Here is a 144,179-nt window from a genome sequence, read left to right on the forward strand (position 1 = left end):
CTGACTTTGAATTGTGATCCTTCTGCAGTGATTCTCTCGAGTAGCTAGGATTACTGGCATGAGCCAACAGCAACTGGCTGAGAGGCTGCTTTTCTTATGTGATGAGCCTCTGACATCTATGAGATGAAGTAGATCATTCCAGAAAATATTCAGTCTCTGTTGAGCGATGGTCTAGCTGTTAATGCAGGCCAAGTTCCGCTTTAGTGAATTATCTTATAAATAATTTCTGTATTATCAAAAATGATTTATAATCCTCAGAATAGAACACACTAATCCAACAATCAACACCATAAAATTCTAGGAAATCATCCAAATAATATGTGAGCAGCACAGAAATTGCTGCTTCCGGGGCCAAGATTTCCTAAGATAAGAAGACAGACTTAGAGCGGGAAGGGTTGGGATTCCTCGTCTCTCTGCCTCATGAGCAGCAGGGTACGTTAGCTCTTTTCCAAGCTTGGACTTACGTGGTTCTCGGAGCACCTACTCCTGTTGGTTTGAGATTTCCTCCCAAGTGGCCTGTGGGGGACCTCAGATGCATATGGGCACGGCGTCCATCCTCACTGTGCTGCCTCTTGATGACGTACTCAGGTCTCTCAGAGGCAACAGCAGCCCCACCGCTGGGCTGAGCACCATCACTGGGGTACAAAAGGGTTTGGCCTCCTCGTAGAGCTCGCAGCTCCGCGGTGGTGTCCAGTGGCCTTGGCAGCACCACGGTTATTATACGAGCACCAGCTTACCACACTCTGAGGTCCTGGCGGAGACCCTGGCGGAGAGGGGTTGATTCTCCAGGAGGCTCCTGAGGAGCTGACAGCTCCTTCATGGTACCAGTTCTCCCCAGCCCATACCCAGTGTTGTGAAGACTGTGTGGATGGGGCCGCCATCAGAGAACAGCACTGGAGGTGTCCAGAGAGGCTGGGAAATGCCCCTGTGTCCGTCAGAGCACTCAGTATCCCTGCTGCATGCCAGTGGTACTGTTCCCTGAATTGCTGTGTTGGGTGCCGAGATGCTGAGGCTTCCATGTGTGGTATCACGGATACCACAAGGGAGGCTGGGGGCGGCCTGTGGAGGCTGTGCTGTCCTTTCTGATGCACTTGCTTTTGGGATATGACTGAGAATCCCTCCGCAGTCATGACTGACTTCAACACTCTCTGGGGCCCAGCAGTTTGGCACAACTCTAGCATCCCTGTTACTATTCTAGAGATGGGTCTTTTCTTTTTGATGTGGGTCATGGAGCCTGTACTCGGCCTGGGCGCTGTCCCTGAGCTCTTCAGCTCAAGGCTAGCACCCTGCCCCTGGCCCTACGTGGTGTCCCCAAGGTCTCCAACTCAAGGCTACCCTTGAGCGAAGCCCCACTTCCCATTTTCTAGAGCTTAACTGGAGATAAGTCTCAGGTCCTTTTTGGCCTGGGCTGGTTTTGACCCTTGGTCCTCAGATCTCAGCTTCCTGAGTAGCTTGGATTCGGCATGAGCCACCATGCCAGCTACATGGATCTTTTTCTATTTAAATTTTTTAATTGCAATGTATAGAGAGCTCACAGTTACATTCACCAGACTGAGGGTACATCAGTTCTCACACATTGACACCCCCTCTCATGTTTTTGTCCCCATGGGTCATTTCAATAGGCAATTTGTCACCCAGTTTTATCTGTCTTTACTTAATAAAGAAGTGCAATGTTTTCCTTATCCCTTTTGCCTTTTCTTTTTTTTTTTTTTGCCAGTCCTGGGCTTGAGCTCAGCACCTGAGCACTGTCCTTGGACTTTCTCAAGGCTAGAGCTCTAACACCTGAGCCTCAGCACCACTTCTGGCTTTTTTTCTATGTATGTGGTACCGAAGAATCGAATCCGGGTCTTCATGCATGCTAGGCAAGCACTCTACCACTGGGCCAAACTCCCGGCTCCTTGCCATTTTTTTTTAAAGGTTTTGCTGCAGTGGGTATCAACTGCTCCATTCCAGGTTACAGAGTAGCCCTGGGTGTTGCACAAGGCCCTCAAGGTGCCTGTCCCCAGGACACGTTCATGAGCAGCCTGATTCTTGGACAGCACTTGTCCCCATGTCTGGGAGGCCTGACAGGGATGTTGCGGGGCCCTGCTCCCCCTCCCTCAACCCCCCTCCCCAGGATCCGTGGAGCAGATTCTGTGGCCATCTACAACCACCTGCATCAGCTCAAGAAACTCAGCCTGTCTAGGACAGCAGCAGTGCCTTGCAATAGCTCAGGAAAATCCTAGATCTTGGATTTTGGACTGCTCCTCACCCACACGTACTGGCTCTACCCAGAGGAATTGTAAGCCACAGAGATCTCACGTGCTGAGCCTGGATGGGACCAGGCGCCAGGCAGCCATGACTAAGCAAATAGAGCTGGCTTGGGGACTCCCGAGGAGACACACTGTGTTCCAGTGCTGCCCTATGGAGATCCATTCAGACCGACTCTGCTGTCTGGGACTGTGATTGCCCCACCCTGCTCTTGCTTTCCTTTTCTGGGCTTGTATTTCTACTGAAGGTCTCTGTCCTGGACTCGGCTGTGAAGAGTTTTCTGAAGATGTCACATCAGTGTTGAAGACCCTGTGGACTGAATTACTAGAATTTTGTGATTATGGAAGATTTAATGGAGCTGATGGAGAGTCAAAATTATCTTGGAGCAAGGCACTAGTGGTTCATGCCTATAATCCTTGGAACTGAGGAGGCTGAGATCTGAGGATTGCAGTTTGAAGCCAGCTAGGCAGGAAGTCTGTAAGACTCCTGTCTCCAATTAGCCACCCATGAAGTAGAGCTGTGGCTGAAGCAGTAGAGTACTAGTCTTGAGCTGCAGCACCCAGGCTATACGTTCAAGCCCCAGAGTCAGAAAAAAAAATATCTTGAGCTATTTTTTGTTTCCTCAGTGGTGATTTACTACTAATCTCCATATCTGAATTGACATCTTTGGTAGGTAATGTCTGTCTGGGATGTGCTGTTCAACTTCTACCAACTCTAAATATAACATCTAAATATAACCCACAGAAGGATTTTTCTCTCTCTGTTGGAACTCTTCAACACCAGTGTAATTAGTGAATGCATTGATTCTTTATTCTGTCACTATAAAAGTCGATGCAGCCTTTTCCATCATGGAGCCCATGTTCCTGGTCTCATATTTCCCTCAGAATAAACTGTCTTATTCTCCTTAAAGCAAGGCATTCCTTTGCTATTCCTGACTCTGGCCTGAAAATGGAAATGACTCTGACCCTTTACAGTCACTCTCACCCGCCCCCCTTAGGGTTCTCACAGCCCCATCTGGCCCTTTTTTTGGCATTTTCTACACAGCATGGAAGCAGTTCAAAGGATCTTGAGACTGACTTTGTCCCCTGCTCTCTGCATGCTTGCTACTCTGTGCGACCTGGCCTGTTGCCAGAGAAAGTCCCCTCCAGCCCTGCCCCTGCTCCTGCCTTCCCTCCCTCAGCTCACTCAGGTTCTCTTTGGCAGCAGAGGGAATGGAAATGGAGGGACGAGGTGATGAAAACCTGGAGTCTCCCAGAGAGCAGTCTCCTCCAAGGTTTATTATCTCTGTGAGTCAGATACCTAACACTGGACCTAGGCTCAGTGCATGAACAGGGACCCTAGACCTATCTTTAGCCCTACAGATCCAAGAATAAACACCCAGGCTTTCCCCACACAAGGATGGGGTTGGAAGAAGACCTGCTACTCATTTGAAGTCTGACATCAGGAATGATGGTGGGAGGCTTCGTTGTCTCAAGTATGTGAAGCCCAAAGGGCTGTTAGAACTGACTTCACAACTTCCACACAATTACATTACATTAATCATAACAGCTTGTGCTTTGAAGGGACCGAGTTTCTGTGATGTTTTCTTAGCTGTTAGAATCCAGTGCCTGTGTAGCAGCGTGTCTTAGTGGTTGAATGGAAGCAGCGTGTCTTAGCGTGTTGAATGGAAGCAGCTTTAGAAAAGGACTCAGGGTTGGCCCCGGGGGCCAGTGTCCTTCCTGACAACATGACCCAGGGGTCCCTGTGGGGCCCTAGAGAGCAGAGGAGGGACAGTTTCTATCAGCCTGGAGACCCCTGCTGACACAGCTGTGCTCTACTTTCCTTGTTGATCATGTAAGAATATAAAGGAAGCAAGAGTCTATTCTTCCTCTCGCCAGTGAACACTTTTCTGTATAAAAGATGCCCTAAATCCTTTGTGAGGTCCATGTCCCCATGCAGCATGCTCTGTGGAGCCCATGGGTCGATGATGATGACAGCAGTGCCAAGAACGAGGCCTCTGCTGAGCCACAGTCAGTCTCCAGGGTGAAAATCTGTACAGGGCGAGCAGGGTGTGCAGCAGGAGCTGCGGGAAGCCACTCGTCGCGTTCGTTAGTGGGTCAGGCTGAGGCTTAGCATGAGACCAGAACTGAAGGAAAACTCTGTAAAGACAAGAGTCATCACTTCTTGCCATTAGAAACCTGTACGTACGAGTGAGAGATGCCCTGTCTTGCAGAGAGAGAAAAAACACAGGTAGTACTGTGCAAGCTGGTGTGACACCTCTTAGAGGCTTCTGAGGCCTCAGGCCTGACACCCACCCAGAGCTGACCACCGTGCGACCCCCGATCTCACTGGTGGGAGCTTATCCAATGCAAAAATATATGCGAAAGTGAACTTCGGCGAGGAATGAAGCAAGCAAGCGAAGCCTACGACAGCAAGTATTAAGCAACTGTTGAAAGTGAAGTAGATCCCAGCCAGGGGTGGTGGTACACAGCTACAAGGGAGGCTGAGGCAGAAGGACCTGAAGTTTGAGGCCAGCCTGGGCTTCACAGTGAGACCTTGTCTCAAAAAATAATAGCAGTTCTGTATATTCAACTGGGCAAGTTCTCCACTGTGACTTTAATAGAAAGAAGCAGACTACAAACTTGCATACAATATGACCTAATTTCCATGAGAATGTGGAGGAAGGAAGAGAGACAGGACTGATCTGTGTGATGAAGAAAATCCTGCGACCAGCATCTGTCCCTTCATAAGAGCTAAATCCAGGGAGAGGAAGGATGGAGAGGACTCCATTTCCTACGTAGTATCTGCCCATAGATCTGAAGTTTTAAGCTCTCCTGAATAATTTCCATAATCTGAAAACAGGAAAAAGGCGGCTGGTTTTGATGAGAAAGGAACACACACTGCTAGTCCCAGTGGAGAGGAGGTTCCTGCACGTGGCTCCAGGCAGACCGGTCTCTGTCCCAGCAAATCCAGCCGTGCGCAGCCCCTCCTCTCTTCAGGCTTTCTTAGCAATGAGGAAATCTCAAGACCAGTCTGTCCAGCTCATTTCCAAGGCCTACCTCTCGAGAATTTGATTTTTAGCAGGGTGCTTCCTCTACTACGAAGCAGCTTGGAGAATAAAAGGTTTTATAACATAAATGTAGTTAAGAGTCACAGCACATCGGCATGCACGAATCCATACTCAAGCACACCCAGTTGTGTACACATGGACACACACATACACACTCCAGCAGGTATAGTGTTGAGGGGAGCAGGGACTGGTGCCATCCAGAATGCCTAAGAGTTCCCCCACCCCATTGTGGAAGGTCAACAGTGGTACAGCCCAGCCACCTTGACCTCCCCAACCCCCCCCCCCAATGAGGAGGGATATGTGGTACAGCCCAGTCACCTTTGCCTTTCTAGGGAGGGGCAACCTTGACCTTCTTCCCACCCCCATGAGGAGGGATATCCGCTTGGGTGGGGAGGGGCCCGGCTTTGTGTGGAGACCTTCCCAATTTGGGCGCCAATTCCAACTAAGGTGATACATAAATTCAAACAGTGGACTGTGACCCTATTGGCTACCTGCGTGTGACCGGAGCTGGCAATGGTCCCTCTAGTATGTGACTATCCCATTGGCCACCTGTGTGACCAGGTTCAACCGCATGGGTTTTGCCCTTAAAAACCCTGCGTGAGAGCCGCTCAGGGTCACAGTATCAGCTCCCGAGTCTGCACTGTGTCCCTGGCCGGTCAGTTCACCACCTACTTCCCCAATAAATTCACTTTTTTTTTTTTTTGCCGGTCCTGGGCTTGAGCTCAGGGCCTGAGCACTGTCCTTGGACTTTTTCAAGGCTAGAGCTCTACCACTTGAGCCTCAGCACCACTTCCAGCTTTTTTTTGGTATGTATGTGGTACCAAGGAATCGAACCTGGGTCTTCACGCATGCTAGGCAAGCACTTTAACCACTAGGCCAAACTCCTGTCTCTGTGTGGTGGACTCTGATGGGACGTGGAATCCTCACCTGGAAGGGTGTGGAATCCCCTCCTCTTGACCCCATAACAATAGCCATAGGCACACACACATGCAGATATACCAATCCACTAGACACACACACACTCAATGCACACACCCATACTGAAGTACAACTTCCACACCGGCACACTCAAATGCACACCTGCACACACACATGTACTCAGGCCCAGCCTACTCACAGGGGCTGGGAGACGGGGGGCTGAGGGTGTTGGTCTTTACCTTGGGCTGTACCAACAATTCTTGGCCACCTCAGACCCCCTTTCTCCCATAAGCATCTGTAGGCAGAGTCTGATTATTTCGGGAGGTGTGTGTGACCACAGAACCCTGCTGTGTCTGTGGCCTCGCCCCTGGCTGGCCAGCCTGAGTACCAGTGTGCAGTGGGCTGCAGACTGCTCACAGGGAGCTCATGCAGATATGAACCAAGCTTTATTGAAGGACACACATAGCTTACTCCTACCATGGGTGGAGTGGACAGCCCAGACGCACGACACTTAGAATACACATGGATCCTCTGGCCACGATGTCTGCTCCGGGTCAGTCCAGTTCTGTCAACATTCAGCTTCTACCCTTCACTAGAAGGCCCAGTGGCTCTCCGTGTAGTCTAGCACTTGCAGGCTGGAGTGACCATTTCCCATCCTCAAGTGGTCAGCACATGGCTCTGGGGATGGCCACACGTCTGCATTCACAGCTGTTTCGTGGCCACTCTGGGTCATGGCACTCAGGGTCTTCACTTCTGGACACTTTCAGATATAGCAAAGCCTCATTTCCTCAACGCTGCTAGAGTGGGTGGGGACAGGGCTGGAGGTGGGTGAGGGGCGGGGCTGGAGGTAGGTGAGGGGCGGGGCTGGAGGTGGGTGAGGGGCGGGGCTGGCCCCAGTGTCTCTGGTGCCCTCTTGCTTTCCCCTGATGCTCCAGGTCCCCCCAGCCTTGTGGTCTCAGGGTGGGGAAATAGGCATTCTCAGGGTCCACTGGCCATCCACTCATCATCAGAGTTGATTTAGCAAAAGTCCAGCAGTGATGCTGTTGGACAAGGCAGTTTGGAATGAAGATGGATGATCAGCTGCATCTCCTGTGCTACTCCTGGCCGCTGACTTCTGTTCTGCCCATCTCTACCACGGGCACTGCCTCCTGTCCTGCCCATCTCTACCACTGGCACGGCCATTGAGGCTGTTAGTATCCATGCTGGCTAGAGTCTATACGACCATCAAAAACGGTAAAAATCAATGCTCTATGGCCTCACTCTGTGGGGAAAGTAGTGTGAAATGTGCTCAGAATCCCGGGTCCAGAGGCTATGGTCCTTGCCTTGGGCTGGGGTGCAGTGTGAGGGTCTCAGTGCTGTGGGGGCTGCCCTCCCCACCCCAGTGGCAGCTACAGTTACATTAGCTATGTCCCCCACATCTGTCTCTCCACATCTACACATAGCCAAAGTTCAAAACACGCCTTCGGCTATTTGCTCTTAGAAGCAAAAGTGCTTCATGTCACTCCATATTGTGATAAAATAATTCTTCATTTAAACAGCCCACATGGCTGGTTCCAGAGTCCTGCAGCCTGACCAGACAACCTGGGCCTGAGGTCCTCTTGGGGCCTCCTGAGAGCTGCTCCGTGTTGCTGCTGTCTCCAGCCACCCACAGATAGGGGCAGGCAGGGAGTTTCTCCAGGAAGGAGGAGGCTGATTCTTGGCAGCGGGGGTGGGCACTGAACCACACAGTTCAGTGACAAGAACATCTTCTCATGGCCGAGAGATCAGGGAATGACTAACAGGGTTATGCTGGTGCAGAGGCCTGAGGGGATGGCTGCTCAAGGCTGTGGGACCAGGAGAATATGAAGGGAGCAGGCTGCTCTCAAGCTTTCCCTCATCTATCCTGGCTTCAGAATAATTTCATTAAAGTTCTAACATGGCCTCTGTGTTTGTGTCCTGTGGTGCCTGCAAAGGTAGAATGTTGGCATGGGTAGGGTCGTGTTAGGTGGTCCTGGCCCATCCAGCTCTGGGCCTGGCTCACAGGGCCAGGAGGTAGCAGGGAAGTCAGAAGCATCTGGTCCATAGTTCCAGGCCATAGTGATTGTTTTTTTTCTATTCTCTTCTGTTATCTTTTGTAGATCTGTCTACACAGTTGGGCCATGTCATGAGCAAGATGATCTAAAGCTTGGAGCTTGAAAATAACTAGCAATTAGATCAAGGGAATTACAACCTGGCCTGTTCACTGGGGATCAGGGTGCCAGTCAGGGATTAGGCAAAGGGTCTGGCAGGTCAAGGCTCTTACTGACCCAACAGGGCCACATCTTTGGAATGGGAGAAGGCCTGCACATGTGTGCATCACGCACTGTGGTCTGCTCCAAGCCAAGGGAGGAGGTTAGATAACTGAGGTCTCTGTCTGCAGGAAGGACTGGGCACGGGAGCCCCGGTGTATCTGCAAGGCGCTTTCTGAGCCGTTCCGGGACATGGACCAGCTGTGCAGACGGTAATCTCGGCTCCCCGGCTGGGTGGGACACAGACCTCGCCACCTTCTTTTCAGCTCGCACTGAACCTGGGGGCGAGTGTGTCAGTGAGCTGGAGGCCTTACTTCCCAGGCCTTCTGCAGAGGTTGGCCAGGGACCCCCAGAACACACTCTTCCTGTTCCTGGTATGGAGGGTGAGTGGCCATGCTCCATGTCTAGATGGGTCTGGGGAGAGAGTGCAAGGGCCAGCCAAAAGTGGAGAGGAGCATGTTCTGCCCAGCCCCCTAAGATGCCTGGCATGGGTTTGGAGTAGTGGCCAATGCCATCAGTCAGGGACTGTGTCCCCTTGTGGGGGCAACCATGCTCTGAGCTCTTGGCTAGGATATTTGCCCTCAGGTGAGTGTCAAGACAGGTAGAGGAAAAAGATGGCATGAGGTGATAGGGCCTTGATTTCATGGCAGGTGAATGGCAGGTCCCAGCAAGCCTCAGCGAGGGGGACCTTGGAAGACCTGAGACTTGCTGGGGGCAGGGGCAGTGCAGTGCAGTTGTATCCCACCTCAGCACAGCTCCAGACCCTGTAGGGTCTTCACTAGGTCCTTCTCCCTCTGAGGACTTTATGAGGGTGGGTAGCAGGTGTGGGGGGATTGGGGAGTTTGGCCTTACGGGGGCAGTCGTGAAAAGGCCTTCTTACAGGCTCCAGTTACCTGATGGAAAGGGCCATGCAAGGAGCCATGAGGAACATGCACGCGCGTGCGCGTGCATGCGTGCGTGTATAAGTGTGTGTGTGTGTGAGTGCATGCATGTGTATATGTGTGTGTGAGTGTGTGCATGCGTGCGTGTGTGTGTGCATGTGTGCGTGCATGCGTGTGTGTGTATGTGTGAGTGTGTGTATGTGTGTGCGTGTGTGTGTCTGTGTGTGAGTGTGTGTGTGCATGTGTATGTGTGTGTATGTGTGTGCAGGCCCTGGGTTCAAAGCACTGCAGAGGAAGTGAGTTTGTGGAAGAGCAGAAGGTCCTGCTCCTTATGACCAAAGCCCAACTTCCTGGGTTCAGAGAAATAGATCAAGGAACAAGGTGTTGACATGCCAGGTCGGTGGGCTAGACTTCCCACAGGGAGGGAGGAGGCTGCCTGCTGGAGGCTGTACCAGGGTATACTGGGGAGGGGAGACAGACTGGGTGTGTGCGGTTAACCCAGAGGCCATGGTGCTTTTGCAGATGTTTTGGGAGCTGCCTCCCTGATCCAGGGTTCTGGGTTCAAAGGTACTTACTTCACTGTTGAGGAAGCAGTAGAGCACCGCCACGACCAGGCCCTGTAAAAGGAGAAGGGGCATCAGGGCTGACCATGGCCCACCACAGACGCCGAGCCTCCCACACCTACCTGGAATGAGCCAACGCACAGCTCAAATAGAATCTGGTATATGGAGGAGATGCCGATGGGAAAAGCAGCAAACACCATGTAGTGGACACCAAACAGCGGGATTAACAGCAGCGTGGACTTGGCGAGCCTCCTGGTAGAAGGAAAATGATGTAGTAGGAATAGGCTCCCACACCTGTGATTGAGCCAGGCTGAAGAAGGAGTGGGCATAATACAGGACAACCAGATGCCAGCGGAAGACACAGCACTCCCAAGTCCTCCTCACTCTGCTTGTGGGTGCAATGTGCGAACATGACACGGTCTTCACATAAAGATCACAGTCTCACTGACATCTGTGGAGCTTACTGGTCACAGCTGACTCTCTAAGGATGCACAGTCCTTTGTTACAAGTGTCATCTGTAGGGGACATTAGCCCACCAGCCTCGAAAAGGCAAATTTTTGTTTCAGAACAAAAGGCAGGGCTGGGATCTAGCTCAGGGGCAAGGCACTTGCCTAGCAGGTACAGGACCCTGGATTTCATCCCAGGACTGAAAATAAACAAGGGCTGGCAGAACAGAGAGATCCACAGCACACACCAAAGGGCCTAAAAGCCCCAGACAGGTTCCAGCAGGAGAACTGGACAGCCCTTAGAGGATCCAGGCCCCAGGAGTCCAGTGGCATCAGCTACTGGACAGCTCCGTTTGGTGCTAGTCCTTTCACCTGCCAACACTGAGGAGAAGCACTGAGTTTTCCATCTTGTCTTGAGGTGTATGGTTCAAATAGTCACTTGGGAGTGCAAGTTTTAGGATTGTGTACATTTCCCCCACACTCTTGTCACGTGGTGTGCTGTGTCCTGCAGGGCTTGCTAAAGGCAAGGCCCCTCTGTGATGGATGATGAAGTCTGCTCTTGTGTGTTGTGTTCCTGGGCAGAGCATGGCTTTTCCCAGGGCAGGCTAGTCTCAACAAGTAGTTAGTTCCTTACTAAACAGAAAGCAGAATGGGCACCTGTATGACAGACTGGGGATATTGGGGTCCATGTAGGTGTGAACATGAACAGAGGGCCCAAGTCATCACTGTCCTGTCGTCTAAGAATGTCCATCTTTCACCCTCTGAGCCCGGGGGCAGCTGGGCCTAAGGCTGGGCTCTGTGGGCCCTGGGCCTCCAGCCTTGGAGAGAGGCTTCCATTTCCAGCTTGGCCTGGTCTAGGGAGGAGCTGTGGATGTAGCCCTCTAGTCCCCTCTTTGCAACAATCTGTGGGCAAGCATGGTGGTGCCCTGATGCCCTGAAGAAGCATATTGCATGACCCCATGCAATTTTGTTTCAAAAATGAAAGCATCTCAAGGCCCACTTGACTAAAACTAATCCCAGAGAAAATGTCAGCACAGCTGTGCAGAAAACCCAAATTCAATCTAAAGACAACCAAGCATAATTCATCTGGCCTGTTTCTGGTGCCTGCAGGTGGGGCCCACTTCTGAACAGCAGACACTGGATGGGCAGAACCCCAGATTTGTCACTCAGCCTCACAGAGCATCTCCAGATTTCATGCATTTCATGACATATTAGACTTCACTGTCCACCAAACGCTGTCAAGAGCTTGCACTTTGGGCCAGGGCGCTGTCCCTGAGTTCTTCAGCTCAAGGCTACCCCTTGAGCCACAGCATGTCACTTCCGGTTTTCTGGTGATTAGTTGGAGATAGTCTCATGGGCTGGGTAGTGCCCAGGCTGGCTTTGAACCTTGGTCCTCAGATCTCAGCCTCCTGAGTAGCTAAGATTACAGGTGTGAGCCCCTGTGCCCAGCTCTTGTTGGGAGCTTTCTGTGTCAAGTACTTAATGATTTTCAATACTAATAAACTGGCAAATATTAGTTCCACACTATAGGTAAGGTGACAGGAATGTGTGGGTTGACATCTTTCAGTCCCCCAGTGGGATGAGACTGGCTCTGTGTGTCCCTGATCTGGTCCTGCCAGCTCACTGCCAACGTCCATCTTGCTTATGTGAAGGGCAGGAATGGGTGGTTAGGACAGCAGCTCGCTGGACAGCTGGAAATGCACAGCTGACAGATCTTAGCTAGCACAGCCTCATGGGACCCTAAGTCTCCTGAACTGGATCAAAGATGTAGGCACCAGCGTTATGGATTTTCTATTTTCTTCGTGAATTCTGGGTAGATGTTAATAGAATCCTCAGATTTTAGCTGTCTGCTGCTTTCTTCATTGGGAGCAGGGGGGTTCTGGCACATGACCCAGTAGACAGTCTGTTACCAAGACAGGCCTGGCACCAGGTACTGGCAGCAGGACATATGAACTGGCCCACAGTTAAGTCATAATGACTTGTGGCCAACGGGAAATGGCAGGACTTGACCCAGGGGCATGGTCACACACCTATGTAGTGTATATACTTCAAAATCCTCCACAGGCAGACAAGAGTGAGTGCCAGGATTCAGTAATGCCTCTTGGCCAGCTGACCTGGAATTGGTGGCCACTGCGGTACCCTGAGGACCTGTGACTCAGAGCCATCCTTAGTCTCTATGTACCTTGCTGCCTGCCCTGTCCGTGTTGGTCAAGCAGACACTCACTTGTACTGGGACTGGTCACTGCCGCCCACGTCGGGGGACGTTAGCTTCTGCAGTAAAATCCGTATAATGCTGATGAAGAGGAAGAAGTTGACCTGCACAGAGGGAGACGAGGGGCCTGTGAGTGTCCAGACCCCAGCAACGGGAGGGGGGGGGGCGCCTGTGAGTGTCCAGACCCCAGCAACAGGGGGGAGGGGCCTGTGAGTGTCCAGACCCCAGCAACAGAGGGGAGGGGCCTGTGAGTGTCCAGATCCCAGCAGCAGGGGGGGAGGGGCCTGTGAGTGTCCAGACCCCAGCAACAGGGGGGAGGGGCCTGTGAGTGTCCAGATCCCAGCAGCAGGGGGGGAGGGGCCTGTGAGTGTCCAGACCCCAGCAACAGGGGGGAGGGACCTGTGAGTGTCCAGATCCCAGCAGCAGAGGGGAGGGGCCTGTGAGTGTCCAGGCCCCAGCAGCAGAGGGGAGGGGCCTGTGAGTGTCCAGGCCCCAGCAGCAGGGGGGGAGGGGCCTGTGAGTGTCCAGGCCCCAGCAGCAGAGGGGAGGGGCCTGTGAGTGTCCAGGCCCCAGCAGCAGGGGGGAGGGGCCTGAGGACATCCTCTGGGCTTGTCTACGCTGGTGGAGTTATGGCACCACCTGTTACAAGGCTGGCACCAACATTCAATCTGCTTGCCACATCACAGTGAACTGAACCTGCTACTGAAACCACCACTGAATGAGTCTGTAGCAGCCTGAACAGCTGAGTGTGAAAGGAAAATACAAATGCGCTCTGGCCCCGGAATCCCTTTGATCTCACTTCCAACCCCTCTTTCCCTGAGGCTATAGTAGAGGTGTCTCAATCCTTATGTTAGGAAGCCTGAGTTGAACCGGCAGTTGTGCCCCTGTGCTCTGCCCTGGTGTGCAACAGCAGAGCCTGTCTCAACAAGCGGCTACTTACTATAATAGAAATCAGGATGGGCATCCGGATGACCCACCAGGGTATGCTGTGGTCATTTGTGTCCCAGCAACTGTTGGAGACATGGAAACAGGTCACAATAGCTCCATCTGCAGAACACCTGGCTGAGGTGGGCAGCTAGGCACAGCAAGCCTCCTGCCGGGGTCTCATACTGCCTGTCCATCTGTCCGTCTATCTGTCCATCCATCTCACTCTGCCCCGGGCACCATGGCTTTGCATGCGGAGACTTGAAGCCTCAGTCTTCAGACTTATCCACCTGACACTGTGAAGGAACTTTTCTCCTCAAATCAATTCCTCAGTGGTTTCTATACATATCGTAAATGAAGGCATGAAAAGTGTCTGCGAAACAGGTAAGTGCAGCTGGACCTTTCCACCTAGCAATAATTTCTTCTCCTCCTCTCTCCTCTCTCTCCTTCCTTCCTGCCTTCTTTCCTTCTTTTTTCTTTTTACTTTTTCTCCTTCCTTCCTTTCTTTTCTTTTTACTCCCTCCCTCCCTCCCTCCTTCCCTCCTTCCTTCCTTCCTTCCTTCCTCTCTTTCTTAGTGGGACTGAAGTTTGAACTTAGGACCTTATGCTTGTTTGGCTTGGGCTCTACCACTTGAGCCATGCCCTCTAGCTCTGCTTTTTGCTGTCACTTTGGCAGTGGACCCTCACATACTTCTCTCTTTGGGCTGGCTCTGAATTGAAGCTCTTGCCTTTTGAGTTAGGCATAGAGGTTTGAGCTACTGTCCCAGATAATAATTCTACTTTTGTTAAGTGAAGTAAGCCAGACCCAAAGGAACATAGACTCAATGGTTTCCCTCATCTGTAATAATTAGTACCTAGGACTCTCCTAGCAAGAGGACTACAATAGCTCTAAGCCTAGATGCACAAGGCCATATAGGAAGAGGCTAAATGAAAGGATTTCAGGACATGGAAACAAGAGCTTTGTATTATGTGATTGTTGTTCTTAATGTACTATGTTACTTCTCTTCTTCTTTGTTGCCCTTTGGTTAATCTCATATTGTTACAGTATCTGACTTTGTTACCTGGTATATTGTATATACATTTATGTGTTTATTTGAAATAGTAAAGGGAAGGCGAAAACAAGAAGATTGGGGGGGGAGGGAAATGGGGACAAAAACATGAGAGGGGGTGTCAATGTGTGAGAAGTGATATACCCCCTGTCTGGTGAATATAACTATGAACCCTCTATATATTACGATAAAAAAAGAAAAAGAATTCCACTTTTGATTTTTATGAGCGTTGTCTCCAATAAGAAGTTTGATTGCTTTCTTGTAAGTGGCCTCCATGGCTCACTCTCTGTCTTCCTGCCCACAGCCCTGTAGTGGACACTGGCTGTCTGCTGAAGGCAGGCACTGTGCCCTCATCCTGGACTTCAGCTGGTTTGGCCTCATCATGTAGGGCGTTGTCTGGAGACTGAACTTACAATCAGTCACTCAGGAACCTGAGTCTTCCAACTGACACCACCAGCAGACAGCCCCATGACCTGATGGTGGCCTGGGTGAGGGGAGGGTGGCACACAGCAGGCAAGGCCCCGTACTAAATAAGTTGATGGCTTTATATCTATCCAAAGATGGGCCGGTTTGGGCAGGGATACCACAGAATATGTGTTTGGGGTCCAGGCCACATCCTGCATGGTTAGAGCTAGATCTCCAGGTCCACGACTCTGGCCTCTGAGCACCAGATATTGCTGAACGAGCCAGCCACTCCGCCTCGTCTCAAGACTTGAAGTGGGCACACTTGCTAGCCCCCTGGCTCTTCTGTGGACACTGCTGGTCCCGTCTCAAGCTGGCTTATCCCAGTGTTAGCTATGCTGTAGGCCTGGCATAACTTCCATCTCTTGCACACACTCCTCTCCAAGCACTCCAGCTGCAAAGGAGTCCTCCCCATGATGTCTATGTCCTCCTTCTACGGGATGCTGAGTTCTGCCCATGTCTTGACTGGCTGTGGAGGATTCACACTTTCTGTCCTCACCCTAGGGAGCGACTCTAGCTTACTTCAGCCAGCCTGGTAGGCCTTGTGCCAGGGACGGGGGTGTGGGATGGCACTCACCCTGTGTCCTCCAGAGTGAGCCTGGCGGCTGTCCACGCAACTATGCAGACAGTGGGGATGCCTGTGGAGAGACATCCAGTGAGACCAGCCTGACCTTGTCGACAGGCAGCAGCACACAAATCTAGGCTTGGAACCACAACTATCAAGGACCGTATGAAAGCCTTGTTCAGAGGTTAATACTCATTATGTCAGTGAAGGTAATCGGGAGAATCTGTCCAGGGCTAAGACTAATCTACACAGACAATGTGATGGAAGACAGGAAGGAGAAATAGTGCACTGCTCCAGTGACCCCTTCTTGTTCTGGGCAGACTGCTCCTGTCATCCTTCTCTGATTTGCCACTACTGGTGTTTCTGGGAAGAAGAAGAGGACTAAACCATCTTGCTACTTGTTAGCTGCTCAGTTTGCGGTTAGGTAAGCAGCACCAAGAATGAGGATCTACAGAATTTAAAACAAGGCCCTGCTTTCCAGAAACATTCAGGTGTCACAGGTAGAAACATCCAGCCCAGCCACCACCACCCTTCCAGGGTCCATGGGGATCGTTGGGCGCTGAGCTGAAGTCTGAGAGCACTGGTTACATGAGAAGGGGACTGGACTGGCTGCCTGGGGAAGCCCTTACCCCATCCAATGAGGAGGTAGGCCAGGAAGCATCTGCCTGGGGGGAAGATGGCCACCAGGAGGGTATGCAGGTAAAGCCCCTCCACCAGGAGCCAGTAGAAGTTTGCCATGGTGCAGTACTGGAAGAACACCAGGCTGAGCTTGCAGCCGACCTGGAACCAGAGACAGCAAGAGAATGCTCCCTTGGGTAAAAGTGGTTGTGGCACAGAGCTGCTGTGCTGGATGTGGAGGCAAGGACATCCAGGGTGCTGTCTCAGGATGGCTATGATTAACACCATGATTCTGGCCTCAGCTAAGAATGCACCATATTGCAGTGAGGCCCTCTGTATACATAGCAGTACCTGGTCCATCTGCATGGTCTGATCTCCCCAAAGAGACAGATGCAGGCAGAGATGGAGATGAAAACACGCTGTGGCTAGCAGGCCTCTGAGACTGGGGAGCAAGTTGCCAGAGCTCCTCCTCCTCCCCATCCATTCCACCTTCCCACTTCATCATCTTCTGTCTTTCCTCCACAGCTCACTTAGGGCTTTCCTGCCTTAGGACATGTTGGGGAGAAGAGGCGGGCTCTGGCTGGCTGAGGGCTGAGTGGACGTCAAGTGTGGCAGGTAGTGCATGGATGCCTGACAAGCTACTTTGTGCTAAGAAGGGGTGGTTTGGCTTCCCCCCTTCTCCCTAGGCACCTGAAGCTCCCCAGCCACTGTCCCTGCATCAGAATGAGGGGTTATTATAGGGAAAGGCTGAGGCGCAGCCACCTCTGCCCTTAACAGTAGCTCTGTTGGTAAAAGGTTAAGGAAAATAAAACAACAGCTAAAACTAGGACCTTAAACTGTAAGAATTCTTTAAAAAACAGAGTAAAAGAGTGCTTTTTGGAGAAATTAACTAGAGATGGAAAAACAAGAGAAAAATGCATCAAATGAACTATTTTCACCAGGAGTTTTGAAGGGGTTTTCACTGGGAACAAATGACAGACTATCCACACTCAATCAATTTCAATCTCTCAAACTTCCTTTCACGCAGCTAAACACACCTTAGGCAGAAATGCAAGCACTGCTTCCATCCCTCCAGGTGTGGACAGCTCGCTATGGAGGGTTAGCACCTTACACTCCATCATTTTACTTTCTGTGTCCATGCAGATCCAAACCCACAGCTAGAGGAATGTAGGCAGATCTACATCCATGTGGAAATGCCTGTATTTGGGCAGACGTGCTGTGTAAGTGTAACAGATGTGTTTGTGCGTCCAGTGAAGGCATATTCCCTTACATATGTCGTATGCCTACATCCACAGGGTATGAGGATCACGGGACTTTTGAGCTGGCCTCCTGGGGCTGAAAGGATCTTTACCCCACCAGTCCACATCTACCCAAACCCTCCAGACTCCCACCGGCTTCACATTTATGACTTTACTTCTCTCTTCTCCAAAATGTAGAATGTAGAGATGTAGGAAAGGAATCCCTGCTGTAGGAATGGTGTGATGTTGGTCACCACGTACAAGAAATAAATGAAAGGGGTGACTGAAGGACAGGACTCTCCCCTCTAGGCCCACTTTTCCTATGTATCCAAAGATGGAATGTGAAGGATTGGCTCCCACCCTGATTTCCCAGGCAGGCTAAGTACAGAGATAAGTACAGCCAAAGGTAAGCACACACTGCCCGACTGCAGCAGGGTAATCTGCCTAAGCCTGGCTGCAAACATCCCATCGTGGGCCCAGCTGGAAAGCCCCTACCTCCCTTGACCAATGGCTTTTGCATCAACTTCTGCCCCTTTGCTTATACCTCATAAAACACAGCTTCTGTGCCAGCTCAGACACACAACTTCCAATCCCATGGGAAGGTCTGTGTCCCTCGCTGTTCCTCAATAAACAGTCTTTGGCTATTGATGATCTAATCTGGCCTATTCCTCTTCCATTCTCCTCCATTTTCCTAACAGTGCCATTGCTCGAGATGCACTATATTCATAAACAGATGCATTGAATTGAAGCCCCTCTGTACAACTACTTAAAGATATTTTTTTTTAAAAGAAAAGGGGCCAGGAGTTTGGCCTAATGATAGAGTGCTTGCCTAGCATTCAGAAAGATCCAGGTTTGATTCCTCAGTACCACATACATAGAAAAAGCTAGAAGTCATGCTGTGGGTTAAGTGGTAGAGCTCTAGCCTTGAGAAAGCCCAAGACCAGTGCCCATGCCCTGAGTTTAAACCCCAGGACTGGCAAAAAAAGAAAAAAGAAAAAATGAAGAAATTTTAAAATAAACCAATCCTAATCAAGACAGGAAACCTGAAACCAAAACACAGCTATAATACAAGGTAGAAGGCTGTTTCTACATACAAATAGTAAACAATGCTAGCTTAGTTGTACATCAGTGGGTCACCCCCTTAATCCTAGCATTTTTAAGGGTCTGATATCTTGAGAAACATGGCTCTAGGCCAGCCTGGAAAAAGAATTTTCAAGACTCATTTCATTGGAAAAAGTTGGATGTGGTGGTGCATACTTGTCATCTCAGCTCCTGGGAAGTGTAAATAAAAGGACTGTGGGTGCAGGCTAGCCTGGGGAAAAAGCATGACCTTATCTCAAAAAATAACCAGAGCCACAGGGACGAGAGACTGGTTGAAGCAGAAGCGTGCCAGTCTAGTGAACATGAGGTCCTGAGTGTAGAGGCCAGGGTCACAAACCACACAACTTATAAAATGGTCAAGTGATGAATCTGGAAATGTATTGACGATAGAAATGTGAGTGGCTAATTTCTTTCCACCCAGGCAAAGGATGAGGGCTAGGACAGTGAGCATCATTTTCAGGCAGCTGAGAGGACTCTGGAAGGCGCTACCCTCAGGGCACCTTAGAAGGGTCTGCTGGGTGCTGAGGAAAGAGTGCCTCACCCCCACCATGGCCTTCAGAACATCAGGGCTCTGTTGGAACTGGTGCTGGCATTGTCAGGTACCACTGCCTGTTGTTCTGGACTTTCAGAAGGCAATTGGGTGAGATACTTTGCAATTTAGAAGTGCGTTTCCCCTTGCAATGGACTGAAGACTATGGTCCTCCAATTCATGTGTTGACCCCAAAGCTGCAGGTGACAGTGACAGTGTTAGGAGGGGCTTTTCATGAGGGCAGAGCCTGGTGACAGGATTTGATCCCTGAGAAAGGTGCCACCATGGTTTCACCATCTGAGGGTGGAGAAAAGGGGCCCTCCTATGACTCAGGGAATCTTTACCAGAGTCACACAGTCATCTCAGACTATCGCCTCCAGAATGATGAGAGACAAGTGCCTGATATGTGAGCCATTCTCCAAAGTGTCTGTCATGTAGGTGACTGAGACCTTTTGAGTCAGCAGCTCCACCCACGAGTTCCATCTCCCAGAAACACGGGTGCACGAAGAAGCTTGTCCAGGGAGTCTGGAGAGGTGGAGCAGGTTGAGCCAAGAGCATGTCAACAGGAAGGACTGGCTAAATGAGTCAAACTGGAGCCTTGAACAGCCAGTGGACATGTGCGTGGCAAGGACAGTGATACAGGTGATGGGAGAGCTTTGACATCTTGTAGGATGAGAGACAGACAGTGCAGAGTGTTTCAGACAACTCTACATCTACACTAAATGGAAACAAAAATATATTGTACATTTTGGTCCATTTGCTCATTGTCCACAGCTTGGGATGGAGTTCTGAGAACACTGGACTCTCTCCTGACCTCACTGTCCACAGCATGGGATGGAGTTCGGAGAACACTGGAATCTCTCCTGACCTCACAGTCCACAGCTTGAGGATGGAGTTCTGAGAACACTGGAATCTCTCCTGACTCACAGTCCACAGCATGAGATGGAATTCTGAGAACAATGGACTCTCTCCTGACCTCACTGTCCACAGCATGAGGATGGATTTCTGAGAACACTGGACTCTCTCCTGACTCACAGTCCACAGCATGAGATGGAATTCTGAGAACAATGGACTCTCTCCTGACTTCACTGTCCACAGCATGGGATGGAGTTCTGAGAACACTGGACTCTCTCCTGACCTCACTGTCCACAGCATGGGATGGAGTTCTGAGAACACTGGAATCTCTCCTGACCTCACTGTCCACAGCTTGAGGATGGAGTTCTGAGAACACTGGACTCTCTCCTGACTTCACTGTCCACAGCATGGGATGGAGTTCTGAGAACACTGGACTCTCCTGACTTCACTGTCCACAGCATGGGATGGAGTTCTGAGAACACTGGACTCTCTCCTGACTTCACTGTCCACAGCATGGGATGGAGTTCTGAGAACACTGGACTCTCTCCTGACATCACTGTCCACAGCGTGGGATGGAGTTCTGAGAACACTGGACTCTCTCCTGACTTCACTGTCCACAGCGTGGGATGGAGTTCTGAGAACACTGGACTCTCTCCTGACTTCACTGTCCACAGCGTGAGGATGGAGTTCTGAGAACACTGGACTCTCTCGTGACTTCACTGTCCACAGCGTGGGATGGAGTTCTGAGAACACTGGACTCTCTCCTGACCTCACTGTCCACAGCATGGGATGGAGTTCTGAGAACACTGGACTCTCTCCTGACTTCACTGTCCACAGCGTGAGGATGGAGTTCTGAGAACACTGGACTCTCTCCTGACCTCACTGTCCACAGCTTGGGATGGAGTTCTGAGAACACTGGACTCTCTCCTGACTTCACTGTCCCCAGCATGGGATGGAGTTCTGAGAACACTGGACTCTCTCCTGACTTCACTGTCCACAGCATGGGATGGAGTTCTGAGAACACTGGACTCTCTCCTGACCTCAATGTCCACAGCGTGGGGTGGAGTTCTGAGAACACTGGACTCTCTCCTGACCTCATTGTCCACAGCGTGAGGATGGAGTTCTGAGAACACTGGACTCTCTCCTGACTTCACTGTCCCCAGCATGGGATGGAGTTCTGAGAACACTGGACTCTCTCCTGACTTCACTGTCCACAGCATGGGATGGAGTTCTAAGAACACTGGACTCTCTCCTGACCTCACTGTCCACAGCATGGGATGGAGTTCGGAGAACACTGGAATCTCTCCTGACCTCACAGTCCACAGCTTGAGGATGGAGTTCTGAGAACACTGGAATCTCTCCTGACTCACAGTCCACAGCATGAGATGGAATTCTGAGAACAATGGACTCTCTCCTGACCTCACTGTCCACAGCATGAGGATGGAGTTCTGAGAACACTGGACTCTCTCCTTACTCACAGTCCACAGCATGAGATGGAATTCTGAGAACAATGGACTCTCTCCTGACTTCACCGTCCACAGCATGGGATGGAGTTCTGAGAACAATGGACTCTCTCCTGACCTCACTGTCCACAGCATGGGATGGAGTTCTGAGAACACTGGAATCTCTCCTGACCTCACTGTCCACAGCTTGAGGATGGAGTTCTGAGAACACTGGACTCTCTCCTGACTTCACTGTCCACAGCATGGGATGGAGTTCTGAGAACACTGGACTCTCCTGACTTCACTGTCCACAGCATGGGATGGAGTTCTGAGAACACTGGACTCTCTCCTGACTTCACTGTCCACAGCATGGGATGGAGTTCTGAGAACACTGGACTCTCTCCTGACATCACTGTCCACAGCGTGGGATGGAGTTCTGAGAACACTGGACTCTCTCCTGACTTCACTGTCCACAGCGTGGGATGGAGTTCTGAGAACACTGGACTCTCTCCTGACTTCACTGTCCACAGCGTGAGGATGGAGTTCTGAGAACACTGGACTCTCTCGTGACCTCACTGTCCACAGCATGGGATGGAGTTCTGAGAACACTGGACTCTCTCCTGACTTCACTGTCCACAGCGTGGGATGGAGTTCTGAGAACACTGGACTCTCTCCTGACCTCACTGTCCACAGCATGGGATGGAGTTCTGAGAACACTGGACTCTCTCCTGACTTCACTGTCCACAGCGTGAGGATGAGTTCTGAGAACACTGGACTCTCTCCTGACCTCACTGTCCACAGCTTGGGATGGAGTTCTGAGAACACTGGACTCTCTCCTGACTTCACTGTCCCCAGCATGGGATGGAGTTCTGAGAACACTGGACTCTCTCCTGACTTCACTGTCCACAGCATGGGATGGAGTTCTGAGAACACTGGACTCTCTCCTGACCTCAATGTCCACAGCGGGGGGTGGAGTTCTGAGAACACTGGACTCTCTCCTGACCTCATTGTCCACAGCGTGAGGATGGAGTTCTGAGAACACTGGACTCTCTCCTGACTTCACTGTCCCCAGCATGGGATGGAGTTCGGAGAACACTGGACTCTCTCCTGACTTCACTGTCCCCAGCATGGGATGGAGTTCTGAGAACACTGGACTCTCTCCTGACTTCACTGTCCACAGCATGGGATGGAGTTCTGAGAACACTGGACTCTCTCCTGACTTCACTGTCCACAGCGTGGAATGGAGTTCTAAGAACACTGGACTCTCTCCTGACTTCACTGTCCCCAGCATGGGATGGAGTTCTGAGAACACTGGACTCTCTCCTGACTTCACTGTCCACAGCATGGGATGGAGTTCTGAGAACACTGGACTCTCTCCTGACCTCACTGTTCACAGCGTGAGGATGGAGTTCTGAGAACACTGGACTCTCTCCTGACTTCACTGTCCACAGCATGGGATGGAGTTCTGAGAACACTGGACCCTCTCCTGACTTCACTGTCCAGAGCATGGGATGGAGTTCTGAGAAGAATGGACTCTCTCCTGACTTCACTGTCCCCAGCATGGGATGGAGTTCTGAGAACACTGGACCCTCTCCTGACTTCACTGTCCACAGCATGGGATGGAGTTTGAGAACACTGGACTCTCTCCTGACCTCACTGTTCACAGCGTGAGGATGGAGTTCTGAGAACACTGGACTCTCTCCTGACTTCACTGTCCCCAGCATGGGATGGAGTTCTGAGAACACTGGACTCTCTCCTGACTTCACTGTCCACAGCGTGGGATGGAGTTCTGAGAACACTGGACTCTCCCCTGACTTCACTGTCCACAGCGTGAGGATGGAGTTCTGAGAACACTGGACTCTCTCCTGACTTCACTGTCCACAGCGTGAGGATGGATTTCTGAGAACAATGGACTCTCTCCTGACCTCACTGTCCACAGCATGGGATGGAGTTCTGAGAACACTGGACTCTCTCCTGACTTCACTGTCCACAGCATGGGATGGAGTTCTGAGAACACTGGACTCTCTCCTGACCTCACTGTCCACAGCGTGGGATGGAGTTCTGAGAACACTGGACTCTCTCCTGACTTCACTGTCAACAGCGTGAGGATGGAGTTCTGAGAACACTGGACTCTCTCCTACTTCACTGTCCACAGCGTGAGGATGGAGTTCGGAGAACACTGGACTCTCTCCTGACCTCACTGTCCACAGCATGGGATGCAGTTCTGAGAACACTGGACTCTCTCCTGACTTCACTGTCCACAGCAGGGGATGGAGTTCTGAGAACTCTGAACTCTCTCCTGACCTCACTGTCCACAGCGTGGGATGGAGTTCTGAGAACACTGGACTCTCTCCTGACTTCACTGTCCACAGCATGGGATGGAGTTCTGAGAACACTGGACTCTCCTGACCTCATTGTCCACAGCATGGGATGGAGTTCTGAGAACACTGGACTCTCTCCTGACCTCACTGTCCACAGCGTGAGGATGGAGTTCTGAGAACACTGGACTCTCCTGACCTCACTGTCCACAGCATGGGATGGAGTTCTGAGAACACTGGACTCTCTCCTGACTTCACTGTCCACAGCATGGGATGGAGTTCTGAGAACACTGGACTCTCTCCTGACTTCACTGTCCACAGCGTGAGGATGGAGTTCTGCGAACACTGGACTCTCTCCTGACCTCACTGTCCACAGCATGGGATGGAGTTCTGAGAACACTGGACTCTCTCCTGACCTCACTGTCCACAGTGTGAGGATGGACTTCTGAGAACACTGGAATCTCTCCTGACCTCACTGTCCACAGCATGGAATGGAGTTCTGAGAACACTGGAATCTCTCCTGACTCACAGTCCACAGCATGAGATGGAGTTCTGAGAAGAATGGACTCTCTCCTGACTTCACTGTACACAGCATGAGGATGGAGTTCTGAGAACACTGGACTCTCTCCTGACTTCACTGTCCCCAGCATGGAATGGAGTTCTGAGAACACTGGACTCTCTCCTGACTTCACCGTCCAGAGCGTGAGGATGGAGTTCTGAGAACACTGGACTCTCTCCTGACTTCACTGTCCCCAGCATGGGATGGAGTTCTGAGAAAACTAGACTCTCTCCTGACTTCACTGTCCACAGCATGGGATGGAGTTTTGAGAACACTGGACTCTCGTGACCTCACTGTCCACAGCGTGGGGTGGAGTTCTGAGAACACTGGACTCTCTCCTGACCTCATTGTCCACAGCGTGAGGATGGAGTTCTGAGAACACTGGACTCTCTCCTGACTTCACTGTCCCCAGCATGGGATGGAGTTCGGAGAACACTGGACTCTCTCCTGACTTCACTGTCCCCAGCATGGGATGGAGTTCTGAGAACACTGGACTCTCTCCTGACTTCACTGTCCACAGCATGGGATGGAGTTCTGAGAACACTGGACTCTCTCCTGACTTCACTGTCCACAGCGTGGAATGGAGTTCTAAGAACACTGGACTCTCTCCTGACTTCACTGTCCCCAGCATGGGATGGAGTTCTGAGAACACTGGACCCTCTCCTGACTTCACTGTCCACAGCATGGGATGGAGTTCTGAGAACACTGGACTCTCTCCTGACCTCACTGTTCACAGCGTGAGGATGGAGTTCTGAGAACACTGGACTCTCTCCTGACTTCACTGTCCACAGCATGGGATGGAGTTCTGAGAACACTGGACCCTCTCCTGACTTCACTGTCCAGAGCATGGGATGGAGTTCTGAGAAGAATGGACTCTCTCCTGACTTCACTGTCCCCAGCATGGGATGGAGTTCTGAGAACACTGGACCCTCTCCTGACTTCACTGTCCACAGCATGGGATGGAGTTTGAGAACACTGGACTCTCTCCTGACCTCACTGTTCACAGCGTGAGGATGGAGTTCTGAGAACACTGGACTCTCCTGACCTCACTGTCCACAGCATGGGATGGAGTTCTGAGAACACTGGACTCTCTCCTGACTTCACTGTCCACAGCATGGGATGGAGTTCTGAGAACACTGGACTCTCTCCTGACTTCACTGTCCACAGCGTGAGGATGGAGTTCTGCGAACACTGGACTCTCTCCTGACCTCACTGTCCACAGCATGGGATGGAGTTCTGAGAACACTGGACTCTCTCCTGACCTCACTGTCCACAGTGTGAGGATGGACTTCTGAGAACACTGGAATCTCTCCTGACCTCACTGTCCACAGCATGGAATGGAGTTCTGAGAACACTGGAATCTCTCCTGACTCACAGTCCACAGCATGAGATGGAGTTCTGAGAAGAATGGACTCTCTCCTGACTTCACTGTACACAGCATGAGGATGGAGTTCTGAGAACACTGGACTCTCTCCTGACTTCACTGTCCCCAGCATGGATGGAGTTCTGAGAACACTGGACTCTCCTGACTTCACTGTCCACAGCATGGGATGGAGTTCTGAGAACACTGGACTCTCTCCTGACCTCACTGTTCACAGCGTGAGGATGGAGTTCTGAGAACACTGGACTCTCTCCTGACTTCACTGTCCACAGCATGGGATGGAGTTCTGAGAACACTGGACCCTCTCCTGACTTCACTGTCCAGAGCATGGGATAGAGTTCTGAGAAGAATGGACTCTCTCCTGACTTCACTGTCCCCAGCATGGGATGGAGTTCTGAGAACACTGGACCCTCTCCTGACTTCACTGTCCACAGCATGGGATGGAGTTTGAGAACACTGGACTCTCTCCTGACCTCACTGTTCACAGCGTGAGGATGGAGTTCTGAGAACACTGGACTCTCTCCTGACTTCACTGTCCCCAGCATGGGATGGAGTTCTGAGAACACTGGACTCTCTCCTGACTTCACTGTCCACAGCGTGGGATGGAGTTCTGAGAACACTGGACTCTCTCCTGACTTCACTGTCCACAGCGTGAGGATGGAGTTCTGAGAACACTGGACTCTCTCCTGACTTCACTGTCCACAGCGTGAGGATGGATTTCTGAGAACAATGGACTCTCTCCTGACCTCACTGTCCACAGCATGGGATGGATTTCTGAGAACACTGGACTCTCTCCTGACTTCACTGTCCACAGCATGGGATGGAGTTCTGAGAACACTGGACTCTCTCCTGACCTCACTGTCCACAGCGTGGGATGGAGTTCTGAGAACTCTGGACTCTCTCCTGACTTCACTGTCCACAGCATGGGATGGAGTTCTGAGAACACTGGACTCTCCTGACCTCACTGTCCACAGCATGGGATGGAGGTCTGACAACACTGGACTCTCTCCTGACCTCACTGTCCACAGCGTGAGGATGGAGTTCTGAGAACACTGGACTCTCCTGACCTCACTGTCCACAGTATGGGATGGAGTTCTGAGAACACTGGACTCTCTCCTGACTTCACTGTCAACAGCGTGAGGATGGAGTTCTGAGAACACTGGACTCTCTCCTACTTCACTGTCCACAGCGTGAGGATGGAGTTCGGAGAACACTGGACTCTCTCCTGACCTCACTGTCCACAGCCTGGGATGCAGTTCTGAGAACACTGGACTCTCTCCTGACTTCACTGTCCACAGCAGGGGATGGAGTTCTGAGAACTCTGAACTCTCTCCTGACCTCACTGTCCACAGCGTGGGATGGAGTTCTGAGAACACTGGACTCTCTCCTGACTTCACTGTCCACAGCATGGGATGGAGTTCTGAGAACACTGGACTCTCCTGACCTCATTGTCCACAGCATGGGATGGAGTTCTGAGAACACTGGACTCTCTCCTGACCTCACTGTCCACAGCGTGAGGATGGAGTTCTGAGAACACTGGACTCTCCTGACCTCACTGTCCACAGCATGGGATGGAGTTCTGAGAACACTGGACTCTCTCCTGACTTCACTGTCCACAGCATGGGATGGAGTTCTGAGAACACTGGACTCTCTCCTGACTTCACTGTCCACAGCGTGAGGATGGAGTTCTGCGAACACTGGACTCTCTCCTGACCTCACTGTCCACAGCATGGGATGGAGTTCTGAGAACACTGGACTCTCTCCTGACCTCACTGTCCACAGTGTGAGGATGGACTTCTGAGAACACTGGAATCTCTCCTGACCTCACTGTCCACAGCATGGAATGGAGTTCTGAGAACACTGGAATCTCTCCTGACTCACAGTCCACAGCATGAGATGGAGTTCTGAGAAGAATGGACTCTCTCCTGACTTCACTGTACATAGCATGAGGATGGAGTTCTGAGAACACTGGACTCTCTCCTGACTTCACTGTCCCCAGCATGGATGGAGTTCTGAGAACACTGGACTCTCCTGACTTCACTGTCCACAGCATGGGATGGAGTTCTGAGAACACTGGACTCTCTCCTGACTTCACTGTCCCCAGCATGGAATGGAGTTCTGAGAACACTGGACTCTCTCCTGACTTCACCGTCCAGAGCGTGAGGATGGAGTTCTGAGAACACTGGACTCTCTCCTGACTTCACTGTCCACAGCATGGGATGGAGTTCTGAGAAAACTAGACTCTCTCCTGACTTCACTGTCCACAGCATGGGATGGAGTTTTGAGAACACTGGACTCTCGTGACCTCACTGTCCACAGCATGGGATGGAGTTCTAAGAACACTGGACTCTCTCCTGACTTCACTGTCCACAGCATGGGATGGAGTTCTGAGAACACTGGACTCTCTCCTGACCTCTTGTCCACAGCATGGGATGGAGTTCTGAGAACACTGGAATCTCTCCTGACCTCACTGTCCACAGTTTGAGGATGGAGTTCTGAGAACACTGGACTCTCTCCTGACTTCACTGTCCACAGCATGGGATGGAGTTCTGAGAATACTGGACTCTCTCCTGACTTCACTCTCCCCAGCATGGGATGGAGTTCTGAGAACACTGGACTCTCTCCTGACTTCACTGTCCACAGCGTGGAATGGAGTTCTGAGAACACTGGACTCTCTCCTGACATCACTGTCCACAGCATGGAATGGAGTTGTGAGAACACTGGACTCTCTCCTGACTTCACTGTCCACAGCGTGAGGATGGAGTTCTGAGAACACTGGACTCTCTCCTGACTTCACTGTCCACAGCATGGGATGGAGTTCTGAGAACACTGGACTATCTCCTGACTTCACTGTCCCCAGGATGGGATGGAGTTCTGAGAACACTGGACTCTCCTGACCTCACTGTCCACAGCATGGGTTGGAGTTCTAAGAACACTGGACTCTCTCCTGACTTCACTGTCCACAGCATGGGATGGAGTTCTGAGAACACTGGACTCTCTCCTGACTTCACTGTCCCCAGCATGGGATGGAGTTCTGAGAACACTGGACTCTCTCCTGACCTCACTGTCCACAGCATGGGATGGAGTTCTGAGAAAACTGGACTCTCTCCTGACTTCACTGTCCACAGCACGGGATGGAGTTCTGAGAACGCTGGACTCTCTCCTGACCTCACTCTCCACAGCACGGGATGGAGTTCTGAGAATACTGGACTCTCTCCTGACCTCACTGTCCACAGCATGGGATGGAGTTCTGAGAACACTGGACTCTCTCCTGACTTCACTGTCCCCAGAATGGGATGGAGTTCTGAGAACACTGGACTCTCTCCTGACTTCACTGTCCACAGCATGGGATGGAGTTCTAAGAACACTGGAGTCTCTCCTGACCTCACTGTCTACAGCATGGGATGGAGTTCGGAGAACACTGGAATCTCTCCTGACCTCACAGTCCACAGCTTGAGGATGGAGTTCTGAGAACACTGGAGTCTCTCCTGACTCACAGTCCACAGCATGAGATGGAATTCTGAGAACAATGGACTCTCTCCTGACCTCACTGTCCACAGCATGAGGATGGATTTCTGAGAACACTGGACTCTCTCCTGACTCACAGTCCACAGCATGAGATGGAATTCTGAGAACAAAGGACTCTCTCCTGACCTCACTGTCCACAGCATGAGGATGGAGTTCTGAGAACACTGGACTCTCTCCTGACCTCACTGTCCACAGCATGGGATGGAGTTCTGAGAACACTGGAATCTCTCCTGACCTCACTGTCCACAGCTTGAGGATGGAGTTCTGAGAACACTGGACTCTCCTGACTTCACTGTCCACAGCATGGGATGGAGTTCTGAGAACACTGGACTCTCTCCTGCCTTCACTGTCCACAGCATGGGATGGAGTTCTGAGAACACTGGACTCTCTCCTGACATCACTGTCCACAGCATGGGATGGAGTTCTGAGAACACTGGACTCTCCTGACTTCACTGTCCACAGCATGGGATGGAGTTCTGAGAACACTGGACTCTCTCCTGCCTTCACTGTCCACAGCATGGGATGGAGTTCTGAGAACACTGGACTCTCTCCTGACATCACTGTCCACAGCATGGGATGGAGTTATGAGAACACTGGACTCTCTCCTGACTTCACTGTCCACAGCGTGGGATGGAGTTCTGAGAACACTGGACTCTCTCCTGACTTCACTGTCCACAGCGTGAGGATGGAGTTCTGAGAACACTGGACTCTCTCGTGACCTCACTGTCCACAGCATGGGATGGAGTTCTGAGAACACTGGACTCTCTCCTGACTTCACTGTCCACAGCGTGGGATGGAGTTCTGAGAACACTGGACTCTCTCCTAACCTCACTGTCCACAGCATGGGATGGAGTTCTGAGAACACTGGACTCTCTCCTGACTTCACTGTCCACAGCGTGAGGATGGAGGTCTGAGAACACTGGACTCTCTCCTGACCTCACTGTCCACAGCTTGGGATGGAGTTCTGAGAACACTGGACTCTCTCCTGACTTCACTGTCCCCAGCATGGGATGGAGTTCTGAGAACACTGGACTCTCTCCTGACTTCACTGTCCACAGCATGGGATGGAGTTCTGAGAACACTGGACTCTCTCCTGACCTCAATGTCCACAGCGTGGGGTGGAGTTCTGAGAACACTGGACTCTCTCCTGACCTCATTGTCCACAGCGTGAGGATGGAGTTCTGAGAACACTGGACCCTCTCCTGACTTCACTGTCCACAGCATGGGATGGAGTTCTGAGAACACTGGACTCTCTCCTGACCTCACTGTTCACAGCGTGAGGATGGAGTTCTGAGAACACTGGACTCTCTCCTGACTTCACTCTCCCCAGCATGGGATGGAGTTCTGAGAACACTGGACCCTCTCCTGACTTCTCTGTCCAGAGCATGGGATGGAGTTCTAAGAACACTGGACTCTCTCCTGACTTCACTGTCCCCAGCATGGGATGGAGTTTGAGAACACTGGACTCTCTCCTGACCTCACTGTTCACAGCGTGAGGATGGAGTTCTGAGAACACTGGACTCTCTCCTGACTTCACTGTCCCCAGCGTGGGATGGAGTTCTGAGAACACTGGACTCTCTCCTGACTTCACTGTCCCCAGCATGGGATGGAGTTTGAGAACACTGGACTCTCTCCTGACCTCACTGTTCACAGCGTGAGGATGGAGTTCTGAGAACACTGGACTCTCTCCTGACTTCACTGTCCCCAGCGTGGGATGGAGTTCTGAGAACACTGGACTCTCTCCTGACTTCACTGTCCACAGCGTGGGATGGAGTTCTGAGAACACTGGACTCTCTCCTGACTTCACTGTCCACAGCGTGAGGATGGAGTTCTGAGAACACTGGACTCTCTCCTGACTTCACTGTCCACAGCGTGAGGATGGATTTCTGAGAACAATGGACTCTCTCCTGACCTCACTGTCCACAGCATGGGATGGAGTTCTGAGAACACTGGACTCTCTCCTGACTTCACTGTCCACAGCATGGGATGGAGTTCTGAGAACACTGGACTCTCTCCTGACCTCACTGTCCACAGCGTGGGATGGAGTTCTGAGAACACTGGACTCTCTCCTGACTTCACTGTCCACAGCATGGGATGGAGTTCTGAGAACACTGGACTCTCCTGACCTCACTGTCCACAGCATGGGATGGAGGTCTGACAACACTGGACTCTCTCCTGACCTCACTGTCCACAGCGTGAGGATGGAGTTCTGAGAACACTGGACTCTCCTGACCTCACTGTCCACAGTATGGGATGGAGTTCTGAGAACACTGGACTCTCTCCTGACTTCACTGTCCACAGCGTGAGGATGGAGTTCTGAGAACACTGGACTCTCTCCTACTTCACTGTCCACAGCGTGAGGATGGAGTTCGGAGAACACTGGACTCTCTCCTGACCTCACTGTCCACAGCATGGGATGCAGTTCTGAGAACACTGGACTCTCTCCTGACTTCACTGTCCACAGCGTGAGGATGGAGTTCTGCGAACACTGGACTCTCTCCTGACTTCACTGTCCACAGCGTGGGATGGAGTTCTGAGAACATTGGAGTCTCTCCTGACTTCACTGTCCACAGCATGGGATGGAGTTCTGAGAACACTGGACTCTCCTGACCTCACTGTCCACAGCATGGGATGGAGGTCTGACAACACTGGACTCTCTCCTGACCTCACTGTCCACAGCGTGAGGATGGAGTTCTGAGAACACTGGACTCTCCTGACCTCACTGTCCACAGTATGGGATGGAGTTCTGAGAACACTGGACTCTCTCCTGACTTCACTGTCCACAGCGTGAGGATGGAGTTCTGAGAACACTGGACTCTCTCCTACTTCACTGTCCACAGCGTGAGGATGGAGTTCGGAGAACACTGGACTCTCTCCTGACCTCACTGTCCACAGCATGGGATGCAGTTCTGAGAACACTGGACTCTCTCCTAACTTCACTGTCCACAGCGTGAGGATGGAGTTCTGCGAACACTGGACTCTCTCTGACTTCACTGTCCACAGCGTGGGATGGAGTTCTGAGAACATTGGACTCTCTCCTGACTTCACTGTCCACAGCATGGGATGGAGTTCTGAGAACACTGGACTCTCCTGACCTCACTGTCCCCAGCGTGGGATGGAGGTCTGACAACACTGGACTCTCTCCTGACCTCACTGTCCACAGCATGAGGATGGAGTTCTGAGAACACTGGATTCTCCTGACCTCACTGTCCACAGTATGGGATGGAGTTCTGAGAACACTGGACTCTCTCCTGACTTCACTGTCCACAGCGTGGGGATGGAGTTCTGAGAACACTGGACTCTCTCCTACTTCACTGTCCACAGCGTGAGGATGGAGTTTGGAGAACACTGGACTCTCTCCTGACCTCACTGTCCACAGCATGGGATGCAGTTCTGAGAACACTGGACTCTCTCCTGACTTCACTGTCCACAGCATGGGATGGAGTTCTGAGAACACTGCACTCTCTCCTGACCTCATTGTCCACAGCGTGGGATGGAGTTCTGAGAACACTGGACTCTCTCCTGACTTCATTGTCCACAGCATGGGATGGAGTTCTGAGAACACTGGACTCTCCTGACCTCACTGTCCACAGCATGGGATGGAGTTCTGAGAACACTGGACTCTCTCCTGACTTCACTGTCCACAGCGTGAGGATGGAGTTCTGAGAACACTGGACTCTCCTGACCTCACTGTCCACAGCATGGGATGGAGTTCTGAGAACACTGGACTCTCTCCTGACTTCACTGTCCACAGCGTGAGGATGGAGTTCTGAGAACACTGGACTCTCTCCTGACTTCACTGTCCACAGCGTGAGGATGGAGTTCTGCGAACACTGGACTCTCTCCTGACCTCACTGTCCACAGCATGGGATGGAGTTCTGAGAACACTGGACTCTCTCCTGACCTCACTGTCCACAGTGTGAGGATGGACTTCTGAGAACACTGGAATCTCTCCTGAACTCACTGTCCACAGCATGGAATGGAGTTCTGAGAACACTGGAATCTCTCCTGACTCACAGTCCACAGCATGAGATGGAGTTCTGAGAAGAATGGACTCTCTCCTGACTTCACTGTACACAGCATGAGGATGGAGTTCTGAGAACACTGGACTCTCTCCTGACTTCACTGTCCCCAGCATGGATGGAGTTCTGAGAACACTGGACTCTCCTGACTTCACTGTCCACAGCATGTGATGGAGTTCTGAGAACACTGGACTCTCTCCTGACTTCACTGTCCTCAGCATGGAATGGAGTTGTGAGAACACTGGACTCTCTCCTGACTTCACCGTCCACAGCGTGAGGATGGAGTTCTGAGAACACTGGACTCTCTCCTGACTTCACTGTCCACAGCATGGGATGGAGTTCTGAGAAAACTAGACTCTCTCCTGACTTCACTGTCCACAGCATGGGATGGAGTTCTGAGAACACTGGACTCTCCTGACTTCACTGTCCACAGCATGGGATGGAGTTCTAAGAACACTGGACTCTCTCCTGACTTCACTGTCCACAGCATGGGATGGAGTTCTGAGAACACTGGACTCTCTCCTGACCTCACTGTCCACAGCTTGAGGATGGAGTTCTGAGAACACTGGACTCTCTCCTGACTTCAATGTCCACAGCATGGGATGGAGTTCTGAGAATACTGGACTCTCTCCTGACTTCACTCTCCCCAGCATGGGATGGAGTTCTGAGAACACTGGACTCTCTCCTGACTTCACTGTCCCCAGAATGGGATGGAGTTCTGAGAACACTGGACTCTCTCCTGACATCACTGTCCACAGCATGGAATGGAGTTGTGAGAACACTGGACTCTCTCCTGACTTCACTGTCCACAGCGTGAGGATGGAGTTCTGAGAATACTGGACTCTCTCCTGACTTCACTGTCCACAGCATGGGATGGAGTTCTGAGAACACTGGACTATCTCCTGACTTCACTGTCCCCAGGATGGGATGGAGTTCTGAGAACACTGGACTCTCCTGACCTCACTGTCCACAGCATGGGTTGGAGTTCTAAGAACACTGGACTCTCTCCTGACTTCACTGTCCACAGCATGGGATGGAGTTCTGAGAAGAATGGACTCTCTCCTGACTTCACTGTCCCCAGCATGGGATGGAGTTCTGAGAACACTGGACTCTCTCCTGACCTCACTGTCCACAGCATGGGATGGAGTTCTGAGAAAACTGGACTCTCTCCTGACTTCACTGTCCACAGCACGGGATGGAGTTCTGAGAACGCTGGACTCTCTCCTGACCTCACTGTCCACAGCACGGGATGGAGTTCTGAGAACACTGGACTCTCTCCTGACCTCACTGTCCACAGCATGGAATGGAGTTGTGAGAACACTGGACTCTCTCCTGACTTCACTGTCCACAGCGTGAGGATGGAGTTCTGAGAACACTGGACCCTCTCCTGACTTCACTGTCCACAGCATGGGATGGAGTTCTCAGAACACTGGAATCTCTCCTGACTTCACTGTCCACAGCGTGGGATGGAGTTCTGAGAACACTGGACTCTCTCCTGACTTCACTGTCCACAGCATGGGATGGAGTTCTGAGAACACTGGACTCTCTCCTGGCCTCACTGTCCACAGCATATGGATGGAGTTCTGAGAACACTGGACTCTCTCCTGACATCACTGTCCACAGCATATGGATGGAGTTCTGAGAACACTGGACTTTCTCCTGACTTCACTGTCCACAGCGTGAGGATGGAGTTCTGAGAACACTGGACTCTCTCCTGACTTCACTGTCCACAGCGTGAGGATGGAGTTCTGAGAACACTGGACTCTCCTGACCTCACTGTCCACAGCATGGGATGGAGTTCTGAGAACACTGGACTCTCTCCTGACCTCACTGTCCACAGCGTGAGGATGGAGTTCTGAGAACACTGGACTCTCCTGACCTCACTGTCCACAGCATGGGATGGAGTTCTTAGAACAATGGACTCTCTCCTGACTTCACTGTCCACAGCGTGAGGATGGAGTTCTGAGAACACTGGACTCTCTCCTGACTTCACTGTCCACAGCGTGAGGATGGAGTTCTGAGAACACTGGACTCTCTCCTGACCTCACTGTCCACGGCATGGGATGGAGTTCTGAGAACACTGGACTCTCTCCTGACCTCACTGTCCACAGTGTGAGGATGGACTTCTGAGAACACTGGAATCTCTCCTGACCTCACTGTCCACAGCATGGAATGGAGTTCTGAGAACACTGGAATCTCTCCTGACTCACAGTCCACAGCATGAGATGGAGTTCTGAGAAGAATGGACTCTCTCCTGACTTCACTGTACACAGCATGAGGATGGAGTTCTGAGAACACTGGACTCTCTCCTGACTTCACTGTCCACAGCATGGGATGGAGTTCTGAGAATACTGGACTCTCTCCTGACTTCACTGTCCTCAGCATGGATGGAGTTCTGAGAACACTGGACTCTCCTGACTTCACTGTCCACAGCATGGGATGGAGTTCTGAGAACACTGGACTCTCTCCTGACTTCACTGTCCACAGCATGGAATGGAGTTGTGAGAACACTGGACTCTCTCCTGACTTCACCGTCCACAGCGTGAGGATGGAGTTCTGAGAACACTGGACTCTCTCCTGACTTCACTGTCCCCAGCATGGGATGGAGTTCTGAGAACACTGGACTCTCTCCTGACTTCACTGTCCACAGCGTGGAATGGAGTTCTGAGAACACTGGACTCTCTCCTGACTTCACTGTCCACAGCGTGGAATGGAGTTCTGAGAACACTGGACTCTCTCCTGACTTCACTGTCCACAGCATGGGATGGAGTTCTGAGAACACTGGACTCTCTCCTGACTTCACTGTCCACAGCATATGGATGGAGTTCTGAGAACACTGGACTCTCTCCTGACTTCACTGTCCACAGCATGGGATGGAGTTCTGACAACACTGGACTCTCTCCTGACTTCACTGTCCACAGCATGGCATGGAGTTCTGAGAACACTGGACTCTCTCCTGACTTCACTGTCCACAGCATATGGATGGAGTTCTGAGAACACTGGACTCTCTCCTGACTTCACTGTCCACAGCATGGGATGGAGTTCTGACAACACTGGACTCTCTCCTGACTTCACTGTCCACAGCATGGGATGGACTTCTGAGAACACTGGACTCTCTCCTGACTTCACTGTCCACAGTGTGAGGATGGAGTTCTGAGAACACTGGACTCTCTCCTGACTTCACTGTCCACAGCATATGGATGGAGTTGAGAACACTGGACTCTCTCCTGACTTCACTGTCTACAGCATGGGATGGAGTTCTGAGAACACTGGACTCTCCCCTGACTTCACTGTCCACAGCATGGGATGGAGTTCTGAGAACACTGGACTCTCCTGACCTCACTGTCCACAGCATTGGATGGAGTTCTGAGAAGACTGGACTCTCCTGACCTCACTGTCCACAGCATGGGGTGGAGTTCTGAGAACACTGGACTCTCCTGACCTCACTGTCCACAGCATGGGATGGAGTTCTGAGAACACTGGACTCTCTCCTGACTTCACTGTGCACAGCATATGGATGGAGTTCTGAGAACACTGGACTCTCCTGACCTCACTGTCCACAGCATGGAATGGAGTTCTGAGAACAATGGACTCTCCTGACCTCACTGTCCACAGCATGGGATGGAGTTCTGAGAACACTGGACTCTCTCCTGACTTCACTGTCCACAGCGTGAGGATGGAGTTCTGAGAACACTGGACTCTCTCCTGACTTCACTGTCCACAGGATATGGATGGAGTTCTGAGAACACTGGACTCTCTCCTGACCTCACTGTACACAGCATGGGATGGAGTTCTGAGAACACTGGACTCTCCTGACTTCACTGTCCACAGCGTGAGGATGGAGTTCTGAGAACACTGGACTCCCCTGACTTCACTGTCCACAGCGTGAGGATGGAGTTCTGAGAACACTGGACTCCCCTGACTTCACTGTCCACAGCGTGAGGATGGAGTTCTGAGAACACTGGACTCCCCTGACTTCACTGTCCACAGCGTGAGGATGGAGTTCTGAGAACACTGGACTCTCCTGACCTCACTGTTCACAGCATGGGATGGAATTCTGAGAACACTGGAATCTCTCCTGACCTAACTGTCTGTAGCGTCAGTCGACACTCATAGAGTCAAGAGAAGGTAGGGCCCATCAGATTCTCACTTCCCTTCCTCTGACTCCTTTGCTCTTCTGACCCCTGCTGTAGTGAAGGACCCTCTGCAATGTGACTATTATGATGCCCTCTGTGAACTTGCAGCCCAGTCACCCTCTCAGCTGCTGGGTGGGCAGTGTCTAGACATGCTTCCCAAGCCTGAGGGCAAGGCTTCTGAGCAAAGAATGTATTGGCATGGAGTGGGGGAAGTGCAGGCAGAGTGCTGGACTCGGGAGACTTTCACCAGCTGGGATCAAGAGAGCTACACCAGAGTCCTGAATGTGGAATACTGTGTACTGTCAAACCCTGGCAACAATTACATATACGGGGTGCTCAATAACTATTTGTTGAGTAGTCTGACTTGACTGGGTATGAAGCAACCACTGACAACCACTGTATATCAAGCCATGTGAGAAGAGCGGGCATGCGAGGCTTCCCTCCACTGCCTTGCGTCAAGCACTTGGACTGGGTAGTCATTCACCTGTGTCCAGGGCCCATTGCATGGGACTTAGTCATCAGACAGTTTTCCTCCCATAGCATTTATTGTTTAGAATCCAGATGATTTAGACCAAATGTGCACTCATCTATGCCAGGATTTCCCTACCAAACTGCTGCTGCTGCTGTCCGCCCAGGTCTGCTGGGGTCAGGGTTCAGGGCCCTTTGATGACCCAGCTCCAGACAGTGTCTCTGGACCTCTGTGTGCCCCACCTGGTCTCAGTGGCCAGCTTGGACCTGCTCTGACCCAGCTCCTTCTCAGGCCTGGTCAGCGCTGTGTGCCATGCTACTGTCATCCTTCACCAGGGGAAGGACATGGGTGGGTTTTGCTCCCCTTCCCAGCCCCGCCCCAAAGGACCCAGCTTTCAAAGACAGAGGTACCCAGGAGGATGGCTGATCAGGACAGTGGAGTGTGCCAGAGCTGGAGTAGAGGATGCTGTCCTTCAGCAGCACTGAGACGGCTCTCAGGATGAAGGAGAGGAACAAGTTCAGGTGGATGTAGTTTCGGGTACAGTGCAGCTTCCTAGAAGAGGGAGGAGGAGCAGGACGGAAGTTGGAGGGGGAAACCAGTAGAGCTGATTTTGTGAACACTTTAATGCTCATGTGGAAGTAATCTTACATTTTCCTTTTTAATTTAACAGGCCTCCCCATTTATGGAGTCATTCCATTACCAGTGTATATTTAGGTTATTTCAAGTTTTTCATTACGTAATATTTTTGCACACAAGCGTTCCCTCATTTCAGACGATTTCCTTAGGTTAAGTATCAGGATATAAGTGCAGGGCAGAGCCACCTGTGAGTGTGTCTCACGGATAGGAGGCCTGGCAGGCTCCAGACCTGCACTGGGGCTGCGGCTTTGTCCCTGGATTAGTCCCGTGGCTCCAGGTCTCAGATGGCATGCCTCAATGGGGACTGTGTCATCTTCTCTCTTCTCCTATCTTATTTCAGAGAATCTGCTCCTTGGGCTTGAACTCAATGTAAGGGTTTTGCTCAAGGTTATCTACCACTTTTTTTTTTGCCAGTCATGGGGCTTGAGCTCAGGGCCTGAGTACTGTCCTTGAACTTTTTTTCTCAAGGTAGATGCTCTACCACTTGAGCCACAGCCCCACTTCCAGCTTTTTTCTATGTATGTGGTACCGAGGAATTGAACCTGGGTCTTCGTGCATGCTAGGCAAGCACTCTACCACTAGGCCAAATTCCTGGCCCTACTACCACTTTTTTTTCTCTCTATGTGGTGTGTGTGTGTGTGTGTGTGTGTGTGTGGTTAGTTGGAGACAAGAGTATCACAGATTTCCTGCCAGAGCTGGCTTTGAACTGCACCCCCTAGATCTCAGATCTCAGCTGAGTAGTTAGGATTATAGGTGTAAACCACCAGAGCTTGGCAATATGATATTTTTGTTTCACTCATGGGAATGCCTTATGCTAATGGAATTTTTTCTGTTTAGCACTACTTGTTGAGTGGACACAGGATGATATATGAATTGGTGTGTTTGCACGTGTGTGTGTGTGTGTGTGTGTGTGTGTGTAACTAGGCAAGTGCTCTGCCACTTATGCCATACCTCTAGCCTCCTTCACACTTATTCTTTTCTTTTTGAGACAGGGCAGCAGCAGACTTGTCCTATCCTAAGATACTTAATTAATAATCAGCTTGGAGGGGTTTGGGTGTGGTTCCATTAGTATTTATACTTTACTGCTGCACAGAGCTATGAAGAGATCTCTTGTTCAAGATCACAGGATTTGAACCCAGGCACGATGACACCTGACTTAGGGCTCTTAGATACATTGCAGTATCTCTCCACTGAGCATGCAGGAACATCAAGGAAGCAAGAGCAAGATCACCTTGCCTCTATTTCCACATCTATGTATGCATAATGTCTATGTATTTAATAAATGATAGCTGAACTGAATTCTTATCGAAGGCCTACATTACCTGCTCATACAGAAATATGCAATATTTAGATACAAATATCAGTGTCAGCATCACATTGCATGCTAGTATTCTCCAAGGGCACTTTGTTACTTGGCACAGTGTGAGCCTCAGGCTGGGGCCTCAGGTCTTTTGACCAATGGAAGTGCTAAAAAAAAAAAAAAACTTCATGGAAATTCTGCTCCTCTTGTAGTTGTTGTAGAATCTCTTGTTTCTGTTACTTACCTGAAGAGGCAGAGAATCACACTTCCGGTTGCAAGGGACATCAGAGAAACACTGTAGCCCAGGGTATAAATGGCCTTCACCAAAATATAGAAGGCGATCTACAAAGAAAGAAAATGTCTGTGAGCTGCTGATGGCATCCACGATATAACAGGTGTTTCAAGGGCCTAGTGTGCTTGCCCTTCGCAGAGAACTCTTTCCTGCTGACTGCCTGGAAAATCGGAGCCAGGAGGGATTCTGATTCGTTCACCTCAAATCGGGAGAGATCATCTTTCGAACACCGTCTTCTCACAACTCACTACGAATGACTCTGGATGGTTTTTGTGAACAAATTAGTCTGGGACAGCCAAGATCCCTGTGCGTTTCCTGACCAGTACAGGTGGAAAAGAGCATCCAGACACATAGAAACCACGTGATAGCATAAGGCACAGGCCTGGAACTGAGAGGAGCCTATTTTTCAGAGGCAGGAGTAAAGCTGCAACATCGCAGGATGGGTATTTCTTAGAGCTTTCTGGTATAGCAGGCATCATGGCTCGATGCTTCTCACCCCCACAGAATCATTAGGCACAGGAAGGAATGTTGACAGCCACTGCTGAAGGGATGCCCAGGGCGCTCTGACGGCTGCTACCCTCTGAGGGATGAGTCTCCTCTGATAGGAGCAGACCATGCCCCACAATTGGGCTCCCCTCCCCTCCTCCATTCCTGCTTTCTTGAGGTGCCTGCCGGGGGGGCAGAGTACAGGACGTGGGTGAGCCTGGCTGCACCTCCCATGTACCAGATGGCTCTCACACATCAGAAGATGTGTGTGTTCAAGCTTCAGCACTGACAAGTGACCTTCTATAATTAATGTACACCATAGAAGATGGTTGGCCTCAGCATGGAGGGATGGCAACCCAACTAAGGAATGTCCAGCACACATACCCTCTGGCAGAGAGGTGGGAAGAAGGGATCACATCACATGGGTGCACACACACATGCCAGCTGTGAGAACAGGAGGCTGTGGAAATAATGAGATCTGATGGTATTGGTGTGGGGCATATGTTTGAGGAGAGCAGAGTGCAAGACTATTATGTGAAGGGATCATTTCAGGCCCTTATGGGGAGGGCAGAAATGTGAAGTCCTAGTGTGGAGGGCAGAGGGCGAGGTCTTTTCTGTGGGGATACATGCTTCTGTGGGACAGCATGACCAGCTGGGAGCAAGGTGATGAGAATTGGTCAGATACTAACAGATGAAGACTAAAGGCAGGGACAAAAGGACTTACCAGCAGATTAGATATGGGATGAGGAGGGACAAACAGAGTCATAGTAGACTCCAGAGGTATTGGCAGAGAACTGAACAGCAAGTGGCCTATGGTGGGGAAGAGGTAGGGCCTTTGAGTTTCTGGGAGGCATTAGGGAAGACTGAATGTTTGCTGAGGTGGAGACCTGGTATGGCAGAGAGCAATGCTCCTGGCGTGACTTGGAATGGAGAAGCAGCAAGCCCACAGTATCATGATGGATCTGAACAGGAGGAGCTGCAGGAGAGGTCCAGGCTCTCGGTGTAATGGGAATATGCTTTGTTCTCAGAACTCAGTTTTGCTCCGTGGCCCATGGGCCGCCCTCCCCCGTGGATCCCTCCTGTGTCTCAGGAAAACTTCATCCTGCCCTTATCTGAAAGTGCAGGACCGTTGGCATCAGAAGTATATGCTACCATAAATCCCAAACAGGACGTTTCACACACCAAAAAAAATCCCAAACAGGACATTTTAAAGACACTCTCACAACGCACTGTATCAAACCCTAAAACCCCACGCTCTTCACTCCTTGTTTCTCTGACCCTGATCAGTGCCACATGGAGACTCTCTGCAGCCATGATTCGGGCCCGTGCTGATCTGATCTCGAGGTCTCCGCCTTCTTTCTCTCCTTTTGTTCACTTGATTTTTTCTACCACAGCGTACCTGCTGTGGGTCTCTGGACCCACTCCTCTCTCTGCGCACACTCGCAGCACACAGGACCTTCATCACGGTCAGGCCAAGACGAGCTGACCCTCCCCGCCCCCCACCCCCAGGCCTCAGTCAAGAGTCCACCGAGCATGTTAGAGGACAGGGCCAGGTTGACGAGTGGTCAACTCCTGATCTGCTCCTGACCTATCAGGATTCATTTCCAGTGGATTTTGGCCTATGAAAATGAATGCCACCAGGGTTATGTGCCTTGTGAAGGAGATTGGTGGTAAGTCCTTTGTGCTTGGAGCTGGCCCATGGTGGACTCACAGCAGGAAAGGAATGGGGCCATTGTGAAGATGTGGCCAGCACAGAGCCCGGTTGGATGAGGTGTCCAGCTCCCCTGGCTAGCTGCACTAGGGATGCCACTGGCCTCCTGTCCCTCTCCACAGTAGCAGCACTTGTTTCTGGGTTAGAATCCATGAGAGTGGCCTTCCCTCAGGAAGGCAGGAGAGCTTTCCCTGTGTTCTTAGGAGAGCAACCCTCCTGGACCCCTACAGATCTGATCTTTAACCAATGGAGAAAATTACCATCCACCCCCAAGGCAGCAGTGGTAGACAAACCTGTGTGTCCCCAGCCACCACACTGGCCCTGACTGGTTAGAAGCAGGGGATATGTAACAGGATGGGAATGCCAGACTGCAGGACTTGCTTGTGACTAGAGACACCCTCCTTTTCTTCATGACTGACTTCTGTACAGGGGGAGAGTGGGGAGCAGGAAAAGCCACTCTTTCATTCTCCACTTTCCCATTGTTCCAGAGCTACAGTTCTAAAGTTCAAAGCCTGGGCAAATATTCTTTCTGGAGTTCTTGATCTCTCCCCCTCCCACCTCTCAGGCTGCTCCAGGTCCTGGCCAGCTTGGCTTTGCAGGAGACTGGGCAGACAGGCTACAGGGTCCACAGAGCTTCCTTTCCTGTCCACAGGCAGCCACAGACATAAGAAGTGAAGCTGCCCTGTTCTCTGGGCCTCCTGGGTGTTCCCATACTCTTCAGGGCCTCCTTATCACCCTTATCACACTTTGTCCTTGTTCCTATCACTATTTCTAATCTGTGCATGAACTGACGGCCTTCCTTACACACACAGTAAAGCTTCTGGTGAACTGTGGTCCACACAGACACAATTACCCGGGAAAAACTTCAACAAAAAACCCAAGGATGCAGCTCAGTGGTGGAGCAATTGTCTAGTACGTCCAAGACCCTGTTCAGTCCTTAACATTGCAACCAAAACAAAGAACTCAATGCTAGTCAGTAGGTAGAGGCAGCAGAAAGATGATATTTGACCAGCTGTGCTCTGGGTGTCTCAGAAACAACTGCTTCTGCCTGCAGTCCCAGACAGCCTTTCTCCACAGCCCACTCTGCCTGCAGCCCCTGAAGCCCTTCTCCACAGCCCACTCTGCCTGTAGCCCCTGACATCCCTTCTCCACAGCCCACTCTGCCTGCAGCCCCTGACATCCCTTCTCCACGGCCCACTCTGCAGCCCCTGAAACCCTTCTCCACGGCCCACTCTGCCTGCAGCCCTTGAAACCCTTCTCCACAGCCCACTCTGCCTGCAGCCCTTGACATCCCTTCTCCACAGCCCACTCTGCCTGCAGCCCCTGACATCCCTTCTCCACGGCCCACTCTGCCTGCAGCCCCTGAAACCCTTCTCCACGGCCCACTCTGCCTGCAGTCCCTGAAACCCTTCTCCACGGCCCACTCTGCCTGCAGCCCTTGAAACCCTTCTCCACAGCCCACTCTGCCTGCAGCCCTTGACATCCCTTCTCCACGGCCCACTCTGCCTGCAGCCCCTGACATCCCTTCTCCACGGCCCACTCTGCCTGCAGCCCCTGAAGCCCTTCTCCACGGCCCACTCTGCCTGCAGCCCCTGACATCCCTTCTCCACAGCCCACTCTGCCTGCAGCCCCTGACATCCCTTCTCCACGGCCCACTCTGCCTGCGGCCCCTGACATCCCTTCTCCACGGCCCACTCTGCCTGCGGCCCCTGACATCCCTTCTCCACGGCCCACTCTGCCTGCAGCCCCTGAAACCCTTCTCCACGGCCCACTCTGCCTGCAGCCCTTGAAACCCTTCTCCACGGCCCACTCTGCCTGCGGCCCCTGACAGCCCTTCTCCACGGCCCACTCTGCCTGCGGCCCCTGACATCCCTTCTCCACGGCCCACTCTGCCTGCGGCCCCTGACATCCCTTCTCCACGGCCCACTCTGCCTGCGGCCCCTGACAACCCTTCTCCACGGCCCACTCTGCCTGCGGCCCCTGAAACGCTTCTCCACGGCCCACTCTGCCTGCGGCCCCTGAAACCCTTCTCCACAGCCCACTCTGCCTGCGGCCCCTGAAACCCTTCTCCACGGCCCACTCTGCCTGCGGCCCCTGAAACCCTTCTCCACGGCCCACTCTGCCTGCAGCCCCTGACATCCCTTCTCCACGGCCCACTCTGCCTGCAGCCCTTGACATCCCTTCTCCACGGCCCACTCTGCCTGCAGCCCCTGACATCCCTTCTCCACGGCCCACTCTGCCTGCAGCCCTTGAAACCCTTCTCCACGGCCCACTCTGCCTGCGGCCCCTGACAGCCCTTCTCCACGGCCCACTCTGCCTGCGGCCCCTGACATCCCTTCTCCACGGCCCACTCTGCCTGCGGCCCCTGACATCCCTTCTCCACGGCCCACTCTGCCTGCGGCCCCTGACATCCCTTCTCCACGGCCCACTCTGCCTGCGGCCCCTGACAACCCTTCTCCACGGCCCACTCTGCCTGCGGCCCCTGAAACCCTTCACCACGGCCCACTCTGCCTGCGGCCCCTGAAACCCTTCTCCACGACCCACTCTGCCTGCGGCCCCTGAAACCCTTCTCCACGGCCCACTCTGCCTGCGGCCCCTGAAACCCTTCTCCACGAACCACTCTGCCTGCGGCCCCTGAAACCCTTCTCCACGGCCCACTCTGCCTGCGGCCCCTGAAACCCTTCTCCACGGCCCACTCTGCCTGCAGCCCCTGACATCCCTTCTCCACGGCCCACTCTGCCTGCAGCCCTTGACATCCCTTCTCCACGGCCCACTCTGCCTGCAGCCCCTGACATCCCTTCTCCACGGCCCACTCTGCCTGCAGCCCTTGAAACCCTTCTCCACGGCCCACTCTGCCTGCGGCCCCTGACAGCCCTTCTCCACGGCCCACTCTGCCTGCGGCCCCTGACATCCCTTCTCCACGGCCCACTCTGCCTGCGGCCCCTGACATCCCTTCTCCACGGCCCACTCTGCCTGCGGCCCCTGACATCCCTTCTCCACGGCCCACTCTGCCTGCGGCCCCTGACAACCCTTCTCCACGGCCCACTCTGCCTGCGGCCCCTGAAACCCTTCACCACGGCCCACTCTGCCTGCGGCCCCTGAAACCCTTCTCCACGACCCACTCTGCCTGCGGCCCCTGAAACCCTTCTCCACGGCCCACTCTGCCTGCGGCCCCTGAAACCCTTCTCCACGGCCCACTCTGCCTGCGGCCCCTGACAGCCCTTCTCCACGGCCCACTCTGCCTGCGGCCCCTGACATCCCTTCTCCACGGCCCACTCTGCCTGCAGCCCTTGAAACCCTTCTCCACGGCCCACTCTGCCTGCGGCCCCTGACAGCCCTTCTCCACGGCCCACTCTGCCTGCGGCCCCTGACATCCCTTCTCCACGACCCACTCTGCCTGCGGCCCCTGAAACCCTTCTCCACGGCCCACTCTGCCTGCGGCCCCTGACAGCCCTTCTCCACGGCCCACTCTGCCTGCGGCCCCTGACATCCCTTCTCCACGGCCCACTCTGCCTGCAGCCCTTGAAACCCTTCTCCACGGCCCACTCTGCCTGCGGCCCCTGACAGCCCTTCTCCACGGCCCACTCTGCCTGCGGCCCCTGACATCCCTTCTCCACGGCCCACTCTGCCTGCGGCCCCTGACATCCCTTCTCCACGGCCCACTCTGCCTGCGGCCCCTGAAACCCTTCTCCACGGCCCACTCTGCCTGCGGCCCCTGAAACCCTTCTCCACGGCCCACTCTGCCTGCGGCCCCTGAAACCCTTCTCCACGGCCCACTCTGCCTGCGGCCCCTGAAACCCTTCTCCACGGCCCACTCTGCCTGCGGCCCCTGAAACCCTTCTCCACGGCCCACTCTGCCTGCGGCCCCTGAAACCCTTCTCCACGGCCCACTCTGCCTGTAGCCCCTGACATCCCTTCTCCACGGCCCACTCTGCCTGCAGCCCCTGACATCCCTTCTCCACGGCCCACTCTGCCTGCGGCCCCTGAAACCCTTCTCCACGGCCCACTCTGCCTGCAGCCCTTGAAACCCTTCTCCACGGCCCACGCTGCCTGCAGCCCTTGAAACCCTTCTCCACGGCCCACTCTGCCTGTAGCCCCTGACATCCCTTCTCCACGGCCCACTCTGCCTGCAGCCCCTGACATCCCTTCTCCACAGCCCACTCTACCTGCAGCCCTTGAAACCCTTCTCCACAGCCCACTCTACCTGCAGCCCTTGAAACCCTTCTCCACAGCCCACTCTGCCTGCAGCCCTTGAAACCCTTCTCCACAGCCCACTCTGCCTGCAGCCCTTGACAGCCCTTCTCCATCTCCCATTCTTCCCACTGGCCGTTTGGCATTCCTGGCCCAGGAATATTGGGTTTCCCTGGTTGTCATCAGCCCATCTGCAGCTCTTGTTTCAGCATAGCCCCCATAAATTCTCCCTGGCAGGTGATGTTTAGGCAGTAAAGGGCAAAGACACATGTATGTGGCACTCTGAGGTTCAAACTACTCTTGAAGAACAAAAATGAATCAGTGTAACAAACCCTCAGCCCAGTATGTTGAAATGAGCCACCACCAGGAGTGGCTTGTCCTTCAGGGTTTCTGTTTTCCTTACTCTGGGTACCATGGAGTATTGCTAGGCAACATAGCACTCAGCAGATGTTCATGAGGTGAGGAAACCAGAAAGTGTACCAAGAGTCTGCAAGGTGGTGTTCAGTATAGGTTAATATATTATACATGTTTGTGAAATACCAAGATAAAAATAGAAATTAATACCTAAAGTAATTGAACATATTCACACATTTTAATTAAAGTGAGCCTGGGTAACTGTGTTTCAAAGAATCAGGTAATAAGCTAGTTGAGAAGATCACCAAGATTGTTTTAGAGAAAGTCCTCCAATGCTAATATGACTCTTTTTAAAAGTTGGTGAAAGATTCTGCAAAACTGTTGCTGAGGCTAGCCATTTTCACAGGGGGATATTTAACTCATGGAGAAACAAGTAACTTCTGGAATACAGAAGCTGTTCCAGGACACAAGAACAGGAAAGGAAAATAATCTGATGTCAAGAACACAGAGAATTCACTGAAGCAAACACAACAGACACAAAAACAAATTAAAAACCTGGGCTAATTTCACCTACCAGCACAGAAGAAAATCTTAAAATATCTAGGATGTTTAGAAAACTGAAACAACACACATACACACATACACATACACACTGAGTAGCTTTTCTCAGTATGCAAAGATGGCAGATGATTACGGTCAACACAATGTACACAGCACGGCAGGGAAGATGTGTTGTCTCAGAAGACGCTTTAGCTGGACAGAGTTCTACTTTCCTGGAACTCGGTGATGAGGACACGAGTACAGCCACTACCACTGCCTGGGTGTGGAGCCTCCTGGGTTGTAGGGCTGTTTGATCATGTAAGGAGTGGATTATTTTTAGAAGAAAGGGTGCGCAGGCCCATGTACTCAGACCAGCATCCCTGGGCATTCCCACACCAGTGCTAGGATTGTGTGAAGCTGCTTCTACAGAAAATGCTTTCCAAATTTTAGTGGTATAAGATAAAGATATGAAAAAAAAAACAAGCACTCTTTACACATGGGGGAAAAGAAACTGATAATTGCAGACAGGCAAGTGCACCGCCAAGAAACCAAGAAACAAAAACAAAAGTGATAAAACCACAAACTAGTTTTAACCAGGTCATGTTTGGTATACTGCACAAATGTCAAAATATCCAGGAATAAACTTTCAACGCTCTGGTCCTAAAGTTCGGAAGGATGTTAAGGCAGGACCTCAAGGCAGACCCAGTTTCTCTGTGAAGAGACTCGGCTATTAGGACGGGGAGGCTGCTCTATCTATATCCAGATTCACGCCAGTAAGTCTCAGAGCTCAGGAGGGGGGCTGGCTTGGTGGTAAATGCTGAGGCATCCCGAGACCCAGGAAGAGCAGAGCTGGGCTGTACGAAGTCAGAGACAGGCAAGATAGGTTCCATGGGCTGGGGAGGGCAGCGAGCCGAGGTGGCTCTGGGAGAATGGATTAATTTCTTGGCGAATGTCATTCTGGCCAGTTATTGCAACGACATTCCAAGTGTATTAGAGTTAAGAGGAAAAACACAGGTGGTGGCTAGGTATCTGCTTTTCAAGTGCAGAAGGCCAAAGTGAAGAAGGGAAGAAGCCATTAACTAAAAGGCAAACAGAGTTTTATTTGCACCACAAAATGTGTCTTAAACAAACTTTGAAGATCATAGGAAAAAACACACGTGCATCAGAAAGAGGCAGTGTTCTTAGTGAAGGAAAGGCTGTGGGCACACAAAAAAGGAAAATCTTTCTATTGAGAAACTGACAAAGGAGAGAGGCTAAAATTAACATTAAACAAAAATTAATTATAAACATGGGACACCTTTTAGCACCATAAATCAGCAAAAGGCAAAAACTAAGATAACTGTTCTTGTTTACAAGTTGATGATAACTGAAAATACATGAAATTTTATGGTGTTGGGTGTGAGTCTTAGTCTCTATGTCCCTTTACCCCCAACTACATGTTGTATCCCTAACTGTTAGGCACCAGTGTTAAGTGGTAGATCTTAGTGAGCAGGCCAAGTAAAGAGCTGCTACATGAGGACCAGTGCTTTATAAAAGAGGTACCCACCCTGGCAGGCACGGTGGGCAGGGAGGCAGTAGCTGTCTACATGGAGGAGCCCCAGAAGCAGAGTCTGCCAGTGCCAGAGAATGTGGGGAACCAACTTTGTAGTCACAAGACACACAGGCTGCTGTGTTTGTTATAGTCTTCTGGACAAGGGTAATATTCTCCTAAGTCATTCTGTTTTATTTTGCTTGGTTTTGCGTGTTTGGATTTTTTTAACTGTGTTTTTGTCTTCTTTTTTGGCACTGGGGATTGAACCCAGGATGTTGCACTTGATAGCAAATGTTTCACCACTGAGCTATATACCAGACCCTAAGTCATTTTTTTTTTATCAGTGTGGGTCTTGAACTGTGGGCCTGGGTGCTGTTCCTGAGCTCTTCAGCTCAAGGCTAGTGCTCTACCACCTGAGCCATAGAGCCACTTCCCCTAAGTCATTCTTATGAGAATTCCATTTTTTTCCTTAAGCAAACAAAAAAAGATGAAAAGATATGTAGGAAAGCTTGCAGGTTGTTACTTTTCCATATTGGGTAGACTTTTGTGACACCCCTGTGGTAACTGGAAAGAGAGGTAATGGGGTAAGTAGGGGCTTCTGTATGGCTATAAAAAATCATTCAGAGAGCACATCCAGCTTATTTCCAGTAGCTGAGCTTTAGGAGTAGGAGAGGCTTTAGTTTAATTCAGGCCTTACTCCACGATAACTGGAATTCTACATGTGGCCTTTGCAGATTCTGTGGAAAGTTTAGGACCCTTTCTTATCCCTGTCAGCTAACAGTGCAACCTGAACTGGTGCTCCCTTTGCTTTTGATCCAATGCCCAACCAGCTCTGTCAGCCCTGCAAAGCCCTGCAGCTGTGAGCAGAGCAGTGCATTTCACTTCTTCTGACACCTCTGTGTGGGCTGCCAGGTTCTGTCCAGACGTAGGAAGTTATCTGGTGTCTTGTGCCTCGGATGGTATGGTCAAAATTAATATATAAAGCTCTATTTAATTAACTTAGTAAAAAAAAGAAGTAGACACATAAGTTAAGAGTTCCTCAGAAAAACAAAAACTAACCCAGATGTTTTTCAAATTCTTTTAATAATCTTTTCTTAAATGGGAATAGTGTATGCAAGAATAAAAAGACAGTGTCAGAGTCATCTGCCTCATATACTGCAGAAATATAACTGTTATTACTAAACAAGTTTCAAAATTTCTTAACAAGAAAATGAAAAACAAGTGGATTAAGCTGATGTAAATCCAAAGATAAAATATGGATGTACAAATTGCTGAACATAAGTGTATCTCCTTCTGGGTAGAGGACTGAAGAGTTCTCAGAGGATGTATTATCCACATCTGGCTCTACACTTCAACAAAGCCATATCCATAGATTTGACCATCTACAGAGTGCTGGTATAAAAACAAATTCATACACTGGAAAGATAGGATGTGGGAGGAGAGTCTAGTGGCAAAGAGATCATCTCATGTGGTCAAGCTGGCTAAGGCTGAAGTACCAGGGTTTAAAAAATGAGCATTAATATAAAAACACACTAAATCAAAACCAGAACTTGTTTTCTATTAAAAGGACTGAGTTCTGATGGGCTCTTTCCTTCTCCCTCCCTCCCTACCTCCCTCCCCTCTTCTGGTGTGGTGTTGGGACTGAAACTCAGGCCTTCAAGCATGCTAGCCAAGCACATCTGCACTTGATCTGCTCTTGACTGGCAATTCTAGAACTAGACCTGACGGTTCCTGCCTGCAATCCCAGAACTGGGGAAGTTCCAGGTCAGCCTGGGCTATATTGCAAGGTCCTATCTCAGCAGAACAAAACAGCAAAGAAAAGAACAAGATTTTGAAAAGCGTTTTATCATTTGAGTAATCTGTCTAGAAAGTAAAGAGTCTATGTTTTATCAAAATAACTTTCTACGTTCATCGGACCTTCAGTTACTTGTGTTCTATTATAGAACTAACATAACCTTTTGGATCAGCCTTTAAAAAATTTCTTACTTCTTTATATGGACACTTCCCTTTGATTCGATTAAATCAAGTGTTTTAAACTTTTTGATAAATGTCTCCAAATCTAGTTCTAAATAAAGTCTTTGATTTCAGAAGAGCTTAGGAATTCTAGAGGTGTCCTAGCACGTGCAAAAGGTTTTGCGTCCTGTCCTTATCAAAACAGATGCTAAACTATCAGACAGGTGGTTTGGGAACCCGTGGGCTAGCCTGTGTGTCATGTTTGTGATACAGGTGGTTTGGGAACCCGTGGGCTAGCCTGTGTGTCATGTTTGTGACACAGGTGGTTTGGGAACCCGTGGGCTAGCCTGTGTGTCATGTTTGTGACACAGGTGGTTTGGGAACCCGTGGGCTAGCCTGTGTGTCATGTTTGTGACACAGGTGGTTTGGGAACCCGTGGGCTAGCCTGTGTGTCATGTTTGTGACACAGGTGGTTTGGGAACCCGTGGGCTAGACTGTGTGTCAAGTTTGTGACACAGGTGGTTTGGGAACCCGTGGGCTAACCTGTGTGTCATGTTTGTGACACAGGTGGTTTGGGAACCCGTGGGCTAATCTGTGTGTCATGTTTGTGATACAGGTGGTTTGGGAACCCGTGGGCTAGCCTGTGTGTCATGTTTGTGATACAGGTGGTTTGGGAACCCGTGGGCTAGCCTGTGTGTCATGTTTGTGATACAGGTGGTTGTGGATCAGAGGCAAATCCCGGAACCCTGGTGGTCCCTGGGACTGCTGTTGGTCACAGTTATATTAAATGAACATTCTTAACAACTCATCAGAACCTCAGCATTGCTCCTTAAGTTCTTGGTGCTTTACAGTTATCATCTTGGATGGCTTTCTGAGAGATTTTTAGCAAGTGGCTATGATATGAATCTGCAAGACAATTCCTGGAAGATCCCGACATGGGCAGCTTTCTGAAAGGTCATGACCTTGGCTGGGAGAAAATTCCAGACGTTAATCAAACTGAATCATTCATGAAACTACCAACTCGAGGTGCAGCATAGACAGAACTGATTCCAGGGGACTGACTGAGCTCTGGAGGGTGGCCGTAATCTTTATGACTTTTTGTTTGGAACTTTGTTGGCTCTTTGATGTTTTGGTTTACAGATTTGAAGTACTCATGTTTACTTTTCAAGTGAGGTTTCTGTAACTCATAGCAATTTGGTAAAATATGCGTTGGGAAACAAAAGCCCTGCAGAATTCAGAAGCTCTTATTGAGTGTTTTAAATTTTAAGGAATGTGGAACTTTCTATAAGTGGCCAAAAGGTCTGTTCTCCTGAAAGAGGACACAGCTATAGGTCCTTTTGAGTTCACTGCCACCAGAGCATTTTAAAGAGCCACGATTGACTTCATGGAGCCAAGACGTCCCCCAGACGTGATGGAAATGGGGGTGGGTGAATCACTGCTCTCATTCCAGCTCTGTGAAGGAGCATGTATGTTTAGGGAGGACAACCTTCCTTCTGCAAACACATTGCTTGTACGGTGGTTGGCGGTAATGAGTACAGAGAGCAAAGTTGTGTTTCAGGAGAAAACTGCCGTGTGCCTGTCAGGATTTAGTCTTGCCCAGTGTCTTTGAGTCTTACTGTACTTCAAAACTGTTTTCTCCTATGTCTCACCATGAGTTTTCAAAATAAGATTTGCAGTTTTGTTCCACTATCTGCCCTGTCCTCCAGCCCTGTGAGTTAAAGCTGGAAGAGTTGACATAAATGTCAGAGGAACCATCACCTCCACTTATGTGTGGATGTTGTCATACCTGTGCTGTGTGGCCATGAAAGAGCTTCCAGGAGCACCAGGAGACCTTCAAGAAATATTCCTAGTGCAACCAGGAAGCTTTCCCACCCCCACCATCAAAAGATGTCCAAAGCTCAAAGCCAGAAATCCCAGCTGGATCTCTCTGGAGTCAGAACTTCAGTTTGTAATTTGTTCTGTGTATCTTTGCTTTTAGTTTTGTTACCAGAGAAACACTTTTATTAAGTCCATCTACTTGCACCATACTGAGGTCAGACTTGGGTGGGAGCTCCCAGGACACAGACACCTAAACGGTCACCTCAAGTTTATGCATCTTAACAGACCATGGCGTGTTTTACACCACCAGGCACTAATGCAATGTCTGCAGCTACTTCCATTAGGTTGAAGGTTTCTAAAGGAAAGCAAGAACCCAACACATTAGAATTAGTCTTTGTGGGGGAGAAGGGCCAACCAGAGGCAGAAAAGATTATACCTGAACCTTGTGGGATCTAATCTACTGCAGAGACTTTACAATTACAGCAAAAAATCTGTAAACTCCTTAGCCAAATTTACATGAGGCAATCAAATAGGCACATGACCTTTCCTAAACAAGAAAGAGCATGTTGTTAGATTTTATGTGCTCTTACAATCTCAAGAAAATTAAGACTCAGGCATATCTTTTCCAGGGAAATGCACACTGGATTAGAAAATTAAAATAGGAGTCTATAACCTATGTGGTCTCTCTAGACCACAGCAGTGGGCACCATCCATCTAGACCTGGCCTGTTCCTCCTGAAGTCAGTCCTGACCCCTCTGTGTTCTGGATCCATCCACCTAGACCTGGCCTGTTCCTTCTGAGGTCAGTCCTGACCCCTCTGTGTTCTGGATCCATCCACCTAGACCTGGCCTGTTCCTCCTGAGGTCAGTCCTGACCCCTCTGTGTTCTGGATCCATTCACCTAGACCTGGCCAGTTGCTCCTGCGGTCAGTCCTGACTCCTCTGTGTTCTGGATCCACCCATCTAGACCTGGCCTGTTCCTCCTGAGGTGAGTCCTGACCCTTCTGTGTTCTGGATCCATCCATCTAGACCTGGCCTGTTCCTCCTGAGGTCTGTCCTGACCCCTCTGTGTTCTGGATCCATTCATCTAGACCTGGCCTGTTCCTCCTGAAGTCAGTCCTGACCCCTCTGTGTTCTGGATCCATCCATCTAGACCTGGCCTGTTCCTCTTGAGGTGAGTCCTGACCCCTCTGTGTTCTGGATCCACCCATCTAGACCTGGCCTGTTCCTCCTGAAGTCAGTCCTGACCCCTCTGTGTTCTAGATCCTCCATCCAGACCTGGCCTATTCCTCCTGAGGTCAGTCCTGACCCCTCTGTGTTCTGGATCCACCCATCTAGACCTGGCCTGTTCCTCCTGAGGTCAGTCCTGACCCCTCTGTGTTCTAGATCCTCCATCTAGACCTGGCCTGTTCCTCCTGAGGTCAGTCCTGACCCCTCTGTATTCTAGATCCTCCATCTAGACCTGGCCTGTTCCTCCTGAGGTCAGTCCTGACCCCTCTGTGTTCTGGATCCATCCACCTAGACCTGGCCTGTTCCTCCTGAGGTGAGTCCTGACCCCTCTGTGTTCTGGATCCATCCACCTAGACCTGCCCTGTTCCTAAGGTCAGTCCTGACCCCTCTGTGTTCTGGATCCATCCATCCAGACCTGGCCTGTTCCTCCTGAGGTGAACCTGACCCCTCTGTGTTCTAGATCCTCCATCTAGACCTGGCCTGTTCCTCCTGAAGTCAGTCCTGACCCCTCTGTGTTCTGGATCCATCCATCTAGACCTAGCCTATTCCTCCTGAGGTCAGTCCTGACCCCTCTGTGTTCTAGATCCTCCATCGAGACCTGGCCTGTTCCTCCTGAAGTCAGTCCTGACCCCTCTGTGTTCTGGATCCATCCATCTAGACCTAGCCTATTCCTCCTGAGGTCAGTCCTGACCCCTCTGTGTTCTAGATCCTCCATCTAGACCTGGCCTGTTCCTCCTGAAGTCAGTCCTGACCCCTCTGTGTTCTGGATCCATCCATCTAGACCTAGCCTATTCCTCCTGAGGTCAGTCCTGACCCCTCTGTGTTCTAGATCCATCCATCTAGACCTGGCCTGTTCCTCCTGAGGTCAGTCCTGACCACTCTGTGTTCTGGATCCATCTACCTAGACCTGGCCTGTTCCTCCTGAGGTCAGTCCTGACCCCTCTGTGTTCTGGATCCATCCACCTAGACCTGGCCTGTTCCTCCTGAGGTCAGTCCTGACCCCTCTGTGTTCTGGATCCATCCATCCATCTAGACCTGGCCTGTTCCTCTGAGGTGAGTCCTGACCCCTCTGTGTTCTAGATCCTCCATCTAGACCTGGCCTGTTCCTCCTGAGGTCAGTCCTGTCCCCTCTGTGTTCTGGATCCATCCATCTAGACCTGGCCTGTTCCTCCTGAGGTGAGTCCTGACCCTTCTGTGTTCTGGATCCATCCATCTAGACCTGGCCTGTTCCTCCTGAGGTCTGTCCTGACCCCTCTGTGTTCTGGATCCATTCATCTAGACCTGGCCTGTTCCTCCTGAAGTCAGTCCTGACCCCTCTGTGTTCTGGATCCATCCATCTAGACCTAGCCTATTCCTCCTGAGGTCAGTCCTGACCCCTCTGTGTTCTAGATCCTCCATCTAGACCTGGCCTGTTCCTCCTGAAGTCAATCCTGACCCCTCTGTGTTCTGGATCCATCCATCTAGACCTAGCCTATTCCTCCTGAGGTCAGTCCTGACCCCTCTGTATTCTGGATCCACACATCTAGACCTGGCCTGTTCCTCCTGAGGTCAGTCCTGACCCCTCTGTGTTCTGGATCCATCCATCTAGACCTGGCCTGTTCCGCTGAGGTCTGTCCTGACCCCTCTGTATTCTGGATCCATCCACCTAGACCTGGCCTGTTCCTCCTGAGGTCAGTCCTGACCCCTCTGTATTCTGGATCCATCCATCTAGACCTAGCCTATTCCTCCTGAGGTCAGTCCTGACCCCTCTGTATTCTGGATCCACACATCTAGACCTGGCCTGTTCCTCCTGAGGTCAGTCCTGACCCCTCTGTGTTCTGGATCCATCCATCTAGACCTGGCCTGTTCCGCTGAGGTCTGTCCTGACCCCTCTGTATTCTGGATCCATCCACCTAGACCTGGCCTCTTCCTCCTGAGGTTAGTCCTGACCCCTCTGTGTTCTAGATCCTCCATCTAGACTTGCTGATCTCTGTGAGTGTCAGACAACCCAACTCACATGGAAAAAGTCACCTAGGACCTGTTAGGATTCTGATTCTGATCTTCGATATCCACAGAGGAAGGATCCTGTGGTAACCAAATAGCTGGAGACATTCTCCAATAGCAGGGAAAGCTGCCAGAAGGAGGGGATGTTATTGTTAAACAGAGGTGAACACTGACTTCTGTGTCTCACCTGTTGGGCCACATAGCACATGACCTTCACCCAGGTTATGTGGCAGTGGGAGTTTAGTGTCTGATTATCATGTCATATCTGGTCCATGATGGCTGTGCTGTCATCTCCTCTGCTAGAGGAGCTCAGTGGGAACAGTGCATGTGTCTGTTCCATAGTTGTGAGCAGTGTATGTGTGTGTGTGTGTGTCTGATATATATGTAATATCTATCTATCTATCTATCTATCTATCTATCTATCTATCTATCTATCATCTATCTATCTTATTTCAGCAGACCTAGCACTAGAAGCTGTTGCTGTGTCCCAAATTCTCTTCCTTTTAACAAACATGCCTGGTGGACCAGCTGGATCTAACAGAAGGGTCCAGACAAATCTAACAGAACTTCTGCAATTACTGGCTAATATCTCTCAAGCATTAATATCAGTGTCAGAAAGATGGAAAAGGATGCAGGAGAGAAAGCCTAAAGAGCCCTATGCCCAACAAGATAATGGAGGATGCCTTCAGAACAATCTAGAAGGATGAAGCCTGATGGAGGCAGGGGTGAGAATACAGCATGGCATATGTGCTGGATGACAGTTCGGTGGCCATGTCTGATAGGGTGAGAGCAGCAGCTTTGCTGTGAGGCCCAGTTTCTGTGGGGACTGTGGAACACACAGAGAGAGGCAGGAGATGCAGGAGGAACTGAGGACCAAGTAGCCCAGCACACAGTCGGGATGGGGCAGGCCTGCCCTCACACTGATCTGGCAAGAAACTTACTCATGTCAAGGCTTTAAAAAAAGGTATGATGGAGCACCCCACCGTCACTTGAAAGTCTGGAGTCAAACTTGGTCTATGAATGTCTTTTTTTTTTTTTTTACCAATCTTGGGGCTTGGTCTCGGGGTCTGAGTACTGTCCTTGGGTTTCCCTCAAGGATACTGTTCTACCACTTGAGCCCCAGAACACTTCTGGCTTTTTTTGTGTATGAGGAATTGAATCTAGGGCTTCCTGCATGCTAGGCAAGCACTCCATTGCTAGACCATGCTCCCAGCCCTGTAAATGTCATTTTTAATGATCTAAAGTTTGATTTCACTTAAACACAAAAGTGATATAAACTTATTCTTATTTTTGAGTAGATAGAAAATGTAACATGATGTGTGTGTGTGTGTGTGTGTGTGTGTGTGTGTGTGTGTGTGTGTGTGTGTTTTAAAGGAAGAAAACTAGAATTGAAAGGCTGCAGGGAGCATACCGAAATAAACAAAATCACAGACGAAAATGGTAATATCACGACAGAAATTACCAAGATCCAGAAGGAATACTTCTCAAACCTTTACGCCAACAAATTTGAGAATCTAGAAGAAATGGACAAATTCCTAGCCAATATTAACATAGCCACAGTGAACCAAGAAGAACTAACCCAACAGGCCTTTTTCAAGCACTGAAATAGAAATGGCAATAAGAGACCTTCCACCTAAGAAAAGCCCAGGGCCAGATGGATTCACAGCTGAATTCTATAAGGTCTTCAAATCAGAGCTCACACCAATACTCCTCAAGCTCTTCAATGAAATTGAAAATGAAGGTTCTTTACCAAACTCATTCTATGAAGCCAGTATAACCCTCATCCCCAAACCAGACAGAGATTCATCAAAGAAAGAGAACTATAGATCTATTTCTTTGATGAACATCGATGCAAAACTTCTCAACAAAATACTGGCCAACTGTCTACAACAACTTATCAAAAAAATTATACACTATGATCAAACAGGATTCATCACAGGGAGGCAAAGCTGGTTCAACATACACAAATCAATTAATATAATTCAATACACAACAGGAGCAAGGACAAAAATCATATGATTGTCTCAATAGATGCAGAAAAGGCATTTGACAAGGTCCAACACCCCTTTATGTTAAAAGCTCTGGAGAAACTAGGAATCCATGGAACATTCCTCAATATAATAAAGGCTGTGTATGACAAACCCACAGCTAGTATTATACTTAACGGTGAAAAGCTAAAGCCATTCCCTCTAAAATCAGGAATGAGACAAGGATGCCCACTCTCTCCACTCCTCTTTAACATAGTATTAGAATTCCTAGCCAGTGCAATAACGCAAGAAGCAAGCATAAAGGGATCCAAATAGGGAAAGAGGAAGTAAAACTTTCCCTCTTTGCAGATGACATGATCCTGTATTTAAAGAATCCTATAGACTCTACTCCCAAGCTCCTTGAGCTGATTCAAAACTTTGGAAGCGTAGCAGGGTATAAAATTAACCCTCAAAAATCAACTGCCTTCCTCTATGCCAATAGTGAGAGGAATGAGGCAACAATCAGGAAAGCAACTCCTTTCGCAATAGCCCCAAAGAAAATAAAGTACTAGGAATTATCTTAACTAAGAATGTACAGGACCTTTTTGATGAAAACGTTAAAACCCAAAAAAGGAAATTAAAGCAGAACTGAGGAAATGGAAAAACCTCCCATGCTCCTGGATTGGAAGAATCAATATCGTGAAAATGACAATCTTGCCAAGGGCTATCTACAAATTCAATGCAATACCCATCGATATCCCAATGTCATTCTTTAAAGAAATAGAAGAGGCAATCCAAAATTTCATATGGAATAATAAAAGACCCCCGTATAGCAAAAACACTTCTTAGCAGAAAGAACAACGCAGGAGGAATTTCAATACCAAACTTTAGACTCTATTACAGAGCTATAATTATCAAAACAGCTTGGTACTGGCACAAGAACAGGCCTGAAGACCAATGGAACAGAACTGCAGACCCAGATATTAAACCACAGACCTATGGCCACCTAATCTTTGACAAGGGAGCCAAAAAAATAGAATGGAAGAAAGACAGCCTCTTCAACAAGTGGTGCTGGCAGAACTGGTTAAGCACATGCAGAAAACTAAAGTTGGATCCTTTTTTGTCACCCTGTACTAGAATTAACTCCAAATGGATCAAAGACCTGGAGGTAAAAACTGACACACTGAAAACTTTACAGGAAGGAATGGGAGATACACTAGGTCTCCTTGGCACAGGTCGAAACTTTCTTAATAAGGACCAAGAATCACAACAAATCAGAGAAAGGCTGGATAAGTGGGACTGCATTAAACTGCAGAGCTTTTGTATGGCAAAGGACATAGCTAGCAAATTAACTAGAAAGCCTACAGAGTGGGAGATCTTCACCAACCATACAACAGACAAAGGCCTCATATCTAAAATATATCAACAGCTCAAAAAATTGAATCACTCCAAAACTAATCTCCAAAGTAACAACCATCCCATTAAAAGATGGGCCAAACAGGAGGGATCACTACTACACTGTTGGTGGGAGTGCAAACTCATTCAACCACTATGGAAAGCAGTGTGGCAGTGCCTCAAAAGGCTAAACATAGAATTCCCCTATGACCCAGCAATTCCACTACTCGGCATTTACCCAACCACCCAGAAACAAGGACATACTAAACCCACTAGCATAACAATGTTCATTGCAGCACTATTCACCATAGCAAAGATATGGAACCAACCTAGATGTCCCTCAGTGGATGAGTGGATCAACAAGTTGTGGTATTTGTACACAATGGAATTCTATGCTGCTGTCAGAAAGAATGGAAAGACTTAGAAAAAATCATATGAAGTGAAGTAAGCCAGACTCAAAGGAACTTAGGCTCAATGGTTTCCCTCATTCGTCATAATCAGTAGAAACCTTGGGCTCTACTAGCAGAGATTTGCAATAGAGCAAAATTTTGATACATAAGGACATATAATGTGAAGCTAATTGAAAGGACCTCCAGGATAGTGAAACAAAAGCCATATAATGAATGATTGTTGTCCTTAATGTAGTATGTTGTCTCTCATCTTCTTTGCTGTCCCTTGGTTATCTCATATTGGTATAGTATCTCACTTTGTTATCTGATATATTGAATTTATCTGTATTTGGATATTTGAAATTTGATAGGGAAGGGGGGAAAACCAAGACGGGTGGGGGGTGTGTGGGGGGGAGGGAAACAGGTACCAAGACATGTGAAAGGGTATCAATGTATGTGAATTAATGCACCTTCTATCTGGCAAATATCATGTAACCCTTTTACTAATTACAATAAAAAAAAAAGATGGGCCAAAGACTTAAAGAGAGTCTTCTCTGAAGAAAAAACAAAAATGGCCTATAGACACATGAAGAAATGCTCAACATCTCTGGTCATAAAAGAAATGCAAATCAAAACAACTCTAAGATTCCACCTCACTCCAGTTAGAATGGCCAGGATCAGGAAAACGAATAACAACAGATGCTGGAGGGGATGTGGCCAGGAGGGATCACTACTACACTGTTGGTGGGAATTCAGTCGTTCAACCACTGTGGAAAGCAGTATGGCAGTTCCTCAAAAGACTAAACATAGAATTCCCCTATGACCCAGCAATTCCACTACTTGACATTTACCCAATCACCCAGAAACAAAGACATACTAAATCCACTAGCACAATGATGTTCACTGCAGCACTATTTACCATAGCAAAGATATGGAACCAACCTAGATGTCCCTCAGTTGATGAGTGGATCAACAAGATGTGGTATTTGTACACAATGGAATTCTATGCTGCTGTCAGAAAGAATGACATCTCCCCATTTGTTAGGAAATGGAAAGACTTAGAAAAAATCATATTAAGTGAAGTAAGCCAGACTCAAAGGAACTTAGGCTCAATGGTTTCCCTCATTTGTCATAATCAGTAGAAACCTTGGGCTGTCCTAGCAGAGATTTGCAATAGAGCAAAACCTTGATACAAAAGGCCATATAGTAGGATGCTAAATGAAAGGATCTCTAGGATATAGAAACATAAGCCATATAATGAATGATTGTTGTCCTTAAGGTACTATGTTATCTCTCATCTCTTTTGCTGTCCCTTGGTTATCTCATTTTGTTACAGTATCTCACTTTGTTACCTGATATATCGGATATATTTGTATTTGGTTATTTGAAATTGGATGTGGAACGGGGGAAAACAAGATGAGGGGTGGGGGTGGGGGGGAGGGAAATGGGGACCAAGACATGAGAAAGGGTATCAATGTATGTGAATTAATGCACCATCTATCTGACAAATATCATGTAACCCTTCTATTAATTACAATAAAAATATATGAAAAAAAGAAAGGCTGCTAGTATTGGGTTTGCCAGCAGTTGTCTCTGCCATGTCCTCCTACTTTCATTGTCTGGGGCCCAAATCATATGACATGGATGGCTTTTTCTGACAGCCAGCAGGTCAACATCCTCAAAATTCTCTCATCTCTTGTTTCCTAGGCCTTCCTAGGCCTTCACCTGTGGCCTATGAGACCAACACTGCTCTCCACACTTGTTTTACTCTGTTGGTTTCTAGTCCTGAAATCTGTGCTGTGAGTCCCATGAGAGGTGAGTGTGAAGATCCAGTGGATGGACTGACGGTTCCTGGAGTGTCCTCCCAATGACAGCCAGCACAACTTTCTCTAGGACTCCTGTCTCCTAGCATTCATAGTCCTGACCCCAGACCATCCTTATCTGCTGTCTCCTGAGCCATGGTCACTGACTTCAGAGCCCCACATAAGCATCCAGAGAGGAGAAGCTGGGAAGAGGAGCTGACGCATAGCTCTGCCCAGTGTAACAGCCTGGAGTCTCAGTCCTCTGGCCCCACTCACCCGTTCTGAGCCTAGAGATCCCTATTAACCTCCACCTCTGGCGGTATCTGGGCCATGGCTTCTGAGCTACGTCCTCCCTGCTGGGTATCATCCAGACACATCTTTTTCTAGATGGCACCGATTCCAGCTTCAGTGCCTCTATTCCCCTTTTAGGATAATTTTCCCTACATTCTCTTAGGACTTATGTGAGGCGCATGCAGGGTTCCCTTCAGCTTCGGTTCCTGCTCTGATTCTCATTTTGCTCTATGGCAAAGCATAAGGTACCGAAGCAGGTTAAGTTAAAGTGAGCTTTAGTAGGGTTAATAATTGTGTCTGGTCTCTTGAACCAACTTGTGGATCACAGTTCGGTTTGTGAACTTGAGTTCAACTCAGGGCTTTGGAGGGCAGCCCTGCATCCAGCTCTCTGTCCTACCATCTTTAGGGCAGCTCCTGCCCTTCTTCACCTCGACAAGATTTCCTTTCCATGTTGACCTTGTTCTTCTTGACTCATGTATTCCTTTTCTCACCACCAAAGGCAGGCATCAAGATCAGCACACTGTGCCCTGAATCCATGCGCTAAAGGTCCCTGCAGCCTTCCCATGAGATACAAAGACACTGCTGGAATTCTGTGCAGCACAAAACACACAGGCGGACAGGCCTGAGTCCCCGCCCGCCAAAGTCTGACTTACTTGGTGGGTAACTTGTCCTGCTGGGGCTCCTGCCACAGCGGTCCCTGCAGGCGGTGGTCCTGGGCAGGGGGTGACCAGTGAGTCTGCTCCCACTGCTCACAACAGGGGACAGGCACGAGCACTGCTCACACTGCTCACACCCGGGTCACACACACACACACACACACACACTGCTCACACCGGGGTCACACACACACTGCTCACGCTGTTCACACCCGGGTCACACACACACACACACACACTGCTCACACTGCTCACACCCAGGTCACACACACACACACTGCTCACACTGCTCACACCCGGGGTCACACACACACACACACACAACTCATGCTGGTCACACCCGGGGTCACACACACACACACACACTGCTCACACTGCTTACACCGGGGTCACACACATACACACACACACACACACACACACACACACACACACACACACTGCTCATGACCGTGGACCAGGCACGCACACTGCTCACAGTTCTGGCTCGGGTTGGTGCCTTGGGGTCTAGGAACCATAGGGAAGCAAAGCTATAGGGAAAGAGTGGCTGCAGTGGAGAGATGCTGAAAGACAGAGTCTAAATAGTTTAGGAATATGGCATAATATGGAAGAAATGTTTCTGCTTGACACATGGAGGTCTGAAATGCCAAACCTCCCTTAGCTAAATTTAGCAGAGTGCTCTTTATTTAAGAACGAGGTAGGCAAAGTTTTAACAATGTGCCAGAGCCATCCTCTGGTGCTGGTCCCTATGTGTGGTGTGCCAGCAGGGATGGATTCATGCACATCAGTAAAAGGAGCAGAAGCAGGGCTAAGTTCTGAGTGCTTTTGTGGGCCCAAGGCAAGTCTTCCAGTCACTGAGCTGGACTGTGGACTGGAGGTGGACTGGAGATAGTTTCCTCAGTGCCCTCAGTTAGGGTGTCTGGGCTTGAGAGAGCTGTACAGAGCCAGGCAGTAGACTGAAAGCAAGAACCTGTGCTCACAGGCACTACATTTTGTCGTTTGATGCCTCCATTTGCAGCCAGGCCTAGGGGTTTTGTAGAGGCTATTTTTACTTGAATTTAATTTTAAGCCAATAATGGTTGCATGTACACACACACACACACACACACACACACACACACACACACACACACACACATATGTACATCACCCATGGCAGAGTTTGATCTGTGGGAGTGGGAAGTCAATAGCTGAAGTTGGGGAGAGTGAGTTGATCATGAACTGCTAGGGGCTGGCAAAGCCAGGGCACCTCCTGGCTACTTCCCTGTGCTCACCCACGGGGCCTAGCTTGAACAGCACATATCCATGTCGTGCCTGTTCTGAGCCCCAATCTGCTCAGCGCCTCCAGGACCACACCTCAGATGCTGCCTTTTCCTCTTGGAATGAGTCCTTAAAATAACCCAGGGTCACAATATTCAAAAAGTAGAAACTACAGTTAGGAAGAAAAATCTTTTTGGGTTTGGGCCATCATTCCCACTGCTTTCCACATTAAAGTGTTTTGGCTTTCTAATCTGGAATGTGCATGATATATTCAGGACCTCTGAAATGTTTAAGAAAAAAACTAGTTTTCCAAGTTAGAAAAGCAAGACAGAAATCATGCAGACAGGATGTCATTTGAAAGCCTTTGGAACACTGGAATGTGCCTGAAACACCTAAGGGAAAGGGTCAATGGGCAGTGATCCGATAGAGTTCTTATGGGAACACTCCTGCATCCCTATATCCCTATCCTTTTTTTTTTTCCTGGTTGGTCATGGGGCTTGAACTCTCGGCCTGGGTGTTGTCCCTGAGCTCTTCAGCTCAACGCAACCACTCTACCACTTGAGCCACAGCGCCACTTCTGGCTTTCTGGTGGTTAATTGAAGACAAGAGTCTCATGGACTTCTTGTGCCAAGGCTGGCTTTGAACCGTGATCCTCAGATCTCAGCCTCCTAAGTGGCTAGGATTACAGGTGTGAGCCGCTGCGCCCGGTTCCATCATTCTTTATAACTGGGAATGAACCCAGAGTCTCCATGCCTTCAGGAGAAGACACAAGAGGGAACAAACGCACCCGTGAGCATCACACTTGGGCTTCCCGAGAGCTACACACGTTTCCAATGCACATATTGACCTGGGTCACAGCTTAGCACCAAATGTCACCCTGGTGTCAAATGAAATGAAGCCCAGATGTTAGGTGCCCCCCAGCTGCTTCCAAAACCCTGAATGACTGGTCTGACTCCAGCCCTTGTCTCAGAGAGCAAGCTCCAGATGGTTGCCATTGAAACCACTTTACTTCCTGTCCATCATCCAGCTGTGTTTCAGAACTCAGGGTCCTTGGAACAGAGCCCAGGAACCCCTCTTTCTGCAGAAACAACCCTTCAGCTGGATGGAAGCTTCACCCCCAGACAGCCCACAGGTGACCTCCCTGGAGATGCGCTGAACCCCATGGGACTTAGGGACCACCCTGGGTACCTAGAGTCTGCTCACACCTCCTGTGGAAATGTGTGTGGAGTTCAGAGTTGGCAAGAACAGGGCTGAACTAAGTTCTGAACTGGATTTTCCTCTTCCTCACCACTAGGTGGGAAAACTGAGGCAGAAAGTCCAACAGTTGCCAAGGCCACAGCCCCAAGCAATTCAGGCCAGGCCCAGGGTTCTGCACTTGAACTTAACCAACAGGTCAAGAAAACATAGGCCTATGTTCTGGCAGCCTGGTACCCCTGCTAAAGAGCATAGGCCTTTGGGCCTGATGTCATTTGGCTCCTGCTTATGAGACCCTAGTAAGCATAAATGAAGCAAACACTAGGCATACAAGGGCAGCATCCTGGTATCAGATGATCTTGGAAGGAGTACAAAACAGGATGCCATTAACTCTTGAACTGAGTTGGGTTCAGCCAGTACGTGGGTTTAGTGTCGAAGTAAGGGACAGGAAAGTCTTATGGAGAGCCTTGGCCTGCACTCAGAATTTGCAGCCCACAGACAATCCAACATCTCTGCTGCATTGAGTTTCAGTACTCTGAAATTTGTTGCAGTCATGGTTGGCCATCACCTATGTTGCTCTGGCTCATGAGCCTGACAATGTTGGTGGATCCCTCCTAAGGACATCTGGGGGGGTGGAGTTGGGTCATGTTGGGTGGGTGGGTGGGGCTTTGGTCAAGTGGGGTGAGGGGGTGGGGCTTTGATCTTGTGGGGTGTGTGGGTGGAGTTTGGCAATGGTTAGTTGAGAGTTCAGTAATCACCAAGCCCAGAACACACAATGGTCCTGTGTCCTCAAGCAGCTCTTCCCAGCTCCAAGGACACGGGTGCTGCTCTTGGCTCCAGGAACAACCTAAGGGCAGAGGCCCATGAGAACACTGAACATGCCTGACTAGAGGGTTTCATTCCATGATTATGCATGGGAACCAGGCAAGTTACCCCTCCATGCTTATCAGGACCCTTTCCTCACATCACCAGGGCAGCAGAGCACTCGACCGTCAGGGAGGGGACCCCAAGCAGTTGCTCACCACCGAACCAAGTCACTATCTGGGCCCAGTATGGAGGCCAGGAAGTCTCATGGAGTCCCTCTCCCCATAGCTGGAAGTGGCCAGGGGCTGGAAGTGGACTCTAGAGACAGTGGGCCCCTGGGGGAAGGCCAGCAGTGAGCTGGTAAGCCTTTGAGTGCCAGAATCTGGGTTCAATGGGATGAACTAGGTTCAGGCAAGTGGGTCTTCTCTCAGCATGATGGAATGCATGCAGGTTGCCCATGGACGGCCTGTGGTAAAGGCAGGGGTTAGCCCTCCTGTACAGTGCCCCAGCCCACTGTGTTTACATGCAGGAGGCCCACACAGCTTTTAGGAGTTGGGGTCTGGGGACTGCCCTGTCCCAGAGAAAAGTCAAAGTAAGTGTAGGCAATCACAGGGCGGGGTGGGGGGGGGAGCAAGACAGAGTTTCTCTAACCTCAGTCTCTACCCATGAGGTGAGTGTTAACAAAACCACAAGAGGTCCCAGTTCTGTCCAGTCTGGCTCTCAGTTCACATCTGACCCAGCCACCTTGGCCTGTCTCAGTTGTCATCTTCTAGCTACTGGGACACTGGTTAAAACAGGCATTTCCTATCCTAGGGTTCTGCAATCTGGTGGGAAAGGAATTAGGGTTTGAACTATAAATCTTGGTGAAAGGAGAAAAGCCAGCCATCTGCAAGGGCAGAGAGAGGTAAGCTAACTGCCAGAGTAGCACTGCCACCATGAAAAGTAGGAGACAGCTGTGTCAGGGAGGTGAGGAGTCACTGAGTGACAAGAACAAATAGTTCCCATGTTTCAAGGGCTCATGGAAGAATCAATGCATATGCCACCACGTCCTGAGGCTGGCTGGGACCCACTCAGATCTCTCCCAGATGAGGGTCCTCACCTGAGCAGGCTGTGTACCACTCACCTGAGTGTAGACTGAAAATGTATTTGAACTCACTCAGCACAGTAACGCGCTGACTGAGGTAGAGATGGTGGTCCATCTGGTGATACCATGGTAAAACATGCTGATACAGCAGTACCACATATGTGCTGGGCTGGGAGAATTGGCACAGAGTGGCAAGATACAGAGCTGGAACAGATGTTCTCCAAACTGGGAATGCCCTGGTTACCAACAACTATGCCCCCACAGGGAGAACTGCCACCACATGACCCTCCCGGCCTCCTAGGAAATGGTGCTTCAGCTTGACGGAGACCTGGGTTGTGCCACCGGGCCCACACAGCATGAGATGAGCCACCAACAGCCAAGTAAGTGCTCCCAGAAAACAAACGCAGCTGCTGAGCTTGCAAAGCAGCCCTGGGTTTCGTCGTATCTATCACCCTCTCAGGGTGAAGAAACAACTGCACTGATTCCCTGGAGTCCAGACTGCAGCAAAGTTATATATACACAGGACAAGGAGGCCAAATGGCAAGAAGGCATCAAAAGAACTGCCCAGAAGAAGTGCAGTGCCCACCCTCCAGACTCACTACCGCAGGCACAGACCACTTGCTTCTCAGTGAATTCCCCAAATTACTGAACACTTGTAGCAGAGCTAAAGCAGAGGCATGGACCAAGCAGAGACACTGCTGCGAGCTGGGGTCTGGATCTTTGCATGGGAACCTACCTTATTTTCATCCTCTGGGTCATTGTAGCCGCATGCATCTATGAAATCTGGAAAAGTCTCTGACCACCCGTCACTTGTACAGTTTTTGCTTATGTTTCCTGGAAAGTAAAACTCAGATGTTGTATCTGCAGGGCCTCAGTAGAGACAATGCTATGGCTATCTGAAGACTTTGTCATCTAAGAAGCTACTGGTCAGTGGGAGATGGCTGCCTCTCAGAAGCCCTCCGTCAGCAGCCCCTCATTCCTGCCACCTTCATTCAACCCGCTTCACAGGCTTGCAGGGACCAGATGACCACATCATAAAGCAATAAAGACAGAAATTTTATTTGTAGTTGCTCCAACTTTACCTGCTATTATTTCAGAGTAGAATGAAAATTGCTAATAGTTTCTGATGTTCTATCACCACCAGAGTGGCTAAGTCCCTGCCTGCCCATCCCTGGCTTGCTCACTCCCCTTTCAGCCTGCCCCTCTCCTCTCCTCACCTCTCAGCCTGCCCTTCTCCTCTACTCACCTCTCACCCTGCCCCTCTCCTCTACTCACCTCTCACCCTGCCCCTCTCCTCTACTCACCTCTCACCCTGCCCCTCTCCTCTACTCACCTCTCAGCCTGCCCTTCTCCTTTACTGACAAAGGGGCAGCACACAGCAGGATCTACTTAGCTAATAGTCAGAAGAAAGTCACTGTGGGATTAATGTTTAAGTTGCAAGACAGAAACGCAGTTATGAACTTTTTCTTTTTCTTTTGAATTGTATTATTTGCGCTTCAATAAGCTAAAATTTGTATAGTCAGTTTAGAAATGCAGTATTCCCTTGATTTACAATGAATGTTTCCTAGCAGATGCCCACCCCAGTGGGGCAGTGTGGAAAGTACAGAATAAAATAAAGGCCACAGTTACCTGAGCCCTTCAGGCCTAAGCTCTGCTCCGAAGCTGCCTTCCATGGCAGCACAGAAGGCTGAGGTCCAATGTGCATTTCCTGTAGCTGCAGAGTCCAGGCCCCAGAAGGTCCAAGGCCTTTGAGTTTCAGCCCACTGTGATATAGATGTGGTGGACATTGTGGTCCCCACACTGAAAATGGGAGCATAACTCACCCGGGACTGGAAAACTACGGAGAAGACAGGTTTTCTGACTGAGAAGCTGTGTGTGTCTGTGGTGCACACCTGCTCACTGGCACTGAAAAATCATCCCACACAGAGAACAAGCTCATCCCTGACTGGGAAGTGTGCCGTATGCCTTCCCAGGAGGCTGGAGGACACAGTGCACGAAGCCTAGGCCTAGACCCAAGGACATTCGGGGGCTCAGCTCTGCATTGCCTCCCTGGGGATCTCACAGTGTTCCCCAGGAGGTCATTCACCCAAGACCACACCTGTGTGGCTGTGTGCAGGCATCTGCTTCCTTGCCCTATACCAGTGTATTTGGAATTTCCAGAGAAAAGTTATGGCTTCAGCTACTTGTCAGAGTGTCAGTGACTGGGTGGTCATTTTTGAAGCTCAGAGTCCCTGAATTGAGATGATCAGTGCTTAAGAGGTTTCAGCTAGATGAGGAGGAAAATAGGCTCCTGAGAAGAAACCAAATCTTTCTTGGGTCTCTTTTTCTTCCACGGTTTTCTGTGCTGAATACTTTCTTTTAAAGTGCAATGTTATTAGTTCTCAAGGATTTTTTCCATCACCACTTATCCTAATAAAATGATTTCTACACATTTCTGCCAAGCATTATTCTTTCCTGTTTCTAGATGTCTTCTACCCTCTGCTTTTCCCAGAAAGCTTTCTCCCTATGATGAAATTGTAAACTGTGATCCAGGCCTGCAGAACTGTGCAGAGCAAGAGGGAAGAGGCCTGGACTCAAGGAACTGCAAACCCCAGGCCAGTAGGGAGCTTGGGTCTGGGACCCATATTCTCTACCTTCTCCCAGAACCTTGGGGATCAATAGGCCTTCTTTATCTTCTCCTTGTCTCTGTCACCCAGATGACATTGCTGGTGTTCTGGCTCCTGTTTATCTGCATCTCTGGTTCATAAGTGATCCTTACCTAGTCTTTACTGTCATACCTGCCCTGCTCATGAGGGGACAATATTCTTTTGTACCCTAAAACAAGCTCCTATCCCAGTATGGTCCAGCTATTTCATGGCTCCACTTGAAGCAGGAAGTGGCTAGAAGTTACCAAAAGAGGCAAGACCTAGGGTCTCATTGCCAGACAGAAAAATATACTCTCAGACACGACCACGGGGAGAACCCATAATACCTGGCTTACTGTAGAAGTTGCTGAACACTTTGGGGCAGGGCACAGTGACGGTCTCCCCCACATCTGCAGGGTGCCAGCATGTGATGTTGTCCCAGATGCCTCTGCAGGCTGGAAGGAAAGGCAGAGGGTGAGGAGCAAACCATGGGCCAGGGGCACAGCCTTCCAGGAGGCTGCATAGATTTGTCCAGAAGCTTCACAAGAGGAAATACACCGGTTAGATAAGTACACCAGAGAGCATTTTTCTAGGAAGCGCTTGCATAATATTATTGAGAATGTGGGTAGTTTGTGGAATCATTTTAACCATTTTTTGGGGAAATAAGGTCTGTGAACAATTCAGTGTATACTGCGTACATTTGCAAGTCTTATTTCAAATTGACAAATATATTTATGGGATAAATGAAATGTCTTGACACATGTATACATTGTAGAATGAACCAAGTATGCTATCCAGCATACCATCCCCTCAAATACCATTTTTTAAATGGTGAGAATATGTAAAACCCACTCTTTGATATTTTGAAAGTCACATTTTAAAACTAGAATCTCCTTGTTGAGTGACATCACTAGGGCACGCCCCACTGTGCAGTTGAGACTACCCAGCTTTTCTCCAGCAACCTTGCCCTGAGTCCTAGCAGCCCCACCTCACCCTCTGCTCTAATGGGACAGATTACACTCTAGGGAGGCCAGGCAGAATTTGCTTCCTGTGGCTGGCTGAGCCCTCCGGATTCATCTCTGTTATCACTAATAACATGATTTCTTGCTTTTTAAAGGGTAAAGAGTTTTTCCACTGTGTATTTATATACTACATTCTCTTTTCTTTTCTTTTTTTTTGTCATTCATGGGACTTGAACTCTGAGCCTGGATGCTGTCCCTCAAGGCTACTGCCCTATCCCTTGAGCAACAGCGCTACTTCTGGTTTTCTGGTGGTTAATTGGAGATATGAGTCTCATGGACTTTAGTGCCCAGGCTGGCTTTGAGCCTCTATCCTCAGATCTCAGCCTCTTGAGTAGCTAGGATTATAGGTGTGAGCCACCACATCTTGTTACGTTTTCTTTTTAAAAAAATAATTTATTGTTTCAAAGAGAAACATATCCATTACCTGACTTACTGTTAACCATTTGCTCATATATCACCTTTACCATAACAATGAAAAATTAAAGAAAGGAATATCTTGGAGGAGATAAAGAAACAAGAGCCATATAAGGTGTGACTGTTGTTCTTAATGTACTATATTATTTCTCATTTCTTTTCTTGTCCCTTGGTTATCTCATATTGTTACAGTATCTTACCTTGTTGTCTGATATATTGTATATATGTTTATTTGTTTATTTGAAATAAGATAGGGAAGGAGGGAAACAAGATGAGGGGAGGGGGTGGGGAGAAAAACGGGGACAAAAATATGAGAGGGGTAGCAACAATTGTTAAGTAATGCACCTACTATCTGGTGAATATAATGTAACCCTTCTATTAATTATAATAAAAAAGAAAAAAAAAGAATATCTTGGAGGAATCTGTTCCTCTCCTGTGAGATCAGGATTTGTTTTGATGAACCTGAGTACTCTGCAACATGGAAAGTGGATGTGTCTTTAATAGATATGACAGGGAAAAATTTATCATTATTGTAATAGTGATATACAGAGTTACACTGTATTTTCAAGTAAAAATTAAATTTCAAGAGAATCATTACTTTTCTTGCTGATCTGGTCTGCATTCCAGTTTGGTAAACAGGCAAGCTGGTCGTGGTATGAGTTTAAGTCTTGGAGTCTTAGCGAGAGGGTTCCTCTGGGGGCAGACAATGGCCTGGTGAATGCCGGAGGCATAAACCACACACCCTACATGGGCCAAGGCAGAGGGTGTGGGCTCCCCACTGAGACGGAGGAGCTGGAGCCTGCTCTTTGGCCTGAGCTGGACAGTAGGTTTAGTCCTTCCATGTGTGACTCCCTAGACATCTACCTGTGATCTCTACTGTCAGCATCTGAAGGGAGCAACCAGTGCCACCAAAGCTGCAGAGGTAAACTGAGCTTCTCCCTCTCCTTCTCCCTCTCCCTCCTTTCCTTTCTCCCTCTCTCTGTGCTGACACAGGGCCAGACAGGTCATCATGTCTTCACAAAGCATGCAGGACAGTTTTCCTAGAAACAGCTAGGCTTCCTGTGTCCTCAGCCTCCAAGCCTGAGAATGTTGAGTACGCAGTTCCTCAAGTTGACAGCCTTGCTGCCGCTCCTCCCATCACAACATCCTTTCCTTGACTCTGCAAGTCTGGCGACCTGAACCCACCTCTCTGGAGTCTACCTGTGGGGTTGGGTCGGGGCTGCTGTAGGCAGACACCGCTCTGTTGGGAAGTGCTGTGCAGGAAGGCTGGCTGAATTGAGATGAGGGAGGCTGGGCAAGGTTTCTTGGACCGTCCCAGCTTGGAAGGTGCCCCCATATGTGGCTAAGAGTCCCAGCCAATGTGGGTAGCCATTGGCCAGACTAGCACCGCAGGTTGGCCTTAGTGGCACTCAGAAAGCTGCAGTGTAAGTTCTTTTAGAAATGAGGAGCAGCAGGATGGCTGAGGCAGTGAATCCACAGTTTTCAGGGCAGCCAGGCCGGCTGGTCTCCTACTATCGCACAGCAACCAACAGAAGCAATGGAGAAAGCTTCCTCCCTTCCTGCAAACAAGACCTAATGACCAGCCATACAGGCAGGTGCTGGCTCCACCACTAGGTACAAGGGGCCATGCTTTGCAGTGCCCGCCTGCCCACCACAAGCTGCCAGAGTTCCTCTTGAGAAAGGCTACTCCAGAGGAATCTCAGCTCCTGGTTTTAATGGAAACACCACTAGGCATCACTTTTCTTCTTTGAGGGTTGATGAGTTAAGTCAAGCAGCCAGCCAGTGCATCCTAAAGAAAACTTGACATGTTCTCACACAGCAGAGCTCTGTACATGTTAACCACTTATTCTTCCTAAACTTCCAATCCTTCTGTTGTGTGTGGGGTTCAAGAGTGTAGGGAACTTCTCTGTGTGAGAAGACAGGAGAGTCACAGAAGAGAGAAACTGGGGCGTGAATGTCATTTAACAGCAGTGGTGTATCTCCTTGCCTTAGCTGGCCCTCAGTGAAGACATGAGATTGTGTCCAAGTTCTTTTATTATATAGAGTAGATTTTTTCTTGTCACAGGAGAAACCAGACAAAGCACTTCCTGTACCTTGGCCATTCCTTGTACAGAATTTGTTGTGGCCAGAACAGAATGGCCATCTGGCAGGACACAGTGGGCAGACTGCTCTGGGATGCAACAGCTCTGTGAGGTTTTGCTTGAGTCTCAGGACAGGGAAGACGATCTAAGAGTGAGGATGGGCTTTCTGTGTGTTTGAGGACAGGCACTTTGTGTGTCTGGCACCCTCCTACCTAAGGGGAAAGCTCCAAATGTGATGCCAAACCCAAGGTACAAAGTAGGGCTCAGCTATCTGGACAGGGAGGGGGCAGTCACCTCAGAACTTCAGCCAAGGCCTAAGGGAACCCAAGGCTCCTGAGTTCATTTGGTTCTCTCTCACATATGCTCATGCACATGTGCACACAGAGAAGTAACATGTGGTTTACAGAAGTATTCTTCCTCTTTTTGTGGTACTGGAGTTTGAATTCAAGGAAGGACTTGTACTTGATAGACTGGCCTCCACTCTGGGGCCGTGCCTCTAGTCCTGCTTTTTGTGATTTATTTTGGAGAGAAGACTCTAACAAATTTTTCTTTCCTGGCTGGCCTCAAACTACAATCTTCCCAATCTAAGCCACTCGAGTAGCTACAATTTAGGTATAATTCAGTAGCACCTGGTCTTTCCAATTTAACAATGCATCTCTCACATTTCATGTTATTTATATAAATGGCCATCATTCTTAAAAATAATTTTGTTGTTTTTATTAAGGTGTTATACAGAGGGGCTCCCTCACACTTCAGGTAATGTGTTTCTCTTTTGGACATCAGACCTTCCTTTGCTTTCTTCCAGTTTCCCCTTCCCATCCCCGCATACAAGTTGCCTAGTTCATTTCCCACACAGTGTCTACTGAAAACCATGACTACATTTGTCCACTCTCACATTTCTGTGACCCCCTTTGAAGGGACATCACTTTTAATGGTAGTGTAATATTCCACAATATGACTATAACAAACTCTGCAAGCTCACAACATATAATGCTTCTAATATGAATAAACAGAGATGAGATATCTGTGTGAGGGAAAATGTAGCTATTAAGAATTGAATAAAATATTATTTGGAATTTTACTTGGAATTTTATCTTTTTGAGGAAATTATAGTCCTTTCTCAGTTGAAGAGAAGTTGCTATGAGAAAAGTAACCAGTAAATGTGTAAAAATTATTAACAGACCCAGGAATTTGGCCTAGTGGCAGAGTGCTTGCCTAGCATATACAAAGATCAGGGCACGATTCCTTGGTACCACATACATAGAAGAAGCTGGAAGTGGTGCTATGTCTCAAGTGGTAGAGCTCTAGCCTTGAGAAAGCCCAAGGACAGTAGTCAATCCCTGAGCTTAAGATCCAGGGCTAGCAAAAGATAAAACTGGTTAGAACTAGAGAATTCAACAAGTTTTCATATTTAAACTATATCAGTAGGTTCTAAAACCTGGACTGTCACCTTCTTCTCAGTTCCTGTCATGAAGCCTCCTGAAATTCAGAAGCCACAGAGGTAGAGAAGTTAACTATGCTAGCAGAGCCCACAGGTTCACACTCTGCTAGCTTGTGTGGAAGCTCACCTGTACAGGGCTACATGTGGGATAGGCTCACCCACGTGGGTGCCCTTGTGCAGGCCTCACCATGTGGGGGGCACCCATCTAGGCCTCACCAGCTCAAGGCACAACCATGCAGGGTGCACCTACATAGAGTGCTCACAGCAGGGTTCATCGGAACAACGTTCTGTTTCTTCTCTACTGAAGTGGATGCTGAGCAAGGAGCTTTTGTGAGTCCCCTGGCTCTACTATTTTGAAATAATAGTCATATAAAAATGAATTGTCTTCGTTTGCAATCAAAGCCACTGACCCTCTATGCCCATCATCTACTTGAAGGACTCAGAATTGAATGGAATTGGAATTGAGCCAGGGAAAGCATCGTTTTAGGAGTGCTTTGTCCTCCTCTGAACTATGGTCAATCTGTTCCAACCTGAATTGTCTCAGAGAAGTGATTTTCTCCTTGCTGGCACCTCCAAGCCATTGCATCATTGCTACTTGTAGGAAGATGCTGACTCTTTTGTGTTGCACTCACAAACAAATGAAAACCGATCCAATGTGCAGAGCCTGGAGAAGGCACAGAGGTCCATAGAGGGCACAGAGGGCATAAAGGCTCCTTCCCAAATAGCACTTCTCCAGACCTTAAGACTACTAGTACTACTCACAGAACCTGGAGGCCGAAAGATCTACAGAGTCCTCTGCTCAGGGACTTAGATGACCAGACGATCACAGTAAATCAACAGAGCCAACTGCTCAAGGGATGGCTAACTGGAAGATCACAGTAGATCTACAGAGCCATCTGCTCAGGGGCTAGCTCACTGAAGGATCACTGTACATCTACAGAGCCATCTGCTCAGGGGCTAGCTCACTAAAGGATCACAGTAGATCTACAGAGACACCTGCTCAGGGGCTAGCTCACCTGAAGGATCACAGTAGATCTACAGAGCCATCTGCTCAGGGGCTAGCTCACTGAAGGATCACAGTAGATCTACAGAGACACCTGCTCAGGGGCTAGCTCACCGAAGGATCACAGTACATCTACAGAGACACCTGCTCAGGGAACTAGTTCACCAGATCACAGTAGATCTACAGAGCCATCTGCTCAGGGGCTAGCTCACTGAAGGATCACAGTACATCTACAGAGCCATCTGCTCAGGGGCTAGCTCACTGAAGGATCACAGTACACCTACAGAGCCATCTGCTCAGGGACTTAGATGACCAGACGATCACAGTAAATCAACAGAGCCAACTGCTCAAGGGGTGGCTAACTGGAAGATCACAGTAGATCTACAGAGCCATCTGCTCAGGGGCTAGCTCACCAAAGGATCACAGTAGATCTACAGAGACACCTGCTCAGGGAACTAGTTCACCAGAATATCACAATAGATCTACAGAGCCATCTGCTCAGGGACTTAGATGACCAGACGATCATAGTAAATCAACAGAGCCAACTGCTCAAGGGGTGGCTAACTGGAAGATCGCAGTCGATCTACAGAGCCATCTGCTCAGGGGCTAGCTCACTAAAGGATCACAGTAGATCTACAGAGCCATCTGCTCAGGGGCTAGCTCACTAAAGGATCACAGTACATCTACAGAGACACCTGCTCAGGGAACTAGTTCACCAGAAGATCACAGTAGATCTACAGAGCCATCTGCTCAGGGGCTAGCTCACTGAAGGATCACAGTACATCTACAGAGCCATCTGCTCAGGGGCTAGCTCACTGAAGGATCACAGTACACCTACAGAGCCATCTGCTCAGGGACTTAGATGACCAGACGATCACAGTAAATCAACAGAGCCAACTGCCCAAGGGGTGGCTAACTGGAAGATCACAGTAGATCTACAGAGCCATCTGCTCAGGGGCTAGCTCACCGAAGGATCACAGTAGATCTACAGAGACACCTGCTCAGGGAACTAGTTCACCAGAAGATCATAGTAGATCTACAGAGCCATCTTCTCAGGGGCTAGCTCACAGGGAGATCACAGCAGATCTACAGAGACATCTGTTCAAGGTATAGCTCACTGGAATATCACAGTACATATACAGAGACACCTGCTCAGGGAACTAGTTCACCAGATCACAGTAGATCTACAGAGCCATCTGCTCAGGATCTAGCTTACCAGATGATCACATTAGATCTACAGAGCCAACTACTCAGAGGCCTAGATCACTGGAAGATCGCAATAGATCTATAGAGCCATCTGCTTAGGGAGCTAAAACACTGAAGGATCACAGCAGATCTACAGAGCTCAGGGTCTAGTTCACCAGCAGATCACAGCAGATCTACAGAGCATCTGTTCATGGTCTAGTTCACCAGGAGATCACAGCAGATCTACAGAGCATCATCTGCTCAGGGTCTAATTCACCAGGAGATCACAGTAGATCTACAGGGCATCTATTTGTTCAGGGTCTACTTCACCAGAAGATTACAGTAGATCTACAGAGCCATGTGCTCAGGGGGCTAGCTCACCAGGAGGTCATGTCTCACATCCTAGGACCCAAATATGGCTTTGTGTGACTTCTGCTCCCAGCCTTATTCTGTGCACTGAAGTGTTGTAATGGCAATGACAGTACAACCTTCAGCAGTATGGCAGTGTTTCCATCTGTACCTTACCTTCTCTTTCTGTTCAGAGGTCTCTCAAAATAACCACCTTCTTGGACATCTGATGTTCTTGGACACTTGGCCATCACTTGGCAGCCACCTGAGCTGACTGCACAGAGCTGTCTGTTTCCTGAGCTGGAGGCATATGGCAAAGAGAGCTGGCATCTGGGACTTTTTGTTTAGTGTTTATTGTAAATGAGGCTCCAGAGCCAGCGGAGATTCACTGGGCAATGTGACCTGGGCTACCAGGTCTGGACCCTACAGCTCCAGGGAAAGTAAGCACAACGACTTGGAGGGTGTATCTTCACCTGGCATAGGGAATATGGAGGCAGGGCACTCTGTCCAACACCCTTGGACTTGGCTCTTGTGTAGAACCCTGTGGGTGCTCTCTGCTCAGGCAGCCAACAGTAGGACACACCACTGTCCTGAGTCCCATCAAATCCAAATTATTCTGATGGCAAACAGTGATTACAGAAATTCTGCTAAAAATGACTGATTTACTTTTGATTCTGAGGATGCATGTTTATATCACTTGGTGTTTTATATGGGGGGTGGTCACTGCTGGCACAGTGTCTGCTGCCTGTAATTTCAGCTACTGAGGTAACAGAGATGAGGTAGATTGAGATCAGCCTAGGGAAAGTCTAGCAACTAATAGCTGGTTGTGGCAATGTCTGTCACCCTAGCTGTGAGGGAAGTATAAATAGGAGAGTCCTAGTCCAGACCAGCCTAGTTAAAACTATGTCCAAAGAAGGCTAAGAGAAAAAGGACTGGGGGTGTGGCTCAAGTGGTAGAGCTTCTGGCCAGCAAATATAAGACTGAATTAAACCTTTTAGTACCATAATCAATGAATCAAGCAATCAAATTTGTTAGTGAGATAAGGACAGAGACAGTTATGCATTAGCTAAGCTGGATTAGATGCCAAATGTCATTTTACCAAAGTTGTGATTAGGAATGATGACAGTAGCAGAAGCAGACAGGAAAGAAAACTTCAGAGGGAAACACCCAACTCAAGGACCCAATGCACATCAAGCTCAGGGAAATAGAATGCTCTCTGGAGGACATGGTGCTTGTAAGGAGAGTATGCTTCTCCTGGAAAGGGTGACCATGTTGGAGGGCCCAGGAAGGCCTGAGAGATAATGGAACAAGCGCAGGTGTGGCAGTAACCTAACTTCCATGGAGGCAGAAACTAATAAAAATGCTGCCCTTTCTATTGCTTTCTTTCCCAGCTTTTAGATGGGTTCCACCATGCAGTTTATGGCTGTGACATCTTCACACATGTTCATCGGGCACCTCTTGTGCTAGTACCACACTGGACAGTCACTGTCCAGTGACCTCTTTGACAAAAAGCTTTTCCTGCCAGAATGAATAGTAGAGGCTTAACTGGCCACCACAGTTTCCCACAGGTTTGTGAGCAAGCCTACTTCCCATCTGAGAGAAACCGAGAAGAGGCAGGATGGGAGAGCAGGGAGATGAGGCCCCCACAAGGCAAGGACCACCTGTGTGAGTAGTCAGGTACTATACTGGAGCCAGCCTGTTCCAGATGGTCCTGATACACCATTGTTGTTTTTCAGTATCAGAGTTGCGGCAGTAATCTCATCCTCAGTTTCCTGGGACCAGACTTCAACTACAAACGATGATTCAGAAATAGCATTTCTAGACCTTTGTCTCTGTCACACTGCACTGGGGAGCTGGCTCGCAGCAGATTTTGTCCCTGCACTTGCACTGGACAGCACTGGGGAGCTGGCTCCCAGCACACTTCAGAACTTGAGAAGCCAGCAGCTTGTTGTGGGGCTTAGAGGGATTCTGCAGACAAGAGCCAAATTCTGGGATGTGAGCTGACACTGCACAACAACCTGGAAGTAAACGTAGTTGCTAATTTTCAAAGTAACATGCAGGAATCCATATCAAACCTATACACTTCAAAATATGCTGAATCCAGGGCTGGGAGTTTGGCCTAGTGGTAGAGTGCCTGCCTAGCATGCACGAAGACCTGGGTTCGATTCCTCAGTACCACATACATAGGAAAAAAGCCAGAAGTGGTGCTGAGGCTCAAAGCGAAGATTGCTAGACTTGAGAAAGTCCAAGGACAGTGCTCAGGCCCTGAGCTCAAGTCCAGGACTGGCAAAAAAAAAATATGCTGAATCCAACACAACTGTAGCAGTTTGTTCCAGAGACCCACATCACCAATCATGTGGCTGGGAGCCTGTCCCCTAGGGTCAGGGACCCTGTGACCTACCCCACTCAGTGCTGTATGGTCTGAAGTGATACACACAAGCCAAAAATGAGTGCATTCTGAGAAAAGTCTGACTTCTCACCCAGGAAGTGGTTGTTGTGCCTTTTCAGCCAGCGTTTCACCCTAAGAACCTCAAAACTCTCTCCAGAGTTCTTGGTTCAAGGCCTGGCCAGTGTCACAGGAAGCCCACAGCAGGGCAGAGTGTATGATGCAGTACATGAGAAACCCTTTACAGCTGACCCCATTTGGAAAGGATTTTCGGCGTGGGAAATCCTGCCAGTTGATCCTGCGATAATCTCCCCTGGATTTATGACTGGGACTTGGGCGACTTCCCAGGACTATCTCAGGACATCTATCCACAGCAGTATGACTCACACATCTAACAAAATCGGACCCTCAGTTAAGGAGGATCCAACCCAGGCACAGAGACCCTGCTGAGGCCCACGTGGGTGTCTGTGAGTACAATGCCTGTCAGGCCTGGTCAGGACCTGCCCGTGTCACTGTGGTATGGCGTGGCACCTGTCAGTGCCCCTGGCTGTTGTCTAGTGACTTCACCAGTCACCCACCTGCTGGGAACAGAGCTAGCTCCTCTCCCATCCTCTCTGACCCCAGACCCTCAGGAGCAGTTAGAGCCTACTATGGCAGGTCCCTGTCAGATAGGTAGGACTGGCTGTCTCTGAGGTGAGTAGAATCCCCTGATAGGAACGCCGTTTTTCCTCCTTTCCATTCAACTCCAACTCCCTTCTCCTCTTATCTTTTTGTGTAAGGTGCAGCCTCAACCCTATGGCATAACCCTCCTCCTGCCTCCTTTACTCTGCTGGGTAAGGCCCCTGCTGGGTCCTTTTCATATCTCCTCTTAGCAGTCTTCCTCCAGGAGAGTAGCTCAGGCAGTCCCCTCAAGAGAGCCCATCTCCATGCATGATTCCTGGGCTCTGAGGAGGCTCTTTCTCTAAAGAGCTTCTGCAGTTATTCACACACACTCTAGCCATGGGGTGTTCTCCAGTCTCCCTGTGGGTTGCTGTCTGGGACCCCAACCTGTGAAACTGACTTTAGGAGTTGTTTTTTTCTCATCAGCTCCCGCAAGGAACAGCTTCCTTGTCTCACCACTGGAATGCCACTTGCTGCTTGAATCTTTTCTGTTCTGTTACTCTAATTCCTTCCTGAAGTTGATGCTTATAGCCCTTTCATGAAATAAACTCATGCCAACATTCTACCTCTCCAAAGTTCTCTCTGGATTTCCATCCTGAGGGCTGCACACATGCATCCTGCTCTCCTTCCCCAACCTATAGAGGATCTGAGTGTGCCCCCTCTTCTTTTCTCAGGTGAGCTCAAGCCTGGCACTTGCTGGAAACCCAGGAAAGAGACAGTACCAAACCCCGGCTAGGAATTCCTTCTCTCCTTCCTCAGAGCATCCAGCACATTTCAGTGCTGGGGCAGGGGTTGGCAGGGAGATAGAGGGGAGGGCCACACTATGTGTGCTTTCTTACAGGGAAACCTCACCCAAGGAAACCTCACACAAGCACCAGGGAAACCTCACACAAGCACCACTGTGTGGCAGGGGCCCAGGAGACAAAGCATGGATGTGTGGCAGGCAACATGCTCACTCCTTACTGTAGCTCATGGCCCAGGCCAGTGAATAGCCTCACACACAGGTTCTCTCAAAGTGGGCTTCTGCCTTGACATCTGTCCTTGCCTTTCCCCCGGAAGCTGGAGGTATGGAATATGAAGTACAGGCTTGAACTCAGCTGTCAAATGCTGATGAAATATTTTATTCTCATGACCAAGACAGTCACTAAAATTGTTCTTTGTAGCAGAAAAATTTGTCCAAGAGCCCGAGAGAGACCAAAGGAATGCCTTAGAAGAGCCTCTAGCTTTTTTTTTTTTTTTTTTTTTTTGCCAGTCCTGGGCTTGAGCTCAGGGCCTGAGCACTGTCCTTGGACTTTCTCAAGGCTAGAGCTCTACCACTTGAGCCTCAGCACCACTTCTGGCTTTTTTTCTATGTATGTGGTACCGAGGAATCGAACCCGGGTCTTCATGCATGCTAGGCAAGTACTTTAACCACTAGGCCAAACTTCTGGTCCGAGCCTCTAGCTTTTAAACTGAATACATGAAAACACAGAATAGCCTCTGAATGCACTATTAACATTAAAAACAAAAAAGAAAAAGAAGAGCAAGATGCTGACCACAGAAAATGTGTGTGCATATGATGTGCTGGTTTCCAAGGGCATGAAGACAAATGGTGCTGTGTACATCTCTGCTGGGAGTGCCAGAGGGGTGTGAGAGGGACTTTCCAGGGCAGGTGAGGTCTGATACAAACACATATCACTGCGTATACTTTTTGTGTGTGTGCTGCTCTTGAGGCTTGAACTCTGGGCCTGGGTGCTGTCTCTGAGCTTTTTTTGCTCAAGGCTAGTGCTCTATCACTTTGAGCCAAAGCACTGATTCCTGTTTTCTGGTGGTTAATTGGAGATAAGAGTCTCTTGGACTTTGCTTCCAGGGCTGACTTTGAACTGCCTCAGATCTCAGCCTCCTGAGTAGCTATGATTAGAGTCATGAGCCACTAGTGCCCAGACACTGCATATATAGTAATCTCTTTGTGTGTAAATCATTTAATTTCTAATATTAGAATGTTCATTAACTTCCCCCAAAAACCTTTTAAAGCTTTTTCTTTTTTTGTGGGGGATGTGGGGTGGGGCTGGGGTTGGTGGTGATAGTGGTGGTGCTAGCGCTTGAACTCAGGGCCTGGGCACTGTCCCTGAGCCTCTTTGTGTTCAAGGCAAGCATTCTACCATGTGAGCCGCATCACCACTTCTGGTTTTTGAGTGGTTAATTGAAGATAAGAGTCTCACAGACTTTTCTGCCTGAGCTAGCTTCAACCCATGATCTCAGATCTCAGACTTCTGAGTAGCTAGGATTACCAGCATGAGCCACTGGCACTTAGTACTTTTTGAAGATTTTTTAAGGGCCAAGTATTATATAAGATTTGAAAGACATGACATGAAACAAGATGTCTCTCTCAAGGACAGTGGAGCAGAAGGGCCCAGTTCACAGTAAATTAGGGTCACTGGGGTGGACCTGTGAAGGGACTTCCCATGGGCATACATATTATAAAGTGGCCTGACCGGAATTCCCACTGCCTTCTCAGAAACAGATTGGAGATGCAGAGACAGTGTTCAGCGGATGGTTAGGGTAGATCCCTCTGCAGTCTTGGCTGGCATGTCTTTACAGCCTCCTGCAAACCCTCAGGTTTCTCAGGATAGGATTGTGTCTTAGAAGACACAAGTCGTAGTGAGCCGTTGTGCTAGCTGCCACCTCTCATACATCCCCACATGAAGATCAAAGCCAGCCAGTACTCTTTGTTTAGAACATCAGAGTCAGCTATTCAGCCCTAAACTGACCTCGCCGTTACATTTGCTTCAGTCAGACTGCACCTCTGCTCTGTCTCCAGAAGTGGGCATGAGGTGACAGAGCCATGAGGAAGCTCCTACCCTGCCCTAACTCGGCAGAAATTCAAGCAAGACTTCTAAGGTTGCCCCTCCACATCGGCCAGCACAGGCCCCATGCGGGGCTTCTGAGGCTTTTCTAGACCTCTGTGCCTTGAAGGGCTCCACACACACAGGCAGGATTCCATTGGTGTTAGCAACCAACCAGCACTGTTACAAAGGTGAGGATAGCTCCTGGGCTTCCCACAGTGAGTGTTTTGAACAAGCTTAAAATTGAGATTACTTTTTGTTAGAGTTTGTTATGTGATTTTTTTTTAAATTGATTCAGCTTGTAATAAAGAGCAAGATTCCATATTAGACTTATATGAATTATGTCACTCCAAACTATCTGGCCCTCCTTTATACTAGTTCCTTCATCCTATGGGATTTAAAGTAACTCCCATAGGTCCCGAGAGATCAGCAGTGTCCCTTCTGGCTTAATGAAGCCAATGTTTGTTCCTGTCCCATGGCCTGGTTCCACCAGAAGACTCACCTAGCTCTGTCCCTGTGCATGCTCTGGTTCCCATAACCATCAGCATCTTCGTCCTGGCAACCTACTATTTGCACTTATAGCATTTGATCCCTAACTATTCCAATGAGTAGAAAGAACTATGGACCCAGGCTGTTTTGGCAGGGAAGTCAAGCTGAGAGTCAGCTCTGCCTTTTCCCCCAAGGCTGAGTGGCTGGTGACTAAACACTTCTTTCAAGTCGAAAGGTAGAGTAAATCAGATAAAAATATTTTTTCTATAAAATTAAATGGAAAGTAAGAACCATCAGTGTAAGACATCTAATCAGGCTACTGTGATTGCAAGTAAACCAAGTAACCTTCCCATTTGCACCAGACCAGGGGGATGGCCTTCAGTCCAGGTATGAGCTGTCCAGCTATGACTTGTACCAAGGGAACAAGCACTGTTCTCCAGCTCTACCTGGGGTGCAGCAGCCTAGGAACCTGTTGAGTCCACACACCAATGGACTCCGAAAGGGGCCTAGCGAGCACTTTGCTAAGTGCTGACTTACAGTAGGGGCGTGTGGGCCGCCCGGGAAGTCTCTAGCAGTTGGGTTACATGGGGATCTGTACATCCTTTACCATGCTGAGAGCCATGGAAGTTCCAGGCCAGCGCTTGCCACAGATTGACTGGCTCCCACAAAACATGTCATGTCATGTTTTCAAACTTACAAAAAAATTGGGTGTATTTTACATAAAACTTTCATTTCTGTTAAATTTTCTGGATATAGGAAGCTGGGCATTTTGTAACCTGCATTTCCTCAGTGAACAACCAGCTGGAGACAAGGCTGCCCCTTCAGACATGTGGTTTCAAAGGCCTGTCTTCCCAGGGCCTCACAGACACATGGTTTCAAAGGCCTGTCTTCCCAGGGCCCCACAGACACATGGTTTCAAAGCCCTATCTTCCCAGCCCAGCTTTCCTGAACTCTGAATTCTCACTGAAAGATGCTGACCTCAGAGGCTGTGAGGTTTGTCCATACATCTTCATTGTCACATCAAGGTCAGCATCCATTTTTCAGAGAGCCTGCCTTTTGGTAGGTGCTACAAAGCTGAGGTACTGGACTCATAGTCTCTTGATAGAGTTCAGCAAGACTATTTGGAGGTTGTGGCCTTGGTACCTATGTATGTATGCTGTGTATGCATCTCGGGATCACAGGTATTTAAGGCTAGAAAGAGACCTGAGGTCAGCTAAGGAAATGGAGCTGTAAGGTGGGTAGGAAAGGCAAAGAAGGCTATTATAACAGAGCTGATCTGCTCAGCCTAGGAGCCACAGGCTGCTTGTGGTTATGTTTAGCTGAAATGTGTTCAGCTAAACATATCCTAGGTTCTAAGACAGTATAAAATAATGCAAAATAATTTCATATTGAGTAAAAGTTCAAAATGATAAAGAATTAGCTATTTCAATGTAAATGTATCATTAAAATTAATATTTTATGGCTTCGTTTTAATGTGGCTTGATGTGGCTACTAGAACAACTTAAATCAGTTGTATGGGTCATCTTGAGTTCCATTGGGAAAAGCTGGTCTAGAACCAAGACCAGATTCTGAGGTCCACTGGAGGACTGTGGGTTATTTTGAACAGAATCGTACTTGAATTTAGTTTCTTTCTTAAAGAAGATGAGGTCACAGCATAGATCATAGAAAAGAAAAAGCACAAGGCCATGCTCCTGTGGCAGGAGGTTGGGCTCTGATGATCACAGTTTGGCAAAAGCCTTTCTGTGGGTCTAAACATGTGGGAGGTCCAGTTAGTTCAGTGTCCCAGTCTCCTTTCTGTCCAACTCTGAGGAGAAAATGGACAGCTTTACAGGATTTACAATATGTCTGTTATTAAGAAAATAAAAGATCTATTTCCCTGTTTGCTTTTTCATAAATTTCTATCATTATTAAATGGACTAAAGTCACTGTAATAAGTATGGTCAAGATTTTAAAATTGAAGAACTCAAATAAATGTTCACTTCTTAAAAAATTAGAGCTGATTTTGAAAAATAATTGTTACGGTTATTAAGCCATGGTTACTGTTAAAGACTAAGGCTTTTTTTTATAAGGTTTGCATGGAGACCTCACTGGCGCACTGGTACGTGAGTTTTGCTAACATTTTGCTAACACTGGGAAAAATAGATCTGTCTTTAAGATACAGAAGGCCTCTGCACCACAGTCAGGACAGGAGCTGTGAGAAGTCTGCCTGTACTTTCCCAAATGAGTAGATTGAGCCTGTCCAGGACCTACCTCTGTGGTTTTCAATTTGAGTGCTTAGAAGCTCTGCACATTTTGTTTCTTCCTCCTGTATTTCCAGATGAAATCGACATTCTGGATGGATGCTATTCACCTGTTCAAGGTTAAAAGAAATAGAAGCATCTAAAAATTGTGCAAGAAAAAAGTCGAGCAAAAAAATCCACAGGAACAAAATTCTTAACAGTTCTAAACTGCTTTCAAACTAACATTCACTTAAAAGCAATTACATGGTCACATGGCTGTGAACACATAGCAAATGCTTCTCGGAGCTCTGACAAGATCACGACTCATGTGACAGCAGCTTGTGGGGGATTGTCTTTATCTCAAGCATGGTGGGGATAGTCCAGTGGCCAAGAAACCCAGGTGGGCAAGATTGATCCTGCGAGATAAAGGGGTTCATCATGGCAGATGACCAAAATCGATTCCTGTATGAGATGTTACCAACTGTTGAGGGACTCTGTGCTGTTGTGTCAGCTAGAGATGGAGTACCTGTTGTCATGGCAGTCAGTGATAATGCTTGAACATGCTTTGTGACCTGGCTTCTTTACCTACTTTTGCCCTTGTAACAGACCAAGGGAGCAAATTTGGACTTTCAAAGAATAAAAGCATCATCTGTTACTGTTACACCTACCTGGTATCTCAGTTCAATCCTTTACCCTCCTGGTAAGTTTCAGCACAGTAGCAATGCCAACACAAGACTAATTGTCAGCCTAATTGTCAATAATAATTTCTCTCTATAGGTAAGAGAGTGCCCTGTTTCCACCTTATACTAAAGAGTCATCCTATAGACAAAGCATTGCATTTCCTTTGTAAGGTCTTTTCTCATCTAGGGAGATCAGTGGATATCGGGGATAACCTGACCAGGTCCCGTCTGTCAGAGCCCATCATGGAGTTACTGCAGTCACCACAGGAAGATGGGATCCTAGTCAGTGGATCAGAATCAAATGGTGATCCACTCGAGCCTTTCATGAAGGCCTCCCACGCGGGAAAGACACAGCAGACACTTTTATTGAGAGTAATAATGAGGGCATATTTTTCTTCCATGTGTTTTACTTCTTTGCATTGAGTTTGAGGATGATAAAATGGCTTAATAAAATCAGTACAATCACTAACTTTATATGTATATATTACTATGTGATCTATCACTAATGAGTTCTTTTTTGGGGAGGACTTCTCTTTAATGTGATGGAAACTTACAGTTTTCTCTGTTCTTCTTACTCTGCTCTCTATAACCAATCAGTGTTTTAATGATTGTTCTTCATAGACTTTAAATATGACTTGTTACTGGATTTTGCTTCCAGTATCAGTATGTATATAAATGTGATAATTTTAGCCATTTTTATACACGAGTATACATAAAATAGTATTTTAAAAAATAAAACTGATCACTTTCATTTTCCTCACATGACTATAAAAACCTTTACTGTTTACTTTGTAAAAGGTTGTTTTTAATGAAATAAACATAAAATCTAATAAAGCTTTTTGTTTCTGAGCAGGAAAGTTAACATACAACATCGGATGCTGTTAGTATTAACTTAAGAGTAATGGAGTTCTTTGAACTAACCCATCATGACTCGTTATGCAAAGCCTTCCTCTTCATAGTCTTTGCTTTGATTAAAGTAAGTGCATGTTTATTCTTAAGGACTGCATGCTATGTACAGCGCCTCATCTGAGAAACATCTGTGTTCACTGCAGTGGTAAGAGGATAATAGTGTTTTTGAATGCTGCAGGACACAATCAGAACTTAACCCTTAAGGACAAAACCATAATCGTCTTGACTGTAGAACTCGGTGTAAAGGCGTTTTTCAAAAAGATTAGAGGGATGAGAAAGGAGAGCAGAGAAGAGAGAACTACACTGCTGTGGCTGTACAGCCATGAGCAATTTCTAATCAGGACACACAGAAACACAGACTGTGTACGTAGTTCCTGATGCTGTCCACTGGCATGGGTAACAGACAGAACTTCAGTGAACTTCCCTCTCAGGAGTTCTTAGCTCTGCCTCACAAACGTCCAGATTCTCTGTGTCTGTGCATCATTAAGACCTCAGCAAGAGCCCCGCTCCTCCCTTCTTCTTCCCTCTTGTCCCCCGCCTCCTCCACCTCTTTCTTCTCTTCCTCCTCCCTGTATCTCATATTCCATACTCTGTCTTAATCTTCCTTTGTCTTAATCTCAGCTTCTCACAGTAAGACTTTACTTTTACTCAAACGGTAAGAAATGGAATCATACTCTTGACCATATTGTGGCCATTTGTGTGTATCTCTCTGTTGACATAGGTCAACTAGAATTCCCACCAAGAACAAAATTTCCTACCAGAATTAAAAGAAGAAACCCATGCTGCATTCCTCTTAACCCACTTAACTCAACTACTAGACAATCAACAAACATAGGGATTGCCTGCAAGCCTTGTGTTTTTCAAACATCAGCAAGTTGTTTGTCTACATTTAAGAATTAGTGATGTTATATTCACTTTAAAATAAAAGGTCAAGTCTTAGAAGCTGGAGAGCATCTGTGTTTTTAGGGCATACACAGCGATGGCTTATGGGGCACCTCAGAGGCTGAAGCCACCCACCATGTGGTCCTTGGTGCCATCTCCGCTGTGCCCTCACAGAGAGCAGAGAGCTGTCGGCACGAGGGAGCCGCGTGGCCCTGAAAACCAAACATTTACCAGCGATTACAGTTTTCTTTAAACAATGTCCGTTTGCTGCAAAAGCTTAGGAAGGGAGCGAACCTTCAGACAGCCATCCTGGCTGCGAGGTGCGCACGTAAAACACGAGCGTGCCAAACGCACAGGTCTAGTGGGGAGGAAGGCTGAGCAGAGCCGGAGCCAGAGCGAAAGGGCAGGGTGCCCCAGAACCACAACGCCGGGCGCACGCCTTCAAAAACTTCGGTTCATCCATTCGCACGGAGCTCTGCTTCATAAAGCAGAATACTCCCACAAGGAAACTTCGTCCCACCACGTCCGCTCCGAGACCCTAACACAGACAGGTCAGCGCCAAGGGCAGGAAGTGGAAGAGGTATTTAACCACCATGCGACCCCAGCTTCCCCCAAGACAAGCCTGCGCCTGGCCTCAGCTGCAGAGAGGGCACCGAGGGTCCAGGGCGCACCAGCCCGCCAGGGACTGGGGGGGGGGTGGGTAGCCCGGGACCCGGGAGCCCCCAGCCCGGGACGCGGGAGCCCCCAGCCCGGGACCCGGGAGCCCCCAGCCCGGGACCCCGGAACCCTCAGCTCGGAACCCCGGAACCCCCAGCCCGGGAGCACCGAGAACCGCTCCAGCCAATTCGTGAACCGAGTGTCAACGAAGAACCGGATGCCGCTTCTGGAGAACCCCGGCAGAGGACCGCGCGAACTCGTCCCGGGTGGAGCCGGTGCTCCGGCCCGCGGGCTCCCGGCCCCGGGGGCGGGCACTCACCGGCAGCAGCAGCCAGCAGCAGCAGCAGCAGCTCAGCAGCGCGGGCGCCCTCATCTCGGGCTCTGCGCTCCGCCGTCCCGAGCGCCCGCATGGGCTCCGAACGCCTAGCCGTCCTCCCGCGCCCCGCGCCGCGCCGCGCTCTCCCGCCCCGGCCCCTCGGCCGCGCCCGCGCTCCAGCCTCCGCGCCCCGCCCCGTCCCCACCCGCCTCCTCCCTCCTCCAGAGTGGGTAGGGAGGGAGCCCGGAGAATAAAAGGAAAACTGGAGGGCCGCTCAGGCTCAGCGGGGAGCGCAGGTTCACCGAAATCTCCCTCCTTGGCCAGCGTGGGCTCAGGGTTGGTAGATGGCTGGTGAAAGTGGAAAATCACCTTTTCCCCAGGAGCGAAGGCAAGACGGGGTGGTGGGGGCCATGGTGTTTGGGCACTTGTGTGTTCTGCCCAGGACCCGGAGTTTCATGAAGAAAGCCACTGGCCTCTGATTAGTGCAGAGTGGAGGATGAAACATCACTTGAAAGTGGACATGGTGTTGGCCCTGGGGCGAGGGTGAAGTGCCCGTCACAAAAATGGACCTGGGTCCTTCTGGCACCAGACTCGACTACAGTAATTGGGTTTTTGGACTCCCTCTCCTTGCAGGCTTCTGGAAAGGGCAACAGAAGTCTCCAATGTGCCTGAGCCTCTAAAGTCATTTTCAAGTCATTCCTGTGAAGAAATCTATTTTTGCCTTTAAAACCGGAGTATTAACTTTCAGTTGGGAAAAAGCTCTCTCGCCCCCTTCGTGAAAAACCCAGGGTCTGGACAACTCCCCTGGCTCCATGTCTTTTCCTACTTCCAGCTGTAGGTTCTATGGGAAGCTGCAGGTGGTTAGAGAAGCATCAGTGGTGGGCACCCTTTCTGGGCCTGGACTTGGCTTATTGACCCTGGGCTCCTGGGAGCAAAAGGAGAGCCTGGTTGTTGGCAATTATGGCTCCAGTTCACTAAGGCACAGCATCCTCAGCATCTCAGCACCTCAGCATCCTCAGCTGGGGACCCTCTGGGAGGCCCGGGCCTGATTCACACCTGGTGAATGCAAGTATCTGTAGTCGGTTAGCTTCCAGGGATAGATAAGGGCCGAATTCCTAAAATGTGCATGAGTCAGAATTTAAGTCAAAGGCCAGCCTTGGCATGTCTCTACCAGCCTGTACAAGTCCAGCTGTGCAGTGCCGTTGTGGAGGACAGACTCACAAACACTCCCACCTCAGGGCAGCTTCCAGCCCCTGCTAGTCTCACTATTATTGGCACACTGAAGGAATGGACTCACCAGAGCAAACCCACAGCAGGTTTTGCACAACCTAAGAACCAACAGTCCCTAGCTTTTTTTCCAGCTGTAAGAAAGCTAGGTCTGGTGGGCTTGCAATGTTTTTGGCTTCCTTTAATTTTACACAACAGGTTCTAGACTGCCATTGGAATGGTGTTTCTGTTTCCAGTCTCAGTTCCTGCACCTGTACTACCACTGTCTGTGGGGTCAGAGGAATTGTAAGGATTCAGAAATTTCATTTAGGGACATGGGTTCCCTTGGTGTGGAGATTCTAAGTGGTGATTTCTGCTGGCCCTAAATTTCTAAACTATCTCTCCTTCCATATGCTGCAGATGCTGTTTCTCTATATTGCCCTCCCCCCACCCCAGGATTGCTGTCACCAGCCCAGCACAAGTCCAAGCCCTGAGCTGGATGGCCAGCTACAGCCTCTTACTTCCTAGCTTCTTATGAGCAAGAAACCAGTTTTGCCTCTCTCGCTTGACAAGGGCAGAGCTCCCCATATGGATGAAGTATGAGGGAGAGAGAAGCAAGCACCAGCCTCCCCAGAGACCAGGGACTACTTTTGGCTAACCATCTTCCATGCCTCCTCTGTGTGCCTGGATAACTCCACTTTCTCTAAGGTGGCCTGCACAGTGGGAGGGATCCGGGTAGACAGTGGCAACATAAAGCCCCTGGAGCCAGAGTTCATCCTCTCTCAGCAGACCCTCTGTCACTTCCAACAGTGTGGACCTTTGGGGCTTACATACTGGTATCATTGGAGGAATCACATTCAATGTTTGGTTGCAAAGTACTCAGGGAGCCTGGCTCAGAGGCTTTCATGTATACTTGGAGAGATTTTCCTGGAGAAGAGTCACAGGAACTGCGGGTGACCATGTTTCGGAGCAGTTTTGTGTCCAGATTAAAAGTGAGCAGAAAGTACAGTCACAAATACCTCCTTACCCCTCCACAGCCTTCCCATGTACTTGTGTTATAACATGCTTTGCTGTGACACAGTGTTGCAATTAATGGTCCAATATTATTAATATTATCAGCTAACATCTGCTGTTCACACTGGGGTTTGTTCCTGGTGTTGTACTTTCTGTTGTAGGTTTGGGCAAACCCACAATAACACATAACCAGAAGCATAGAGCATTTTCACTGCCCTAAAAGTGTTCTGTGCTCTACACACTCACCCTTCTCCTTCTCACCCCCACCCCTGGCAACTGCTCTCTATAGTGTTGTCTCTTCTAGAACATCACAGAGCTGGAGTTATCCGATATGAAGTCATTTCAGAATGGATTCTTTCACTTTAATATACATTTACGGTTCTTCCATATCTTTTCAAGGCTTGATAGCTCTTATCTTTTTGGTGCCAAATAGTATTCCTCTTCATGATAGACCCCAGTTTATATCACCTACCTTTTGTTTGTGCCAACTATGAGTAAAGCTGCTGTTTTCCATGTACAGGCTTTGTGCAGGCAAAATTTTAATATTAGAGGTAAATACTGAGGAGAGTGAGTATTGGATCTCATTGGCATTAGGATGTTTATTTTGCAAGAAGCTTCCAAAATATCTCATGAAATAGCAGCACCATCTTTTATTCACACCAGTAAAGACAGCAAGTTCCTGTCCTTCCACATTCTAGCACCTTTAGCATTTGGTGTAGATAGTGCTTAGGCATTGTTGTTTGCTGGTGAATTAATTTGCAATTCTCTGGTGACTTATGTGTACAACATTTTTCATATATTTATTTACTATGTGTAAGTCTTTTTTTCGTTAAGGATTGTTTTTAAGTTTAAAAAACTTACATTCTTTTACTGTTGGAATTTTTAAAAGTTCTTTTTATGTGTATTGTTTTCTTGTCTTTTTTTTTTTTTTTGGTACTGGTAAATGAACCCAAGGCATTCCACTTGGTAGACAAGAGCTTGGCTGCTGTGCTACATCCCAGTCTGAATATTAGTTTTATTTAGTATACTGTTTCTTTTCTTTTCATTTTAATGTAACTTAATTTCATTGTAAAGGTGATATACAGAGGGGTTACAATTACATAAGTAAGGTAATGAGTGCATTTCTTCTTGAACATTGTTACTCCCTCCATTTTTCTCCCACTTTCTTTCCCTCCCTCCTATTTCCCTCCCCCACATTGTAAAGTTCATTTCCAATGCACTGTCTTGTGAGTATCACTATTGGAGTGGCTCTCCCTTGGTCCTTTGTCTCACCATTTTGCTATTCCCCTTCCTCAAAATGGGATCCAGGCAAACAGGATACAGTTTCTCTACCAAAGAAGTGATTTGTAAAGGTTTTATCACAGGGCAGTGTGTCTTCTTATTACTTCAAGGTGCCTTTGCACAGCAGAAGATTTCAACTTTAATGAAGTCCAGATGAACATTTTTGTTCCTTTGATCATACCTTTGACATAACTATAAAAGTTTTTGGTCAAGATCATGTATATTTTCTCAAGTTATCAAATGTGTAAGCACAGAGTTTTGTTGAATCCTTTATTATACTTTAATACACCTAATATTAGTTGGGTAGCCTCATTTTCCTTTCTGATATTAGTACTTTGTGCTTTCCTGGTTTTATCCTTAGTTAACCTTCTGAGAGGTTTATCAGTTTGATTGACTTTCGCAAAGAGCTAGCTTTTGTTTTATTGGTTTTCCCTGTTGATTTTCCACTTATTGGGTTTTGCTCTATTTTTATATTTCCATTCTTTGGTTTACATTGGATTTAACTTTCTCTAGGTTTTTTTCTTAAGAATAGAAGTCTAGCTGGCCAATTCTAGATCTTTCACTTTTTCCTAAAGTTCCAAATTTGAATGTTACAAATTTTCCTAAGCACTCTTTCTGTATTCTCACATTTTGGTAGCTTGTATGTTTATGTTTTTTTGTTCAAAATGTTTTGAGAATTTATTATATGGCTTTTTATTTTATTTACTCAGAAGTATCCTATTTAATACCCTAATATCTTTCCATTGCTGATTTCTAGTTCAATGCTGGTTTGGTCTGAGAGTGTGTGGTGTGTGTTTTTCTAAAATGGCTAATATAGCCCTACTGTTGTCTATTGTGAACATTTTCATGAGGATGAGCAGAATGCTTGTTCTGCCACTGTTGAAAGAAATCGTCTACAAATCGTTAGATTCAGCTTATGAATGCCGCTGCTCCTCAGTGCAACTGTGTCATCACCACTTTTTCACCTTCTGGGTCTGCCATTCTGACAGGGGTGCTGTAGTAGGAACTCTGCTCATCATTGCTCCTTTTTTTTTTTTGGCAGTCCTGGGCTTGAGCTCAGGGCCTGAGCACTGTCCTTGGACTTTCTCGAGGCTAGAGCTCTGCCACTTGAGCCTCAGCACCACTTCTGGCTTTTTTCTATGTATGTGGTACCGAGGACTTGAACATGAGTCTTCATGCATGCTAGGCAAGCACTTTAACCACTAGGCCAAACTCCCGGCCCCATCATTGCTTCTTTTTCTTCAGTCTATTTTGCTTTCATGTTTTCCTATGCCGTGTTGTTAGGCACATACACATTACAGACTCAAATCTGTGAGAATTTAATTATGTGATGTCCCTCTTTACCCTTAGTAAATTTCCTTGCTCAAAGTTTGCGTTATCACAAAATACTCCGTCCCCTTTCTCTTGCCTTCTCTACATTTCTCTTTTTGTCTTTCTTCCTCTCTCCCCTCCACCTCCCTCCCCTCCTCTTCTCCCTCTCCTGTCATTTCTCTCATCTCCTCTTCTCTCTCCCTCTCCCTCTCTCTTCTCTCTCCTCTCATCCCTAGTACTGCCGTTTGAGCTCAGGACCTTAAACTTATTAGGAAGGTGGTCTGTTGTACTGCTTTTTGCCTGGGCTTGGCCTCAAATGTTGGTCCTCTTTTGATCGTTTCTCCCGAGTAGCTGAGATTACAGATGTGAGCTATGGTGTGTAGCTCTACTTTCTTTTGCTTAGTGTTTCTATGGCCTACCCCAGGGCACCCCAAGACAGGACCTTGGGCATCCACATGGCTCCCTCTCCCCTGCCTGTTGTCACTCTTCTCTATCCATGATTCACATCACTTTCAAATAGACCTGTTTCTTCCATATTATAACAAATCTCCTGATGCCTCATCCCCTCCATCCATCTCCTCTGTACCCTCTCCGAAGGCTTATCTGGGGAAGACAGGCAAAACTGACAGGGCAGAGACCGCCATTCCCTCACTCTGTGTCAGACCCTGCCCCACAGGCTGCCCAGCTGAGACCCAGTAGTGACTTGTTGCTTTAGACCACTGGCCCCTCCAGGCAGGTTTTGCCCTCCCTTCCCAAAGGTATGGGAGTGTTTGCTGCTCACGGGACAGAGAACCCCGTGAGACCAGATTTAAGAAACAACACGAGAAATGTGGCCTTGGACAAAACCTCACACCCACTAGGAAGGCTAGAATCTGATTCTGTGGAATTTCACTCAACACCATACTATAGGTGAAAATGAGTCATTTACAGGTCCTGGAGTGACCCACATTCTGGGGTGTGTTGGTGGTGAGGAGGTTAGCTCAGGGCTCAGAGGAGACCTAGTAACCCGTCCTACAGCAGGATCGTGCAGGGAGGTGTGTATAGTTACAGGCTTTGCTGAACACCACGCAGCCCTCTTTGAGATGCACATTGAGCACATCCTCGTATCTCACATCCTGGGATTCTTCTTTGCTCTTAGGAGAACCAGGCAAGTCCTTAATATAAGCTTACACAGCTGATACACCTCAGTGAGCCCAAGCCCTGCAAAGTCCTACCACTGTCCCTGTGCTGTCATAACTGTCCCCAGTTCTCAGGGCTGTCTTGATGTGGACATGTAGTCAGGACCTCTTCAGTACACAGTGTTCTGCCTACCATTGACAGCTGCCAACTGGCACACTCCTGCCCACTGGGCCAGGTGTTGGCCTTGGGAGTCTTCCCTGTATCAAGAATCACATTTTTCCCTACTGGGGAAAGGTAGATAGACCCAGACCTGGGCAATCAGATTTCAGTGCTAAATAGAACATTTTGGTGTGGCTCGGCAGGCCGGTAGCAGGGTGAGTAGATTTCCACTGTGTATTTATGGACTACATTTTTTTTGGTGGGTCACAGGACTTGAACTCTGGGCCTGGGCCCTGTCCCTGAGCTCTTCAGCTCAAGGCTACTGCTCTACCACTTGAGCCAGAGCATTACTTTCTGGTTTTCTGGTGGTTAACTGGAGACAAGAGTCTCATGGACTTTTTGTGCCTAGGCTGGCTTTGAACCCTGATCCTCAGATCTCAGCCTCCTGAGTACCTAGGATTACAGGTGTGAGCCACTGTGCCTGGCTAGGGAGAATTTTTAATATGTTATTTTCTCAATCCCCAGGCCCTTTGGATGGATCACAGATTTTTCTTTTCCACCCTCACTGACATTCTTTCTCATCTCATCTTTGGCATCAGATGCTGAGAGCTTAGGTCTCTCCCTTTTAGCCAGCTCTAAAATGGCTAGAATATTCAGTGAGACTTACAACCATATGAGATGTGGTCTGAACACATAGAAAGAGGGCAGAACTCTCAGAAAACTGACATGCAATCTACTAACATTCACAAACTCCTGACTGGAAGATATAGCCTGCTTTCTCCTCTACAGCAAGTGCTTTATGTGAGCCACAAAACCCACAACAAAAAGAAAAGAATGAAGCTATTGTTCTTACTCTATTTGTCTTAGTTTTTTTTTTAAGTGAGCTTTATCCTTAGTGTTTCTTTGTGACACCACCCTACAACAAGGGGAATAATTTCAGGAGAGCAGATAGATCAAATCTGTTTGTTGTGCTGGCAGAGGATGGTTTAAACGAAATGTGATTCCATTAGGTAGCACGAAACCACCTCCAGGTTCTGTACCTCTTTATGTTTGTGAGCAGGAAAACAACATTCTGAATGACAAAGCTCCCAACTATGTAGCCAAAGCAAGGTATTAGAGACACTGAGGCCTTGTGGCATGTAAGAAGGTAAGCTGCAAGCATGTGTCTCCAGTGTGGATTCCAATTTGAGGAGAAGAGTTGAAGAAATGATGGGCAAATGCAGTTAAATTGTACACATGTGAAAGTGAAACCAGGAAACTAGGAAACTGGTAGGTATGTCACAAATGGAATTGGGGAAAAATGGTAGAAGGTATGATGCTGATAAATATGCATTGTGCACATAAATGGACATGTTAGAATCCCTTTGTATGACCAGTTGAAGATAACAAAAATAGATACGTGAAATATTATCACAGAAAGGTTTTTACAACTGCCTAGTTAGCAGAAAAGAGAATCTATTTGAGGAGCAGATTGGTAAATGGGACCAAGTTTAAATGTTTGCTCCTTAAAAAACAGGGAAAGATAGTTATTGGCTAAAGTGGCCTTTACATAATTAATAATGTTCTCAGGTATCTAATTAAGGTAAAGATTTTCTACGCTGAATTGTTCTCAAACATGAACTTACGCAAAACTTCAGCTTCTGAAACAAGGTTGTTGTTTTTTTTTTTCTAGTCCTGGGCTTGAACTTAGGGGCCTGAGCACTGTCCTTGGACTTTCTCAAGGCTAGAGTTCTACCACTTGAGCCTCAGCACCACTTCGGCTTTTTTCTACGTATGTGGTACCGAGGAATCAAACCCCGGTTTTCGTGCATGCTAGGCAAGCACTCTACCACTAGGCCAAACTCCTGGCCTAACAAGTTTTTTTTAATTTAATTTAATTTTATTGTTGGGATAATGTATAGAGGGGTTACAGATACATTTGTCAGGTAGTAGGTGCATTATTTCTCCACATTGTGTACCCCTTCTCATGTTTTTGTTCCCATTTTCCTCCCCCAACCCCTCCCAATCATCTTGTTTTTCCTCTTCCCTTTCCTATTTCAAATAAACAAATAACAAAGTCAGATACAGTAACAACATGAGATTAACCATAAAGGCAAAAAAAAGAGAAGAGAAATAACATAGTACATTAAGAACAACAATCACACAAGATAAACCTCTGAAACCAATTTTGTACTCATCTTCTCACTACATGATTGCTGTTTTCTCTGTTCTTCAGTCTTTTTCCTGCCACAGACCTCTTGTACTAGATCCTCTTCCACTTCCCCATGAGCCTTCAGGGTGCAGGGGAGGGGCAGATGGAGGACCTGGACATGGGCTGTTCCCAAGCATCACTGACTTGTAGCTTTCAAGCAAAGCTTCCGGAGACTCCATGCTGACAGGTCTCTCTGGGACAAGTGTTCTCATACTTCTAACTGTTCATTATGGACATCAGAGTCTCTCTTTAACCCTGGATTAACTTACTCCAAGCAGACATGGAAACCCATGGCTTCTGTCAGTTGCATCCACAAAGCCAACCTGGCACTGTCTCTCAGGACAGCATCCCAGCCCTTTGCAAACTGACGAGGCGATGGCCTGGAACATCTCTCTGATTTGCAAACTTCTTTTAGACACATTTTTATGTTTGTTTGGAGCCTTTGAAAGAATAAAATGAAAATAAGATTCTTTTCCATATTATGCTGTCAAATCTAGGATGAAAGCCCCTGTACTTCATTTTATTATGTAAATTTGAAGGATAAATCCTCACACCTGCTTTTACTCCTGGTGTCAGCAAATGTGGTCCTTGTGCCTGATGGTCTCCAGCTCACCCTGAGGACACTCATACAGCAGGCCACTTCTTCCCCAGAGAGGGGAAGTCTCCAGTGATGTTCTCACCCCTAAAGATGACTGTCTTAGCAAAGTCACAGCCAGGGAAATCCGGGATGGTATGGTGTGAGAGAGCCTTGGAGCAGCAAGACCAATGCCTCCCCTCGACCACCTCTGCTTTCCACAAGGGGAAACTAGTGTGGCTATTTGCCACCCAGATCCTATCTGGTTACAAGTTAAAGCAGTCTAGAAGCTCTGGGTTAGGTTCACTGGCAACTACAAATACTGAAAAACAATACACAAAGGGACTAAATAATTCCCTAGGACATCACTTACTTGAGTGAGCCCCTTTTACATTTCAAAGAACTAGATGATGATGATGATGTGTGTCTGGTGTAAGTAGGAAGCTGAATATGGGACATGTCTGAAGAATAGTGAGGTTGAGAGAGACCGGGGAGAATGATGAAAGGGGTGGGACTGACCGTGATGCCTTATACTTACAAACTAAAAAGTTGAAAGGTAACTCCTTCACATAACTACTTAAAGATAATAAAATATGATAAAAGAATAGTAAATGCAGCCTGGGGCCCCCTGTTCCAGCTTGTGAGGCCACAGATACCAGCATTGTAACAGCTATGGAGGGGAGTAGAAAAGAGCCCTCTGCACTCCTGAGAATTCAGTAAGGCCAGAAGGCGCAGAGCCAACGTTTGGAGCTGCTAGGAAGACAGGGCCCTCAGCCTCGTTGCTAAGAGCTAGCAATCATATCTCACATAAAACCTTATGCCTTTACAGGTGCTCTGACTTCTGCAGTACTGTTCTGGAAAGGAAGATCTTTAGCATTAGGATTGGGCCTATAGTAAGCGCTTACAAATTTGTTGTTATTGGTGGCAGTCATTTGCTCTCCCTTTGGGCAGGAGAATAAAACCTTGCATAACTTGGATGAGGCACACTTGGGTGCCATCTTCTGGTGTGGATGCTGAAGAGGCAGGGCTTGCTGTGGCCTGAGACAGGAAGCTTCAAGGCCCTTCCTAACAAGGATCTAGAAACAGGGGAAGGCCAGTAGCATGTAAAACTGCTGCCATGGCCTGGCCTTATGCCACCTATGTGCCCCTGGTGCATGAGCCTCCTTACTGGAAGGATAGAAAGACAGTAACAGATTCATAGCTGCATAAGTTTCAGTTACTTTGGCAAAGTATCCAGACAGGACTAGGCACAGGGTAGCAGCATGGGTCTTTGCTGATCATGAGCAACATAGCTTCCATGGGTGACGGGGCAGGAGTATCTCTTCATGCTGCATCCATAGAGGAATGCCAAGGCTAGGGGACTCTATCCTCTGGAGTGATGGTGGTTTACCCAGCAGCTCATGGAAGGGGACTCCCTGCTCTGGAGTGATGGTGGTCTACCTTGCAGCTCATGGAGAGGGGACTCTGTGCTTTGGAGTGATGGTGGTCTACCCAGCAGCTCATAGAGAGGGGATTCCATCCTCTGGAGTGATGGTGGTCTACCCAGCAGCTCATGGAGAGGGCACTCCATCCTCTGGCGTGATGGTGGTCTACCCAGCAGCTCATGGAGAGGGGACTCTGTGCTCTGGAGTGATGGTGGTCTACCTCGTGGCTCAGGGTGAGGGGATTCCGTGCTCTAGCCTGATGGTGGTCTACCCAGCAGCTCAGGTCAATGATGGACACCCCTCCTCTCTCTGCAGCGAATGGACTTTAAATTCAATGTTCAGCATTTCCATTTTTGAGTATAAATATGCATTTATATGTATGAGAAACTATTTTCACGGAATTCTATAAACTTGTCTATGAAAGATCTATGACAAAGTGACATCGAGAGGATGGAGAAAGAAGGGTATTTTTCTGTCTATAAGATTTGTATTCAATAGATCTTGTCCTTACTGTGATTCCGCACAGCTATACTGCTTTTAAGCCAATGTTGCAACAGTTACTCAAATATGAAGACTCCCCATGCTGACTACTCATTAAGATTGGCCTCTGAGTAGCAATTTAGGTGACTATTTTTTTAAATGTGTTTGAGTGACTGTTGTCCTTAATGTACTATGTTATCTCTCATCTCTTTTGCCATCCCTTGGTTATCTCATATTGCTACAATATTTCACCCTGTTATCTCATATATTTTATATGTGCTTAATTGGTTATTTGAAATTGGATAGGGAAGGGGGAAATCAAGATAAGCAGGGGGAGGGTGGGAGGGAAATGGGGACCAAGACATGAGAAAGGGTATCAATGTTTGTGAAGTTATGCACCTTCTCTCTGGTGAATATAATGTAACCCTTTCATTAATCACAATAAAAATAAAAAAATAAAAAAGTGTTTGACCATTATCTTTAAGTAGTTGTAAAAAGGAGTTACCACTGAACAAAGCAGTTTATGAATACAATATCTCTTAATTAATGTCACCCCTTTCAACCTTCCTATCCATCCTCCCACCCCTTCCTTTACTTTCCGTAATTCTGTAGGCTATACTTTGGCTTCTTTTATTTATTTATTTATTTATTTATTTATTTATTTATTTATTTATTTTTGCCAGTCCTGGGCTTGAGCTCAGGGCCTGAGCACTGTCCTTGGACTTTCTCAAGGCTAGAGCTCTACCACTTGAGCCTCAGCACCACTTCCGGCTTTTTTCTATGTATGTGGTACCGAGGAATCGAACCCGGGTCTTCATGCATGCTAGGCAAGCACTGTAACTGCTAGGCCAAACTCCTGGCCCATATACATTGGCTTCTTATCTGAACTCTTCCCCTCTCTCTTCATCATTTACGTGGCTGATTTCAAAGCCTGGTCTGTGTGGTAGCTTCTCAGTTACTGTGTACAGGAGCTTGCACCCAGTGGAACAGAGGCACAGCTTTGTAAAAATGGTCTCAGGACACAGGCAGGCCTTGATTCATGGGCAAGGGGTTAGAGGTTGCCATTCGGAAATGCAGGACTTGGTACAATAAACCCCCAAGGTGCAAATCCTCTTCACACATATTTGCCTAAAAGTGGCCCTTATGTCCTGTGAAGCCTGAACACAGGATAGGCCCTCTTGTCCACTGCGCTGGAGAGAGGAACTGGCTGCTTTTTCAGTTGACTGGGGTCACAGGTAGGGAGCTTCCCTATTCTTCAGGACTGACTGTGAAGTCACAGCAAACTGGAGGCAGACAGATGTGCCATGAGGACTTCAATCTCTTGTCTTACGTTGTTTTCTGTGTGGGACATACCAGACTTTCAGCGGACGGCAAAGGAGCCATCATCTGCTTGTGAGGACACTCAGTTTTCTATGGCACCACTGAGTGTTCAGGGCCTTTAGCTGACACTGAGCCTGCTGGGGGTCCTGCCTCCTGAGGGAATGGTGAACCATGGGTCCCTTAATAGAACACACAGACTAGGGTTGATGGTCTGGGGAAGAAGGGTAGGTGACCTGGCATGAGAGTGCATGAGTATATATACCCAGCTACTCAGAGCTGGACCCAGAAGGATACTGAGCTGGAGGCTATTCTGGGTGGTAATGAGATTCTGTCTCAAAACAAAACAAAAGGACTTGAGGAGCATAGCTCAAGTGGTAGAACTTCATTAGTGAATTTGAAGGCATGGGTTAGAGATTCGAGGGGCCATTTCCTTTTTCAGGGGAAAACACAGATTACAGATTATAGTCTACACAGATTAGAGGAAAAAATGTTCTTAAACTAATCATTTCCATTTTGTAAGGCTGGCTACCTGTAGACCTGCTGTGTGAGGCCATGTGTCACAGACTTCAGTGACTTTTGCCTGGGCCTATAAAGAGACCTGGGCTCAGAATGCAGAACAAGGCTGATTGTCCCATTCTAGGACCCAGCAACTGAGTGCTGAGTGAACTTGTCTAGTTGTTGATGCTCAGTTGTAATTCCCTTCCATGAACTAGCAGGGGAGTCCTGGGACCCTTGCATCCCCCCACTCCTTCCTACCTGATGGATTTTGGAATCTCCTTACCCAAGGCTGGAATTCCAGTAAGTAGTACATGTTGTGACCCAGTTGCCATGGGAAAGCAAGAAAGCGGCGGAGAAAACCAGGGGTCTGGGAGGGTCTGAGTAACACCTTGTGTTCGTCAGGGTCCCTTAGCTCAGGTCCTGCTTAGCTGAGCTTGAGAGTGGGAGCCACTGACCTAGGTGTGTATCCATACTTGCTAGTTGCCAACGTGTTAATTTATTATGAAAATTTGAAATGTAAATCCTCCAACTGGCTTTCACTCCTGGTGTCAGAAAATGTGGTCTGTGTGCCCACCACAAAGTCAAAATTTAGTTTGGAAGTTTTAATGTAGAAATATATTCTTTCATCTTTTTATTTTCATTTCTAGTTATATTAAGTTTAATAAAAATCTATAAATGTGTTAAGCACAAATGCAATTAGACAGGCAGGTTCTAGGAGATGGGAAAGCCAGCGGCCTCCCTTGTCTGAGGGAATGTCACCATGAACACCTTACAGGTCACCGAGGGGCAGGGATGTCTGCTAAGTCCACTGTTGGTCTGTGTGCCTGACAGTCTCCAGCTCACCCTGAGGACATTCATACAGCAGGCCACTTCTTCTCCAGCGAGGGAAAGTCTCAGTGATGTTCTCACCCCAAAGATGACTTTCTTAGCAAAGTCATAGCCAGGAAAATCCAGGATGGTATGGTTGATGCTTCACATTCTTCTTTGACTGAAAAAGTATGTCTTTTAGTATTTTTATTTCCTTATAGTCCTGCTCATGAAGTATTCTTCAGAAATCACTATTTTAATGTGATCTAAGAATTTAATTTCTGTGTGGATGTGTATGCCTCTGTGTGTGTGAGTGCGAGAGAGAGAGAGAGAGAGAGAGAGAGAGAGAGAGAGAGAGAGAGAGAGAGAGAGAGAGAGAGAGAGAGAGTGTGTGTGTGTGTATAAAGGAGTCCTGGGGTTTGAACTCAGAGCCTGGGGCACTGGCCCTGGAATCTCAAGGCTAGCACTCTACCACTTGAGCCACAGCTCTGCTTCCAGCTTTCTGATGGTTACTGGAAGATAAGATTCTCATGGACTTTCTTGCCTGGGTTGGCTTCAAACATGAATGAGGCACTGGCACCCAGCTAAGAGTTCAATTTCTAAGAAAAGAGGAGAGTAAATCCCTTTGAGTCACCAGTCAGAGACCATGTGAAAGCTCAGTGATACACATATGCAGATTGGCTGCTGCAAGGCAGGCATGGCATGTGGTCTTGTTGGTGTGTTGTGTGTGTATATGTGATGTGTAGTTGGTGTGTTGTGTGTGCATATGTGATGTGTAGTTGGTGTGTTGTGTGTGCATATGTGATGTGTAGTTGGTGTGTTGTGTGTGTATGTGATGTGTAGTTTGTGTGTTGTGTGTGTATATGTGATGTGTAGTTGGTGTGTTGTGTGTGTATATGTGATGTGTAGTTGGTGTGTTGTGTGTGTATGTGATGTGTAGTTGGTGTGTTGTGTGTGTATATGTGATGTGTAGTTGGTGTGTTGTGTGTGTATGTGATGTGTAGTTGGTGTGTTGTGTGTGCATATGTGATGTGTAGTTGGTGTGTTGTGTGTGCATATGTGATGTGTAGTTGGTGTGTTGTGTGTGCATATGTGATGTGTAGTTGGTGTGTTGTGTGTGCATATGTGATGTGTAGTTGGTGTGTTGTGTGTGTGCATATGTGATGTGTAGTTGGTGTGTTGTGTGTGTGTGTATGTGATGTGTAGTTGGTGCACCCGGATGAGGTCTAGTATTTTAATAGTCACACAAAAACATTTTCCTACCAGATGCAGACAAGGGTATATTACTAGAAAGTTCTGATAGTTTTGCAGGAATATTAAGAACTTGAATTTTTTTCATTTTATTTTTTATTATCAAAGTAATGATCAGCCATATGGCTGAAAAAATGCTAATATCCAGAATATACAGGGAATGACTGAAGAGTGAGATAACAAATAAACCTGCCAAAAATGATCTGAAAAGATATTTCTCCCAAAGATGATACATAGTCGATGAACAGGTTCAAAAAAATGCTCAACACTAATTTTCAGGGAAATTTAAATTACAACCACAATAAGAAGTAACCTCACACTTGTTAGAATGGCTTTCTTACAGATATGTGCAAGGGCTGGGAGTGTGGCCTAGTGGTAGAGTGCTGGCTTAGCATGCATGAAGCTCTGGGTTTGATTCCTCAGTACCATATACAGAGAAAAAGCCAGATGTGGTGCTGTGGCTCAAGTGGTAGAGCTCTAGCCTTGATAAAGCCCAAGAACAGTGCCCAGGCCCTGCGTTCAAAGCCCCAGGTCTGGCAAAAAATGTGCAAGTGAAGATGTGGAGACAGAAAACCTTGCACGCTGCTGGTACACAGCAGTGAGAAAGACTATGGAACTAAGTAAGACAGGTACTCCGGGCTTATCCCCATAATTCTAGCTACACGGGAACTGAGATCTGGAGGATGGTGGTTTGAGGGGGCCAGCCTAGGTAGAAAAGTCTGTGACATTCCATCTCCAAAATAATAATCAATAATCCAGGCAAGAAGCACGGCTCAAATGGTAGAGAGCCAGCTAAGTAAGCATGCTGAGCAAATATAAGGCTTTGAGTTTAAATCCTGGTACTAGCAAACAAACATAAACCTAACTAACTCAACTAACCAACAAAACCCTAGTAAGGAACCAAACAAAAACTGAGCATAGAACTAGCAGACCGGGTGCCTCCCTCCTTCTATCTCCCACCTCCCTCCTCACAGATAGGAGAATAGGAGACACAGTGCTTGTAGACTGCAAATAGCCCTTCATTCTGGTGAGTTCAACTCAGCAAGAACTTCAAGCCACTGTTTTCCCTCTTTGTGAAGTACTGGAGGTCCCTGAAAAGCATTATTTTCTCATCTAAGCCAGAAATTCCTGTAAACCAAGCCAAGGGAACACACTCCCAATTTTCCTGTGGTGAACTGACCTCCAGGACCAGAATTTATGATTTTATTTTCCAGACAGAAAAATTTCTACTTGCTTAATGTTAGCAGATTTTTACTCCAAGAATGCAAGGAAATCTCGATGTATTCCAGAGTCAATTATGGGTATGATTTTGAGGTAGGTCACTGTGACTTTCCACTCTTTTTCCCTTCTGAGAGGCCTGAGGCCCTCACCACGTCATGCTGCCAGCAGGACCTGCGACCTGCCCTTCACGTGGCCCCTCAGCTTCCTCATCTGTCATAACTGATTTGCTCGTGTCTCATTTTCCTAGCAATTGTGCCTTAGGAGCTTTTGAGCCACCACTCTCCACAGCTGATGATGAGGGTCAGTGGACATAGCTTCTGCAAGGGGTTCCCTAAAGAAGGGTACCCTGAGCCAAGGAATGGTGTCTTCACCCCAGGGAGGTGTTCAGGGCAGCCGTGGAGCCTGGCTATGCCCAGGAGTGCACAGTCTTTGTCTTTATTTAATCTGTTTGCTAAATGATCTTTCTTAGAATGTCAGCCCAGGACAAAGCTGTGCCCTGTCACTTGTAGTACACAGAGGATGTGTGACTTTTAGAAACTGTCTTCTTCCAGGGACCCTGTGCCACTCTTTGCTCTCACCCTTGTCACCCAGCACACAGCTGCAGGGTGGACCTCTCTGTGTGCTCAGTTAGGTGCTTTTTAGTCATCAGAGCCCTCTTAGTTTGATCTGCATTTTCAAAGGGCCAATTTTAAAGTCTGGCTTTCACATGCAGCTGTCTTTTCTTCACTCTCCCATGCTATAACCTTTACACTGAGTGTTCCCTGGAAGCCTGTGTGTTGAAGGCATGGTCCCGAGCCTGTGGCACTCCTGAGAAGTGGCAGGATCTGTAACATATGGTCCTGTTCAGAAAAAGAAGTGAGGTGATTGTGGGTGTGCCTCAGAGGGAAAATTGGGATGTGGATCTTCTTTTGTCTTCCTTTTGCTTCTGAGATGAGCAGCCTTCTCCTGTATGTGACCTGCCACGATATATGGAGCTACCACAGGCCCCAAGCAATGTGTCCAACTGACCAGGGGTTGAAACTGTCAGTTAACAAAACCTTTTCTCCCCCCCCCCACCTTTTTGTTGGTTGTGGGCCTTGAACTCTGCAGATCTGTGGGGGTTGAGCTCTTCCTCTCAAAGCTAGCACTCTACCACTGAGTCACAGTGCCACTTCTGGTTTTCTGGTGGTTAATGGAAGATAGAGGTTTCATAGTCTTTTGTGCCCAGGCTAACTTTGTACCATGATCCTCAGATCTCAGCTTCTTGAGTAGTTAGAATTACAGGCATGTGCTACTGGCGCCCAGCCTAGATCAGCTTTTGATTGAGACTGGAGTCCTTCTAACATTTTACCCAGGTGGGTTCAAACAGTGATCCTCTCCATCTCTGCCTCTCAAATTATCTAGGATTATAGGGATGAGCCACTGTGTTTGGCCCTTATTCATTGATACTGTTTAATTTCCTCCACGTTTCTATAAACATTTTAAGATTCTTTTCTTGTGCTGTGGTGCTTTTTATCTTGCTGTGTCTAGCACCTTGAACTTCTTGGGCTAAAGATGGAGACAGAATTTAGAAAATGCTTTCTCAAGACCAAGATCTGGTTTGCAAATCTTATCTTACTTCATTTCTGACCTTTAACTTTTATCATAATGCTAATGCTTTATTCCCATTTCTTGAAGAAGGCCTTAGTGAGTGTTGGGATAAACCCATCACATTAACATTTCCAGAAATATTATCCTTTTCACATGTACCAGTGGGAAAAAGCTAGATCCTGCTCCAGGGCTTCTCTGATCACCTGTTACATACATGCATACACTAAAATATCATAACAGCATTAATATGTTAATGTGTCACCATAACATCATTCACAAGTGTGCTAAGAAGGGGTCCCATTCTACCTCAGCTGTTTTTCTAGCTCTGATTCTGGAAAGAACAGAGAAGAAAGAGTAATCAGTACTTTCCATTGGAATGGGCTCCATCTTGATAGCCTACCAGCTGGATTATGCAGAAAGCCAGGCAGGCATGGGCACTCATTCAAACAAGCAGGATGCCTGGTGTGTTGTCAGGAAGTCTGTTGCCAGTAGGCATGCCCAATGCAAGGGCATGGGGATGGATTCCACTAGAGGAGCTGTGTATGCAGCCAGATGCATCACTGGTGCAGCAGCAGGCACTTGGTGGTCTCTTTGCCTCAAATGAACGTTTTAGTTGGATTATTGAAGGAGAAATGAGTGTAAGGCGGAACCTTATGCTTGTCTTACTGTGTTCTTCACAGTAAAGTTGAAAGGGAAATTCCCTTCATGGCCTAAGTGAATGTTTCATATTTTGAGTGCTTGCAGAATTCCATGGAAATGGCTGCTGTCTTTGCTGTGTCCTCCATATATACCTACACATACACTGCAGGTCTGGGTGTGTCACTGAGGAGGCTACAAGGTTGATCTCACATTAAAGATGATTTCTGCATTCATCACACGCAGTCAATCATCACATAAAATTACCACCTTCTCTAATTGAAATGGATTAAAGAGAATTTTAAAAATAATTGAGAGCTACTAACTCCTGGAAACTCCTCATCACATTGGGCATGGATACTCCTTTCTGGCCTCAGACTTGAGTGGTTAGAGATTAGACTTCAAAGAAAAATTTGTTACCAGTTTCTTCTCATCATGTCTCATGCCAAGTTTTCCCTTATGAAACTTGTTTCTGAAACAACAAAAAACAGGGTTTTGTAGCATATAGCTTTTCTATCATGTGAGAATAAGATTTATTAGGGAGATAACGCATGTTTAAATGATTATAGTTTACCTCTTCAAATCTTCTGATGTGCTTTTCACTCCTGCTGACACTCTACCGGGGAAGATTACTCATTTTTCAGGTATAAGTTACAACCAGAAGTCATTTCCAGGCCAACCTCTGGAGACCCTTGATTCTCAGAATCAGTCATGCTGTTTTGTTTGGGGCACCAAATCTTCCTTATACTGCCATACAGAGCTTCTATTGACAAGACTCTCTCTGCAAGTCAATTGCAGTTACAAGGACCTCAGCCATCACATCTCCACTTCAGACAGCAATATAGCAGAAGAAACAAGAAAACTCATGCCTTCCTCCTCTTCTTCCTCTTCTTCATCTCTCTTCCCTCCATCCTCTCCCCTCTGGGAGCTTGAATTCAGGGCCTGGGCACTATTCTTTAGCTTTTTCACTCACAGGTGCCGCCTTATCACTTGACCCACAGCTCCACTTTTGGACTTTTTTTGATGATTAATTGGAGATAATAGTCTCCCTGGATTTTCGTACCCATACTGGCTTCAAACCACTTTTCTCAAATCTAAGCCTCCTTAATAGCTAGAATTACAAGTACGAGCCACTGGTGACTATAGGTTCATTAAACCAAACAAATAAAATCTGATGTCCTAAACCTGAAAATGAGTTAGCAAAAGTATGATGATAACATTTGTAATTGTTAGGAGGAGAGGGAGAAGAGAATAAGATAGAAAGTATTTGGAGAAATACTGCTGGGAGTTTTGAAGACACAAATGCATTAAATTTCAGATTCAAAAGTACTATGAATCTCAAACAAAGTAATTCAAACCAAGCCTCATTCAGACACACTCAGCCCCTATTTTTGTGAAAACATGTTTCCCAAAAAAGCAAATTGCATCCAAAGAGCAAAGTAATGGTTATAGTAACTCACCCAAGCTCAAAAGACCAGGAGTCAGAGGGATCTAGGCAGTGCCCCAGAGGACCATGACAGCCCCCACTGCACAACTCTCCAAGAGGCTGGACTCGACGAGCCAACGTTCTACTCTGTTCCACAGAGCTGAAAGCAGGCAAAGCAGAACTCTGTGCTGGAACTTACCAGCAGCTGCCACTCAGGAGACACACAAGTGTGGATTGTGCCAACGTCTCACGCCTCTGGGACGTGGCAATGTGTCCTGTGATTCCAGTGGGGTGGCAGTTATGTCCGTGATCACATTTATGTTTGTAAGCGTCATTCATTTAAGAATACGTGAGCACATCTGGGAGATGGCAAGTTCCACTTCTCAACTCTTGAGAACTGCGGATGCTAACTCAGCCTGGAATTTCCCGGTCTGTCAGCCGAGGCGTGTTTTCCCCAGGTGCAGTGCATCTGTTCATTTCCAGTCACTAAACGAAAACTTTCATTTTTTTCTTCTGGTTGAAATGACCAAATATGCTATGTGTAGGAAGGAAAGATTTGGTCAACTGAGCCAAGAATTATTTATTTCACATTTCATGGAAGTTGGCTGATTTTGAAACATGGTTACCATTAAAGCTGGGTATGACCCTTCTGTGGAGCAACTTGGCTTTCAGATTCATCACAGCAATGCCTGGCTTCCAGGGCTTCCAAAAGCTCTTTTAGGGAGAAGAGGTGCTGGCCTTGGAACAGATGCAGAGTGACCCCCAATAGATCCATGTCAGTAGCTCCAGGGAAAGGGAACCAAAGGAAGAAAGAAGGCCTTTCACATTGTTTGGACACTGTGGCATCAGAGAGCCCACATATTCTGACAAGGTGCTGGCACATTCTGTGGAATAAGGCACTTTCCCATATAGATGGTAGGGCTATGGGAAGTCAAGTTGAGCCTTCAACATTTCAGTGAGCAAGGCTCTAGATCCTTCATTCCACATCTAGGGAAAAGAAGGTTTGAATCCCATCCAGCCTCTGTGAATCAACACGCCTTTACTGCAAATTGCTCTCACACACCTGAAGAATACAGCTAGAACTACATGTGGGAATTCTGCCTAGAGGAGTCAGAAACAAGCAGACTCTGACAGGAATCACAGACCAAATCTCCCAGACCCTGATGTGTCTAAAGATTCCAAGAGTTATTGATATGAAAAAATCAACACATGTACCCCAAAAGACAAGAGGCAAGAATGGTTTGCAGGATAGCAAAAACTCAGAGCCAACTAAAGTGACTATTAACAGGAAAACGAACAAATCGTCATATTCAAACAAGACTGCAAAAACCACAGCCACGTGGAGCCAGATAGACAGGTTCCCCCGCCCCCGCGATGTATAGAGGTTTTGGCAATTTATTTTTGACTATTAAGTGTTAATCCCCAGATGACTTTACAAACAATAAGGAAGGAAGGCACATGATTTTAGGGGCTCATTTACTCCCTCATTGTATTCAGAGACTCGGAGGGCTCCTATACTGCCCTGCAGGCATTAGTGGGTTGCTTCCTAGGGTGCTAGCGTTCCTTTGGAGTAAGTCTTTCATGGATGTTTGTACATTGTTTTAACACTGTGATGATAGGTGCATGCCACTATGACTACCATTGGTCATGAAATATTGTGCTTCAGCTGGCCTGGAGTCTCAGTCCCCAGACTTTGCCTTCCAGGTAGCTAGGATTACAGGCTTGAATCCTGTTTGGCTCCTTTTCTACATAAAACATGTTTAAAGAGAATATAAGAAAATAAATTCAAGTACTGGGGACTCACACCTATTGTCTTGGCTACTCAGGTGAGATCAGATGATTGTGGGTAGAAGCCAGACTGGGCAGGAAAGTATATGAGACTTATTTCCAACTAATCACCAAAGATCTGGAAGTGGAGCTGTGATTCAAATAGTAGAGCAATAGGCTTGAGCACAAAAGCTTAGCTCCCAGACCCTGAGATCAAGCTCCAAGCCTGGCATACACACAAAAAGTGAGACAAGTGATTGTTAGCTGGGCTTGACGATGACGCATGCCTGTCGTCACAGTGTTAGAAATAGTGAGGACACCAACTAGAACGGAACACAGCAAAACAAAGTTCAGTTCTAGAGAGGGCCTGCTACTGATAAGAATGCAGGCATGCAAGTGTGCTGGGCAGGAAATCTGACCAGACTTTATCCCTCATGCAGTACTGCCCTTCATTCTGATTAGTTAGAATTTAGTTCACAATCATGCACAATTGGTTAATTTGAAAAGGATTAAAACGTTTAGCAGGCTGTAGCTTAATGATCAGGAATTGGTTGCATGTACAAATGCAATTAATAGGAGCTGTCACCCATCTGCTCCAAGTGTTGCACTCCTAGGTCTGTTTGGGAAAGTAATGGGAAGTATGCGCCCAGGGAGAATGGGCAGGATACCGGAATAGTCAGGGCAATGTTGTGGCGCAAACGGATCCCGGGGAGGACAGTGTGCCCAGGAGGCAGGCCAGGGAGCCTGAGGGCCTGAGCAACCATGGAGAGGAAAAGAGACAAGAAGGTGCAATGAGGACCAGAAAGAAAACTGCTCAGCTATTGCCCTAACTCCTACCATTTTGTCAAGTCCAAATCACTGTGTCCTTTTCACAAGCACCAGACAACTTTATTCTGTTGGGAGCATTTCAGAAACACCAGCATGCCCTGTACTCTCTGCACTGAGGTTGGGGGATGAATGGAAGCAGTGTTCCTGTGGCTCTCCCATGGGGCCTCTCCCCTGCAGCACAGGCAGAATGGTTATGCAAGCTGTCGAGGGCTTGTTCTGCCCTCCTCCAAGGGGAAAATCTGGACAACTGAGCCTGTCTGTTACTGGATCTTCAGTGAAGTTGGGTTTGAATCTGGCTTCGAGGGTCTCAGAGTTAGCAGTAAGAGATGTTAAGAAGCCCATTGGGTTTTTCGGAGAGGTAGTTAACTCCTAGCACAGCAAGTTAGAAATGGATTTCTAGTCTATCCATGTTTAGCAGGCCTTTGCCTCTCAGATGAATGGCCAAAGAACTGGGTCTGGAGGTGGAAGCTCTCCTTGTCACTCAGACATGTCTAAGCTCGGGCTACCCAACCCAAGTAGTGCACTGTTTCAAACAAGTCTCTGTCCAAAAATTCTGGTCTGAAAGCATTTTCCCATATGTGCTTCAGTGCAGTGATCAATGGCTTTTCTCTGAGCAGTTGTCTTTATTTAAAAATCAGAGCAACAAGCCGCGTGAGGTGGCTCACGCCTGCAATCCTAGCTACTCAGGAGGCTGAGAGTTGAGGATCAAGGTTCAAAGCCAGCCCAGGCACAAAAGGACCTGAGACTCTTATCTCCAAATAACGTCTAGAAAACTGGAAGTGGGGCTTGGCTGAAGGATAGGGCGGTAATCTTGAGCTGAAGAGCTCAGGAACAGTGCCCAGGCCAGAGTTTAAGCCCCATGACTCCCCCAAAAGACCCCCCCATCCCAAACCCCCCAAAACAAAAAACAGAGCAACACATCTTTTCCTCAGCTACACATGGAAATAAAGGCCTAGAGGCAGAATGTCCATGGTCACCCTCACCCGTTTGTGGAGGCCACAGGCCTCAGGGCAGTGGGTAGAGTGGTGGGATTCCTGGCTTCCTGAGAATTGATTGGCCACATATGAGTCCTGGTTATCTGTTCACCCTGGCCTTCCACATAAAAAGGCTATAAGAAAAATACCTAGTGCTGTCAGCTGAGGGAGAGTCCCAGTCAGATAAACTCTTTCTCAAGCCTTTGAGTTCACAGGATCAGGATACACTGTTTCCACAGACCTTAGAGTGGAGGCCTCAAGAAGGACTAGCCTGGGAGAGGTGGTATTCCAACAGAGACAGGATGGAGACTGATGATGCTGGTGCAGAGAAGAGTAGGAAAAATGGTTCTCTGGTATAGTGCATATGTTGAAGGCTCAAGTCACAAGATGAGCAGCTGCACATTCAGAGCAAGAGACAGACATTGAAGGGTTACTTCCCAGTGTTTAGTTATTCTTTTCCCATAGTCTAGCTACTTTTCTCTACCTTGCCTGCTCTCATAGAAGTTGGCCTGGGATACAGGCTCTGGAAGAAGTTGAAACTTAGAGACAATGACGCAAGCTTTACACATGTGTCCATGAGAAGCCATGGAGGAGGCAACAATTTATGGTCTAGGAGTCTGCAAGGTGGAAGGGGGGCTCCAAGAGGAGTAGAAAGGACTCTAGGAGAGGCAGCATTCTCCTCTGGCATGAGGAGAATTTTAAATTTTTAAATTTTAAATTTTTAAACTTTATTTTTATTTGTTGGGGTGATTACAAAGAGGAGTTACAGTTACATTCATCAGGTACATTACTTCTTGAACATTGTTCCCCTTCCCATGTTTTTTTCTCACTTTTCCTCCCCCAAACCCCCTCCCACTAATCCTGTTTTTCCTTTATCTTCCTATTTTCAAATACACAAATAAACTTATATACAATATACTAGGTACCAAGCAACATGATTTAAACCTTAAAGGGAAAAGAAGAAAAAAGAAATGGCTTCACAGAGTACATTAAGAACAACCATCACAAAGATAAACCTCTCGTTTCCATATCCTGGAGTTTATTTCACTTAGCCTCATCTAAATGGACATATTTACATAGCTTTTAATCTATTACAGTCCTTTGTTAGGAGAATCTTAAATGTATACTAATTGTTACAAACGAGGAAAGCCATGGGGCTCATGATTCTTTGGGTCTGGCTTACTTCGCTTAATATGTTTTTTTTTTCAAGTCTTTCCATTTCCTTAGAAATGATGGCAATGTCATTCTTTCTGATGGCAGCATAGAATTCCATGATGTAAATATACCACATCTTCTTGATCTATTCATCTGCTGAGGGGAATCTGGGTTGGTTCCATATCTTAGCTATGGTCAATAATGCTGCAATGAACATCGTTGTTCTGGTGGCTTTAGTATGCCCTTGTTTCTGGATATTTGGGTAAATGCCAAGGAGTGGGATTGCTGGGTCATGGGGGAGCTCTATGTTTAGTCTTTTGAGGAATCTCCATACTGCTTTCCATAGTGGTTGAATGAGTTTGCACTCTCACCAGCAGTGTAGTAGTGATCCCTCCTGGCCACATCCCCACCAGCATCTGTTGTTATTAGATTTCTTGATCACAGCCATTCTAACTGGAGTGAGGTGGAATCTCAAAGCTGTTTTCATTTGCATTTCTTTTATGACCAGGGATGACATGAGGATCTTTGGGACACTTGTTAAAGTTCAGCTATGAGCTACTGCTTCACAGGGGTGGTAGAAGAGGAAGTGAACTATGAGACAGGATTCTGAGTTCACGACTCCTGAATGAGAACTGTAAGTCACACTGTTTTCACAGACTTACAGGAGACTAGATGTCTTCCCTGAAGAAATACTTGAATCTACTAGTTTGTACGGTATGTTTCTGCTTCTGCATCTGGAATTCTTAGTTTAATAAGAGTTGAAATAACAAAGAGAAGGGAGGAAAGAACAGCTTCTGTTCCAAGAGTGGAGCTGGGAACTCAGTGACTTCTGATGCAGTAAGAATAAATCTTCCAGCTGGCTTACTTATTTTTACAGGTTTGTGAAACGATACCCAACAGTGCTATATCATTTAACAAATAAGATTTTAAACAGTGTTCAACTATTGTATAAACAAGTATGGAACCTCATTAGGGTGCTGTTAAGTAGTTGGAGTTGCATGCTCCCAGGTGTTATAGTATCAGTGCAAGCAATCCACGCATAGGAGAATGTACTACACATCACAAGTGACAGCAACACACTGCTGAGAGGAAAGTAACGCCTATCCAAGCCATCATAACGATCCACAGACATCCATGGTATATTTCTAGGTGTGAATCATGTTAGAAACACAACCTCCTCCTTTTCCTTAAAATCTCTCGTGGTCTTCTCAAAGTGATGTGGGGCCTCCCTTGTGAGCCATAAACTAGGGCCTAGAAGACTGCCTGCCATTTCCTTTAGTGAGTACTCTCCCTTCTGCCTGTCCGATCTCTTTCCACCTTCTCAAGATGGTAGCGTTTGCTCCTCTTTGGGGAACCCACTACTACTCACATTTTTCAGTAGTTGTGCCAACATTTCCCTGAACACTGATTAGTTCAGAAACAGTGGAAGGTCATCCCTGGGCTGGACGTTTACCACATAGGGAGGCTGAGATCCTTTCTTCACACCAGCTGCTGAGAGGATGCTACCTGAGGCAAGGGTGTGGAATGAGGGACACCCTCGAGGGAGTAGGGGCAGGGTGGTATGCCAGTCACACTGACAGGAGTTCAGACAATTGCCACAACCCTGTGTTTCATTTACCACAGCCAATACATTTTCTTTTCAAGGTCATTTGCTTTGTATCATCTGTCAGTGTGTCTGGACTGTATACCCTGATGACATGCATGCCGTGGCGTCTAAGAACTACCTTCCTGATCAGAGCCCCAACTAACTGCGATCCTGATGCCTCCTTTGACCTACTGGTATTGACTTTGGCCCCATTCCTCAGCGGCCCTTGTTCTCACCCCTCAGACCGCATCTAAATCTGGCTGCTCTGAGTAACAAACGGCGTGAGCCAAGCCTGACTGGACATGACTGCTGGGTTGCCAGGGAACTGCATGGGAGGAGAGGGTTCATAGCCTCACAACTAAAGAATTCTCATAGCTCCAAGAGCCAAAAGAAAGTTCTCTGATTTTCTAGCTAAATCCTGACCACATGATCTGAAAGATTCTACAGAGGAGGTGACCCAGAGACATCCATTGTGCATTTCTAGGTGTGAATCACATAAGAAACATGATCTCCTTTTACTTTGGTATCCTCAGACATCAGACATCAGATAAAGGTGGTGGCAATGTTTAGTAATTTTTCTAGCTTTTAGGGTTGACCCCACTGGATGGGTGCCCATCAGGGTGGTCTCTGTGTCTTCTATCCCAGGCTGCCTCCTGGAAGTTGCGGAAGAGGGTGAGAAATCTCCCAGCATGGGACATTGCTGGGACTGGTGGCTGGTACGGTGGACACTGGAGCCTCCACAGCTCAACACAGAGTATCTCAGAGAGTGAGGCAGGGACCTGGAGCCCCACAGCTTTGAGCAGGCACTCCCATGGCTGCCCTAGCTTGCTAAGAGCGCCTGTGGGTCTTACCATGGTCACAAACTGTTTACCTAGTATCTTACTGAAGAAGTGCTGGTCTATGTAAATTCTTCTGGGAAGAGATTTGCTTTATGAGCCTTATAGCTCCAGCATGGCTATAATCACCACAAAATAGGAACATGTCTTTTTGGGGAGCTTAGTATATGACATCAGTATGGTCCATAAGCTTGAACTCAAGTCTGTATAGTTACTGATGCTTGTGAAAAAGACAAAATGCCACTTTCTCCTAAAACACCTCTTTTCCACTCAAAAGTCAGTTGGATTTGGAGGCTCCCCCATGGCAGGTTCAAGATAGCGTATAGAAGGTGACAGAGAACTTTAAGGATGTTCCATTCACTTATATGGAGCCATTCTGCAGTAGATGCATGCTTCAGGGTGGCAGGTCACCAAGGAAAATAAAGCCTGTCACTCTGATTCCACAGAGGTGAGTTTTCCTTAGATTTCAAATTCTGCTACTAAGTCATTATATAGTTATTGGACACTTGGTACCCTGTCATTTAAGATGTTTGCTTTCCCTTCTTTTCCACCTCAACAACTCAATAAGACTGGTCATCACCTTCTCAGAAATGAAGTTTGGGATTGGTCCAAGGCACACAAGCACAACAGCTGGGTTGTTCAGGATGGTAATTCTGATCGTATATGCATAAATGACAGCTGCAAAACTGGATGTTATGCTTCACTCTTGCAACACTAACTATTCAGGAGGCTGAGATCCATTGGCTTGTGGTTTGAAGCCAACCCAGGTAGAAAAATCTGTGAGATACCATCTCCAATTACTCAGGTAGAAGGTGGACTGGAGATATGGCTCAAGTGGTAGAGTGCCAGCCATAAACAAGTGTGTCAAGACCCTAATATTAGCAGGAAAAAAATGACATCAGTGAGAAGATTCCCCCTTGCTCTTCCTGGGCCTTGTCACCTGTGCTTTTGAAAATTTTTGAAAATCTCATTCTACATTATGCTTTCCTATTAAGTTTCAGTGCAAAACACTTCAGTGTGATTTCATTTCGTTCTCAGATGACACTGAAGGAGAAGGTGAAAGACAATGAGAGCATGAAGATGACAAGGGCATTGTAGCGTGCTGGTGTGGAGCCCATGTTATAGTCTCAGAAAGACAATTCCAATAGTGCAAAAATATTCACATGGAAGTCCTTTGGGTCCTGTGACTGTGTTTAGTTTTCATGTTTTCTTCAAATCATATTTTTCTTTTGTAAATAAACCTGTAACCAGGCAGCTGTTATGGAAGATGTTATTTCAAGTAAACAAAGCTATTGAAACATTTCCATTGGAAAATTATCCATAGAATACCCTAGAAGGCAGCTGCAGAGAAGCATAGATCTCTGGTCCAAGCCACGCTTGCCTTCAGTGCTGCCTCAAGCATCCGGACTCTGCTTTGCTCTGCTTCTCTGTGAAGAAAAGGACGGGAGGGGCAATGCAGAAAGAAGTAGATAGGTTGTAGACTGGTTTGCATTTTAGAACAAAAAGTAGAGGCTCAGGACAAACTTGTGCCATGGTATTGCAAGGAGTCTAAACCAACCTAAAAGTTCACAAGATGTGCAAGAAGTGTCCAATTCTATTATTGAACTGAAAGCTCACAACTAGCAGCAGAAATGACATGTTCCTGATTGGGAAAAATCGAGATATTTTAGTGCTCAAGACTTTAAAGGGAAAGTTCTAGTTGCTATCAGACAAAATTGAAGAAGGTGAAGGAAAACCCATTTATTTAAATTCCCCAGCAGTGAAGCAGCTAAAGAGATTCCTGACATTGTTGATTCAATAAGAAAACTGTAAAATCCGAGCCATATAAAATTTGTACTCTTTTTGTTGCTTTGATTCATGTTTAAATTGGCTTTTGTTTTCTAAATATTGTTTTCCTAGCTATGCATATTTAAGTTGCTTTTCTAAATATTGTTTTTCAAGCTATTGTATATTTAAGTTGCAAAACAATATGTTAGATGAACTTTTTAAAAGTGTACATTATTAAAAATGTTCTCACTGAAGCTAATTGTCAACTTTATTTAGAAGGATTGATTTTCTCCCCTACCTCATGTAAAGTAAAATTAAGTAACTACAAAAATTGATAGCTCACAAACATTAGATTATCAGTTACTCAGATTTATGGTGAAAGATACAAAGACACATAAAAATTTGTTTGCTTGAAGCATCAACCAGATAACCATAGAAAAATCTGAGATAGGATGAAAGATTCCTGGGTAAAAGAACCGGTTTCAATGGGGCTGGGATGTCATTAGACTGGACTAGCCAGAGTCCAGAGCTTGCTTCAGAATGTCAGAGTGGCAGTAGCTGCATATATCATTGAGGAGAAATTGTCTCCCCACTCCAACTCCGCTTTCCTTGGCCTTTCTTGCAGGCACTAGATTTGGACCCTGGGCACATCTAGGAATTGTCAACAGTGGTGTCATAAAGAACTGGAAGGTCAGCACAAGAGGAAGGAGCTTGATTTAGCCTGGTAACACAGATGGGCATGGTGGCTCTTCTTGTCTTTGACTTACTCGTCATTCCCTTCTATTTTTGCTACTTCCATGAGAATACCATAGTACCTGTCCACTACACATCTCAGTGGACAAAGTCCCTTTTCTAACTCAGAATTTCCATTAACAGGTCAGTTTCCAAAATGGAACAGTAAGGACCTCACAAATCTGTCTTTTCATGAAAACAATGAAAAAGTTGCCAAAATAAACTTTTTCAAGATTCTAGAATTAAGCATAGCCCTGTATCAACTTAAGGGATGTTTATTTAAGAAAATTGCCAAATTGTCATAAGAATGTTGTGACATTTTATCCTTTTCTGTTCCAACCCTCTTCCATTATCTCTATGCAGTCTTGAGGACCAGCAGCTCACCGTGTGACTTGCTCACTGAGACTGAATCACAGTCGTGACCGAGTGCAAACCAACAACCTCCGAGCCCCTGAGATGGTAGGGAACATGTAGGGTTTCCAAAATCTGGCCCTAGGCAATGGTCATAACTTGACCTGCTTGGCCATTATCTGGAACCTCCTTAGTTTAGGACTGGTCTTTACTTGACCTCACTTGGTGTGAGCAAGCTTTTCCACAGGGTGTTAAAAAGAAATCAGTGGCAACTGCTTAACAACAAAGCTGTCTGAGGCAGATAAACCACTGAAGCAAAACACAAAAGGCTAACAGAAACAAAAGCAAATGAAGATAGAGACATGCAAAGTTCTGCTTTATTCTGGGGAAGAAGGGTGTCAGAGGATGTGGGAAGAGCTGTGTGCAGGTCTAGAAAGGACCTGTGAGGCACAGATCTCTTCACTGTGCACCTTGAGAGACTCCTCACAAGCAGGAGGCATTGGACGAGACAGGGCTGTATTCTCACAGCAGAAGCATTTGAGCAATATCCCAACACATCCACAAATTCTTATGGAAAAGACCTACTGGCTCAGTCATTAGCATCAGGCTAAGTGAATAGAAATGTCAGTGACCATGTGTAACAGAGAATCAAGACTTCATAGAATTAGTCCAGCTAATTCACAATTCAATCCAATAGCAAAATTGAAAAACAACTCTGTGGGGTAGAGGGCATTCTGACTCACAAAGTATCTGTGTTATATTTGAAACGCCTAGTTCTCTATAATAAGAATTATAAGATACACCAAACAAGGAAATTTTGTTCTACAATGGATAAAGATAAAAATAAAATCCAAATTTCAATAGGAATTCTAAGTTAAAAAAAAAAAAGCACCCCTGGAGGTGTTATAGTGCCAGACTTCGAATTACTCTCTACAGCTACAGCAACCAAAGTGGCTTGGTATTGGCACATAAGCAGATGTGAAAAGTAGTGGAACAGGACATAGAAATTAAAAAATACACCTACAGCCAAATAATTTTTGACAAGGAGTCAAAAACAATGGAGAAAAGATAGCATTTACAAGATATCTATCTATCTATCTATCTATCTATCTATCTATCTATCTATCTATCTATCTATATCTATCAATCATCTGTCTGTCTATCTATCTATCTATCATCTGTCTGTCTGTCTGTCTATACCTTCAATAAGATTTATATCTTCAACAATACGCACACACATACACATGCACGATGAAACTGACAAAAGGATCATACATGTAGAGATGAGAGTCCATGTTGTGGTCTCTTTGGCCCATTTTCAGGCAGTTCAACAACATGAATACAAGGAGGCTTTTTCCCGCGTTTGTGGGCACCGCTACTCCGCTGGACGGAGAGTCCGTGGCCGGGACAGCCCGTCAGGCCTCGGCCTCGTCTCTTCCCCGAGAGGACTCCCGAGGGCCCTGCGCTTCCAAGCGGGCCTCGGCGCAAGTGCTAGCACTGTGCGGCCGCTTTGTGCAGCAGCTCCGGAGGAGATCCAGATCCGGGAGCCGGCGCTGGGACTTGCAGTGGACTTTTGAATCATCTGTGCAAGAGAATGTCAGCATTAATGGGCAAGCACGGCAGGAGGCTGCAGATAATTGTTTTGTAGAGTCTGACATCAAAACACTTGAAGATCAATTTGATGAAGTCAGAGTAGATATAGCGACTAAACGCAAACAATATCCCAGAAAGATCCTTGAATGTGTCATCAAAACCTTGAAGGCACAACATGAAGTTCTGAAGAAGTTTCAACCTGTTGTACAATCTTTGGACCTGAAATATGAGCCAGATTCAGATTCCCCTGTGGAAAATTTGAAATGCAGAGGAGAAAGCATAGCCAAGGAGATCAGTGGAGTCATGAAGGCCTTACCTGCACTAATTGAACAAGCAGATGGGTTTTCCCCAGTCTTAAAGATGCAGCCTGTTATTCAGCTCCAAAGGATCCACCAGGAAGTCTTCTCCAGTTGTCACAGGAAGCCAGATGCCAAGAAGAGCCTTCTATCACAAGTAGAAACCACACCAACAGAGACTGATTCCAGGAGAACCTCTAATGTGGTACTTAAAAGAAAACAAGCTCAAGACTGCCCACAAAGAAAACAGTATCCACTAAGGCCTAAGAGAATTAATTTTGATACTTACCATTGCTTGTGGGAGATGAAAATAGATGCTATCAACATCTAATTGCAGCCTGTCACCTGGAATGAATTCATTTAACAGAACAACCAATTCACTTATATAGACACATTAACTGCTATTCTGGACACGACACATATTTTATTTCAATATTTCTTCCATAGTATTGCCACAAGGCCCCTTAGTGGACATAAATAGTACACACTTACTATCCTAAAATACCATCCACTCCAGGCTGTCTAACCCTCTTGTGGAATTTCATGAGCCGCGTGTTCTGTTGGGTTTCCTTGGTGTCCATCTTTCTTTAAGGCTATAGTCTGCATGGTGGTTCTCTAAGTGCTGAAAACAAACATCAGTGCCATACAAGTGCAATTTGACTCCCTAATGAGCAAGTGACAATACTGACTTTCTTTTTGTTCTAGGATCACCTAATTTGTATTCCTGGAATTAATTTTAGAACTTGGTTTTAAGAAGACTATAGTTTGTGCAAGAATTATTATTTTTTATTAAAGAGTTTATTAACATTGATTTTTACATCATATTTCAAATGACATGTTTAATAAACAAGTGTTCAAGAAGAGATCTATATACAATCACTGGCACTTAGTTTTTAGAACATAATCAAAATTAGGCTAAGGGTTTTTATATCATAGATACATATTAATTTATGAAATAAAACATTATGTCTTTAGAGTCATAGGTTTTTATGTCGTTTTTTTTTGCCAGTCCTGGGCTTGAGCTCAGGGCCTGAGCACTATCCTTGGACTTTCTCCTTGGACTACTTGAGCCTCCGCACCACTTTGGGCTTTTTCTATATATGTGGGACCAAGAAATCAAACCTGGGTCTTCATGCATGCTAGGCAAGCACTTTAACCACTAGGCCAAACTCCTGGCCAGTAGAGTCATAGGTTTTTATGTCTTTGCAGTTGTGTTTATATTTCCAATACCATGTCCATAGCATTGGATATGCAAATATTGAGTCCTCGCTCTTGTATGTTTGGATCTAATAGCCACTTATTAAGGATACTATGCGCCTTCTGTTCCTTTGGTCTTGACTTGTCTCACTCAACATGATTTGCTCTAGATGCATCCACTTCCCTGCAAATGCCATTATTTTATCTTGTCTGTTGGCTATGTAGAATTCCATTGTATATACTGTATCCATTGTATATATGTCCATTCATCTGCAGTAGGGCATCTGGACAAGAACTATTTAAAAAAAATTGGCATATAGCCATGTATTTTACCCACATTTGTCCATAGACATTTTAATATGACTTGGAAAAAATAATTTCCTTTTAGAATTCCTCATTTAGTTCTAAAGAGATCTTTTAAGTACAAAGTGTGTGTGGAGGGGTGTGTGTGCGCATGTATGTGTCGATATACTAGCAAATTGCCATTTTTCAGCAAATACAATTATCCTGAAGTATTGCAAAAAAAAATAGAAGGAGGCTGAGTCATATCTAGACTGAGTGGGATGGGAACTAAAAGAAAGGAGGCAGATGAGAAAAAAAGAGTGGCAGGAAAATGCAGCAATAACATCCAGTGTACATATGCAGAAACTAGGAAGCTTGGGCAGATGAGTGGGCACTGGATAGATGGTGGAGTTAAAGACGAAGCAGTTTACTCTGATAGGATACATGCAAACCTCCTTATACAAATATTTGAAGAAAGCCACAAAATGTTGTGCATATGTATTATGGAATATTAAAGAAATCATAAAGAAAACTGAAATCATGTCAACTGCAAGAAATAAATGCAATTATAGGATATCATACTGAACAAAACAAGTCAAGCTCAAAAAACAAAATATTCCTTTTCAGTCACATATAAAAGGTACCCTGAACAGACATATACATTCACTGATACATATGCATACATATAATATACAAACAGTTATATGTATTGGCAAACATGAAACATAAATCTAAGAGACAACTAAGAGAGCAGGAAGGGAAAGGGGATATGAAAAAGAAAGAGGATGAGTAAATACTCTTGAAACACATTGCAAGTATGAATGAAAACAGTATAAAGAACCTCAAGGAAAGTGGTAGGTCAATAGAGGGATTGGGAGTGAGGGAAAGAAATAGACTCAATCAGGGGTTAAACACTAGAGAGAGGAGCTTATGCTAACAAGATAGACAAAGGAGGTTGAACACGGTCAAACAGAGTTCATGCAACTCTAAAAAGGAGCAATGAAACCTGTTAAATTGGTTTTAGGAAGGGGGAAGGAAAAGTGATAGAGGGGGTAAGATTGATTAGAATACACTGGAAATGTGTGGAGATGTGACTGACGACTCTCCCTCAGATATAATAATAATAAAAATGTAGAGATGGGAAAACAATGGAATAAGGAGTATGAAACTCCACCAAAGTATGAGGAGTGATGTCAGCAAAAATTCTCTGTCTTCTCCCATCCCAAGCCAGAAGTCTGACTTGGAACTCTCCAGAGCCAAATGACAGCTCTGAATATCTCAGAGAGTCAAGCTCTTATCTCTCTTTCTCCCACAGAGCTGAGAAAAGTGGCACCTAGTTCAAAGGGAAGAACTTTGATCACAATGGCCGTCTCCCACATTAAGAGCTTTTGCCTGGGCTTATGGCTGTCATTCTGTGACCCTTCACAAAAGGCTCATTTCAGTCTTATGGCAAGTGTTGTAAGTGTTCCAGGGCTACACAGGTCAGTTATAAAAAAATCATGGTGGTAGAATTCATAGCAAACAACATGCAAACTTTGGTGCCAGCCATGGCGGCCTGGTGCTAGGGGTACTTACTCTCTAGCACTGCAGTGGCTTCAGTGAACTTGGGCTTAAAGATCAAAACTGATACTCTTTTTATAGTTTCTAGATAGGTATATTGTAGGTGGTAGGTCACAGACAAAGCCAGACTGTAAAGACTGGAGTAAGTAGCTACATGTTCTCTGCAGAGGCACCAACACACAACCACAAATTTCAAGGACAAGTAGGAATATATGAGGTTACCAAATGAACAAAATAAGGTGTCAGTGCCAGTCCACAAAGAGACAGGATACATGAAAAAGCAGACAACTAATTGAAATTATACATGTAAATAAAGCCCAGGAAAGTTTAAGAATATAAACAATAATAAATATATCAGAGATTTATAATAAAATCAAAACAGCTAATTCTGGCGCTAAATCTATGAAATGAAATGAAAAATGAAACACAGAATATAAATGGCAGGATTTATCAACCTGAGGAAAGAATAAGTGAACTTGAAGCATCAGGAAGTATTAGACAAGAAATTGGACAAAAGAAGGATGTAATCAGAAGGATGGAATTAAAACAGAATTTCAAGAGAGAAATCAAAGATGAGTACAACCAAAGTCAGGTCCTGAGACCTGACACTTTCCAATGGTCCTTTGGTTGAACCCTACCCCTGTCACTTGTCTTCCCTAGCTGCTCTTGGCAGTGGCCTTCCAGTTCCAGAGCAGTCCATCCTACATCGTTGTTCCTGAAGACATCTGAGATAAAACCTATGATACTTGCCTTTCTGTGACTGGCTTTTTTTTTTTTTTTTGCTTAACATCATTATCTCTAGTCCCATTCACTTGCCTGTGAAATTTAGGGTTTTATTTTCTTGAAATGTGGAAAAACAGTCCATTCAACTTATATATCATATTTTCTTTACTCGTTCATCCATGGATAGGCATCTAGGATGATTCTATTAATTGACTATTATGAATAGTGCTATAGTGATCACAATATCTAGGCATGTATGTTGTATGCTGACTTTGATTCTTTTTTTTTACATTACTTCTTTTTTTAAAAAAAATTTATTGTAATTAATAGGAGGATGACATTAGGTAGAAGGTACATTTCTTAACAATCATAGCTATGCCTTCTCATGTTTTTGTCCCCATTTCCCTTCCCCACTCCTTCCCTGCCTCTTATTTTCCCCCCTTCCGTATTCTATTTCAAATAAACAAATAAACATATATACAATATATTAGAAAACAAGGTAAGATGGGAAAAAACATAGTACATTAAGAACAACAATCACACTTTACATAGCTCTCTAACTTTGATTCTTTTGTGCTTATCTGCAATAAGATCACATGGTAGCTTTGCTTTTGACTGTTTTAAGGAAATGCCATATACATTTCTACAGTGGTTATGCTAATTTCAATTCCCATCAACAGTGGGTTAGCATACCTACAACCATCCAGCATGCTGCATTCTCAGCAGCATTGCCGTTTCTGTAGACATTTTGACTGGGGTGAGGTGGCATTTCACCTTATACAGAAATCAATGTAAGATATAAAATGGAAACACTTAGCTGGGCATGGTAGCTCATACCTGTAATCCTAGCTACTGAGCGGGGCTGAGATCTGAGGATGACTGTTGAAAGTCAGCCAGGCACTAAAATCTGTGAGACTTATCTCCAATTAACCACTAGAAACCGGAAGTGGTGTTGTGGCTCAAGGGGTAGGGTGGTAGCCTTGAGCTGAAGAGCTCAGGGACAGTGCCCAGGCCCAGAGTTCCAGCCCTATGACCAAAAAAAAAAAAAAAAAAAAAAAAAAGAAAAATGATAAATAAATAAAAATAAAAGGGAAACACTTCAAGATCTAGGTATAGGCGATGGCTTCTGACTAGTACCTGGATTGTCCAGGAAATATTACAAGAACTGACAAATGGTATGACATCAAACTGAAGTTTCTGAATAGCAAAGAAATTAATTATCAAAATAAAGAGACATGCTACAGAATGAGAAAAAGTCTTTGCCAACTATTAACTTATCAGAAAATTAATATCCAAAACACACCAAAACTCCTCAAAATCTAAATACCAAAAGGACTAACAATCTAATCAATACATGAGTTAGTGAGCTAAACATATATTTTTCAATGAAATTCAATTGACCTACAATTATTTGAGATCTTCAGCCTCTTTGTGGAAGTTTTAATAATATTGTTTCCCTACAAATAAATGTCATATTTTCTATTTAGTGAATTCTTAAATAAAATTTAATACAATTTTATTATTTTTCCTCAGAAAAATTGAACATTCTTTGGGTAGATTTCTTCCTGTGTATTTTATATTCTGTCATTATAAGTATATTGCTTTTTGGTAACCCTAGGGCTTGAAATGAGACTGTGGACCTTACTTAGCTTTCTTGCTTGATTAGCACTCTACTAATTGAACCATAACTCCCTACTGGCTTATAGCTGGTTTTATTTTTCTTTTCAGACTTTTCTGCCCATGCTGGCTTCATCTTCTGTACTTTAATCACCTGAGTAGCTAGGTGATTTGGGTATGTGTTACTGGTACTTGGCTACTTTTTGTAATTACATTTCTAATGTGCTGAAGAAAAAGCAATGAGTTGTATGAAGTGAGAATTTTATCCTGGGGAGTATTGATTTTTTAGTTTCTCTGAGAAACTTCCTTGGCATGTCTTTCTATCCCATGGTAGATGTTCCCCTCTGAGGCCAGAAGAAATGACTACTTCATGTCATTTATTGACATGCCAACTGGAGCAAATTTAGAAGGATATAATGAAGAAATGAAGGATATAATGACCCACCACAGCCCACAGTTAGGGAGGTATAAACTTAGGGAGGCTTAGTTGTAGAGTCTAATTTACAGCTGTGGCTGATGGAATCTGAGAAAATTAATTCTGAGCATCATCTTACCTCAGTGGCAGAGGTATACTTTGGGAAGTCCCCAACATTATTCCCCCAGCATAAGTTAAGTGTGCCTTTGTCATCTCTGGTGGCGAAAGCAAGATATGTTATTTACTGACTCAATATTTACAAACATTCCAATTTAGAAAACTCAGAAGAGACAATGGAGGGGCCAGTAGTGTGGACTAGTGATAGAGTGACTGGGCTTGATTCCTTGATACCACATAAATAGAAAGAGTCAGCAGTCCCCTTTTTGCCCTTTGGCTAATCTCACATTGTTATGGTATCTGATTTTATTACCTGGTATTTTGTATACACATTTATTTGTTTATTTGAACTAGGAAAAGGAAGGGGGAAAACAAGATGATTGGGAGGGGATGGGAAGAGGGAAATGGGAACAAAAACATGAGAAGGGGTATCAATGTGAGAGAAGTAATGCACCTACTATCTGGCGAATGTAACTATAGCTCCTCTACATATTACCTTGATAATAAAAAAATAAAATAAAATAAAAATAAGTGGAGTGTGGCAGGAGATGAATTAAAAAAAAAAGAAAAAAGACAGTGCAGGAAACAATAGCCTATGAATTTTCCCTCAGTGCAGATGTGGCATTAGCGCCTACGCATCTTTGCCAGTCACACTGAAGTTAGGAGCCGTGATGGCTGGTTGCCGGCCCATCACACATGGGTAATTTGAAAGAATGTCCTTGCCTCAACTCTTACCAGTGTGAAAGCCTAGCCAGCTCTTCTGGAGCAAGACAGAAGCAAGAAAGGCAAATCTCATCTCAAGTCTTTGGTTACCACATTCCTGCTGTTTCCTATTGGCTAAGTAAGTCTCTGGCTAGGCCTCGTATCAGCAGTTGAGGAAAAGCAGACTCCTTAATGAGGGAACTGTGGTTGCATGGCAGAGAGCTCAATCAAAGAGGTGTGATGGCCAGCAGCCAGTCTAGTCTGCCCAGGGTGTTTAAGGTTTTGTTCCAGTGTCAGGGTGCTATGGTTCCCAGAGTTAGTTCCATAATTACCTTTCAAATGTTTTACTCACCAGAAGGGGCAGGAACAGAGATACATTTAAACGAGTCCATTTTGTTAAAGAATGTATCTATGAACTATGTGTAAGCAGGAGATACTGTGTGCAGGTCCTGTGTCTCTCTAGGCCTGCTGGACACACTGTGAATGTTTCTGAACTCTGTGGGCTGTGGAAGGCTGACTACCATTCCCATATTCAAGTGCAGGTTGCCAGTGTTAGGCTTTTCACCAACACACCTTACCTTCTATATGAAAATTAATCCCTGTAGTCTCATTTTTGGGGTCTTGAAAGCTGGTAGAAATTCACATTGAGAAAAAGGCAATGTGTTCAGGATGTACTTCTAGTACTTCTAACCATGTGATAACCAGTGTCTCAGCAGCAGGAAGGTGCCAAAGCCAGGAGGACACGCTCTTCTGTTTAGTGATGGACGCATCTTACTTGGTCTGTGGAAGTGCCATGTGTCTGGCCGAGAGCAGAAAGAGAGCCTGGTGGTCAGGAACAGGCCCCTCTTCCATAGAGGTTCGACATCTCTTCCCATGGCCATGAGCAGTCCCACAGGCAGGCCGAGCCATCACATCACTGTGGCCCTGAGCAGTGGCACATGGAAGCCTCTGAGTATCAGATCAGACCCTGGAAGACTTGCTCATAAATGATAGACTGAGTGGAACTCAGTGCATCTGAATGGGCACCCAGTCATAAGGGCTAAATGATGCATGAAGTGCTTGTTTAGGCTACATGGAGCCTGGTCTGGAGATTGAAATGGCCTGTGGGATGTCCAGTGTTCTTGAGAGTCAGATAGCGTTCTCCTAGAGACACTCCATTAATCCTTGTACAATGCACCCCAGGAGCTCTGCTTATCTTTTTCTTCAATAGACCTTTGCCCCTTTATTTCTCCTTCTGTGACTGTGGACTCATTATTCAAGGCTATATAGACAAAGGACTCAGCACAGCTGTTATAGTTTTTCAATATCATTGACAATTTTTGTCGCCACACCCATCAATAAAGTATTAGCAATAAGGATTCAAAAAGCTGCAATATTGAGAACAAATGCTCCCGTCCTCCTAGGCCTTGTGTCTCAGTGACACAAGAGTTCCCAGTAGATTATTATGAATGGAATGTTACCCTCAATGTCCCCTCTCTGATGAAAGCAGAGGCAGCAGTGTGGCTTGAACTGCAAGGGTGCCAATAGCTGCAGCAAGGAAGAATTATCTGGAAACCCCGCAGGGAGAAAGAGGGGTCAGATTATGGGATGAGTGTGCAAAAACTCACAAGACAATGTAGCCTTGCCAGATGTTGCACAAGACCTCACTACACCGTGACAGCTTTGACAGAGACCAGGCTGTAACTGAGGAACTTGTAATTTGGCTGAAAATCTGGTCTCCCATTACAACTTGTGGATGAAATTTTAAAAGCAATCTTGGAAAAACAAAAGTTAAGCAGTTGTTTATACCCTTAAAATCTTGTCCTATTCTCAGTTGCCAGTAAGTGGTAAGTCGTCTGTAAGAGGAATTCAGGCTTGTGGTGTTTAGAGAAAGGAGGAGTTAGGGAAAGGAAGAACCAGGGCAAATCTTGACTGCAGTGAGCATGAGATAAGGAAGAAAAGAGAAAGCTATGTTCTGCTTGCTTTTAACTCCAAAATAAATACATGTCACATTTCACTCTGAACTTTCTTCTTTACTTATCTCTCACTAACTTGGATAAGAAAGTCATAAAGTTTGGTTAGCATTGTATTCTCAGGCCTGGCATAGTTCCTGGGCATGGTGATGCTTCTAAACATTTCCTAAATGAGCAATTTCACACATGACGACTGCCTTCACATGATGCCAGGGACAATGCCTGGTGGAAGAGTTGGATTTTGTCAGGAGAAAAGGGAATAGAATATGTTCAAGGCTTTTCTTCAACTGGGTCTTTTCTAGAGAAGTTCCAGGTGGGTCAATGACATAGTATCCAATTAAAATGATCAGAAGGGACCTTGCCTTGGGAGGAAAAACAAAAGCCAGGAAAACTGAGACCAGATAGTAGTTGAAAGAAAGATCACATTTTGGAGTAAGGGGGCCTCTTGACCCAGCTCTCATTAACCAGTGTAACCAGCTCCCCCTGCTCCTCTAAAGATGCCCAGGTTTCAGGTCAGCACAGTGGAACGTGCTTGAATTTCATTTGATTATTGAGAAAGAGCTACATTATTCACTTAGTAGAATGCTTTCACCATTAAAACATTTATATTACACACTTTGAAAATATCACAGTCTATGGATGCCATGAATGATCTTAGAGTTTCCAAAAACAGCATAGTTACAACCAATAAAAGCAAAGTTGAAGTGTCCTGCCGGGGCCAGCCGGCAGCAAACCAGGGTTCGCAGATTGGGGTTCCTGAAATAGGGGGCAAGGACTAGGAAAAAATAGAAGAGAGACAGACACTCCCGCCTCTTCCCTTCTTGAGACCCAGGGAACTTCCAGGTGTTACATTCATATGGTAAATCTCAGGTCATTTAAACAGAATAAGGCCAGAAAACAATAAGACAATAAAGCCATTGTCTGATGCAAATCAAGGTACAGTTTGATTCCACTCTGGCTCCCAACAGTGTCCTATATTTTTTCCCATTCAGTTCTTGTCTTTATTTCTTTGGGAAGTCTGTATGTGATATGACTCAACCTCATAGTGAGCTGGCACAGAAAATGAAAATGTGACTTCATTGTCACAAGTCACATGACAAACAGGACCTTGGGACCTGAACACATGGAGCGTCCCTTCTAGAGCTGCATGGAGAAGTACTATGTGCTCTCGGTCATGCCCCAGCACAGTAGCTGCTGACCATTGTAGCAAGCGTTAGAGCTGAGTGAGTGCTTCTCCTCAATGTGATGTTGTCTGTCCAGATATCTCCTGGAATCGCCTTCTTTGTTTTGAGTTTATAAAAGTTCCTCCTTTGGTTTTTTTTTTTATTACATACTCAGTTTTTTTTTTATTACATTCTCTATGTTTCTTTTCCTCCTTCTCCTTCACTTCTTCTCCTTCACTTCTTCTCCTTCACTTCTTCTTCTTCTTCTTCTTCTTCTTCTTCTTCTTCTTCTTCTTCTTCTTCTTCTTCTTCTTCTTCTTCTTCGTCTTCTCCTCCTCCTCCTCCTCCTCCTCCTCCTCCTCCTCCTCCTCCTCCTCCTCCTTCTTCTCCTTCTTCTCCTTCTTCTCCTTCTTCTCCTTCTTCTTCTCCTTCTTCCAACAATTAAGGTTAAGGAACTTGACTTTTTTACACTTAAAGTATAATAAGAAGCATTATTTTCCAAAAGAAAAGAACTGATTCATTGTGATTATGGCCAGCAGTCAAGTTTAAAAAGTTACCTTAATACATGGCCTTTGCTTTCCCAGAACAATGTTTAGGAATATAAAATAAAATCTGTAAGCAAAACTGTAAAGCAGATCAAGCAGTTGACATTTATGGCAGTGTACACAAAAAACATTCAGATACTGCATGAGGATTGTGTAGAGGGTGGATCACTGTGCCTGAGGAAGTGAGAGCTTGTGCACTCTTGTACTACCGAGAGAGGCATTATCAGAGTCCTATTCTTTTCCTTTTCATGAGTGTCCAGGCTCCTACTCTGCAGAGACCAGGCCACTTTGCCCTGGATCACTGTGGCCCCCTATTCTTACTCTGAGTTACTTGCACCACAGTGACTTGTATGCATCTTCCAGAAGCATCTGAGACAAAGTGTGAATGTTTTGGGAGAAGTGAGGGAGGAGGAAAGTGGAGGGTAAGATTAAGACAGAAATATGCTGATGAGTGGAAATTTTCAGTTAAGGATGAAACAAAACATTGTAACACCAACTTGGGACAGTGTAGAAAAGAATAAAAAATTATCTTTCAGCATTTCTATCTTTGTAATTGCAGTTTTTGTGAGAAAACTAAAGAAAACTCAACTGTTTTTCCTACTTTCATATAGTATCCAAGGCTTCCTACAGAGGTGAGAAGTTTTTCTTGTATCACCAAGCAACTTCTGAGCCTACATCCAGCTGCGTTTTCCCAGCCTGATCTAGTTGGATGGCTGGGCCCGCAGTCCAGGACCCGAGCACACTTCTCACAAGACCCACCGCATCCCAGACCTCATCTTCCATTGCAATCTCAAGTACAAGTGGTGATCTTGGCTACTCATCCAGTGCCCGTAAGCACTGTCAAGCCTGGCTGGTTTCTGATTCTGGTCCCTTTGTCCCTGAGGACTGCACTGAGGGTACAGGTGAATGTAGATGAGCTAAAACCCTTGGGGGTCTGGCCAGGGTCAAGTCCTCCTATTTTGAAGCACTGAGTTCCCCATATTGAAATTAGGTGAACTTTTCCCCATCTTGTTTAATGTTTTTCCAAGTAGAATATAATCTTCCTGCGAACAAAGGATTTGCCCATTTTGTTCCCCTACTCTGTCCCTGTGACATTGCTTGGCATGCAATACATACCTGATAGATACAATGAACTGCAGAATTTGACATTACCAAAACGCTAACAAGGCAGCTAACTTCTTGCCAACTGCTCTGATTATGACCCCAAAATTGTGCTCAGTTTTCTATTTTCAAGGAGTTTCCTGGTAACAAAAGGCTAAAACACTGTTTTGGGATTTTACAGCCAACCTCTACTTACCTTTTACAGTTGACTTTTTAAACTAGAATGGTGGGTCATGCTGGCAGGCAAGATGTTCAAGCACAAACTTGAATCATGAAGAGGCAGATGTGCAGATAAAATGAAGCTGTAGCATTGTCCCTAGGCCCACAGCCCCCTGAGCTCAGGGAAGACTAATTCACAAGGATGTGAGTTACAGTGCTGAGTCTAAAACTAACACTGTGTGTTGATGGAGAAACTATGGTGCTTGGCAGAGTGCCAAGAACATTCAGTGTAGAAAGGGCAACATTCAACCAATGATGCTGGGAAAGTATTTATGTGTAAAAGATGAAGTTGGATCCCAGCTTCATGTCATAAAAGTGAACTCAAAATGGATCAGAAACCCAACTGTAAGACAAAATCTCTTAGAAGGAAGCATCAGAGGAAGCTTCCTGACACGGTTTTTGACAATGATATGACACCCAGATTATAAAGGCTAACTTCACTGGGAAGAGAGGAATGATTAAACATGTTTACATTAAGGAACTTGACTATTGGTAACACTTAATTTCCTAGGTTATATTTAGGAACACTTATATATTCTATTTTGTGACTTATTTCAAACTAATTTATAGAAGTCATGTTCCATGAATACATGGCATTGCCATTGTCTTTAGAGCATATAGGGCCTATGCCATTTTTCCTGTCCCCTGCGGCCTCCTATAGCTTTTCAGTGTCATAGAAAAAGGTTGGCCTTAGTTTTCATACCTTTACAACCTTCTCTTTTTTGTAGGAACAGGACAACGCAGTGTTTATATCTGAACAGAGTGTGCATTGAATGGGTTTTTACATTCCTCCTTCATTTGAATTATGGGAAGTAGGTTATTAACTGCATAATCCTTATTGGTACTACTCAGTGCCTTTCAGTGTTTGGTGAGTGAGACAGGTGGAGGATGAAGCTGGAGGCGGAGAATGCGAACTCACGCTCATCAGCACTCCAGAGTTCTCTTATTCCCCCACCCATGTGACAGGTCCAGCAGAAGCATTTAACAGTGAAAATCCCTTGAAAGATATAATTACCAAAGTATGATCAAGAAGAAATATAAAGCCAGAGAATATTGAATTCATAGTCATACATTTAGAAAGAGAAGAAATCTATTTATCTCTACCAACCATTTAAAAAATTAACAATAGCTCAAAAGCTATGTATATATGGCCATATAGGATGAGGCTAAACAAACTGAATTCTAGGATATGGAAACAAGAGGTTTATCAATGTGATTGTTGTTGTTTTTAATGTACGGTGTGAAGTTATTTCTTTTCTCTATTGTCTCCATTATGGTTTATCTCAAGTTACTATATCTGACTTTGTTAATTGGTATATAATATATATGTTTGTTTATTTGAAATAGGGAAGGGAAGGGGAGGGGATTAGGGAGAGAAAGTGGGAGAAAAACATGGGAAGGGGTATCAGTGTTTAAGAAGTAATATACCCACTACCTAATGAATGTAACTGTAATGTTACCCTGATAATAAAAAAAGAAAAAAAATTAACTTCTATACAAACTCTACCTGTTTCATGAGATTAAAATTATCCTGATAACAAAAATAGATATAGATCACATTAACAGAAAATAAAATTACACCAAGACATGTGAAAGGGTATCAATATATGTGAATTAATGCACCTTCTATCTGGCAAATATCATGTAACCCTTTTATTAATTACAATAAAAATATATAAAAAATTACAAAAAACAAAATTCCCACATGTTCAGTAACCCTCATGAACACAAAAAAAACTCTTAACAAAATTATCAAGCTGAATGCAAGACATACATATCTTCCCCTCACATACGCCCATCAGATATGGAGGCCGAAATAAAAAGACAAAACATACAACCAGGGATCACCATTGACATTTTGCAATGCAGCTCAGTGGAAGTAGTAGGAAATTTCTAGAACACTGACAACTAGTATCTTTGAACAATAGCAATGATCATTTTCCTGGGATCAGGAGCCAGCAGGACAGCTGCACTCACTACTGCTACTTAGTGTTGCACTGAAGTTTCTGTCTAGGGCAAGAAGGAGAAAAACGACGAAACCTGCAGCAGATGTAAAGAATTCAACAGAATCCTCTTTATTCAAGATCACATAAATACTCTCTATATTAAAAAATATATTGTAAACATTACAGTATATTTGAAATAAGTCTGACAATGTCTCAGAATAAACAATCAATAATAAAAAATCAATAGTATTTCTACATAATACCATTAAGTAACTGGAAAGTAAAATTATAACAATATCAATTATAATAATGCCATGAAACCCAAACAGTCTCAAGGACAGATTTAGCAAAGTGTCTGTGCACTTAAGCACCAGATATTTCTGAAATAATTTAAAGAGACCTAAATAAGGAAAGAGGGTTACCAAGTTAAATCATTAGAATACTGGTTAAATGTCAACTGTTCCTCAAAGGAATCTACATATCTAAAACCCTACTCAGAATTCCAAGAGGGTTTTCCCCTACAAATGTATAAACCAATTATATAATTTTATCCTAATTCAAAAGATATGTAATATCAAAATACTAGGCTTAATAAGGTATTAGTGTGAAGGTAGATACATAGGCAAATAGAAATGGCAATGCTTTTGGCAAAGAGCTAAGGTAATTTAGAGATGTTCATTTCAGTTTAACTGCTGGAACAAATCGGGTATTTATGTGACTATAAGGAAGATTGACTCTTTATGCCACATACAAAAAAATTAAATGGCAATGTACTGTAGACCTAAATATAAAATTTTAAACTGAAAAATTTTGGGAAAAAATGTGGGAGATTGATTTTTTTTTCTTTCTGGCTTTGGGTTTGGCAAAAGTAAATTAGATACTTTTTAACCAAATGCATGAAGAATGGCAGAAATAATTGATGAAGTTAGGGTTTCTTCAAAATTAAAAGCCTTTGATAGTATAAAAGTGGTTTAGCGTAAACTCTACTACAGATAAATCAGTTTAAAGTAAACTTTGTTACATTATATAATACCACATGTGACTATACACTAAGTAATGTGTTATCAAGTGGAAAACTTGGTTAACATTTCTAGCATTTTGGTGCAGTTTTCAGGTTGTTTCTATTCATGAACACTGAATGTATGTACTTTGTCATGCACTGACACACCGTGACTGTCTTTCCTTGTCAATAGGACTTTCTATACTATTGTTTCAAGGTATTGCAAAGAATCTAGTTTATTACTAAACACTATGTAGCAAGCATCTAGAGTTGAATACTTACAATTTCCATTTTCAATGTTCAAAATTACATTATATGCAGAAAAAATATTTGACAGACTTCAAAAACTCTTTATGATAAAAGTTCTGGAGAAGCTAGAAATTTATGGAACATTCCTCAATATAATAAAGGCTGTATATGATATACCTACAGCTAACATAAGACGTAATGGTGAAAATCTAAAACTATTTCCTCTAAAATCAGGAATGAAACAAGGATGTCCATTCTCTCTATTCCTCTTCAACATAGTAATGGACTTCTAGCAAGAGCAATAGGCAAGAGGAAAACATAAAGGGGATCCAAACAGGAAAAAGAAGAAGTAAAAATATCCCTCTTTGCAGATTACATGATCCCCCCCCCCCCACCAATCCCAAGTCATTTGAGCTGATCCTGAATTTATAACACAGTAGTAGGGTATAAAATCATCCCATAAAAATCGGTAGCTTTATTTATGCCAACAATGAGATCAAGACTGAAATCAGGAAAACAACTCCATTTGTAATAGCCTCAAAAATACCTAGGAATTAACCAAAGATATGGAGGACCTCTACTATGAAAATTTTAAAAACCTGAAATAAGAAATTGAAGCAAATTTAAGGAAATGGAATGGAAAAACTTTTCATGCTCCTGAATTGGAAGGATTAGCATTGTAAAAATGGCAACACTGCCTAAAGCAATTTACAAATTCAATGCAATATCCACCAAAATCCCAACATATTCCTCATTGATACAGAGAAAGTAATCCAAAAGTTCAGATGGAATAATAAAAAACCCAAAATAGCAAAAACAATGCTTACTGGAAAGAACAGTGTTAGAGGAATATGAACACTAATCAAATTATATTACAAATCAATTCTATTAATGATCTTACAGTCTGGGGAGACTGAGGAGGGGCAAGTGGGAGAAAATGAGGGAGGAGGGTAACAGTTTTTAAACAGAAATGTGTTCTTCATCTTACTTATGTAACTGTAACCTTTACAATGAATTTTTTTATTAAAGAATTTATTAACATTGATTTTTACATCATATTTCAAATGATGTGTTTAATAAATAAGTATTCAAGAAGGGAATCTCTATATACAATCACAGGCTCTTAATTTTTAGAACATAATCCAAATTAGGCTAAAGGTTTGTATATCATAGATATGTATTAATCAATATAATAAAACATTATATCTACAGAGACATAAGTTTTTATGTCTATGTAGTTGTGTTTATATTTCCCATACTATGTCCATATCATTGAGTATGCAAATATTGAGTCCTCACTCTTGCACTGTTTGGATCTAATAGCCACATATTAAGGGTACCATGCGCCTTTTGTTCCTTTGGTCTTGACTTGTCTCACTCAACATGATTCGCTCTAGATTCATCCACTTCCCTTTAAATGCCATTATTTTATCTTGTCTATTGGCTATGTAGAATTCCATTGTATATATATGCCACACTTTCTGTATCCATTCATCTGCAGTAGGGCATCTGGATTGTTTCCATCGCCTGGCTATTGTGAATAGTGCAGAGATGAGCATAGCTGAGCAAGTTTCCTTATCATATCTTGGGTCATGATGTTCAGGGTAGATGCCCAGGAGTGGTATGGCGGGATTGTAGGGAAGGTCAATTTTCAGTTCTTTAAGAAACTTCCACACTGCTTTCCAGAGTGGCTGAACTAGTTTACGATCCCACCAGCAGTGTGGTAGGGTTCCTTTTTCTCCACAACCCCGCCAGCATCTGTCATTGACTGAGTTCAAAATCTTGGCCATTCTTGTTGGAGTAAGGTGGTATCTTAGGGTTTTTATTTGCAGTTACTTTATGACCATGGATGATGAACATTTTTTCATATGCTTTTCTGCCATTTTGTAATCTCCTTTTTGATAACTTTCTCTTTAGTTCCCTTGCCCATTTAGTGAATGGTTTGTTGGGTTTGAGGGGATTCGTTTCTTGAGTTCCCTGTAGATATTGGATATTAAGCATTTGTCAGATGTATTGTTGGTGAATATCTTTTCCCAGTTGGTTGGCTGTCTCTCTACTTTTTTAAAAATTGTAATTAGTAAAAGGGTTACATGATATTTGCCAGATAGAAGGTGCATTAATTCACATACATTGATACCCTTTCACATGTCTTGGTACCCATTACCCTCCCCCCCCACCCCCCACCTGTCTTGGTTTTCCCCCCTTCCCTATCAAATTTCAAATAACCAAATACAAATAAATTCAATATATCAGATAACAAAGTGAGATACTATAACAATATGAGACAACCAAGGGACAGTAAAGGAGATGAGAGACAACATAGTACATTAAGGACAACAATCATTCGTTATATGGCTTTTGTTTCAATATCCTGGAGGTCCTTTCAATTAGCTTCATACTATATGGCCTTATGTATCAAGATTTTGCTCAATTGCAGATCTCTGCTAGTAGAGCCCAAGGTTTCTACTGATTATGACGAATGAGGGAAACCATTGAGCCTAAGTTCCTTTGAGTCTGGCTTACTTCACTTCATATGATTTTTTCTAAGTCTTTCCATTTCCTAACAAATGGGGCGATGTCATTCTTTCTGACAGCAGCATAGAATTCCATTGTGTACAAATACCACAACTTGTTGATCCACTCATCAACTGAGGGACATCTAGGTTGATTCCATATCTTTGCTGTGGTGAATAGTGCTGCAATGAACATTGTTGTGCAAGTGGATTTAGTATGTCCTTGTTTCTGGATGGTTGGGTAAATGCCAAGTAGTGGAATTGCTGGGTCATAGGGGAGTTCTATGTTTAGCCTTTTGAGACACTGCCACACTGCTTTCCATAGTGATTGAACGAGTTTGCACTCCCACCAGCAGTGTAGTAGTGATCCCTCCTAGCCACATCCCTTCCAGCATCTGTTATTATTCGTTTTCCTGATCCTGGCCATTCTAACTGGAGTGAGGTGGAATCTTAGGGTTGTTTTGATTTGCATTTCTTTTATGACCCGAGATGTTGAGCATTTCTTCATGTGTCTATAGGCCATTTTTGTTTCTTCTTCAGAGAAGACTCTCTTTAAGTCTTTGGCCCATTTTTTAATGGGATGGTTGTTACTTTGGAGATTAGTTTTGGAGTGATTCAATTTTTTGAGCTGTTGATATATTTTAGATATGAGGCCTTTGTCCATTGTATGGTTGGTGAAGATCTTCTCTCACTCTGTAGGCTTCCTAATTAATTTACTAGCTATGTCCTTTGCCATACAAAAGCTCTGCAGTTTAATGCAGTCCCACTTATCCAGCCTTTCTCTGATTTGTTGTGATTCTTGGTCCTTATTAAGAAAGTTTCAACCTGTGCCAAGGAGGCCTAGTGTATCTCCTATTCCTTCCTGTAAAGTTTTCAGTGTGTCAGCTTTTACCTCCAGGTCTTTGATCCATTTGGAGTTAATTCTAGTACAGGGTGACAAAGAAAGATCCAACTTTAGTTTTCTGCATGTGCTTAACCAGTTCTGCCAGCACCACTTGTTGAAGAGGCTGTCTTTCTTCCATTCTATTTTTTTGGCTCCCTTGTCAAAGATTAGGTGGCCATAGGTCTGTGTTTTAATATCTGGGTCCTCAGTTCTATTCCATTGGTCTTCAGGCCTGTTCTTGTGCCAGTACCAAGCTGTTTTGAGAATTATAGCTCTGTAATAGAGTCTAAAGTTTGGTATTGAAATTCCTCCTGCGTTGTTCTTTCTGCTAAGAAGTGTTTTTGCTATACAGGGTCTTTTATTATTCCATGTGAAATTTTGAATTGCCTCTTCTATTTCTTTAAAGAATGCCATTGGGATATTGATGGGTATTGCATTGAATTTGTAGATAGCCCTTGGCAAGATTGTCATTTTCACAATGTTGATTCTTCCAATCCAGGAGCATGGGAGGTTTTTCCATTTCCTTAGTTCTGCTTTAATTTCCTTTTTTAGGGTTTTAAAGTTTTCATCAAAAAGGTCCTTTACATTCTTAGTTAAGCTAATTCCTAGGTACTTTATTTTCTTTGAGGCTATTGTGAAAGGAATTTCTTTCCTGATTATTGCCTCGTTCCTCTCACTGTTGGCGTAAAGGAAGGCAGTTGATTTTTGAGGGTTGATTTTATAGCCTGCTACTCTTCCAAAGTTTTGAATCAGATCAAGGAGCTTGGGAGTAGAGTCTATAGGATTCTTTAAATACAGAATCATGTCAACTGCAAAGAGGGATAGTTTTATTTCCTCTTTCCCTACTTGGATCCCCTTTATGCTTGCTTCTTGCCTTATTGCACTGGCTAGGAATTTTAGTACTATGTTAAAGAGTAGTGGAGAGAGTGGGCATCCTTGTCTCGTTCCTGATTTTAGAGGGAATGGCTTTAGATTTTCACCATTAAGTGTAATACTAGCAATGGGTTTCTCATACACAGCCTTTATTACATTGAGGAATGTTCCATGGGTTCCTAGTTTCTCCAGAGCTTTTAACATAAAGGGGTGTTGGAGCTTGTCAAATGCCTTTTCCGCATCTATTGTGTCTCTCTACTTTTGTGGCTATGTTTTTATCTGTGCAGAAACTTTGTATTTTAGGTAGTCCCATTTATGGAGTCTCTCTCCAATCTGTTGTGACCCTGGGATTCTGTTCAGGAATCTGTTGCCTGTGCCTATGAGTTCCAGTGTCTCTCCTACTTTATCATGTAGCAGTTTCACAGTTTCCAGTCTGACATTGAGGTCTTTGATCCACTTTGAGTTAATGCTTGTGCATGGTGAAAGACTAAGGTCAATTTTTAGTTTTCTGCATGTGGCTGCCCAGTTTTGCCAGCACCAATAATTGAATAGACTGTGTTTGTTCCACTGTATATCTTTGGCTCCTTTGTCAAATACAAGTTGACTATAGGTATGTGGTTCTATTTCTGGGTCTTCTATTCTGTTCCACTGATCTTCTGGTCTGTTTTTCTGCCAATACCATGCTGTTTTTGTTATTCTGGCTCTATAGTTGAGTTTGAAGCCTGGTATTGTAATACCACCTGCATTGCTCTTTTTGCCTAGAATTGTTTTGGCTATTCTAGGTCTTTTCTTGTTCTATATGAACCTTTGGATTGTATCTTCTATTTCAGTAAAGAATGTCTGGGATTTTGATGGGCATAGCATTGAATTTGTATGGCAATTTTGGCAGTATAGCCATTTTCACTATGTTGGTTCTCCCTAACCATGAGCATGGGATGTCTTTCCATTTCCTAGTGTCCTCTTTAATTTCTTTCATTAGGCTTTTATAGTTTACATTAAATAATTCCTTTACATCTTTGGTTAAGTTAATTTCTAAGTATTTTATTCTTTTGGGGGCTATTGCGAATGGGATCATTTTCTTGATTTGGCCTTCTGTTTGTGTATTATTGTTGTGTAAGAAGGCAACTGACTTCTGAAGGTTAATTTTGTATTCTGCCACTTTGCTAAAGTGGTTTATTAATTTGAGGAGTTTGGGAGTGGAGCTTATTGGGTCACTCAAGTAGAGGATCATGTTATCTGTGAATAGGTATGATTTAATTTCTTCTTTCCCTATGTGGATCTCTTTGATGTCCTTTTCTTGCCTTATTGCTCTGGCTAAGGGTTCCAGAACTATATTGAAGAGAAGTGGAGAGAGTGGGCATCCCTGTCTAGTTCCTGATTTTAAGGTAAATGGTTCCAGTCTTTCTCTATTTAGTATGATAGTGGCTGCAGGTTTGTCATATATGGTTTTAATTATTTTAAGGAATGTACCTCTTCTTCCTATTTTTTCTAGTGCTTTCAACATGAATGGATGTTGTATTTTGTCAAATGCCTCCTCCACATCCAGAGAAATTATCATATGATTCTTATCCTTAGCTCTATTGATGTAATGTATTACATTGATTGATTTGTGAATGTTAAACCAGCCTTGCATCTGTAGGATGAAGCCTACTTGATTGTAGTATACAATTTTTTAAATTTGTTTCTGGATTCTGTTGGCTAGCATTTTATTGAGGAGTTTTGCATCTGTGTTCATTAGAGAGATAGGTCTGTAGTTTTCTTTTTTGTTGGGTCTTTTCCTGGTTTGGGGATGATTGTGATATTAGCTTCATAAAATGAATTTGATATTGCTCCTTCTGCTTCTATTTCTCGGAAGAGTTTCAAGAGTATAGGCGTTACTTCATCTTTAAACGTCTTGGAGAATTACACAGCGAAACCATCTGGACCTGGGATCTTTTTGGTTGGCATTTCCCTGATTGCTTCCATGATTTCATTGTATGAAATTGGATTGCTCAATTTGTTTACCTCTTCATTGTTCAATGTGGGTAGCCTATATTTATTTAAGAAAGCATCCATTTCTACTAGATTTTCTTGTTTCTTTGAATATAGGCCCTGGTAGTACTTACTCATAATGGATTGAATTTCTTGGATATTGGTTGTGATTGTTCCCATGGGGTGTCTAATCTTATCTATTTGAGTCTCCCCTCTCCTTTTTTGATTAATCTTGCCAGGGGTCTGTCTATTTTGTTGACTCTTTCAAAGAACCAACTTTTTTATTTATTAATTTGTATATAGTGGATCTTATTTCAATCTCTGATATTTCTGATTTTATTTTTGTCCTTCTAGTTATTTTAGAATTAACTTTTCCTTGCTCCTCTAGGTGTTTCAATTTCTTATTTAGATTATTTACATGCTCTTCTCCTGTCTTTTTTATATGCACTCCTAGTGCGATAAATTTTCTCCTTAGAACTGCCTTTGCTGTGTCCCAAAAGTTCCTTTGTGAAGTCTCTTGATTGTCATTACATTCAAGAAAGTTTTGAATTTCTTCTGTGATCTGATCTGTCACCCAGGATTTATTCAGGAGTGTGTTGTTCATCTTCCAAGTGTTTGAATGTTTTTTGAGTTTTACTGCATTGTTCAGAACTAGTCTGACTCCACTGTGATCAGATAGAATGCATGGGATTATATCAGTCCTCTTGCATCTGCTTAAGTTTTCTGTATGAACTATTATATGGTCTATTTTGGAGTGTGTTCCATGTGCTGCTAAGAAAAATGTATAAAGTTTCACCATTGAATGGAAGACTCTGTGTGTATCTGTTAAACCCACCTGGGCAATGGTGTCATTTAAGTAGATGGTGTCTTTGCTTAACTTTTGTTGAGTTGATCTCTCATTTGGTGAGAGTGGCTTACTGAAGCCTCCTACTATGATTGTGTTTGAGTCTATCTTGTTCTGTAATTCTAAGAGAGTTTGCTTGATGAATTTGGGTGCTCCCATGTTGGGGGAGTAAATGTTTATAACTGTAATATTGTGGGTATGGACTGTGCCCTTTACTAATATGTAGTGGCTGCCTTTATCTTTTGTACTGATTTTTTTCTGAGAAGTTAATTTTGTTGGAGATTAAGATGGCAACTCCTGCTTTTTTGCACGGTGCATTGGAGTAGAAAATTCATTTCATCTGTTCATCTGGAGCTTGTTTCTGTCTTTGGCAGTGAGGTGGGTCTCTTGGAGGCAACATATGGATGGGTCTTGTTTCTTAATCCAGTCTGCTGCTCTGTCTTTTGATTGGATTGTTCAGCCCATTTACATTTAGGGAAATTGTGGAAAAGTGGTCAGTGTCCTTTGTCATTATTTAATTTTACTTCTGAGTTTCTTTCTCTCTTTTTTTTCCCTTTTGTGTTTAGTGATTTATAGGTAATTGCTTCTTGAGGGGGTCCTAGCTGTTCTGCAATTTGTTCTTGATTATTTAATACTTTTTGTAATGCTGGTTTGGTGTGCATGTATTCATATAGCTTCTCTTTGGAATGAAATATTCTTGTTTCACCCTCAAATATAAAAGCTAGTTTTGCTGGATAAATCAGTCTGGGTTGGCAGTTGTAGGTCTTCAGGTTATGAAAGATGTTTATCCAAGCTTTTCTTGCATTTAGGGTTTGCATGGAGAGGTCTACAGTTATTCTAATTTTTCCCACTGTAGTATAGCTCTTTCCTTGTTTTTGTAGCATCTAAGATCAGCCCCTTGGTATTCAGGTCTGGTGTTTCTACTATGATGTGTCTAGATGAGTTCCTTCTAGGATCTTGCCTATTTGGAGTCCTGAAACCTTCAATAATGTGATTATTTTACCTTTTGAGATTAGGGAAGTTCTCAGCTATGATTTTTGTGAATAGGGTTGCATTCCTTTATCAAGGAACTCTGCCCCTTCATCGATCCCTATTATACGAAGATTAGATTTCTTGGCTGCATCTGCCAGGTCCTGGAGTTCTCTCTGGTGAATTCTGACTGATCTTTCCAGGCTGATGATTCTCTGTTCCAGGTCTTCTGTTTTATCTGCGGTTCCTGATGTCCTGTTCTCCATCTCAGTCAATCTGCTGCTTAATGCTTCCATTTTTGCTTGAATTGTGGACACTGAGCTGATCGTGTCTGCTGAGAGGGTATTAATCTTTTCTTCCACTTCTCTTTTGAATTCAAAGAGCTCCTTGGCAATTTCCTGCTTTTGTTTTCAGAATTCTGCTTTAATTTCATTAGTCATATCCAAAATCATGTCCTTGAATAGAGTCATATTTCGTGTCTCTTCAGGTGTCATTTCTTGGGATGGTGACATCTCTCTCATCCCTTCACTCTTGTTTCCTTTTGGGCTTTGTGTGGGACTTTGATTATTTATATATGTTGTAATTCGTCTTTGTACTTTCCTAGGCATCGAGGATTGTTGTTGTAGGTTCACTCTGTAGTCAGTAGGTGGCAGACTTTACTTGGCTTGGGAATGGTGGTTCTGGGAATCTGTGTATACCTGTGGTTATCAACCAATTTGGTTCCGCTGCTGACTAGGTCAGAGTTTGTAGCTTCTGCAGGTGTTCAGCCTGTTCCCAAAGGTGGTGCGCTGCTGCACAGCCAGCTCTCAGCCCAACAAGTGGCCCCACAGTGGGCTGTAGGATGGAGTTGCACACTCTGGTCTCAGCTAGTTGGGGGGATGGCTAGTTTTCCTGCCCTGTTCCCGGGGGCGGGTCCCAGCTGAGGGCCTGGGATTTGGGGGTTTTTGAATGCTCTCAGCTAAACTAGCCTGACTGGTTTCTGCCTGATTTTCAGGGGTGGGGCCCAGCAGAGGACATGGGCTCCTAGGGCAGAGCTGCACCTTTCTGACTCTCAGAGGACGAGCTTGGCCCCTGCTGGTTTGCCCTTCAGTTCCCTGCTGTATTTCAGCCACTTTGGCAGAAAGTCTGTCTGTGACTCCATGTGGGGCCCCTTGGTGCTGTCTTGCTGGAGACTCCCA

The 144,179-nt window shown here is 46.4% G+C and overlaps 2 protein-coding genes across 3 annotated transcripts; one reads left to right on the forward strand and one right to left on the reverse strand.

Moving 5' to 3' along the window:
* Positions 1-6,662: 6,662 nt before the first annotated feature.
* Positions 6,663-88,899, reverse strand: Vipr2 (vasoactive intestinal peptide receptor 2). Of its 2 annotated transcripts, none has more exons than XM_090333621.1 (13): positions 88,793-88,899; positions 85,377-85,476; positions 69,620-69,727; positions 67,385-67,482; positions 39,963-40,060; positions 38,193-38,334; positions 16,216-16,366; positions 15,599-15,659; positions 13,527-13,596; positions 12,599-12,690; positions 10,051-10,180; positions 9,941-9,982; positions 6,663-8,762 (listed from the first exon to the last, which is right to left on the reverse strand). In XM_090333621.1, the coding sequence occupies exons 1-13, from the start codon at positions 88,844-88,846 to the stop codon at positions 8,589-8,591; spliced, it is 1,320 nt and encodes a 439-aa protein (XP_090189747.1). In that variant the 5' UTR covers positions 88,847-88,899; the 3' UTR covers positions 6,663-8,588. The 2 variants fall into 2 exon arrangements, with proteins under 2 accessions (XP_090189747.1, XP_090189748.1); XM_090333622.1 differs by lacking the exon at positions 88,793-88,899 and adding an exon at positions 85,610-85,697.
* Positions 88,900-110,805: 21,906 nt separating this feature from the next.
* Positions 110,806-120,527, forward strand: LOC150063857 (kinetochore-associated protein NSL1 homolog). Its single transcript, XM_090332264.1, has 4 exons — positions 110,806-110,829; positions 111,049-111,190; positions 115,231-115,351; positions 119,594-120,527. The coding sequence occupies exons 1-4, from the start codon at positions 110,806-110,808 to the stop codon at positions 120,489-120,491; spliced, it is 1,185 nt and encodes a 394-aa protein (XP_090188390.1). The 3' UTR covers positions 120,492-120,527.
* The last annotated feature ends 23,652 nt before the right edge of the window (positions 120,528-144,179 follow it).

This window comes from Megascapheus bottae, chromosome 5 (assembly GCF_031878675.1).
Source record: "Megascapheus bottae isolate mThoBot1 chromosome 5, mThoBot2.hap1, whole genome shotgun sequence".
Taxonomy (NCBI): domain Eukaryota; kingdom Metazoa; phylum Chordata; class Mammalia; order Rodentia; family Geomyidae; genus Megascapheus; species Megascapheus bottae.

Bases quoted from the DNA above. Each gene is read 5' to 3' on its own strand.
- LOC150063857 (XM_090332264.1), top strand. From the start codon at position 110,806: ATGGAGAGGAAAAGAGACAAGAAG. The intron at 110,830-111,048 runs GTGCAATGAGGA...TCTCCCCTGCAG, and splicing joins AGAGGAAAAGAGACAAGAAG to CACAGGCAGAATGGTTATGC. The intron at 115,352-119,593 runs GTGAGGCAGGGA...GCCCATTTTCAG, and splicing joins AACACAGAGTATCTCAGAGA to GCAGTTCAACAACATGAATA.
- Vipr2 (XM_090333621.1), bottom strand. From the start codon at position 88,846: ATGAGGGCGCCCGCGCTGCTGAGCTGCTGCTGCTGCTGCTGGCTGCTG. The intron at 15,660-16,215 runs GTAAGGGCTTCC...GTCTCTCCACAG, and splicing joins CTACCTCCTCATTGGATGGG to GCATCCCCACTGTCTGCATA. The intron at 13,597-15,598 runs GTGAGTGCCATC...TGTCTCCAACAG, and splicing joins CTCACTCTGGAGGACACAGG to TTGCTGGGACACAAATGACC.